General features: G+C 41.6%; 2 protein-coding genes and 1 long non-coding RNA gene across 5 annotated transcripts; 1 reads left to right on the forward strand and 2 right to left on the reverse strand.

The window, feature by feature from the left end:
- Positions 1-24,187: 24,187 nt before the first annotated feature.
- Positions 24,188-62,503, reverse strand: LOC137342595 (uncharacterized). 2 transcript variants are annotated; one of them, XM_068006593.1, is made up of 3 exons: positions 62,426-62,503; positions 58,001-58,136; positions 24,188-27,855 (listed from the first exon to the last, which is right to left on the reverse strand). In XM_068006593.1, the coding sequence occupies exon 3, from the start codon at positions 27,622-27,624 to the stop codon at positions 25,624-25,626; it is 2,001 nt and encodes a 666-aa protein (XP_067862694.1). In that variant the 5' UTR covers positions 27,625-27,855; positions 58,001-58,136; positions 62,426-62,503; the 3' UTR covers positions 24,188-25,623. The 2 variants fall into 2 exon arrangements, 1 of the variants encoding a protein (XP_067862694.1); XR_010967296.1 differs by lacking the exon at positions 24,188-27,855 and adding an exon at positions 56,894-56,976.
- LOC137342597 (uncharacterized) lies at positions 31,584-94,851 on the forward strand. The gene is made up of 3 exons (XR_010967297.1): positions 31,584-31,749; positions 32,590-32,682; positions 94,788-94,851. It is a non-coding gene; the product is annotated as an uncharacterized lncRNA (long non-coding RNA).
- On the reverse strand, positions 81,763-109,071 carry yars1 (tyrosyl-tRNA synthetase 1). Of its 2 annotated transcripts, none has more exons than XM_068006595.1 (14): positions 108,962-109,071; positions 104,908-104,999; positions 104,191-104,337; positions 102,840-103,015; positions 102,568-102,697; positions 101,949-102,029; positions 99,882-99,974; positions 98,791-98,926; positions 96,509-96,594; positions 96,041-96,179; positions 94,075-94,166; positions 89,917-89,990; positions 83,815-83,956; positions 81,763-82,703 (listed from the first exon to the last, which is right to left on the reverse strand). In XM_068006595.1, exons 2-14 carry the CDS (start codon positions 104,962-104,964, stop codon positions 82,593-82,595), a joined length of 1,464 nt encoding a protein of 487 aa, XP_067862696.1. In that variant the 5' UTR covers positions 104,965-104,999; positions 108,962-109,071; the 3' UTR covers positions 81,763-82,592. The 2 variants fall into 2 exon arrangements, with proteins under 2 accessions (XP_067862696.1, XP_067862695.1); XM_068006594.1 differs by having other exon boundaries at positions 89,797-89,990.
- Between the last annotated feature and the right edge of the window lie 12,938 nt (positions 109,072-122,009).

Raw genomic sequence — 122,009 nt, forward strand, 5'->3', positions numbered from 1 at the left:
CAAAAACAAGGAAGTCATGCTAAATGTTTACAAATCACTGGTCAGGCCTCAGCTGGAGTATTGTGTACAATTCTGGGCTCCACAGTTTTGGAAGGATGTCAAGGCCTTGGAGAGGGTACAGAGGAGGTTTACCAGGATGAAACCAGGGATGAGGGACTTCAATTTTGTGGAGAGATAGGAGAAGCTGGGATTGTTCTCCTTAGAGCAGAAAAGGTTAAGGGGAGACCTAACGGAGGTATTCAAAATAATGAGCGGTTTTGATAGGGCAAATAGGGAGAAACTATTTCCTGTGGCAAGTGGGTTGGTAATCAAAGGTCATAAATTTAAAATAATTTGCAAACAAACTAGAGGGAAAATGAGAAGAAATTGTTTCACACAGAAGGTTGTTAAAAACTGGAACGCACTACCTGAAAGGGTGGTGGAAGCAGATTCCATAGGCACTTTCAAAAGGCAATTGGACATGTACTTGAAGAGGACTAATTTGCAGGGTTATGGGGAGAAAGCTAGGGTGTGGGACTAAATTGGACAGCTCTTTCAAAAAGCCGGCACAGGCACAATGGGCCGAATGGCTTTCTGTGTTGTAAAATTCTATAATTCTATGATTTAATGGTAAATTTTAGAAATCATAAATCGATGTTGAAGCTGGATGAGTTTTGTCAAACAGCACTAACATCTCCACAACATAGAAAATGTACATCCTGCAGAAAATCTCGCAGGTTCATTGATTTATTTGGTTTTTTTTGTAGCAAGTACCAGTCCCTGGTCTCCCATATCAACATGAGTATAACAATTGTTCTAGTCTAAGACAGTGAGTAACAAAATACAGTCTACTCCTGATAATTTGAAGTTGCTTAATTCAAATTTGAATTTAGCACCAAGTTCTCACTTTGCTTTGGTGTTTATGTTGCTGGATTCAAATTACAGGATAATTCAATTTTTAGTGCAAAAAACTTGGAATTGAGAAAACTGTATACAGCAATACAAAACATGTAAAAATAAAAATTATATTTGCCTACACAAGCTCATATCAATTAGTGTATAGAACTGCTACAAAGCAACCGAACATCTGTAATGCCGAACATTATTGGTGATGTTCTTCCTAATTTTAAACAAATGCATTTTGTTAAAAAAACTGAACTTGACAGTAACACAGCACATGATGCATGAAAGATATGATTATAAAGTAATGCCTCGAGACTGAGAGCAGTAGTTACTTAGCAAGCACATTAACAAAGGAATACCAGGTTTAATTTGACATGCTGTTAGAGCACAGGTGGTTTTAAGGAACAGCTAATTGATAAGGACATTAATGTTGTATCTCAAACAAATGAAGGAATGGGAAGCTAGAACCTTAAACTGGGGTATTTATTAGCAAGTAATATTAAGGTAGGAAGGAAATTTTAAAGCTGCTGTCTTTAGATTAAGCTTTTGTATTTCTACTCTATTTTGTATATTATTTCTTTCTGTTCATTTCTTCTCCCTTAGAGCATATTTCATTTAAATTTGACGTAATGTTAAATATTATTTACTATATGTTTATTATTATCATGTCTCATAGAAAAATCTATACAGCAATAGAATGCAACAAATGAAGGATAAAAGGCAGAGAAGCCACTATATATATATATATATATATATATGTATGTATTTAATTTTCTTCATTCCTTCTTTTCTGAAAGTATTGGCTCCTTGTTGGGGTATTGGTTCCACAAGTGCCACTCACCCTCCAGTACCTTGCTCAAGTGGCCATTCGTTATGTAGGTTCCTGGACAGTGAGTGCTGGGAAGCTAATAAGCTTGGGGAACATCACACCCATTTGTGATCCTATATCCATAAGTGGCCACTTTGCAGGATGGCACACTTGATAGTGATCAGGAACAGAAGCCCTAATTTAGTACAACGTGGGAATCAAACGTGCGACCTTCTGGCCTGTATGGCTCAGGTACATGCTGCCTTTAGCAACAGAGCCATCAGGAAAGTTACACCATTATCTTCAGCCAATACATCTCATCAACATCTATAACAAATTATTTGCCAAATTCTGAGGTTTAAGTTGAAGGGAGAACATCCATCATCAGTTAATTCAGATTAGATTTACATCATTTTAAAAACAACAATATCCTATGTTAAGAATCTTGCGATACCAAATGTAGCTAGAACTTGTATAGCAACGTAACAGATCAAAATGTCTCAAAGTGCTTAACACAATTAATTAATATTGAAGGACAATCTCATTTGCCTTGATATTAACCACCCCACGATGGGCAGGAGAGGGTGGCGGCTTAGAGTTAAATACGAGAAACGCGTCTCCAACCCGCCACGCACACGCCCGCTGCCTTTTTTACGGCAACGGATATCAGGTCATCTGAGCGTGGAAAGGTGGTTCACTTTATTAACATATTTAAATCTGGCTCCCACAGTGCAATTGGGAGCCTGATTTAAAATTTACTATTGCTGCACGGGTTTCTCAGGGGTCAGGAAACTCGACAGTGAGAGGTAGGTGGGAGCTGCCTGCTCCATAATTACCTGTTTCATCAATTATGTGAGCCAGGAGGAGCAGGAGTGTTCCCAATGGCCCCTCAAGGAAGCCGTCAGCCTCCCCCATCCCCGATCGCCAGCCTCCCCCACCCCTCACCCCAGCCCTCCCGATTGCCAACCTTCCCCCACCCCCCCGCCCATCGCGGGCCTCTCTCTCCCCTCCCCCCCCCAATCGCGGGCCTCTCTCTCCCCAATCGCGGGCCTCTCTCTCCCCAATCGCGGACCTCTCTCTTCCCTCCCCCCCCCAATCGCGGGCCTCTCTCTCCCCTCCCCCTCGCCGATCGCGGGCCTCTCTCTCCCCTCCCCCCCCGATCGCGGACCTCTCTCTCCCCTCCCCCCCCGATCGCGGGCCTCTCTCTCCCCTCCCCTCCCCGATCGCGGGCCTCTCTCTCCCCTCCCCCCCCCGATCGCGGACCTCTCTCTCCCCTCCCCTCCGATCGCGGGCCTCTCTCTCCCCTCCCCGCCTCTCCCTGAAATGGAGCTAAGAAATATTAACGAGGACCTCCGCGTACCCGGTCTTGCCGGGTTCTTCGACCGTTTTCGGCCTCACCCGCACCCTCCCTGTCAATATTGTGACCCTTATACAGTCAATTATGCACCAGCCACAATCCAGAGACAGCAATGATCTTAGTAACCAGCTAATTTTTCTTTTTAAGTGGCATTAGTCGAAGGAGAAATATTGGCCAGAGCACTGATCGAACTCCATGATCCTCTTCGAATAGTGCCACGAGATATTTAACATTCACCTGAATCACAATGGCCAAATGAGAAGGATGGCACCTCAGATAAAACAGTACTCTCAGTACTGTACTGAAGTGTAAGTCTAGATTATGACCTCAAACTCTATATAGGTTTGACATGCTGCCATGAGACATTGAGTGTCCTGCTGTTTCCCATATCACTTGAGGCACAGAAAGTTTTTTTTTTTACAAGGCCAAATGACTTTTTAAAAAAAAACCTTCTTGTCAACTCATTGATGCACAAAGCATGTCATCTAACTGATTCTGACTCTGTGGACAGTGGCTTCTTGCAGCTTCTGATTTCCCATAACTTTTGAGTTGTAGGGCTAGAGGAGGTTACAAAGATAGGGAGGGATGAGGCCTTGGTGGGATTTGAACACAAGGATGAGAATTTGAAAAAAAAATTCGAGGCATTGGTGAACCGTGAGCCAATATAGGTCAGCGAGCACAGGGGTGATAGGTGAATGGGACTTGATACAAGTTAGGATACAGGCAGCAGAGTTTTGGATGATCTCAGGTTTATGGAGGGTGGAAGATGGGAGGCTAGCCAGGTGAGCATTGGAATAGTTGGGTCTGGAGGTAACAAGGGTGCACTATCTTAAAATTAGAGGTAAGCCATTTAAGAGTGAAATCAGGAAGCACTTTTTCACATAAAGGGTAATGGAAATCTAGAAATCTCTCCCCCAGAAGACTGTGGATGCTGGGTCAATTGAAATTTCAAGACTGAGATTGATAGATTTTTTTTTATTAGCTATGGCTGTCAAGGGATACGGATCAAAGGCAGGTAAATGAGGGATTGAGGCACAGATCAGCCATGAACTAATTGAATGGCAGAATGGGCTCAAGGGGCTGAATTGCCTACTGCTGTTCCTAGTGCAGATCCTGAAATTTGTAACTCAAGATAATCAAAAATGCCTTGTAATGAGGAGGATAATAACAGACTTCAAGAGGACATAGACAGACTCGTGAAATGGGCAGACATATGGCAGATGAAATTTAATGCAGAAAAAGTGCAAAGTGATACATTTTGGCAGGAAGAATGAGGAGAGGCAATATAAATGGTATAATTTTAAAGGGAGTTCAGGAACAGAGATATGTACACAAATCTTTGAAGATGGCAGGACAAGTTGAAAAGGCTGTTAAAAAAGCATACGCAATCCTTGGCTTTATTAATAAAGACAGAGTGCAAAAGCAAGAAAGTTATGCTAAACCTTTATAAAACACTGGTTAGGCCTCAGCTGGAGTATTGTGTTCAATTCTGGGCAACACACTTTAGGAAGGATGTCAAGGCCTTAGAGGGTGCAGAAGAGATTTACTAGAATGAAACCAGGGATGAGGGACTTCAGTTATGTGGAGAGACTGGAGAAGCTGGGGTTGTTCTCCTTAGAGCAGAGAAGGTTAAGAGGAGATTTGATAGAGGTGTTCAAAATCATGAACTGTTTTGATAGAGTAAATAAGGAGAAATTGTTTCCAGTGACATCAGGGTTAGTAACCAGAGGACACAGATTTAAGGTAATTGGCAAAAGAACCAGAGGCGAGATGAGGATTTTTTTTAATGCAGCGAGTTGTAATGATCTGGAATGCACTGCCTGAAAGGGTGGTGGAAGCAGATTCAATAGTAACTTTCAAAAGGGAATTGGATAAATACTTGAGGGGAAAAAAATGACAGGGCTATGGGGAAAGAGCAGGGGAGTGGAAAAAAATCCACACAAAGAGCCAGCACATGCACGATAGGCCGAGTGGCCTCCTTTTGTGCTGTATTATTCTATGATTCCATGATTTAGCAGTGGGAAAGCTACTGTAAAGAATAAGGCAGAAAACATAATGCTGTTGGTCATAACATACTAAGCCCATTCCATACACTAGAGATTTCTGAAACACCAAGATCAGATACTGCATTGTTTGAGGTAAAGTATCACTATACCACTAATGAGAGACTGGTTGATATTGCAAAGCATTCACTGTACACTGAGAAAGCAGCCACTTGAAGACAATTTTTCAAATTTGCCCTCAAATATTATGCTCATAAATTCACAACCAGAGATAGAAGTGCTATGTCCATACCAGCGTAACTTCAGCTGATGGATTTTCTTTACAATGTAGTCTTCCTTAGCTCTAGTGAGCTAAATTATTACTTCACTGATCACATGCACAAGAAATCTATAGTTCCTGGTCACCGTGTTGAAACATCCAGTTATTTTGCCTAAAAAATATTGAAGCACCAAGCCTTACACCCACACAAAAGGTAAATGTAAGGAATCTTACAACACCAGGTTATAGTCCAACAATTTTATTTTAAAATCACAAGCTTTCGGAGATTATCCCCTTCGTCAGGTCATTCACCTGACGAAGGGGATAATCTCCGAAAGCTTGTGATTTTAAAATAAAATTGTTGGACTATAACCTGGTGTTGTAAGATTCCTTACATTTGTCCACCCCAGTCCATCACCGGCATCTCCACATCACACAAAAGGTAAGCACATGAGATGCAATTGTCAAGGTCATCTATCTTTGCTTCATTCTAATTCTTGTAACCACTATCATAAGTAATTTGGCTTGTCAAGTGTAATGTATTCTGGTAATTTGAACATGGTTCCCTTTAATGGGAATGTCCCTGCAACCAGTTTCCCTAAATAGATTACCAAGAAATAGCAGTTGTTTGTTATTTTTCAGCAAACATTAGATGCATGTGGTTTTACCATTCAATCAATTAATTAGAAGCACAGTTCTGTCTCTGTAATGTTTGAAGATTTGAGTGTAGAACACATTTTACAGGAATGACAAAGATAGATAGCAGAAGCATTGAACAGTTCAGTGACAAAGAATTGGCAATCTTGTGCAGAACTGTTTGAAATGTGGTTTAAATTAAAAGAGGAAGTACAGACAAAGCAGAAGAACATTGTAGCTCCATTAACCTTGAATGGTCTAAGAACTTGAGATGTTTCAGAATTTCGTCTCTCCCCAGCTAAGCCTAGAAATAAGATATATATAGAGAACTAACAAAATGTTGAGATCTGCTGTGAGCTGAAACTACTCATCTTTGTGAAAAGATTTTATATTTTCTGATAAAACCCATAGAAAGGAGAGTCCATCATGAATTATATGGCTGAATTTTAAGTGGTAGTTTGGCTCAGTGAAAGCACTCTTGTCTCTGAGTCAGAAAGTTCACGCTCCACTCCAGCACTTGAGCACATAATCTAGGCTGACACTTCAGCCTGTTCAGGTGGACGTAAAAGATCTCATGGCATTATTTTAAAAACAGGGGAGTTCTCCTAGTCTCCTGGCCAACATTTATACCTCATGCCATACCACTAAAAACAGATTAACTGGTAATGTATCTCATTTGCTGTTTGTAGAACCTTGCTGTGTGCAAATTGACTGCTATGTTTGCCTGCATAACAAGTGACTTCACTTCAAAAGTCATTGGTTGTGAAGTGCATTGGGATGTCCTGAGGATGTGAAAGGTGCTATACAAATACAGGTTCTTCTTTTCTTTAAGATTAACAGAAAAAAATGTGACTTTCAAACAACAAACAACAACTTGCATTTATACAGCGCCTTTAATGTAGTAAAACATCCCAAGGCACGTCACAGGAGCATTATCAAACAAAATTTGACAGCGAGCCACAAAAGGAGATATTAGGACAGGTGACCAAAAGCTTGGTCAAAGAGGTAGGTTTTAAGGAGTGTCTTAAGAGGAGAGTGAGGTAGAGAGGCAGAGAGATTTATGGAGGGAATTCCAGAGCTTAGGGCCTAGGCAGCTGAAGGCACGGCCACCAATGGTGGAACGATTAAAATTGGGGATGCGCAAAAGACAAGAATTGGAGGAGCGCAGAGATCTTGGAGGGTTCTAGGGCTGGAGGAGGTTACAGAGATAGGGAGGGATGAGGCCATGGAGGGATTTGAAAACAAGGATGAGAAATTGAGACGTTCACGGACCAGGAGCCAATGTAGGTCAGTGAGCATAGGGGTGATGGGTGAACAGGACTTGCTGCGAGTTAGGATACGAGCAGCAGAGTTTTGGATGAGCTCAAGTTTATGGAGGGTGAAGGATTCGAGGCCAACCAGGAGAGCATTGGAATAGTCAAACCTAGAGGTATCAAAGGCATGTATGAGGGTTTCAGCAGCAGATGAGCTGAGGCAGGAGCAGTGATGGAGCGGATATGTGGTTGGAAGCTCATCTCAGGGTCAGATAGGACGCCAAGGTTGCGAACGGTCTGGTTCAACCTCAGACAGTGGCCAGGGAGAGAGATGGATTCAGTGGCTAGGGAACGGAGTTTGTGGCGGGGACCGAAGACAATGGCTTAGGTCTTCCTAACATTTAGCTGGAGGAAATTTTTGCTTATCCAGCACTGGATGTCGGATAAGCAGTGTGACAAATCAGACAGCGGAGGGGGTCAAGGAAGGTGGTGGTGAGGTAGAGCTGGGTGTTGTCAGCATACATGTGGAACTTGACGTCGTGTTTTCGGATGATGTCGCCGAGGCACAGCATGTAGATGAGAAATAGGAGGGGGCCAAGGATAGATCCTTGGGGGACTCCAGAGGTAACGGTGCGGGAGCAAGAAGAGAAGACATTGCAGGTGATTCTCTGGCTACAACTAGATAGATAAGAATGGAACCAGGTGAGCGCAATCCCACTCAGCTGGACGACAGAGGAGAGGCGTTGGAGGAGGATGGTGTGATCAACCATGTCAAAGGCTGCAGATAGATCGAGGAGAAATAGTTTACCATGGTTACAGTCACATAGGATGTAATTTGTGACTTTGATAAGGACTGTGGTAGGGGCGGAAATCTGATTGGAGGGATTCAAACAAGGAGTTGCGGGAAAGATGGGCACGGATTTGGGAGGCGACAACACGTTCAAGGACTTGAGAGGAAAGGGAGGTCAGAGATGGGGCAGTAGTTTGCAAGGACAGAGGGGTTATGGTGGGTCGTTTGAGAGGGGTGATGACTGCAGATTTCAAGGGGAGGGGGACAGTACCTGAGGAGAGGGAACCATTAAAAATATCAGCTAACATGTGAGCCAGGAAGGGAAGTTGGGTAGTCAGCAGTTCGGTGGAAGATATAGCTAGACGGGGAGGCTTCATTACTGGGGAAGTGTTATCACCCGTCAGCCAGGTTTCCGTCAAGGTCACGATGTCGATGCAGTCATCCACAATACGTGGAAGAAGTTGTCAGGGATCGGTATGTGCATAGAATGCATAATGAAGACATACAAAAGAGTTAGCTTTCAGAGATTAGTCTCATCTTAGCAAGAGCTTGCAAATAGCACAATGCATTGAGATAACTGAAAAATGTGAGTGGGTTGCAACAGGCCACATCTATGCAGAAAAAGGAAGCCATTTCCAAACTCTTATCACGTTCTTGGTACCTGTACTGTGTTTCCAACATCAGTTGTTTTCCTCCACAACCTGAATGCAATTACACTGCCACTTTTGTGTTGGTACCAAACTGTTTCAGTGCAGCTTGATACGAACATGGCAATATATTATGAGAGTCACATCCCCATCTGGCTCCCGAGTGCTTTACAAAGACAAGGAGTGCAAAACCCCTGCAGGAGGTTTGAGTTTGCACTGAGTTCAGATAATTCCATTCTAAAAGTGCCCAGATGTTTGTATAAATTTACTTTTCAATGATAGAAGCAAGCAGATGTCCCTGCCCAGTTTTACCTAATATGAAAAATTAGCAGCCTGAAAGGCTATGGCCCCGAATTTCATGGAAGTTGCTCTCCCTCAACTGCTGTAACTTTGCCAGAAGTGAGGCTGAAACTCCGAGTACGCAAGTAAATGGTGTTTCCACCACACTTCTGGCGAAGTTACAATGGCGGAGCAGGAGCAGCTCCTAGGAAATTCCCAGCATATATCTCACAGCTGTGATGTTGTGAAAAGACAAGTTTATGTAACTGTCCCACTTCTGAAATCAACACACTGTACAAGCATTATAATCCAAACACTAAGTTTTTTTTAATATAGTAAATGTTTAATACAGTACTCCAAATTGAATTGTACAAAACACTTGGAGATGTCTCTTTTTAAAGTCAGCTAGGGGTCTGCACCATACAGAGGCAGTCTCCAAACCAAGCTACTGAGAAATTCACATTAGGTAAAGTTTTTGTTTGCCCAATGTAGAATGCCAATTCTTTCCCTCTAAGGGCATATCCCACTTACCCAAGTCCAGAGAGTTTAGATGTGGATTGGCAATATCCAAGGCTTAGCAGTGCTGAAGTATGCAGAAGGGTATTGCTGGGGTTTATCCAACTAAAGCCTTGCAGCTTACCAAGTCAAAGTACCAGCAATGATCCTGCTGCTCATCAGCCAGGGCCACCCTTCCTATAGGTTATTGTATTGCAGAGTTATCAGGAGGCAATTGGAAAGAATCCATGTATGAACACCAAAAATCACTCAGAATTTGCAATATAACACTGCATTATTGAAAATGACCACAAATAAAAGCAGGCTGTTTAATCATGACAAACATCTGAGCCTTTCTTGCATGTTGAATATTTCTAGGTGAACAATATTTGATACCAGCTGAGACATATCATCATTTGCCTTCCCTGCTTTGAAAATTGTACATCTGAAAAATAGATTACCTTTATCAGAACCTCCACAAACATCATTGTAAGAACACGGAGATCAATACCTTGACAACAATATGCATCAAGGGCACCAGATGAATAATTAACCCCTTTACCTTAACTCCTTGTTAAGGAACCATCTGAGGTTAACCACCCAGTCTATGCCTAGAAGTTAGTGATGTCTAAATTTGGCTCGCCAAACTGTCTTGCATCAACCAGTTTGGATTATATTAGCATTTACAGTACCAACCTCCCATCAGGATCTGCAGAAGCTACTGAGAGAATAAATTAACCCTTTGTCAATTATCAAAGAAATCAGGCAACAAAGTCATGAACTAACAATTGTTTATTAACCTTAGAATCATAGGTAGCAGCACTTAAACTTGAGTATGCAAGTAATTAGGAGAGAGTTAATTGATAAAATAACATGATGTGGAGATGCCGGTGATGGACTGGGGTTGACAATTGTAAATAATTTTACAACACCAAGTTATAGTCCAGCAATTTTATTTTAAATTCACAAGCTTTCGGAGGCTTCCTCCTTCCTCAGGTGAACGTTGTTGGAAATGAAATCCTCGAAATGAAATCGCATTTATAAATCACAGAACAATGCTTGGTGATTACAGACAGTTTTTTCAACTGCCCGTTGCCAAGGCAATCAGTGTGCAGACAGACAGGTGTTACCTGCAAGGTCTCCGAATATACAAATCACCAAAAAAAACCCAAAAAAAACAGATAGAGAGGTAGAAACATAGGAAAGACAGCAACTGACCCGTTATATTAAAAACAGATAACATTTGTTCGCTGGTGGGGTAACGTGTAGCGTGACATGAACCGGGATCTTGGGTTCATGTCACGCTACACGTTACCCCATCAGCGAACAAATGTTATCTGTTTTTAATATAACGGGTCAGTTGCTGTCTTTCCTATGTTTCTACCTCTCTATCTCTGTTTTTTTTGGGTTTTTTTTGGTGATTTGTATATTCGGAGACCTTGCAGGTAACACCTGTCTGTCTGCACACTGATTGCCTCGGCAACGGGCAGTTGAAAAAACTGTCTGTAATCACCAAGCATTGTTCTGTGATTTATAAATGCGATTTCATTTCGAGGATTTCATTTCCAACAACGTTCACCTGAGGAAGGAGGAAGCCTCCGAAAGCTTGTGAATTTAAAATAAAATTGCTGGACTATAACTTGGTGTTGTAAAATTGTTTACAATTGATAAAATAACAGGTGACAAAGGCATTTCAAATATGTCACAGTAGTTCAGCATTAACTGCTTGCTGATTATAAATTTACAGTTGAGTTCAATGTCTGAGATTGATATAAATGATGAGATTAATGTTAGATTACTTAGATAGTTCACAAGTTAACAGCATTAGAAAGTCAGTCTATTGAATGAAGTTTACATGCTTGTAGTTAGCAATGTTTCCAGAACTTAAATGACCTTATCCTGATGAGCATGTGTGGTGAACTGGTTGCCTCGCCTTTCTCTGAGGGTGGTGTTAGCCTTCGGAGACATCAGAGAATGAATCTCCAACTGTAGAATTGCTATCCGTCCTTCCTGGATCCTTTACTCTTGGTTAAATTCACCTTCTACCCAGATAGCTGCATCTGGACTAGTTGGCTTCAATCTCACCTCCCTCAATCTCAGAGAAATTTGTACATCTAAGTGACATACTCATATCTGGCTGGTGTAGCTTAACTTCTGTAACTTTCTCGGTTGGAGATGCACTTTCCAATTTTACAAAAAGACACCCTTTTACATATATTATACAAATTGCTTCTATATCTTCTACTATGGAGGCTACTACATAGAAAGAATTAGAATTAAACTAAGGATTGAAGACTTGAGTGTCAAAAACACCATCTTGTACATCCTTAATTTCCAAGGAAACCTCAATTCTATCCACCAATTGGAGTGCTTGTGGTCTTGATTTGTCTTCTATCCTTGGCAAGGAATGTTTTGTTTGTATAAGCCTTCATGATTTAATTAGTATTGGTCCTTTCCTTTCTTAGCATTCAGTCTGACTATTGACTCCATTTTGAAGACAATTTTCAGAGCATTTCTGCTATATCATCCAACCTATAACCCCAATATTATTTAGCTTATGTTATTGTGAAATGTGCTAACAGTATGGTATAAATGTTTGTAGAAAGGGCTCTTTCAATGCCTTTCTTCTATTGTCCAACTCAGTGGGATTGGCCTCATATGCTTCCACTTTTACATATCCAATCGTAGCCCAAGCATCTCCAGCAATGGTCTCTCTTCACACCCATGTACCATTACCTCCAGAGACCCCTCCAAGCATCTGTCCTTGATCCTCCTCCTCAACTACATGCTGCCCCTTAGTGACATCATGGCCAGACATGGGGTCAGTTTCCATATGTAAGCTGATGACACCCTCTCCACAATATCTGTCAACCCCTCCACTGCTTCTGTGTTGTCAAACTATTTCTCCAATATCCAGTTTAAGATGAGCCACAATTTCCTTCAGTTGAACATTGGGAAGACTGAAAATGCAGTCTTTGTGCCCTCGCCATCAATCCCATTCTTCTCCCCAGCCACTATCTCAGGGTGATCTAGACAGTTTGCAATCTCAGCATCTTATTTGAACTTGAGCTGAGCTTCCAACTCCATATACACTCCACCTACTTCCACCTCCATAACATTGCCTGCTTCTGCACCTACTTCAGCCTATCTACTGCTAAATTCACCTCTGGACTCAACTATTCCAGTGTTCTCCCGGCTGGCCTTCCATTCTCCACCCTCTAAACTTCAGCTCATTTAAACATCTGCTGTCTATATCCTATCCCACACGAAGTTCTGCTTACCCATCACCCCAATCCTCGCTCATTTACATTGGCTCCCGGTCCCCCAACACCTTGCCCTTCCTATCACTATAACTTCTCTAGCCCTACAAGCCGCACCCCGAATTCTGTTCCTTTGCCTCTGGCTTTTTGTACATCCCAGGATTTGTAGAAGTTATTTTTCTTCTTTCATTTATTAATCCATTTAGGGTCACACAAACTTGTCTGAGCTTGCTGATTATAGGAATATACTTATCCTGTACGTGCAACATTATTCCTTTAAAAAAGGTGTTCCACTTGAGCACCATTGAAGGATTCTTGAATAACCTCCCCTAGTTAATTTGCTTTGTTTATTCCCTCATTTCTTTGAAGAGCAAATTGTCCTCCTCCTTATTCTGCCCTGGTAACCTTAAGTATACTCGTTTAGCTTGGATTTTTTTTTGCATTAGTGATTTCTACACAGATTAGTTCATTACCGAGCGTTCTACCTCCCATAGGATCAACTTAATTTACTTCCCAGGTATCCCTGACACCACCTTCTTTTCTGTCAACATTCTTTACCCATGAATGTTATATTCATTCCCGTTCTGTGGAGTTAGCTTCCTACAGCCAAAACCACCTCCAGTTCCAGCATTTAATTTCTAAAGCTTCTAGTATTCATGCATATGCATCTTAAAGATTTTCCCCCTTTCATGTATATCTGTGTTTGTGTCCATACCCTATTGCTTACCTTCTGCCCTGTAGACAGTTTTGTCTGAATTCCAATTATCTAGCTGCCTTCCCACCAATCTAATTCAAGTAATTCTTGTTTACTGCCTCAATGTTACTTCCAAGACTCTTGGTTTACAGCCTGTCTCTCCTGCACCAATCCTTTTTATTCTGAAAATAATCCCAGTCATAAAGGTGGCATTGTTATCACACCATGTTGCCGGCCACTTGTTTACACCCTCAACCTTCTTACTAAAATCCATTCCTTTGGCAACACCTGACATATACAAGGAGAACATCACTTTGCATCCCCTAAGTTTCAAGGTCATCTTCATGTATGTGGCTTTAAAGGACCCTTATTTCTCCCTGTATAGTTTGCACACAATGTGACCTACCCCAGATCTCTTTCTATCCCCTTCAGTATCCATTCCAACTTTTCTTCAATATACACTGCCCTAGCTCCTGATAGTCAACTCACCCCGCAATAGGGGTTGTTTTTGTGACACACATGGCTGTCCACTCCTCATGATAGAATCCCTCCATGACCATTATCTCTCTGGGTCTCAGATAGTTTAGAAACAGAAAAAAAAAATAGGAGCACAAGTAGGCCATTCAGCCCTTCGAGCCTGCTCCGCCATTCAATATGATCATGGCTGATCCTCTATCTTAATACCATATTCCTGCTCTCTCCCCATGCCCATTGATGCCCTGTGTCTAGAAATCTATATCTCCTTCTTAAATACATTGTGACTTCAGCCTTCAGTGGTAGAGAATTCCACAGGTTCACCACCCTCTGAGTGAAGAAATTTCCCCTCATCCAGTCCTAAATGTCCTACCCCGTATCCTGAGATTGTGATCCCTCGTTCTGGACCCCTCAACTTGGGGAAACACCCTCCCTGCATCCAGTCTGTCTAACCGTATCAGAATTTTATACGTTTCAATGAGATCCCCTCTCATTCTTCTAAACTGTAGTGAATACAGGCCTTGTCGACACAATCTCTCCTCATACGTCCCTCCTGCCACCCCAGGAATCAGTCTGGTGAACCTTCGCTGCACTCTCTCTATGGCAAGTATATCCTTTCTTAGGTAAAGAGACCAAAACAGCACACAATACTCCAGGTGTGGTCTCACCAAGGCCCTGTATAACTGCAGTAAGACATCCTTGCTCCTGTACTCAAATCCTCTTGCAATGAAGGCCAACATATCATTTGCCTTCCTAACTGCTTGCTGCACCTGCATGTTTGCTTTCAGTGACTGGTGTACAAAGACACCCCGGTCCCTTTGGACATCAATAATTCCCAATCTATCACCATTTAATTAACACTTTGCCTTTCTGCTTTTCTTTGAAGTGGATAACTTCACATTTATTCACGTTATACTGGCTAAATCGCCTTGAAGCCTCTTTGCATCCTCCTCACAACTCACAATCCCACCTAGTTTTGTGTCATCAGCAAACTTGTAAATACTACATTTGGTTCCCTCATCCAAATCATTGATATATATTGTGAATAGCTGGGGCTCATGCACTGATCCTTGCGGTACCCCACTAATCACCGCCTGCCACCCTGAAAAAGACCCATTTGTTCCTACTCTGATTCCTGTTTCAATCCATGCCAGTATATTGCCCCAATCCCATGTGCTTTAATTTTGCACACTAACCTCTTATATGGGACTTTATCAAAGGCCTTCTGAAAATCCAAATAAACCACATCCACTGGTTCTCCCTTATCTATTCTACCAGTTGCATCCTCAAAAAACTCCAGTAGGTTTGTCAAACATGATTACCCTTTCATAAATCCATGTTGACTTTGTCTAATCCTGTTGATTTTTTTTTTTTAAGTGTCCTGTAATCACATCCTTTGTAATAGACTCTAGCATTTTCCCTACTACTGATGTTAGGCTAGTCGGTCTGTAGTTCCTTGTTTTCTCTCTTCCTCCTTTTTTAAAATAGTGGGGTTACATTTGCCATCTTCCAATCTGCAGGAACTGTTCCATAATCTATAGAATTTTGGAAAATGACAACTAATGCATCCACTATTTCCATGGCTACCTCTTTTAGTACTCTGGGATGCAGATTATCAGGCCCTGGGGATTTATCGGCTTTCAGTCCCATTATTTTCTCCAGCACTAATTTCCTTTAAATTCCTCCTTCTCACTAGGCCCTTGGTTCCCTAGCATTTCTGGGAAGTTATTTGTGTCCTCTTCTGTGAAGACAGAACCAAAGTATTTGTTTAATTGCTCTGCCATTTCTTTGTTCCCCATTATAAATTCTCCCATCTCTGATTGTAAGGGACCTACATTTGTCTTCACTAATCTTTTTCTTTTTACATACTTGTAGAAGCTTTTACAGTCCACTTTTATGTTCCTTGCAAGTTTACTCTCATACTCTATTTTTCTCCTCTTAATCAATCTCTTGGTCCTTTTTTGCTGAATTCTAAACTGCTCCCAATCCTCAGGCTTGCTACTTTTTCTGGCAACTTTATATTACTCCTCTTTGGATCTAATACTATCCTTAATTTCTTTTGTTAGCCATGGTTGGGCCACTTTTCCTGTTGTGTTTTTGCACCAAAAAGGAATGTATAACTGTTGCAATTCATGCATTTGTTCCTTAAATGTTAGTCATAGCCTATCCACCATCAGCACTATGGGAAAACCTTCACCACACGGACTGCAGCAGTTCAAGGCGGAGGCTCACCACCACCTTCTCAAGGGCAATTAGGAATGGGCAATAAATGCCGGCCTCGCCAGCGACGCCCACATCCCATGAACAAATAATTTTAAAAATGCCTTTTAATGAAACTTCCCAATCTATCATAGCTAACTCACTCCTCATACCTTCGTAGTTTCCTTTGTTCAGATTTAGGACCCTAGTTTTGGATTGGACTACTTCACTTTCCATCTTAATGAAGAATTCTATTGTGTTATGGTCACTCTTCCCTAAAGGACCCCGCACAATAAGATTATTAATTAACCCCTTCTCATTGCACAATACCCAATCTAGGATAGCCTGTTCCCTAGTTGGCTCCTCAACGTACTGGTCTAAAAAAAAATCTTGTACACACTCCAGGAATTCATCCTCCACTGTATTATTGCTAATTTGGTTTGGCCAGTCTATATGTAGATTAAAGTCACCCATGAATACTCTAGTACCCTTGTTACATGCATCTCTAATTTCCTGTTTGATCCCATCCCCTACATTACCACTTCTGTTTGGAGGCCTATAGACAACTCCCACCAGTGTTTTCTGCCTCTTGGCTTCTTAACTCCACCCAGACTGATTCGACATCTTGATTTTCTGAGCCAATGTCCTCTCTCACTATTGCTCTGATTTCATCCTTTAGTAACAATGTCACCCCACCTCCTTTTCCTTTTTGCCTGTCCTTCCTAAATAGCGAATAACCTTGGATATTCAGCTCCCAGCCTTAGTCACCCTGCAGCCATGTCTCCGTAATCGCAATTATATCGTATCCGTTTACATCTATTTGTGCTGTTAATTTGTCTGCCTTATTACGAATGCTTCGTGCATTCAGATACCGTACCTTTAGATTTGCCTTAACATTTTTAGACACCTTAACTTTTTTTGTACTATGGCCCTATTTGTCTTATTACCATTTTTTTTTCTTACCCAGACCCTATTTGTTAATGCACTCTTGTTTGTACGCTTTGTCCCTTCCTGACACAATCTAGTTATCCTTACTCCAATTATTTTCCTGCACTGCTTCCTGGTCTTTTTTCTTTAGCATTCTAGATTTCTTTCCACCGGGAACCCCCACCCCCACCCTAGTTTAAAGCCCTATCTACCTCCCTAGTTATTCAATTCGCTAGCACTCTGGTCCCAGCATGGTTCAGCTGTAGTCCATCCCAACGGAACAGCTCTCTCTTTCCCCAGTACTGGTGCCAATGCCCCACAAATCGAAACCCACTTTTCCCACACCAATCTTTGAGCCACACATTCATCTCCCTGATCCTATTGACCCTATGCCAACTTGCTCGTGGCTCAGGTAATAATCCAGAGACTATTACCTTTGTGGTTCTGCTTTTTAAATTTAGTCCCTAGCTGCTCAAACTCTTAGCAGAACTTTTATCTTAGTCCTACCTATGTCGTTGGTACCTACGTGGACCAGAACAACTGGATCCTCCCCCTCCAAGTTCTTCTCCAGCCCGGAGTGAGATGTCCTTAGCCCTGGCACCGGGTAGACAACATAGCCTTCAGGACTCCTGTTCCTGGCTGCAGAGAACAGTGTCTGACCCCCTAGTTATACTGTCACCTACTAAAACCATCTTCCTTTTTACTCCCCCCACTTGTTTCTTTGCCCTCACTAATCATTTTTGGTTTTCTAGCTACCTCTTCTTCTGTGACCTGGTTACCTTCTATATTGTTGGACAGTGCTCGATATTGGTTGTAGTTATCTCAAGAAGTTTCACAGACTCCCACCTTTCTTGCTACTTTTCCAACTTTAGTCCAAGTATCAGTATCCACATTTCATTGGTTTCCATCAACATTTCCTTTAATTTCCTGGCAACTCTGTCCCTGGTTGTACTAATCTGCAACTCTGGTCCCTAATGATTTGCTCTCAGTCTAATGCTGTCCTGGCTTTTTCACTGATCTGTGCTGGTTTGCTTACCCCTGTTAGTTGTTTAAAGTCATACCTCTTTCCTTAACCTTTTTGATCAATAATTTTCACCCGTTATCCACAGTTCTCTCTTTCGTAAATATTTAAGTTTATTGTTTTTAGGTCCTCCCTCATGATTTGAATGCTGCATTTTAATTACATTTTTTTCTTGTATGTTCCCTTTTATATTTAACTAAGCATTGGCTGTCACCCTTTTAATTATACTTTTGTGCACGCTAATTTCTATGCTCCTTTTATATTTCACTTTACTTGGGCCTTCTCCCTTCTAATTATATTTTTGTGCACACTCCCACTCTCCCTTTTCTGTTTTACTACACTCAGGTGCTCCCTTTTAATTTTACCTCCTTCTGGTACCACCCTTCTTTTAAAATCAACTTCTGCCGAGTAAATTTTCCTTATAAGTTTCCTCAAAGCTTAAAGGTCCACTTTTAATTTACTCGGCTTCTGCTGAGGTTCAAATCAAAGCCTAGGAAAGTGGCAATTATACTTCTCCTAGTCACAGCTCCCAATGGAGTCGATCTCCTATTATGTCTTTTTGGAAGTTGTAGAATCTTCTGTGTATTTGCACCTTAAGGTTTGTGGATATACTTACAGAATCGCTCTGAACCGATCTTCAGAGCGGTTGCTATGCCAGTTGACCAGCGGCCTTTAGTATCAGCAAACATCAATACAATTTATCTCACGTCCAAATCATTCAAATAAATGGAAAACAGAAGAAAAGGTTCTAGTACAGTTCCCTAGGGCACACCACTACCAATCGGAAAAGCATCTACCTATCCCCTGCTTTATCTATGATGCTATTTTTTTTTAAAATACGTGTAGTTCAATTTCCATAAGTATATGTGGCACCTCATCAAATATCTTCTGAAAATCTATATATAACCTCCCCATCTCATTCCATTTATCTATAACCACTGATTTCAACAAATTGAATCAGTCAAGCTCAACAAGCCCTTTGTTTACACACAAGAAATGAATGATTATTTAGCCTACAATTTCCTGGCTAATGCTTTTTGCCTTTCTTGATTGGAATTATAACATTTGACACCCTCCAGTCCCTTTGCTACAATTCTCCTTTCCAAAGATTTTTGGAAATTACAATTAGTGCCTGTGTGCTCTCCACCCATAAGAGATAGGAGCAGGAGTAGGCCATTCGGCCCCTCGAGCCTGCTCCACCATTCAATGAGATCATGGTTGATCTGATTTTTACCTCAACTCCACTTTCCCACCTTTTACCCATATCCTTTGACTCCCTTGATCAAAAATTTGTCTAACACAGCCTTGAATGTATTCAGTGACTCAGCCTCCACAGCTTTTTGGGGTAAAGAATTCCAAAGATTCACGACCCTCTGGGAGAAGAAATTCCTCCTCATTTCCGTCTTAAACAGGCGACCCCTTATTCTGAGACTAGTTTTAGATTCCCCCACGAGGGGTAATATCCTCTCAGCATCTATCCTATCGAGTCCCCTCAGAATCTTGTATGTTTCAAGAAGATCTCCTCTCATTCTTCTAAACTCTAATGAGTATAGACCCAACTTGTTCAATCTTTCCTCACAAGACAATCCTTCCATACCCGGAATCAACCTAGTGAACTTTCTCTGAACTGCTTCCAATGCAAGTATGTCCTTCCTTAAATAAGGGCACCAGAACTGTACGCAGTACTCCAGGTGTGGTCTTACCAGCACCCTGTACAGATGTAGCATGACTTGCCTGCTTTTATACTCCATCCCCCTAGAAATAAAGGCCAATATTCCGTTTGCCTTCCGGATTACCTGCTGCACCTGTATGTTGACTCTTTGTGTTTCATGTACGAGGACACCCAGATCCCTCTGTACCGCAGCATTTTGTAGTATTTCTCCATTCAAATAATATTTTGCTTTTTTATTTTTCCTCCCAAAGTGGATGACTTCACATTTTCCCACATTACATTGCAATTGCCAAATCTTTGCCCATTCGCTTAACCTGTCTATATCCCTTTGCAGACACTTTGTGTCCTCATCACAACTTACTTTTCCACCTATCTTTGTATCATCAGCAAATTTGGCCACAAGGCACTCGGTTCCTTCATCCAAGTCATTGATACATATTGTAAATAGTTGAGGCCCCAGCACTGAGCCCTGCGCCACCCCACTAGTTACAGATTGCCATTTTGAAAATGACCCTTATATCCCGACTCTTTGTTTTCTGTTAGTTAGCCAATCCTCTATCCATGCCAATATATTACCCCCAACACCATGAGCTTTTATCTTGTGCGGTAAACTTTTATGGCACCATATCGAATGCCTTTTGGAAATCCAAATATACTGCATCCATTGGTTCCCCTTTATCCACCCTACCCATTACTTCCTCAAAGAACGCTAATAAATTTGTCAGACACGATTTCCCCTTCATAAAACCATGTTGACTCTCCTTGATTGTATTATGAGTCTCCAAATGTCCTGCTACTGCTTCCTTAATAATGGATTCTAGCATTTTCCCAATGACAGATGTTAGGCTAACTGGTCTATAGTTACCTACTTTCTGTCTCTCCCTTCTTGAATAGGGGTGTTACGTTTGCGGTTTTCCAATCCGCTGGGACCTATCCAGAATCTAGTGAATTCTGGAAGATTACAACCAATGCCTCCACTATCTCTGTAGCCACTTCCTTTAAGACCCTCGGATGCAAGCCATCAGGTCCAGGGAACTTGTCAGCCTTTAGACCCATTAGTTTACCTAGTACTTTTTCTCTAGTGATAGTGATTGTTTTTAGTTCCTCCCTCCCCTTGATTTCCTATTATTGGTATATTATTAGTGTCTTCTACTGTGAAGACAGATACAAAATATCTGTTCAATTCCTCTGCCATTTCCTTGTTTTCCATTATTATTTCCCCAGTCTCATCCTCTAAGGGACCAATGTTTACTTTAGCTACCCTCTTCCTTTTTATATACTTGTAGAAGCTTTTACTGTCAGTTTTTATATTTCTTGCTAGTTTACTCTCGTAATTTATTTTCTCCCTCTTTATTATTCGTTTAGTCATCCTTTGCTGGTTTTTAAAGTTTTCCCAATCTTTGGGCTTACCAGTAATCTTTGCCATGTTGTATGCTTTTTCTTTTAACCTGATATCATCCTTTACTTCCTTAGTTAGCCATGGTTGGTTCACCCTTTTTGTGGAGTCTTTCCTCCCCACAGGGATATATTTTTGTTGCGAGTCATAAAATATCTTTTTAAATGTTTGCCAATGCTTATCCACCATCATACCATCTAATCTGTTTACCCAGTCCACTTTAGCCAATTCTGCCCTCATTCCTTTATAATTGCCCTTATTTAAGTTTAATACAGTAGTTTCAGACTCAAGATCCTCACTCTCAAACTGGATGTGAAATTCTATCATGTTATGTTCACTGCTTCCCAAGGGATCCTTTACTTTGAGATCATTAATTAATCCTGTTTCATTACCCATTACCAGATCTAATATGGCCTGATCCCTGGTTGGTTCCCCGACATATTGGTCTAAGAAACAGTCCCTAATACACTATGAACTCCTCCTCAGGGCTATTTTTGCCAATTTGATTTGTCCAACCTATGTGAAAGTTAAAATCACCCATGATTATTGCATTACCTTTTTTACAAGCCCCCCTTATTTCCTGATTAATATTTTGCCCTACAGTGTAGTTACTGTTAGGGGGCCTATATACTACTCCCACCAGTGATTTCTTTCCCTTGCTATTTCTTATCTCCACCCAAATTGATTCGACATCTTGATCTTCTGAGCCTAGATCATTTCTCACTATTATACCAATTTCATCCTTTATTAACAGAGCTACCCCACCACCTTTCCCTTTTTTCCTATCCTTCCGAAATGTTAAATATTTAGCTCCCAACCTTGGTCACCTTGGAACCACATCTCTGTAATGGCCACGAGATTATACCCATTTGTTTTTATTTGTGCCGTCAATTCATCTATCTTATTATGAATGCTGCGTACATTCAGATAAAGAACCTTTAATTTTGTCTTTTTACCATTCTTTCCTACCACTGCCCCATTTGCTAGTGCACTCTTATATTTTTACGCTCTGTCCCTTCCTGACACTCTGTTTATCATTACCCCCATCACTTTCCTGTACTACTTCCTTGTCTTTTCTCTTTATCAATCTAAACTTCACCCCACCTGAGCCCTCCCTCCATTTAGTTTAAAGCCTTCTCTACTGCCCTAGTTATTCGGTTTGCCAGAACACTGGTCCCAGCATGGTTCAGGTGAAGCTCGTCCCAACGGAACAGCTTCCTCTATCCCCAATACTGGTGCCAATGCCCCATGAATCGAAACCCACTTCTCCCACACTAACTTCTGTTCTAGAGTGCAAACCATCTTGGCCTGATGATTTTTCCATTTTTAGTTATAATTTTTTTTTTAAAAGGGACTACATCTCCCCCTTTATGTCCAACCATTGTGTGTTAAGGGCATCACACTTCTCAATTGACTGTTTTAAGCTGGGAGCTACCATAGAAATCAGGTCAGAAAGGTTGATATTGGTTGGTTTACAGATTTAAAAAATCAATGTTGGACAGTTTTCACTATGTTTTGCTTCACACCACAGCTGGATTAAAGATGTTGAGGGGAGAATTTCCACAGGATTCTCCGTAACTTTGGCAGAATTCTTGTAGAAACTGCACAAGGGACTCTGCCGGAGAACTCGTGAAAATTCCAAGCAATTCACTTTTCCTAGTTAGTCAACAACAATTTGCATTTATATATCACCTTTAGCATAGTAAAATATCCCCACACAATTCGCAGGAACGTAATCAAACAAAATTTGACACTGAACCACTTAAGGACATATTAGGACAGGTGACCAAAAGCTTGGTCAAAGAGGTAGGTTTTAAGGAGTGTCTTAAAAGGAGGAGAGATAGAGGCAGAGAGGTTTAGGGAGGGAATTCCAGAACTTAGGGCCTAGGCAGCTGAAGGCATGGTCGCCAATGGTGGGGCGATGGAAATTGGGGATGCGCAAGAGGCCAGAATTGGAAGAGCGCAGAGATCTAGGAGGGTTGTAGGGTTGGATGAGGTTAGAGATAGGGAGGAGCGAGGCCATGGAGAGATTTGAACACAGGGTTCAGAATTTTAAACTCGAGGGGTTGTCAGACCGGGAGCCAATGTAGGTCAGCAAGCACAGGGGTGATGGGTGAATGGACGGGCAGCAGAGTTTTGGATGAGCTAAAATTTACGGAGGGTGGCAGGCCAAGAGAGCATCGGAAGAGTCAAGTCTGGAGGTAACAAAGGCATGGATGATATAACAGAGGTAGAAGTAGGTGGTCTTGGTGATGGAGAGGATATGTCCCAATATAGGTGCATGGAGAAGTGTGAAATAGCATTATTTCAAATACCTCATAACTGTTTGGTTTTCTGCTGTCAATTCAATGGGGAAGGAAAATGGTCGCCAGCTACCATTTTGATTAGTGATGTTACAATAGGATCATACAAGAATGAACACTTCCAAAAGAGAAAAATCAGAACTGCTGATTGATCTATTGGCTGGGGTTTTTCACTGCTGTGATTTTCCATCCATTCACTTTAATGGGTGGAGAATCACAGGCTGGCAGGCACAGAAGTGGGAAACCCTAGCCATTATCTTTAACCTATGAACTGAACATATACCAAAAAAATAAACTGTTCTCTGTTGGAGTCATAATTCATAGCCCCAGAATGCAGTGGAAAAGGTTCAGTTCAACTTTGATCCTAGTTATCACTGCAGTGCACTTAAGAGTGATCTCACAATAGGTTCAATAAGTGATGCACATCCCGAATATTTATACAACACAAACAATCTGATCACATTCCCACCAGCCTGTATTAAATGAGTTTGGGAATGCAACCATGCAAGATGGTAAATGCAAAGTAGAATCTTAATCTGACCTTTTAAGCAGTTATTTGAGGCCATCCATATTGCCTCCTGTTTCTTTTCTATAATGTCAACACAGATCTAACCTCAAGCGGCCTTTAAAATTGATTCCTTCATTGTCTCGTGTGTTCTAAAGAAAAAGTTTTTTTTCTAATTTGCCAACTTAAAAGAAAGGAAATGCACCAATGTCAAAGGACTAGGTGTGGGCTCTGACCTTTTCATTGGCAAGAAAGGGAAGTATCTGAAGATACCAATAAATAAAATGCTATCTAAGTGAAACTAATTTTGCAAAACCTCATGACTGTAGATAGTTTTTATTAAACAAGTAAGCAAGGTGCTTTAAATGTCATTTTCAAGAGATCTAAGCAATTTTATGAATTTTGTTCCAAGGAAATCCCTTTGCTAGCACCACAGCACATCAACTCCATGGTTTGCAAAAAAAATCATTTGATAAACTTAATCGGTAGTAAATAAACTAAATCCTTAAAATGTGAATGTAAAAGCTTGAAACATATGGAGGCAATGCACATTTTAAATTTACCTCTAAACTACTTTTATCTTTTCTTGAGAAATTCAATTCTGCTCACCACAAATATCCTATTAAAATGCAACGTTTACACAAGCACATTTCACAAGCTTTCAACCATAATAAATGCATTAAAAAGGTGGCGATTCAAACTGTAATTAAATATGCTAGATGTGAAATATAGGTCTATACTTTCTCCCGTTTGATAACTCTGGCAAAACATCAGTCTACTTTTTTTGCTTAAATCAGCAAAAGAGAAAGTGTATGTTACATTGTGGTCCATCCAGTGCAGTGCCTCAATGTGTAACAGATAATGCTAAAATTCCAAAGACAACCAACTGAAGTGAAACTAAGAAGACACAAAGATTCCCACATTTGTAATTTTTTTTTAGAATCAGTTGCGTAATATCTTGCTAATAAGCATCATTCAATTCTGGATTGGAATTACCCTTTTCTTTGTTTTGCACTTGAGTGCCCAGAATGTGTAACAGGTAAACAACATATTTTGCACATTACTTCATCATAAAATGGAGTCATTAGCTTGATGTTTTTGATTAATTTTCTTCAGCAGAAAATTAATCAAAACTCAAGCCATAACACTACATCACTCCTGTTCCACCCTGTCCAATTTTGCACTAGACAAAAAGTGGCAACCTAGTCATTTGCCAATGGCACATATTCTGTAAGAGTTCAGTTTTCCCCTTTGATAGTGAAGACATTTGAAATATAAACAGATGATCTATTTATCCACTTAACCCATAGCAGGTTGTTTGGATTTTTTCCTATCATTTTCATTAATTTATCATTTGTTCTTCTATAAACTATTTTTAATCTGTTGGGTTATTGATGATAACAGCCCTCCACACTCATGTCTAGGCTTCAGGCCCATGAGTTTACAGTATGACTATGATGCTCTTACTAATTCTATTTCCTCTTAACTACACACAATTGTGTCAGTAATAAATGTGCTCGCAAACTATTGTATGAACAGGATTGACCATGAACTCAATGTATAATTACACAATTCTTTGAATAAATGTTTTTTAAAAAGTTTACTAACTGATGACAAGATTAACACAAGTCCACCAAGGGACTAATTGCAATCTAAAAATGTTATTTTATCATTTGAAATTATCTTCTAATCTTTATTTCACATGAAAAGTGAGCAATCTTTATGGTTTAAATATTGCAACTGTCAAATGCACCATTTGTTCACTACAATTCTTGACGATTATTTGTATCTTTAATATCATTCAAGCCTAATCTAAACAGCTGACCATCTGTCAAACTAATAAAATGATTTCCATCCAGAGGTGCAATTTTCTTTAGCACCACACTGCATTCTTTAAGGCCTCCTAGTTTCCATTTAGAGTCTGTAAAAGTGTCCTTTAGTTGCTTGTTCATATCTGATTCTTGTGGTTTCATTGTACTCTCTAATTCATTTGTTGAGCTGAAGCCCTGAACTTTTACAAAGGTGGATATATCTGCATCTTGGTTATTTGTAACTAAACATTTGTTTTGGTTTTCCTCACACATGAAAGAGTCTGTCCCATAAGGATTTGTATGAAACTCAGCTTCTCCACTGTTTTTTTCTTCTACGTTCTCCAAGCCTTGGTCCAGTTGTTTGTGTCCGAACGATATTTTGGAGGGCTGGCAAGATGCAAAACCATTAAGATGGTTCACATCCAAAGCCTTGATCTTTCTCAGAACCACTCTGCACTCTTTTAAGCCCGCTAGTTGCCACTTCTTATCGGTGAGGAGATTTTCTTGTTGAACCGGAATAGCAGAACCTTCTCGCTCTCGGCTTTTCACTGTATTATCTAGTTGGGCGAGACTCGTTGGTCCCACGTCCGGCATGTTCCCAAAAGCAGGTAAAGCCACATACCGGTTTTTCACAGGTGTGGGTTTATCTTTGCTCTCAGATCTGTTGACTGGCAGCACCCGGCGACTCTCGGTGACACGGGTGTCCGTTTGACGCTTGGTTTTGCCGCCGTTTTCGTGCGCAGTGATGACCTGGGGACCGTGACCCCGGCGTTTAGAAGCGGGCGTCCACCTTCGACGCCTCCTCTTGACAGACTTCCCGCGGGACCAGGAGTCGGCCTGGCTCGGGTTCGGTGGCCGGGACCTCTTGATCTTCCTCAGGACCACCCTGCAGTCCCTCAGACAGCCCAGTTTCCGCTCCGCCTCCGTGAGGAGGGTTCCTTGAGGCACTCGCCTGGCAGAGTCGCCGCCGCCGCCGCCGCCGCCACTTTGAGGTCTGGTCGCACTCTCGAGTTGGGTGACGCTTGTTGAATTCAGACCCCGCATGTCCTCGGAGGCAGGTAAGCGGTTCCCTACCGGCACAAGCTTATAGTCCGTACCTTTAACGGACAGCACCCGGGGACTCTCGAAGAAGCCACGATCGGTTTGATATTTCGTGTTTGCCCAGTTTGTGCCTCCCTCCCAGTCCTGGGGCTGCTGACCCTGGGGACCGTGAGTGGGCGTCGCCTTTTGACGTTTCCCATGCTTGCGGTGAACAGACTCGCGTCTCGACCAATTGCTCCGGCTGGGATCCCGCAGGTTACACCCACCTACTCCGTGTCGAATTCTTTTCCTTTTCATGCCTCCAGCCCCGTTGACTGGAAAAGAATTTCCCACTAGTTTCGTGGCAGTTTTTCCAAGGTCCTTTCCCAAGTGTTGCCTCCGAGGTCTTGGTTGAACCTTAGTTTGCCTCCTGACCGATCGAAGCCCATTGACATTCAGATCTTCCGGATGGTTTCGACTATCTGACCTTTTCGTGATTGTCAAAGAACGAGTTTCTGTAGTTTGCATAAACCAATCGCAAACTTTGCCCAAGTCAACATTTCCCTTAAACAACAGTTTTATAGGCGATATTCGAAGCTTCAAAGGTCGGTTTGGTCGAATTACGGTTTGGCACCGATTTTTAGCAGTTATTCTGTCAGAAGATTCTGACTGTAGGTGTGTGTTAACTGGAACCCAGCCATTACCGACAACCTCAAACCTCCTGTCAAGTAGAGCTTGTTTAGGAGTGGCCATGTCCCACCACCTGAGGGAGGCACTTGATATAAAAAAAGTGTCTCTCGACACCCGGAGACGGTGATTAAATTCAGCTGCTTCAGCCTTGGTGCCTTCAGATAACATTATACCACATGGTCCCAAGTTTACGCTTCGTATTTTCCAAGCCTGTGCATTACTATGTTGTTGTTTTGAGAACATACTGAAGGTTGCAAAATTAAAGTGTTTGGTTTTCGAATTGCAACAAAGCCCAAAGGGGAGGGCATAATTTCTGTAGGGTTTTTTTTGCCTCTCTCGCGCCTGATATTTCCAGTCTGTCTCCTTTCACAGTCAGTCCATATTTACACAGGTTGTTGGTTACGTTTGGGAACAGTACTAGTTGTTGACCTGGCTTGATGTCCACATTTCATCCAATTGTTTTGGTTTACGCACCTTAAGAGTTAAAGTTAACATCATTAATTTTGTCAATAATGCACGAGGTGTTTTGTTATAGTAAAGATACACGTGCTCCCTTCTGATTTTTTTAATATATCGACTCTGCTCGTCAACAAATTCAATTGGGCGGCTTTAAAATGGGCGGGGCAGAGGAGTTGTGGTAAAGTAGCCACAAATTTTAACTATACATGATAGTATACTAAATTGTTAAAGCTTAAATTAATTGTGTTAAATTAAGCACAAATTATATTTCTTTGGCTCTGTTTGTGTTATGTTTAAAAAATAACCATATTCCAGCTACAATCGTTGTTTGCTGCATAAGGTTTACTGATTTTCGCAATAAACGTATTGACGGTTTTTGTGGTTTCTTCCTCTCCAATTAGTTCCCACCTATCATGCCTTTCGATATCTCATTCCCACTAGAGACCATATTTTAACTAATTGTTTACTGGATGGAGTGAAGCTGACCAATGCAGGAAAGAAAAACAAGTTGACAGTGGTTCCTTGGCATAAGCTCCAGCTTTATGGCCTCTGGGCCTGTGCCCAAAATGCCTCAAACCTTAAATATGCCTTGTCCCCAGCATGTACACAATCATTATGAACAATCCCAAATGCACCAACGTGGTCTGCAAATACCGTGTGACAGAACTATTCAGTGACCACAAAATATATATAGATTCAACCTTTTCAATATAAAGAAAAGGAACTGACCTGCAGCACAGACAATGTGAGGCACAGGGAAACAAAGTATTTTTTTAAAAAGCTTCCTTGATATATTTGTTCTTGGAATGTGAGCAATGTTGAGTATGCCATCACACTCTTAACTTGTGGCTGGTAGATGGTACAGAGGAATTGAGGCGTGGATGGTGAGTTACTTATTGCAGCGTACTTAGCCTCAGCCCTGCTCTTGTAACCACGGTGTTGACATGGCTGGTCCAGCTAAGCTTCTCTTCAATGGATTCAACAATGCTGTGCCACTGAAGGTCAGGGGGAGGTGGTCAAGCCTTTCCTTCTTCGAGATGGCCATTGCCTGCCACTTACGTAGTGCAAATTGTATCTGCCATTTGTCAGTCCAAGCCTGGATGTTGTCCAGTTCTGCAGTAGGCTGTTATGGACTACTCCATTATCAGAGGAGTTGTGAATGGAGCTAAACACTAATATCATCAGTAAACATTCCATTCCTGCCTTAAGACAGAGGGCAAGTCATTGATGAAGCAGTTGCAGATGGTTTGGATATCCCCTCCAAAAACAGACTGACACATTGCAGCAGATGGGCATGTCTTGGAAATAGATTATGTAAATTATATGTACCTTTTAGACATAATGTGAACCCTACAGGCATCAATATTATAGACAACAGTAGCAGTATAATTTTTCCATGTATCTTTATGGACCCATAAATACATCCTAACCAGTTTTGTGAGTTCTTAAAGTTGGCATACTTCAAATCTATTTAAGGACAATCTCAGCATCAATATGAGAGCAATTAAAATGCACAAGACATTTATATATCTTAAGAGCATCAATCAATTGAATGAAGCAATTAACCAGCCATCAGAAGCTTCAGGTTATTTACCTAGGATGTTTGCAGTAGTTGAACAATTCAGGAAATGGCACTCTTGGTGGTGCAATGTACTGGTTTTGGGTCCAAGACCAATCAATTCTGTTTACAGGGGTCAAGATTGGGAGCAGTAATTGGTAGCGTCTGGCACATATTCAGACCACTTGATCATAGCCCCCCATTAGGTCCTTCTCACAGATAGGAGATTTAAAACCCAGAGCATCTGCATCTCCAGCAACAGACTTGACCACTTTTACCAGCTTCAGCCCCCTTGTCAATCATTTGGGACCATATCCTTCATTAGCTCTAGCCACAAGTACCATTTTAAAAACCCAACTGAATAATCCTGCCCTTTCCAACCCATGGTTGTTTTGTTCACATTTTGGTCTCGTTTCAGTCCGTGCAGCAGATCTTTTGCTATTATTTTAAGCAGCTGGTAATCCAGAAAAGCAGAGAGCCCACAATTGCTATTTTCTAACCAAGGGATAGGTTTATTTGTTATTTAAGCACAGTTGCTCCCTTGGCACAAGTTTTGAGCACTTGCTACCTTGGCAAAAGTGATGACACCTGAGAGACTTTGAACAATATCTACAGCCACATCCTTTTGTTATTTCTCGGTGAGTGTAGGTAACGTGGCAAATTAATGCATCATACAAATAAACAAATGGATGCACCTATGCAGGCACTTACTTTAGTTCAGAGGATTTAATGATGGCGTCAAGGAATACTTAATTATTGTGTTTTATTGATATACAGTTAATTTGAGCGATGACCTTTCACCAACAAAAGGTTACCATGAATTAATTTGGAAAATAGAAAAAAAACTGGAGAGAAATTTGATTTTGTGAACATAACTGGATTGATTAAAGAAATCTAGACTTACTTTAAGGGAAAAAAAATCAATGAATGTGTAGCCTCTCAGAGATTCTCTTCATGCAAGATGATAACCAAAATGATATACAGTGTGTACAAAGTATACATCGATTTAAGGTTCTGACTCTTTACAAGGGAAAGCACAGTCCATACAATACCAGTCCACTTCAGTTTGTTCTCCATATTGCACTGTGTGTTATCTTTAGCATTATTTACATACTTAAAGCACCTTGTTATTTTGTTTAACTTTTAAATGATCTATTTTTCCTAAATAATCCTAGGAGTGAAATTCCTGAATGAAAAATAGGAAAAAAATGTCTTTACAATAAACAACCCATTAATGAAATCACAGGAATATGCAGCTTTGAAGTGTTTGAGACCATAATTTAGTTACCAGGTCTTTAATTATGAAGAAACAGGCATTCTTCAATTTTCATTACAAAAGGAATTTCATCCACATTTACAATTGTACTTTGTTACGCTGATGACTGGTCGCCAAGCTACCCCAACATGGCAATAAAATCATTTAATTTCTTCAAGGAACACTGGGACCTGAATGTTAACAAAGTTAGTGCCAATATTTTATTTGATTTCAGTGACTGCAGATGTTTCAGCCTTTACAATTAGATGATTTAAACTGTACTGATTAGACAAAGTCTGAATTACTGTAATCTGCTGGGAAACAAGCTATTTCTAGAGACAGAGGTGTGGCATGCAAAACTGCCAAGTATTGATCCCTGGAGAAAGCAGGATGATGTTTTGAAAATGGAACCAGTGTTAATTGCTGCTTGAAGAGATGTATTATTTTCTGATTTTCATTTTGGTTTTAACTGCATTTTCTTTAGCTCAATGCTGCTGTCTTTCCAAAAAGCCACCGTGCATGTGTTGGATCAGTCATAATGGTTGATAGTCAGGATATATTTAAATAAGCATTAGTTCAGTTTTAAGGCCACAACTTAGGAATATTGTAACAAGATGTAGAAAAATATTTTGAAGAATGCTAAGAAGGTGCATAGATTAGAGGAGGGAGTCCATCTTTCCTATCTTAGGCACATGGCAAATATATAAGCACCTTTTACATGACGTGTACTGTGCACCCTTAAATGGAATGCTTAGACTTGTCACTTAGTTAAAAGATACCAGTACAAATATTTCTGCTGCTACTAATCTTGGGCTATGTTTTGGCAGCATGTTCCAAAAGGCAATGGCTGTTTATGTAGTACCTTTCAAGTTCTCAGGATATCACAAAGCACGTTACAACCAATTAATTACTTTTGTTTTGTAGGAAAAGATGAGCTAGATTTTCCCTTTGGTGCGATTTTACGGTGATGGTGCCAACGGGAGGCCCAAGCCTCATTAACCTACCGCCGATGAGCTGTGGGCGATAAACGAGGGAGCCGGGAAAGCCCGCCAGCTCCATGCGCTCGATATTGCGGAACTCTGGATTCGCAAAAAAGGTAGGTCGAGGAGATCTGTTCTTGGGAGTGGAGGGACCCAGTGCGGCAATGGGTCAGATTGTTTTTGTGGAGCACCTCTGCTGCTCCCGGTCACACAAAAATGAATAAAAACTTACCATCTGGGTTCCTCTTCGGCTGGACCACCAACTGATACTGGGCGGACTATGTACAGCGCAAGCTTCTCCCAGTTATGACCTAAAATGGTAATTGAGGTCCTATGTACGTCATAGGACCCTGATTTGCATGTTAAAAGAACCTACTGCCTGTCTCAGGCTGGTGATTCGGTTGCACAGTGGTAGGCTCTTGGGAAAATAGCATTGGCCACACTGTGGTAAGAATGGGGTGCTAAGTCATACCCCATTATTTTCTGAGCACTATTGCCCTGTTTCTGCCAGGCGAGAGACTTCAAAATCTCCCCCAATAACTGTGAAAATAAATACTTTCTGTCATCTCACCGAACTTCTTGCCTACAGATTTTACATGCATGCCCTCTAGTCCTAACATTCTTATTCATCTCAAATAACCTATCTAAGCAGACTAAGCACAGTCCCTTCAGCATTTTAAAAATCTCATTCTCTTCAAGCTTACAATTCTCCAAAGTGAATAACCCAAACTCTTTAGCCTATCCTTATAACTAAGTGCTATAAGTTTAGATGCGTTGCTGGTAGTCATCCTCTGCACAGTCTCCAAAATCTTGATATTCACCAGCACGTGCTGGGACCAAACTGGAGTGCAGCGGAGCACCGAGTGAGGCAGCTGAGAGTTTGGTGAGTGTGGGAGTTCGGTGAAGTGGCGGAAGGAGGTGCTGCTTTGTCTTGCTTTTCCTAACTTTTTCCGCAGAGCAGCGGTGGACCTGAGCAGCAGAAGACCGAGAGTGGGGATAAAAGCAGCAGCAGACCTGCAACAAGAGAAAACTACTGTGCAACATCGCAGGTGAGGCAGGAGAGTCCGAGAGGTGAGCACAGTATAAAAGGAGAGACCGAGAGCGGTAGGAGAGTCTGAGAGGTGAACGCAGTGTAACTCTAAGGCAAGTCATGGCTGCAGAGCTCGCACCCGTCATATGCTCCTCCTGCACTATGTGGGAAGTCATGGACACTACCAGTGTCCCTGGTGACCATGTGTGCAGGAAGTGTGTCCAGCTGCAGCTACTGGCTAACCACATTTTGGAGCTGGAGCTGCGGCTGGATTCACTGTGGAGCATCCGCGATGCTGAGATTATCGTGGATAGCACGTTCAGTGAGGTGGTCACACCGCAGGTAAAGATTACGCAGGCAGAAAAGAAATGGGTGACCGCCAGGCAGAGTAAAAGGACTAGGCAGGTAGAGCAGGAGTCCCCCGGGGCCATCTCCCTCTCAAACAGATATTCTGCTTTGGATACTGTTGGGGGAGATGGCTTATCAGGGGAAAGCAGCAAGAGCCAAGTTTGTGGCACCACGGATGGCTCTGCTGCACATGAAGGGAGGAAGAAGAGTGGCAGGGCTATAGTGATAGGGGATTCAATTGTAAGGGGAACAGACAGGCGTTTCTGCGGCCATAAACGTGACTCCAGGATGGTATGTTGCCTCCCTGGTGCTAGGGTCAAGGATGTCATGGAGCAGCTGCAGGGCATTCTGGAGGGAGATTGTGAACAGCCAGTAGTCGTGGTCCATATTGGTACCAACGACATAGGTAAAAAAAAGGGATGAGGTCCTGCAAGGTGAATTCAAGGAGTTAGGAGATAAATTAAAAAGCAGGACCTCAAAGGTAGTGATCTCAGGATTACTACCAGTGCCACATGCTAGTGAGTATAGGAACAGGAGAACAGACCGGATGAATGCGTGGCTACAGCGATGGTGTAGGAGGGAGGGATTTAGATTCCTGGGACATTGGGACCGGTTCTGGGGAAGGTGGGACCTGCATAAACGAGACGGGTTACACCCGAGCAGGACCGGGACCAATGTCCTCGCGGTGGTGTTTGCTAGTGCTGTTGGGGAAGGTTTAAACTAGAGTGGCAGGGGGATGGGAACCTGAGCGGGGAGTCAGAAGGGAGTAAAGTTGAGAGCAGCAAGAGAGGGGAAGACCCAGGGGAAATTTACAATACAAATGGTACAAACAGTTGTTCAAGAACAAGTGAAAGGGAAAAGCGTAGAGCAGCAGAAAGAAAGTGTACTTTAGGCAATACAGATATAGTGAAAACTAGAAGGCGTAAGGTGATTAACCCAGCATCAAAGCTGAAGGTCAGGCTTGGGTGTGTGGCCCAACTAAGAGTTCTATGTACAAATGCACGGAGTATAAGGAATAAATTAAATGAACTACAGGTTCAAATTCAAATTGGAGGGTATGACATGATAGCTATTACTGAGACATGGCTGTAGGATGGTCAGGATTGGGAACTAAATATACCCGGTTATAAGGTCTACAGGAGAGATAGGGAAATTGGAAGAGGGGGAGGAGTAGCCTTAGGTGATTAGAGATGAAATCACTTCAATGATAAAGGAGGATACAACGAGAGGTAAGCAGCCAAGAGAGACCTTATGGGTTGAATTGAGAAATAGGAAAGGATCTAAGACTATAGTGAGAGTTGTGTATAGGACCCCTAGCAGCAGCACTGAAGTGCTAGATTGTATAAATGCAGAGATTAGACAAGCGTGTAAGAAAGGCATAGTGATCTTAATGGGGGACTTTAACCTTCACATAGATTGAGAAAAACAAACTAGCAACTGTCAGAAACGTAGTGAATTTCTTGAATGTGTCTGGGATAGTTTTCTACAGCAGTATGTCCTAGCGGTAACAAGGGGGCAAGCCATACTAGATTTAGTAATGAGCAATGAACCAGATTTAGTTAACAGCTTAACTGTGCGTGAACATCTATCCAATAGCGATCATAACATGATCGAGTTCAAGGTAGTGTTTGAAAGGGAAAAAAGTGAATCAGCTGCTAAGATTCTAGACTTGGGTAAGGCCGACTTCAATGGGATGAGACAGAGACTGTCCACAGTAAACTGGGCAAATCCGTTAATGGGTAAAACGACTGATGGTCAGTGGAAAATGTTTAAAGAAACATTTAACGAGATACAGAACCGGTTTATACCCCTGAAGGGCAAGAACTCTACTTGCCATAAAAAACAGCCATGGACAACTAAAGAGGTAAGGGACAGTATAAAACATAAGGAAAGGGCCTACAAAAAGGCAAAAAATGGCACAGATCCTGGCGAATGGGAAAGATACAAAGATCAACAAAGGGTCACAAAACAGATAGTAAGAGCTACAAAAAGAGTGTATGAAAAGAAACTTGCAAGGGATATCAAAACCAATACGAATAACTTTTATAGTTATATTAGGAAAAAGAGGGTGGTCAGGAGCAATGTTGGTCCCTTAAAAACTGAAAGTGGGGATATTGTCATTGACAATGGGGAAATGGCGGACATGTTGAACAATTACTTTGCGTCAGTATTTACAGTAGAAAAAGAGGATAGCATGCCAGAAATCCCAAGAAAACTAATATTGAATCGGGGACAGGGACTCGATAAAATTAACATAAGTAAAGCAACAGTAATGAAGAAAATAATAGCACTAAAGAGTGACAAATCCCCAGGACCAGATGGTTTCCATCCCAGGGTTTTAAAGGAAGTACATTGCAGATGCCCTAACTATAATCTTTCAAAGTTCTCCAGATTGGAAAATTGCACATGTCACTCTGCTTTTTAAGAAAGGAGAGAGAGGGAAACCAGTTAGCCTAACATCTGTTGTGAGGAAAATGCTGGAGTCTATAATTAAGGATAGGGTGACTGAACACTGAGAATTTTCAGTTAATCAGAGAGAGCCAGCATGGATTTGTGAAAGGTAGGTCGTGCCTGACAAACCTGATTGAATTTTTTGAAGAGGTGACTAAAGTAGTGGTCAGGGGAATGTCAATGGATGTTATTTATATGGACTTCCAGAAGGCATTTGATAAGGTCCCACATAAGAGACTGTTAGCTAAGATAGAAGCCCATGGAATCGAGGGAAAAGTACGGACTTGGTTAGGAAGTTGGCTGAGCGAAAGGCGACAGAGAGTAGGGATAATGGGTAAGTACTCACATTGGCAGGATGTAATCAGTGGAGTCCCGCAGGGATCTGTCTTGGGGCCTCAATTATTCACAATATTTGTTAACGACTTAGACGAAAGTATAGAAAGTCTCATATCTAAGTTTGCCGATGACACAAAGATTGGTGTGGAGATGCCGGTGATGGACTGGGGTTGACAATTGTAAACAATTTTACAACACCAAGTTATAGTCCAGCAATTTTATTTTAAATTCACAAGCTTTCGGAGGCTTCCTCCTTCGTCAGGTGAACGATGTGAAAATGAAATCCTCGAAATGAAATCGCATTTATAATTCACAGAACAATGCTTGGTGAGTACAGACAGTTTTTTCAACTGCCCGTTGCCAAGGCAATCGGTGTGCAGACAGACAGGTGTTACCTGCCAGGTCTCACAGAATATACAAATCACCAAAAAAAAACAACAAACAAAAAAAAACATACCTCTCTATCTCTGTTTTTTTTTGTTTGTTGTTTTTTTTTGGTGATTTGTATATTCTGTGAGACCTGGCAGGTAACACCTGTCTGTCTGCACACTGATTGCCTTGGCAACGGGCAGTTGAAAAAACTGTCTGTACTCACCAAGCATTGTTCTGTGAATTATAAATGCGATTTCATTTCGAGGATTTCATTTTCACATCGTTCACCTGACGAAGGAGGAAGCCTCCGAAAGCTTGTAAATTTAAAATAAAATTGCTGGACTATAACTTGGTGTTGTAAAATTGTTTACAAAGATTGGTGGCATTGTAAGCAGTGTAGATGAAAACATAAAATTACAAATCGATATCAATAGATTAGGTGAATGGGCAAAACTGTGGCAAATGGAATTCAATGTAGACAAATGTGAGGTCATCCACTTTGGATCAAAAAAGGATAGAACAGGGTACTTTCTAAATGGTAAAAAGTTAAAAACAGTGGATGTCCAGAGGGGCTTAGGGGTTCAGGTACATAGATCATTGAAGTGTCATGAACAGGTGCAGAACATAATCAATAAGGCTAATGGAATGCTGGCCTTTATATCTAGAGGACTGGAGTACAAGGGGGCAGAAGTTATGCTGCAGCTATACAAAACCCTGGTTAGACTGCACCCGGAGTACTGTGAGCAGTTCTGGGCACCGCACCTTCGGAAGGACATATTGGCCTTGGAGGGAGTGCAGTGTAGGTTTACTAGAATGATACCCGGACTTCAAGGGTTAAGTTATGAGGAGAGATTACACAAATTGAGGTTGTATTCTCTAGAATTTAGACGATTAAGGGGTGATCTGATCGAAGTTTATAAGATATTAAGGGGAACGGATAGGGTGGATGGAGAGAAACTATTTCGGCTGGTTGGGGATTCTAGGAGTAGGGGGCACAGTCTAAAAATTAGAGCCAGACTTTTCAGGAGTGAGATTGGAAAACATTTCTACACACAAAGGGTGGTAGAAGTTTGGAACTCTCTTCCGCAAACAGCAATTGATACTAGCTCAATTGCTAAATTTAAATGTGAGATAGATAGCTTTTTGGCAACCAAAGGTATTAAGGGATATGGACCAAAGGCAGGTATATGGAGCTAGATATCAGATCAGCCAGGATCTTATCAAATAGCGGAGCAGGCACGAGGGGCTGAATGGCCTACTCCTGTTCCTATGTTCCTAATACTCTTTATGCAAGCAAACCAGAGGTTTATATAGTCTGAGTACAGTACTCTTTGTACTGGTCATGCAATACAACCTAAAACCCTATTTTCTTTTCCTGTAGCCACTTTACACTGTTTATGCATCTTAAATAAATGAGCAGCTAACATCCCAGATCGCTTTCTTGATCTGTTACGTTTAATGGGTACACCTGACTGGTATAAATGCCTGGAATTTCTTAACCAAGTCCAGAACACTGCACTTAATAACACCTGCAAATCATGGACCCACTCAACTAAATTGTTTGAAATTGGCCTGAACTACCAACCCCGCATATAATTTTGGATTATTACTGAATTTAAGAATGATTTCAGTCAAACCCGCCCCTAAACCATGAATAAAAATGATCGGCAATGGGACTCTCCTCATAACCAGGTCCTAGTCAGACTTAACCCATGAATAACAACCCTTTGCTTATTTTTTTTTACAACTTGCTACGTATCGAAAATAGCAGCTATCCTAAAATACCTTATGATCTATTTTTTTTTCCCTAATGGCTGTCAACTTTGTCAAATGTGTTTTGGAAGTCAAGCCTATCTCCATGCACCATTCTGGTCACTTCCTCAAAGAACTCAAATCAGGTTAGTGAGCCAGAACCACAACCACAATGGGGATTCAAATCAACAACCAGTCCATCATAAATCACATCCAGTATAATGTTTTCCAACAGCTTCCCTATTACCAAAGTCAAAATCACTGGCCTATAATTTCCAGAAACTGATTTCTTCCCCATTTTAAATAATGGGACCACAAGCTATCCTCCAAATCATGGGAACCAACCTGGAGCTCAAAAAGCTATTGAATATATGAGCCATTGGCTCACATAGGACCTCCCTTAGCACTGCTTAAGTGGTATCGGGTCCTGCAGCACTATCATCTTTAAGTGTATCAGTCTCAAGACAAAAAATTATTTCTGTACTTGCTTCTATTGAAGGAGGTTAGGTATGAAAATGGTTGATGAGCTAAAATTGATACTTTGCATCAGTTTTTACTTCTGAAGATGATAGCACATTCCCAGTTTTAAGGATAATTGTATAGCTAAAATAGAAGTAACTCCATTTCTGCACACACTTCTATTTTAGCAGTGCACCTGTCTTGTAATACTGGGGCTGTGTTATTTTCTTCAGAAGTGAAAACTAATACAAAGTATCTATTTAGCCCATCAGCTATATCTTTCTCTTCTAACCGTACCTGCCTTGATAAATCCCTCAAAAGGACTAATGATTTATTGTTTTCTGACTTCTAAGATAACTGAAAAAAGTCTTGCCATTACTACTGCAAGTCTGCCTATAATTTTTTTTTGAAAATGACATTGTAGCATTCCCAATACTGACTTTAGTTATCACTGCTAATGACTAAATCCAATAAGTTGTCTTTTCTGGTAATGTCCTTAACATGTTGAATAAGGAAGCAATCTTTCTTTTCAGAATCTTTAGTAAGCTTTGAACTGGACTTCAAATCCATTGCTTTTATTCAACCATCTTTCAGTGTAACCAAAATTCTCAATGGAAGCATATGAATTTAATCCTAGCATTTAATCTCTAATATCTCTACTATTAGCACAAATTATCTGTAGAAATTCCATGTGGTTCAGCTTATGTAAACTACCTTGATCCCTGTAATTGAAATTCTTAATTGTTACTATTTTAGCACCATTGCCTTGAAATAAGATTGGGCAGTCTCAATCCAAATCCCATTGCAACACAAAACTTTGTCAATCTGCACAGGATGGTCATTATGGAGAATGAAAAAAAAGTCACAGTGGTGTAGTTGGGATCTTCTGATGTTAAGGACATGGGATATTGGGGCAAGTGAAGGGAAATTTACATGATATCTGATCATATTCTAGCTGATTTGGGAGTGGTTGGTGTGGTCACTTGGGGAGGGGTGTTAATGCAGTCTGGATGCGCAGTACTGGGATTGCTGCCCCAAATACACTCTATGCACCTGCCAACACATGAGCCAACTTCGTCCCATTATGCAGGAACAGCTCTTTATAACATTTACATTTTACTTCAATCCGTTGGTTAGGGCACGCTGGGACAATACAGAGTTTGAGTTTCCAATGCCCACAGCTAACAAAGGGCTGTAAACACCTTCCCTGCAACCTCTTTGATATGGGAGGGGAAAACAGGAAAAAGGACAACGGCAGCAGTAGTAACAGATTGGCCTTTAAAGCCAAAAAATCCACAATAACGGACAAATTAAGCTGGGTGATTCTAATGGAAGACCATCCAGGAATAAAAGCATTTTTTTAAAAAAAGCAAAAGGGCCTGGCATGTTACTCAGGTGCTCCAGTCACATTATGAGGAGTGCTCTTCATTTCAATAAAATTTGTGGCCTTAATAAGCCTTGCATAGTTTATGCACAGGTTCCCCGCACAATATGCACTGGCTAGGTTACTCAGCACCTCAGGCACATGGATTCCAAGGACTTCAGTGCCCAATAAAAAGGTGGGGAGGTGCCCACTACCGCATTATTGATCGCGAGTTGTCTAAAATGGGAAAGTCTTACATTTCCAAGCACCAACATTCTTCAAACAAGTAAAAAAAAATGCAACAAAAAGATGAAGGTGCAAGGGTTATGAAAAAAAGGCTGAGACTCATAATGCCTTAATGTTATTTTGGGATGTCTTGGCTTCCCTGCATTAGGTGCGAGCCCAGCAATGACATGCTAATGAGATAAGGGAGGGGTTTCTGGCCTCCAGCCTTGCTTTCCTAGACTTGCGACTGTGGGGTGCCCCAAAATGCTGGCATTGGGCTTGTGTTGGGAACCCAACCTCAGACCAGAGGCCTAGATGCAAATGTTGAAAGGTGCATACCATCATTATTTTTTCCAAGACCAAGTGGTTTTCCAGGCCCAAGACTGTCAGCTGGGAATATAGCAGCAGACCTCAGGCTTGCAGCTGTACTAGAACTTCCTCCACCTTTTACTGGTACTAGGCTTTGCCAGGGGCAGGCCTGCATCGAGGTACCCCAGGCCATACTAACAGGCACAGTGCACTTCACATGTGCTGCTCAGTCCAGCACCAGGCAGGGTGGGGAGGGGGGTAGATGAAGAAATTCAGTGGCTTTCCTCATTGATATGTTTTGCCGAACTGACAAACAGCAGTTTAGAACGCGTCACATATTAATGATGTTGAGTACGGCATCTTTTAAAATCAACAACTGTATAGATTCAGAGTCAGTGCAAAGAGACTATTATTGTTCAGGGTAGAACTAGTCATTGTATTGCCTTACAAGATTTTTATAATTGCACATAAGCAAAAGGAATATAACAGAAGAATCAGCAATACAAATGCATAGTTTATACACTTTTTAAACTGTCCCAAAAATGGCTTGTATCTGTCAGTCATGGCTCAGTTGGTAGCATTCTCACCCAAGTCAGAAGGTTGTGGATTCAAGTCCTGTTCCAGAGACTTGAGCACAAAAATCTAGCCTGACACTCCAGTGCAGTATTGAGGGACGGAGGTGCCGTCTTTTAGATGAAATGTTAAACCGAGGCCCTGTCTGCCCTCTCAGGTGGATGTAAAAGATCCCACGGCACTATTCAAAGAAGAGTAGGGAAGTTCTCCCCGGTGCCCTGGCCAATATTTATCTCAACCAACATCACTAAAACAGATTATCTGGTCATTATCACATTGCTGTTTGTGGGACCTTGCTATGTGCAAATTGGCTGCTGTGTTTCTTACATTACAACAGTGACTACACTTCAAAATTGCTTCATTGGCTATAAAGCGATGCCCTGATGTTGTGAAAGGTGTAAGTTCTCTTTTTTTCTTTTAAAGTCCGTTTGAATCTGTGGAACACCTAATGGGTGCATCTCAGCGGCACAGAATTCTATCTTGCCTCTGACATGGATAACAAACAGCTGGTACAAGGAAACTGGGAATTGATTTAATAGGGAATAGAGATGACCCCGATTATACCAAGGCAAATTTTTGTCTTTACTGCTCGGCCGCTAATCTGATAAAGTAGATCGCCCGGCCGTTGTAAAACATGCCTGATTTTCATTCCACAATGGATTGAAAATCGGGGCGGGTTCTACAATGATTACAGCCTAGAGTGAAAATTAAAATTTATCCCGCTATTTCTCTGGGTGTCAAACCAGAATACAATAAACTCAAGATCAAAGGAATTCTTTCCTACAAGGCAGGCAGTTAATGTTAACAATTTTCCTTTTCAGGTCTATGGGGGGAATTGCAGCCTTTCAACTTTTCTGGGTTTTATGTTTGCTTTTGAAACCCGGCTTGCAAGCTTTGTATCCAACTGACATCTCATATCTAGGAGAGAATCCTTGATACAATTAACATCTATCCTCCGGGGGACTGGCTAAATAGATAAATCCCACAGAAATGCATGTATCCCTAGACAGTACTTGTGTATTGCTTTGATTCACTTCCCCCACACAAAAGACAACAGAATTGCTTTTGTAAAACAGCTAACAGTTTTATTTTACTTCACAATATATTGGCCTAAGTTTTCACATGAAAAGGAAATAATACAGAAATGGTATAGTATGAAGTGGGATGTGGCTCTGCCCATCAGGACAGATCAGTGAAAAAATAAGTTCTGTCTTGGTTTTTAATTCTCAAAATTAATGATAAGGGCTTAATAGAGCAGAAATGCCTTTATTGTTGCACTGCCAATAAAATATTTATTTTCACAATTCCCTTCCTCTGTCCACATCTGGATTTGTGTCTTCATTGGACAGAACTCTTGGAGCTTTCAAGATTGAGAGCGATAGATTTTTGTTAGGTAAGGATATCAAGGGATATGGAGCTAAGGCAGGTAAATGGAGTTCAGATACAGATCAGCCATGATCTAATTGAATGACGGAGCAAGCTCAAGGGGTTGAATGTCTGATCCTATCCCCAAAAAAGAATCAAAGCAGCTGCAGGCAGGGATGGATTGCTATTTTGATTTTTAAAACTAGCTGGTTTACTTTTTCAATATTCAGAAAGATTTTAAAAGCTAGCAGTAAATTCACTCAGGTGGAAAAAGGGGAGAGTGTAGTCCATCTAAATGCTTATAATCTAAGGAGAGTAATTTGGAATTAACACTATTGGTTCTCACCACTGTTTAGTGGCAGATTAAAAAGTAATTACAACAAACACTTATTCAGACTCAAATTTCATATGTGGCTAAAAACTACTAGGTGACTTGGTTGAAGTCTTTACAGAATCTAATGAAAGCACAGAGGGGGTGAAATTGGTCCTTGTTGCACCCAAAGAGGTCCAATTTAGGGGGCCAACCCCCTGCGCCTAAACAGCGACAGAAACACATCCAATACCATATTGGTTACGGCTTTCCTGGCAGCTGGCTAAAAACAAGCGATAAGCCACTTTAATATGCTAATAAGGGGCCTAACACCCATTTTAGGGCTCAAACCAAAAATTGGTTTATTCTGAATGCAGTAGGCAATGGATTTGCTGTGTTCAGGATTACCTGGTCTACATGCGGCCTAACCAGCGGTCATTAAAGGGACCACTGGAGGCCACCACCAAAAAGGTAAGTTCAAAAAAATGTTTAAACTGAATGCGGAGCCGGGAGGAGCATGGGCCGCTGCCGGCCACTGCTCGCCCCATTCCTAATTGCATACTTTGGATCAAAATTTAGCCCCTAATCTTGAACTGTTGTGTAATAAAGACAGCCTGGTTCAAATGCATGGGGCCCGATTTTACCAGCGGTGCGGGTTCTCGGCGGGTAGGCCAGCGGGCACGTTGAAAACGCGCCCGGTGAAATTAGTGGGTTGCCCGCGCGATCGTAGCAGGCAACACACTAATTGGATCCACTGACCTGCTCCTCCGGGTTCCCCGATGCTGATCTGCGCGTCGGGCGCGCTGCGCATGCGCAGTAAGATCTGTCAGCTGGAGGCGCTCTATTTAAAGGGGCAGTCCTCCACTGACAGATGCTGCCACAAAAAGTAAAAATTATAGCATGGAGCAGCCCAGGGGGAAGGCTGCTCCCAGTTTAATGATGCCTCACCCCAGGTATCATTAGATGGGGTGAGGAGGAGGGGGAGGACAGAGATATTCCCCCCGGCGGGCGGGAGGAAGTGGCCCACCTCTGCCACCAAGAAGGCCTGGCTCGAGGTGGCAGAGGGGGTCACCTGCGCCACCAACATATCGCCCACCTGCATACAGTGCAGGACGCGCTCCAATGACCTCAGTAGGTCAGCCACAGTGAGAACACGTAGTCTTTCCCCTACACTCCGCCTGACACAACACTGCCCCCACTCCACATCTCCTTCGGCACTGCCAACACTAATCTGTCACATGACCCCTCATACCCACTCAAACCTTATCCTCAACTTACCTGCACCTACTCACCTCGCGGATACTCACCCCGCCACTACCACGCAACCCAATCCTCATACAATCTCATGGCTCTATCCCATACTCACCCTCTCGTGCATCTCTCTCACGGCCAGCCTCACTCAACCTGCCACCACCTGTGCTGCAGCCACAGGGCATCCATCACATATGTGCAGTAGGCAGCGTAAGGCAAACGTGCCGTGAGCATGAAGGGGATGCACAAGGGCGTTTGAGGGATTGTCATGGTTCTTCTATTGAATTAAAGAACAACTCACATCACACATTATATTGGCACCACTACTGCCATGTCTTCGCGAATCCTGTCCGGTTTGTGCAATAATGCCCGCTCCTGGGTTTCCCTATGAGGACCCACCACTGATGCCACCCAGTGTGTCACTGCATAGTGGGTGTAGGTGTATTTGCAGGGCTCTTCTGCGCAGACGACTGAGAGACATCGGGGATGTCCCCGGTTGCAGCCTGGAAGGCTGTGGAGCAGAAGTTCGGGAGGGCAGTGGTGACTTTGACAGCGACAGGTAGGAAGATGGTGCACGGGCCAGCCAGGAGCAGCTCGGCATGAAAGAGGCTGCAGATGTCCACGGCTACATGTGGAGTGACTCTGAGCCTCCGTGTGCACTGCTGCTCAGAGAGGTCCAGGAGGCTGAGCCTCGGTGTGTGGAACGTGTGGCGAGGGTAGTGCCCTCTGCGACGCATCTCTCTCTGCGGTAGCCCTCCCTCCTGCTGTACAGGTGGATGTGTCACAGCACTCTGTTGTGGAGCTCCACGTGTCAGAGGTGGACGGCGTGGATGGCGAGGCTGGTGATGCCGTTCGCCCTCTGAGGAGGTCATGACTGCAGCTACGGCGGCCCCCATCCGCAAGATGTACATCTGAGGGGGTCCACAAGGTAGGTACATGTCTCCGGACCCCGGGGTAAGTGTGCAGGTTGGTGACTTCGACCATCAGGAGGAGGGTGGTGGAGGCCAAACTTTGTCCCAAGTGACAGAGCGGCCTCCTGCAATGGCTGAGGGTCTCCCCACCCCACCTGTCAAATGGACCTTTGCAGCTGCCACAGGCTGACGGCTGCAACACGTCCATTTCAACTGGGACTGTTTCCCCCAGTGTGTGAAACAGTCCCATGTTTATCCAAAATCACACACAGTCCCTTAATCAGGTCAGTTAATGACCTGAACAACCAAAGTAAATACACTCAAGTGGCATCCCGCTGGCTTTAATTGCCTGTGGGATTCCCACCAGCGGGGGCTGCGCACGCACCCCCGCACGTCAGCGCGGAACCCGGACGTGGGCGGGATCGAGGCGCGATCCGGTCTCGCTCCGGGATTTCGGGATTTTCGGGGGCCCCCCGCCGAGAACGCACCCGGTAGCGGGTGCTAAAATCGGGCCCATGATCTTTAACGAGAGACCCAGACCATTATCCTATTGTTTAGAGAAGTTTGTCTGCTCAGATTCTGTTAGTTTAATGACAATCTTCAAAAGAGCTTGTATATCAAAAGGATTCAATGCATAAATGTTAGACCTTGTAGCCATTAATCCATTTACTGTACATCTTTACTGTTATATGTATGCAGTGTGTATAGAGCTCTGTAAGCAGTGCCACCAGAGCCTAAGAGTTTGCTGAGATCTATGGACTAGTCAGTTGTAGGTAACGCAAGTCGTTGATTATACTTGCTTTTTTCCCACTAATATGAATTATTTTAACTATAAAGAAAGAGTAATTTATCCTGTTCATAGATGCCTAACAATACAATATTTTCCATTTACAAAAACAAAAAGCTACTGGAAATACACAGCAGGCTAGTCAGCAACATTTTGAACAGAACTCTTCAGTTCTGAAATCTTCTAAAATAGCTAAAATATCGATTTGTCTTTTCTTACTACAGATGCTGACTGGCAGCATTTCCTTTTTTTGTTTATTTCCAGCTTTTTGCTTTTCATTTGTATTCTAAATAATTTCCATTGCCCAAATTGACAGGAGATGTATTGTGCATTCCATAAACTTCTCCAGTAAGCAACTTACCATGAAAAGGATTAATTTTAAGTCCCAGCCTACATTAAATATTAACACAGCAGAAAATAAAGACCAGATTTCAGTTCGTAGGAGACTCTGTCTGCTTACAGAAATGGTCAAGCTAAAAAGGCATTGGGAAAAAGCATAACTGTAACATGGATATCTTGACTGACTGTGCTACTACATTACAACAGTGACTGCACTTCAAAAGTACGTCATTGGCTGTAAAGCGCTACGGGATGTCCCGAGATCATGAAAGACGCTATACAAATGCAAGTCTTCCTTTCTTTACCTGGCAGTTGCTACATCTATTTCATACCGTAACAATGCATTCGCTGCTCTCTCACTGGGCCATGAACACTATGTAGCACCTAACCTGGTAGTCCTTGGTACTGCACTGAATGTCAAGTGAAAAAGTTTCCATCACCTAGTACTGATATACCTCACCTCGAGCACAAATTTCACTGGAAAAAAATACACTGTTAAGAGAAAATACCTAAGTGGACTCCCACAACAATAACAGTGACATTTGGGATGGATGAGGGTAATAAGATTTTGTCTTTGTCAACAATATCAGTTTCCTCAGAGCCAATTTGTGCTGGGCTCTTTGACATCTTATTTGCAGGGGTCGGGAAAAAGTGGAGTACTGGCCACATTCATTGTAATGCTGTCTGAAGAGAAAAAGGGGGATAATCAGTCTCTACTGGGCATAGAAGGAGGAAGATTTCCCATGTGCTGCGCATATCAAAATTATAAATCTGTTATTTATAAACAGGTTTATGATTTTGTTACACAATGTGTAAGGGAAATGTTCCCACATTATGCCTATTGGGTTCAGGGTTGATCATTGCTTCAGTTGCTGAACAGGCAGGATAACTGCAACAGAGTGGTGAGCACTAGTTGCAAGACCAGTATTTATGAATCTTGGAAGCACAAAAAACAGGTGGGCCCCGCAGAAATTCAAACCAGAGACCTTCTAGCCTCCAACCCGAAACTAACTGAACAGTTAGTTATGGCTGCTGACAGCACAGTATTATCTAGTGCACAAGCTCCTTATGAGATGTGCGACAAATTGATACAATAAGATGGTGACCAGGGATACTTTCCCTGCAGCTCGAAGCTTATACCATCCATTAACCATTTACACTGGGACTGACAGATAACCTTGCTATGCACGTGCTACAGCATTAGTAAAGTCACTTCTAGTGACTTTTAGACCAGATTTGGTTAAAAACAGGAAATTTGTAGACCATTGTGGCACATTTAGAGAGGAATACATGTTGAAGACAGCCACTACTCAGATTTATCTTCTGATTCACTTACTGGACTAAAATCTCTTGGAGTTAATAAAGGCACAGATGAGGGTCTCAGCGGTAGTGCAACGAGCTAGGGACAGAGTTGGAAGTAGGCAATCTTAAGTGATGGACTGGATGTGGGATTTGAAGCTCAGCTCATGGTCGAGCAGGTTGCACAACAACAGGCATCCAAGGATGAAGATGGCATTTAAGGCGAAACCAAATTTCTTGTTGGGGCCAATCAAGATGACTTGGGTCATACAAATGTTGAACTGCAATCTGTTCTGGCTCATCCATGGTTTGATGTTCAACAGGCAGTTAGATAGCACAGTGACAGTCATGGAATGAAGTGCGATAGTGGAGTGATAAAGCTGGGTATCATCGGTATACATATGAAAGCTGATCTCATATTTATGGGTAACATATGAAGAATAAGAGGGGCCATGCATGGAAACATGGGGCACACTAGAAGTGATTGTGTGGGCTTGGGGAAAAAAGCCATAGCAGGCGAGGATTTGGTTTTCCTACTGCAGGTTGATAAGTATCTTCCACTGTTTTTATGGGTGATTTATACAGAGAGTCAAAATAACAATTCAAACACCTGATCTGGACATTCTTTCCATCCTCATTAAATTTACAATATTGTACAAAAGTGTGATGTTATGAGTGATTGTTTGGATCCAATCAAGCATGTCTTGAGTACTGTCGTAATTTTGAACACATACATCACAAACTATAAGCTATCATTCTGCAGCAGTTCTCTGATTTCTGTCACTTTGGAGTGCCCCTCGAATGTAAATACGGAGAATATTATTTTACATATCACATTTGTCTAGTATATTGATTTCTAAGTGATGTGCAGCAGGTGGATTTTAAAATGCAGATGCTGTTGGCCAGTAACGTAGCTACTTATTTTTTGCTGTGATATTTATTAAGTGTCTGGGAACTATTAGGTTAATTATTTTTTTTAAAATCAAGAAGGATACTTTTTTAAAAAAAATGGACAGTACCAACATAAATACTTCACAAAGGCGGGGAAATAAGATTAAGAGTAGATAGCTAGTTGAAGAGCTAGTACTAGCACAGGCACAACGGGCTGAATGGTATCCTGTGCGTAACATTTATGACTCTAAGCATCGACAATTGTCTGTTGGAAAATTCAGTTAATTCACTTTCTCAACAAAAAAAATTCACAATTAATCTCATCCTACACCACTTTTCTTTCTACCAGAACCCATAGAAACAGACTATTATGGATTAAATATCTGATCACTACACTTACCATTTACTTTTAGCTGGCTATTCATAAAAGGATCTTTGAGTATTAAAATACCTTTTTTCAGTAAACATGCCTTTTACCTTTCATAGAACTCAAAACGCTATTCTAGACCTGCAGTCATGAAAGTTAAAACAGTTGACTTTTTAAAAAAATATATTCAACCAGAGAACATGTCTATGTACAGTATTCTGGAACTAAATTAAAACATTACAATCTGATTATATTTTGGAGCTGCAGTCCTAAAACAATTTAGTTTTCAGCAGCAAGGGAAACCAGTACTCACTCAGTCAGAAATAACCACATACAGTGATGGACTTGGTTTAATTTCCAAATTTAACCAAATACCTGGTTAGACAATAGGTACCACCTCTGCCTGTTTCATGCAAGTGATAGATTACAACTGGAGCTGACCGTAAATCTCATCATACCATTAGCAAATCTGTACCAGATAAATCAGGTCATGTTACAATACCAGATTCAATGTACTCTCCGTATTCTTTATGCTGACTACTATGGAATATCCTGAATAAATGTTAGTCAGAGCACCATGTTAAGTGTTTGGAGTTTGTTTATTCAGCATGATTAGAAATAGTTTTTTTTTAATTAAATGAAATGATATTTTATTGATGAGTATTTTAAAAAATGCAAGTTCAGTGAAGTGAGACATAAAAGATGGGTGAACCTAAAAGATCCCTTGACACCATTTCAAGTAGAGCAGGGGAATACACCTGGGGCTCGAATTTAGCAGGCCTGCGAGTTCCCAGCGGGTGGTCCTCCGGGAGCGTGGTCAACACGCTCGGCGAAATTAGTGGGTTGCCCGCGCGATCGTAGCAGGCAACACACTAATTGGATTCAATTACCTGCTCCTCCGGGGTCCACGGCGCTGGCCTGCGCGTCGGTCGGGCTGCGCATGCGCAGTACGATCTGTCAGCTGGAGGCTCTCTAGTTAAAGGGGCAGTCCTCCACTGACAGATGCTGCAACCAATGGAACAAATTGCAGCATGGAGCAGCCCAGGGGGAAGGCTGCTCCCAGTTTAATGATGCCTCACCCCAGGTATCATCAGATGGGGTGAGGAGGAGGGGGAGGACACAGATCTTCCCCCCGGCGGGCGGGAGGAAGCGGCCTGCCTCTGCCACCAAGAAGACCTGGCTCGAGGTGGCAGAGGGGGTCACCTGCGCCACCAACATATGGCCCACCTGCTTACAGTGCAGGAGGCGCTGCAATGACCGCAGTAGGTCAGCCGCAGTGAGAACACGAAGTCTTTCCCCTACACTCCGTCTGCCACAACACTGCCCCCACCCCACATCTCCTTTGGCACTGCCAACACTATTCTGTAATATCACCCTTCATACCCACTCAAACCCCATCCTCATCTTACCTCCACCTACTCACCTCGCCAGTACTCATCCTGCCACTAACACGCAACCCAATCCTCATACAATCTCATTGCTCCATCCCATACTCACCCTCTCGTGCATCTCCCTCACGGCCAGCCTCACTCAACCTGCCACCACCTGTGCTGCAGCCACAGGGCATGCATCACATATGTGCAGTAGCAGCGTAAGGCAAACGTGTCGTGAGCATGAAGGGGGTGCACAAGGGTGTCTGAGGGTTTGTCATGGGTGTTACCTATATTGAATTTCAGAGCAACAAACAGCACACATGATATTGACACCACCACTGCCATGTCTCCGCGAATCCTGTCCGTTGTGTCCAATAATGCCCGCTCCTGGGTATCACTATGAGGACCCACCACTGATGCCACCCATCGTGTTACTGCAGAGTAGGTGCAGGTGTATTTGCAGGGCTCATCCGCGCAGACGACTGAGAGACATCGGCGGTGTAGCCGGCTGCACCCTGGAAGGATGCGGAGGAGAAGGTGTGGAGGGCAGTGGTGACTTTGACAGCGACAGGTAAGCAGTTGGTGCTGGGGCCAGCCAGGAGCAGCTCGGCATGAAAGAGCCTGCCGATCTCCACGACTACATGTCGAGCGAATCTGCGCCTCCCTGTGCACTGCTGCCCGGAGAGGTCCGGGGAGCTGCGCCTCGGTCTGTGGACCCTGTGGCGAGGGTAGTGCCCTCTGCGATGCGTCTCTCTCTGCGGTAGCCCTCCCTCCTGCTGTGCAGGTGGGCGTGCAACAACACCGTGTTGGGGGGATCCACGTCTCTGCGGCGGACGGCGTGGACTGCGAGGCTGCTGGGGCTGGTCATGCTCTTCGTCCTCCGAGGGTGTCCACACACCACCCATCTGGCAGGTGTTGGTCTGAGGGGTTGTGCAGGGTAGGTGGGTGGTTCCTCGGACTGGGGCTGCGGTTTCGTGTCGGTCTGTCCTCTGGCTTGGCGGGGGGTGGTGGGCGGCAGGGGTTGCCCTATGTGACGCGGTGGCCTCCTGCGTGGGTGAGGGCTCTCCCCCGTGGAGTGCACCTTGGCACCTGCCACAGGCTGCTGGCTGCAACACGCCTGGTTGGAGAGAGACTGTTTCCCCCAGTGTGTGAAGCTCACTGCCTTGAACCTAAAATCCCACACTTCCTTTTTTGACAGCTGCTTCAGCTCATTAACTGACCTCAACAAGCAAGTTAAGTACTCTCAAGTGGAACCCCGCTGGCTTTAATTGCCTGCAGGATTCCCACCAGCGGGACTTGCGCGCGCAGCCCCACACGTCAGCGCGGTACCCGGAAGTGGCCGGGATTTCGTCGCGATCCGGTCACGTGACCGGATATCGGGATTTTCCGGGCCCCCCCGCTGGAAACCCGCCGGAAACCCGACGCCAAAATCGAGCCCCTGGTGTCCTAGCTAACATTTATCCTTCAACCAAGACCAACAAAACCAAATCTAATTATTTATCTCATTGCTTTTTGTGGGATTTTGCTGTATGCAAATTGGCTTTGAATTTCCCTACATTACAACAGTAACTACAGTTCAAAAGTACTTAATTGGCTAGGAAGCACTTTGGGGCATCAGAAGGAAACAGAAAGCACTACGGAAATGTAGGTTCCTTCTTTGTTTCACACAGCACTTCGTGTAGAATTGAACTATTTCTGCTAACATACATCCAATGAAGACATGGTCAAAATTCAAATGTTGAGGATTAAAAGTTGTGACACTGGTTTGAGAATCCATTATTATTCCATTTAAGCTCTGGGCTACCCAAGATGCCGCTGTGGTACATATTGATTCATTTCAGATAACATTATCCTTCTTATCTTTGACAAAACAGAACTAGAGCTCGACTGTTACAATTGAAGATTTTTAATGATGGTATCCTGAAGGAATAAACTTGTTTTTTTAAAAAAAGTTTTCTAGCCTTTAAAATGAAGTACAGTGACCTCTATACCAAGGACATCACACTGCTAGTAAAAGCCAACTCCCTGCTGGGACCTCAATAAAATTATACAGGCGTGCAGCCAGTGCTATTCATCGGCTGTAAGCCTGTTCGGGGGGGGGGGGGGGGGTGGGGGGTGGCGGAAAAACAGGAAATTAGACTTCTCTGCTGTCACTTGAAGGCAGCCAACACCTCTTAAAAGGGGAGGTGTACTCTGGCTGCACACAGGTTCTCCGATACCACATCAGAGTGGTCCAGGGGGTGGATAGGAGGAGAGATCCTGTTGCACCCAAGGGCAGAAAGCGCTCCAGGCAACACCACCACCAGCGGGAAGAGGTTGCAGAGGTGTTCATTGCCAGGAGCTTAGCTCCTAGGACAATGCCCAAAGAATTTCAATGACCTCACCAGAGTTGTCAAGATAAGAATACTGCTCCATTACTCTCTGCTCACACCTCCAGCCTCACTACTGTCTATAGTCCCTTCCCCTGCTTACCTTCACTCTCCTACAATCACTGCACCACACCTTCTTCTCCTCATACTCTCACATTCACCACTATTGCAACCTTCACTTCCCCACACCTCACATCTTACACACTGCATATAAATTATTCCACCATGGCAGACACAATCTCTAAAAGCATCAAGACTGTCACTAACAATCCTTCTTTCTTGCAGGAGTAACATTCTCAGAATCATAGAAAATTTACGGCACAGAAGGAGGCCATTTGGCCCATTGTGTCCGCGCTGGCTGAGAAACGAGCCACCCAGCCTAATCCCACTTTCCCGCATTTGGTCCATAGCCCTGCAGGTCACAGCTCTTCAGGTGCACATCCAGGTATTCTTTTTTATTAAATGAGTTCAGAGTTTCTGTTTCTACCACCCTCTCGGGCAGTGAGTTCCAGACCCCCACCACCCTCTGGGTGAAAAAAAAAAAATCCTCATTTCCACTCTAATCCTTCTACCAATCACTTTAAATCTATGCCTCCTGGTTATTGGCCCCTCCGCTAAAGGAAATAGGTCCTTCCTATCCACTCTATCTAATTTGTACAACTCAATCAAATCACCCCTCAGCCTCCTCTATTCTCAGCCTATCCGATCTGTTCTCAGCTAAAATTCTCCAGTCCTGGCAACATCCTCGTAAATCTCCTCTGCACCCTCTCTAGTACAATTACATCCTTCCTGTAATGTGGTGACCAGAACTGTAAGCTGTACTCAAGCTGTGGCCTAACTAGCGTCTTATACAGCTTCAGCATAACATCCCTGCTTTTATATTCAATGCCTCGACTAATAAAGGAAAGTATTCCATATGCCTTCTTAACCACTTTATCCACCTGTCCTGCTACCTTCAGGGATCTTTGGATATGCACTCCAAGGTCCCTCACTTCCTCTACACCTCTCAGTATCCTCCCTTTCATTGTGTACTCCCTTGCCTTGTTTGCTCTCCCCAAATGCATTACCTCACACTTCTCCGGATTGAACTCCATTTGCCACTTTTCTGCCTATCTACCCTGTCCATTGATATCTTCCTGCAGCCTACAGCTTTCCACCTCAACCACACGGTCTATCTTTGTGTCATCTGCAAATCTCTTAATCATGCCCCCTACGTTTCTGTGCCAAGAGGCTGCCACCGGAAGAGGCTGAGCCCGACTGCATGCCCTCTCCCCAGTGGAAAAAACGTGCTGGCCATCACAGGTAGGGGAAGAGTCATGGCCGTGGTTAGTGGAATGCTGGAGGAGACATTGCGCAGCGGTTCTTCACCCCTTATTTTCTTTTTTCCCTTCTTACTATCTCACCCTACACACTCTACATGACGAACTGCAGCTGCTTTCACCAGCCATTTCTTCCTTTGCTCTGCCTTCACACTAAATGCTAACCCTTGCCCCTCTCTTTCACGTCAGGTGCTGAAGATGTGGTGATACCTACGCCACTTCAGGAAGAGGAGGCTGGTCTTCCTGAAGATGCACAGTCATTCGATCCGACCCTAGCAAGCACCACTTCAGAGACCAGCTCCATGCATACTTGAGGCTGGGCTAGAGGAGGGGTCTTCAAGAAATGAATCACTGGCCTCAAGTGTACAGGAGCTAGGACATGACAGGTGCCAGCTCACCAGGGGGCGAAATTGCATACTAGCTCTAGTGCTCACTGAGGGCCCAGGCTACCGAAGTAGGCTGATGGGCATACATTTGGATATTCTAGGTGCACCCAGGAAGTCTGCCAGTGAGCTTGTACACAGTGGTTCATAGCATGGAGGAGTCCAGCTCCCACTTGTGTCGAGGCTTCGCACGGCGCACGGAGACCATTCTAGCCAACATGGACTGAGCGCTCAGTTCCATGAACACGACAGTGGCACCCACAATGGTGGAACCTCTGGTGACCACTTCCATGGCAGCAGTTCGCACAGCTGCCATCTTGGCTCCGAGGACCACTGATGGCACGGGCATGAAAAATGTCACATCACTCTTTCACACTGTTCTCGCACAGAGCCGTAGGAGTGCTTGGATGCAGTCCTAGGAGAGGGACCTTAGCTCCATGGGAGAGGCACCTGTTCACCCACTCCACAGTGCCCTTGTTAGTGCTATGCGGCAAGCTGAGCCAGACTGCCACAGCCCAAGCCAAGATGCTGCATTCTGCAGTTGAGCCCTCAAGGTCCAGAGCTGCTCGAGTTCATCCATCACAGCCATTTGAAGTGCCCTCGATGGAAGCTCAGCAGCCTTCTATCTTCCAAAGTGTAGCCACTGAGGAAACACTTCGTAGGAGCACTCATAAGTAAACAAGCACGCAAGAAAAGCAATAAGGTTGATTCTTAATTATTTCGCTATTAGATGGAGATGTAATTGAGTTGTTTGCTAAATTTGTTTATTGTTCTGGATTTGGTGCTGATGTTTATATCTGTAGTGAAGTAAGGGCAAGACCCATAAGGCTGGATTGAAGGAAAACAATCGGATGGTGGTAGTGAGGATGGTGGTGATAAGGATTTCAGGACTGTTGATGTATTGGGGATAGGAGGGATGGTTCACATAAAGCGTTCTTGGATATTAGCTGCTCTCAGGAGCTCTGGCAGCTAGTGGTCAATGTTGCTCATGCTTTTTCTCCTCTTCATGCTCCTCCTGCCCAGGTGGTGGTTAACGGCTGGTCCCTCATGATGGCAAAGTCGTGGAGAATGCAGCAGATAACCACAAATCTGGGTACCCGCTCAGGGCTGTACTGCAAAGCTCCTTTTGAACTGTCTAGTCAGCGGAAGTGTTGCTTGAGCACGCCGACTGTCTGCTCGATGATGCTTCTGGTGGCAGCATGGCCAGCTCTGCCCAGGTTCCTGGCAGGTGTTATGAGCTAGGTCTGATGGGGATAACCCTTGTTGCCCACTAGCTAGTCTGTAATCTGATAACCAGGTAGGAACAAAGGCAGCACAGATGACGAAGAATAAATGATGCTGCCAGGAATCCGAGCACAGACCTGCATAATGTGCAGCCTGTGTTTGCAAATAAGCTGGCTGAAAAACGTAATGAAGTTAAACCAGCAGCCTAAGTGGACAAAACAACTAACGTACATGTAGTGGGCGAGCCCTTTGAATAGCATTGCTGAAGGGTCCTTCCTGCATCAAGCATATGACCCTTATTTAAATATTTCAATGATCCTCGATGCCTATGGAGCAACTCGATCCAATATGGACTCTGGCGTGGAATGAACTCATGTGTGCGCCTGCGATATTGGATGCTTAGATTCACATTTTGCGCCTGAAAAACGGGCTCAACGCCAATGATTTTCTAGGCCCATGTTTATACAGAAAATTTAAAGCTCCTGTGTATCAAACAAAGCTGCAATGAAATGAAAAACCACTACTTGTATCTGACAGCTTAGCTTCCTCATCGTTTTACTAAGCTATGGTGATTCATTCCATCAACCTCAACTCACAGCTGCTAAGTCAGTCAGTTTAAACACTTCACCCAGCAATTTTACTTCATTACTTCTCTTGTCCCAGAACATATAGTGACCTCAATTTCACTCCTGCATTTTAAAAAAATGTAAATGATACATTAAATTTTAATTGATGTAAAATTTTTATTGTTAACTGAAGTGTTTTTGAATAGTAAGTGCTGTTTACCACAGTAGTTATTTTTCCTCTACAAAAGCACAGCTGGTGATTTGACACAAAATACAAACATATTTTTTGTTGCATTGAGGGAATTCACTCCACAATGATGATGTGTAATAAACAGAGCTCCAAAATAGATGATCTATCGTGGTACTGATGTGACATGGGATCTTTAGCAGTCACAACCCTCTGGATTCACCTGCAACAGTGCTGGTTTTGAGGATACATCACTATAGGGTTTCAAAAATATTTTTTTGTCAGATGTGTTACTACATTTTGTGCTTCCGTTTGTCAGTTTGTTTATTTCGAGATATCACATTCAACTGTTCAGCAGCCTCAGCCTATGCTTGGGGATTCATGGTAAACCCAAATTAACATCAGTAGATAGTCATTAAAATCAATGCTGCATTAACAATCATGTTATTTGAAATGTATGTTAATGCTGCTCCTTCAGACTGCCAGATACAGTCTCAAGGGACTGGATGGCACAGCAGTTTAAAAAAAGTCTTCACCTTAAAACCAGGATTCAAATATACATGATTAATTGGAATAAAAGTATCTCCACTCTCTTCTGACAATAAGGATCTACATGAGTTTGGGCAGTAACAGTCCAGATCATTGCGGTCAATTCACAGCACAAACCTGCTGATTGAATGGTTGTTAAATGAGACAACCAAAGATGCCACAAGGATAGCTACTGCAGCAAGTGAACAATTCATTCTAGTGTAGTGAGGACTGCTTTGCTGAGCTTAGAAGGAAAGCACGTCGGTAGAATAGTAGCATAACATTAAGGAATGGTGGATTTTATTGCCAGTGCTTGCTGCTTGACAATTTTAAACCACCAGTTCAGTGGCCATTTCCTAACATTTCTTGAAGGCTTCAGTAAACATTAAAAAAAAGGCAGCCACTGTATTGTTGTTAGGTAAAACTGACAACCAACAGCAATTTCAAAAAACCCAGCTGGGCTTGTGAAAAACAGCTGCAGGGGGTGGGGGATGGGTGGGAAAGTCCCTAGATGCATTCAGAAAGCATTTCAAAATATTACCTACCTTTAGTCAGATGTGATGAAGCATTTGTTGGAGTCTTTCATATATTGGCAAAATATAAAATGTGTTTTGCTATAATAAATATTTGCACCTTGTGGACAGCTGGTTAAAGAACTGTGATAGACAAGTGGAAAAAAAAGTTTAATTTTCTTTAGGCATCATGTAAAATTCCTCAAAGAATCGGAGAATGTCTCAATGGGACAATGTCCGTTTCTCTCCATAATTAGCAAGATTGCAGGTTTGAAAAGGGCAGTTTCTAAGAATGTAATTTGGTCAGGGGGTCAATTACCGTGAAAAACAGCCATTTTCACAATTCACTAAGGGTACTTCAAGGAAAATAAAGAAATGACACTGCTGAGCAGCTTCCAATACAACTATGGTACTGCTGAAGAAAATTGATAGGGCTGATTTTCATCTGCCTATATAAAGCAGGTCTGAATAGTTAAGAACTGGTGCTAATCATGAATTTTAGTTATACATTTTCTGGGGCCGTTCATCTTCAGAATTATTCACAGATCCAGGTGCAGGGAGCACACTATTGACAGGAATGGAAAATTGCATGTAAACAAAGTTACGAAAAGGATGGGATCAATTAAAAAGGGAAGGATTACAATAGAGGGACAAAAACTCAAAGCTTTTAGAAAGGTTCAAAAGGCAGCTAAATCCATTAGAAGCCTTTGCCAAGGCCAAAGAGGCCTGGGATTAAGAAACTCCAGGACACAGCTAACTGACATGGTCACTGGCTGTTCCAGCCCCATGGTGCACCTTAGCAGCAGGTGTCCTAGCAGATGGCACAGCTTTGCATGTGGCTTTCTGCTGACCTAGACTCAAGACTAATCCCCACAGTTGTTGTTGGGTAGATGCAACTATTCTCTTAACAATGGTTGGTGACATCTTGATAGGTGCAGCCAAACAAGTTTTGGTGGTTGATATTCTACCTGAAATGCCTTCTTTCATGTCGTGCCATGTAAAGCATGACATACTGTGATTGGGGTACTTCTGAAGAACCATGCAGCATGGCTGTTAATCAGGCTTTCACATGTATCTGTGCTATTGGGCCTGCTGTCATAAGCTCCTTCGAAGTTGGAGCCTCCACATGCACTGCTTATCTGCTAAAGTGAGGTTATGTTACCCCTACCTGCAGATGCTGGTACCCAGGTGAGCACGGTGCACCACTTGTGCAGTTTGACATCCTTGGCAAGCTCGGTGGTCGGTGGTCCTGCTCTTCTTCCAAGCAACTGAAATAGGGATTGCCATTGATGCCAGTAATAGTGCTGGGGGAAAAAAAACAATTCCCACAAAGGCTCATGTAAACTGAAGTGTCAGGAGAGGGGGAAAAAAAAATAGAAAAAAAGACCAGAAATGAACTCAAAATTACTCAGTCCTTTTTATCCAGACCTTTAAATATACCTTCCCTACACTCCTCATTGCCTAGCAAGCTTGGAGCCCCATTTATATGAGACACCCATAGAAGTGGCATAGACCTGGCATATAGACTACAAAAATGACAAGCATCATCATAATGGCATTCACATCATTAATATATTACAATGATTTCAAGTGGAAGCTTCTTCTGAACACCAGTTTAGCTCCCTGAAAATGCAGGTCATGCACAAAAGAGGTGGAGACCCAGTGTTATGGGTCTTCACCACTTTCTCCTGTCCATAACACCACTTCAACTGGTGCCCATGGAGAATTAGACAGAAAAATTGATCCCGATATGTCCAGATCATGTTTGCATTTTGGCACAATTTATGACTGACAACATTTTCTGGTGAATACAATCTCACCAAATTTTCTTAAATACATGAGCCTAAATAAATGTCTTTTTTGGTCAAGTTTGCCTTTATACAACAGTAATTGGAAAAAAAAACATGTACAAGCTAGTTTGAAGATCCTTGGAAAAGAGAGTTTATAGTGGGTTATTTGTGCTAACAAGCATGGAGGAGCATGCGAGCATCTTAAACTAGCATAATTCACTCTCCTAGCTTCAGCCATACACAAAATGTTAGTCAAAATGGTGGATATCTGTTACTGAGAATAATCTAACATTATTTTCATTTGCAAACTCTGCGTGCCTGAAGCCAGGAGACGGCATGGGGTGGAGATAGGTGAGGAAGGAAATTGTGCTTAAATTGAATCCTGTCCAATGTACATTATCCTCTAGAAACTTTTAGATATTTGAACTTTTGTTCGAGGGCCAGATTATTGTGTCAAAAGGGAATGCAATAAATGCAGAGGCAGAAGACGTTCAATAAGGCACCTTACAAGAGGCTTATTAGAAAAATTCAAGTGTATGATCAAAGAGAAAACGTAGCAGCATGAATAGAAAGTTGGTTGACAGACAGGAAACAAAGTTAAATAAATTGGTGTTGTTCAGATTGGAAATGATATATTCAGAGAGGTCAGTGTCGGGTCTCCTTTTGTTCTCAGTATATATAGATAATTTGGATAGGGGCATAGGAAGCATAATTTCAAAATTCAGCAACAACTCAGAAGTTTGGCAATCAGTGAGAGGGACTGTAAAAAAAAAAAACTTCAGGAAGGTGGACTGGTTAGTAAAATAGGCAGACAGGTGGCAAATGCAATTTAATGTGGATAAGGTAATACATTTTCAGATTAAAAACAAGGAATGGGAATATACACTGAATGGGAAGATGCTGAAAAGGTGTGACTGAATAGAAAGATTTAGGAATTCAAACACAGAATGAATGCAAGTATGTAAAGCCATTATAAAAGGCAACAGCATTTTGGCATTTATAGATAAGGGCATAGTGTATGAGAGTAGAGAAGTAATGATCAATTTTATAAAACTTTGATTAAGACATAGTTTGGAGGAGAGTGCACAGTCTTGGGCACCCCATTATAGAATACTAAAGCCATAGACAGCATGCAAAGTGGATATACCAGAATGATGGGCATTCTGAATAGAGATACTAGAACTATTTCCACTAGAGCAGACAAGTCTGCAAAGATATAATAAAAGGTTTTTAAAATTCTGATGGAGCGAATGGGGAAAGGCTCAGGAGTCAGTGTCGAGGGGTCATCAATTTAAAATTTCCTGGAACTTGTTTGACCACCTTTGGGGGTCGGAGATGAATTTCCCAGCTCCCCCCCCCCCAAATTGGCCTAAGGAATGTTTGGCTCTTCCAGAAGATTGCATGGCTTGTGGGTCAGGAACTGGATGGGTTTGATGATGTGCAGAAGTCACATCATGACTGTATTGATGGACCTGTCTTTTCCTGTCATTCATTTTTGTATGTTCATAAAATTGTTACCAAAAGAATGAGGAAAGAGGTTAGGAGAAATTTCATTACACAGTGGGTTGTTGCAGCTTGGAATGCTTTGCCACAGGGAATGATTGAGGCAAAGACAATTGCATTATTTAAGGAAAAATTGGATAAATATTTGAAGCAAGGAAAGATACAAGGCTATGGGGAGAGATCAAGGCAATAGTGCTAGTTTTGGATTCTTCTAGCTCGGGCATAATGGGACAAATGGCCTTCTGTTTTGTAAACATCAATGATATGATTTTCTAGTGCACAGGGCATTATTCTGGAAACCAGATTTTGGTGATAGCATAAATGACAGAAGAGGAGGGATCAATGAAGTGTCTAGATGAGTTGGAATGCAGTGGAGGATATGAAGCTCTTGTGGATTGAAACGAGTATCTAAGGTGAGCCAACTCAAATTTCTGCAAGAAGCCACCTATAATGGACTATCTATACCTGACACCACATCAGAATAACATTAAATTCAAAAAATTAAAAAAGATATCAACAGCTGATTAATGGGATGATGTACAAGAGCATTATTGGCTATGGTTTTACCAACAGGGAAAGTCATTAAAGGGACTTGGAAAACTCCCTTCTATCCGTGTCCCCCAGCACCCTTTTATGATCCAGCTCTGGCCTTGCACACCCCTCCCCCATCCCATCCCACCATTGGTGGAAGAGCAATCAGCCATCTCAGCTCTAGTCTCTGGAACTCCCTGTCTAAATGTCTAAACGTCTCTACCTTCCGCTTTTCATAAAACTTCTCAAAACCCATATTTTTGGCCAAGCTTCCACTCATTTGTCCTAACTCCTGCACAATAGCTCAGTGTTCACTCCTTTAATCCCATTATCTATTTTCCCTCCCCATTCCTTTGAGACTATTTCTATATTAAAAAGTGCTACATAAAATGCAAGTTGTTATATGGGGCTCGAGTCTCAGGAGGCATCATTTTTATAACGGAAGCCATACTTTCAGTGCTTGCCCCATCACCCCACACTATGCCGAAGGTACATTAAAATGGTGAAGGCTGTAATTCAGACTGAGGGTGCAGAAAATCCTATACGAGGGACACATTAAGTTGGTGTCTGCAGGAGAAAAGATGAAGCATGGCCTGTTGGGGAGAAGTGGTGTAAGGCGAGGGATGTCAAAGGATAATTGCAATCTGAAATGGAAGGATGGTATTGTAAAATGATGCCATTGGACGTGGACTGCAGGTAATTCTGGGCACCTCACTTAGAGTCTTCATTATACATACTGCAACTGTGAGTAGGCAACAGAATACCATGGTTCAGAAGGTTTGCAAGGATTTGAAATTAATTTAACGTAGGATACATCGATGATGTGACAGTGCTGTTGTGGCCCTGCCACTTTGACAGGTTCTGGGATGGGTCAAAGTCTTCATGATAAGTGGTGTTCAGCTGACGATCAGGAGAAAGGGGGCTCTCCAAGCCATTTGGAGTGTCGTTCCCTGTTCATAAAAACATAGCCAGTCCATGCTCGCATAAATCCTCTCATCAAATCGATTGTTGATATCTTTATAAATAGTTTCTTGTTCAATATTCTTGTTCTTCTGCTTTGATGCCTTCGCTATTTAAATGCCACCCACCCCCCCAACCCCAAATAATCTAAGAAATACGGCACATGTACAAAGCACCAGGCATGAGATTGCATTTATTTAACTTAGAACATTTACAGATTAAAAATGGTACCTCATTGCCATTAGATAGCTAAAGTTATGATGCAAAAACACCCCAGGCCACTGCATATCAATTTGATGTTGCATTTCTGGCACAATCCAACCTGTATCAGCAGCCAAAACTAGCTATCCGCTCACAATGATCCCTTCTCTCTCTCTCTCTCTCTCTGATCTTCCCCTCCACCCCATCTCATGAGAGCTAAATGGGAGGGAAAAAAAAGAGATGTGTATGTGTAGGCTTAAGTGTAATTGACAAAAGATGATCCAGATATACTGATTTTTCAATGGTAATATTGTAAATTGAATAAATGTACTTTTGTTGTAGAGGGAGCCCATGTGAGCTGCACACAAGCACTTAATGCATCAAAGGTGATCTATTTGTTCAAATGATATGACCCACAAGACACCTGATGTAGCCCAGCTATTTCAATGGAAAGTGTTAAACCAATGAATATCCAGTTCCCAATTAGTTCCAACTCAAGAACAGAGGGAGTCACGGAGCCTGATTAATCTTCAATTTTTGTTCAATTAAATGATTATTTACTAGCTAACTTTGCCTTACATTACATACATAGACTCATGCTCACATACACTTATGTCCACGCAGACCGAGATTTCTTCATCATCTTCGGAGGACGGTCATCTTCTGGCTTCTCTTGTCCGATGACAGCAGTTTCACCTATCTTCTTTGGGCTTTTATAACCCACTTGTATATGACTTGTTCCCATGACTTACTTATCATACTTAGACTATAAAAAAGGTCAGACATCTGTTATTCTTCCTTATCTGGTTTCTAAACCATCCTCAAGGTCCCTTTTCTTGTTACTTGTCAGCAGTCCATTGTTCTCAAGAGTTAATCACATTATGAGTGCAGATGTCTGTTTGCCTGCACTCCTCTTCATGTAGCATTTTAAACATTTGTCTTTCCGTCAGTGATGTCCTTGTTACAATCTCACTGGAGCCATTATAACCGCAACACACATTCCTCTTTTGCAGGCACATACTTTTAGTTAGTCTAACACAATGATTCATAATAAACATGCATACAACAGTAAGACATGGAAACTGGTGTCAAATATACTGGGTTGTGATTTTTGTTTTGTATGTCTAATGAAATTCTGCCCAAACCACCACTATGCTTGCACGCAAACCTTGATAAAATGGCCGTTATCAAAGTTTCTCTTGATCATGGTGTTCATCAATCGGTTGAATAAGACAACAAAGCTTAGTGTCTTTTTTTTTTAAAAGTTGCAGCTGATGGCTGATGGACCAGTGAGTAGGGGTATAGAGCCTCATGGCAGGTACAGTGAGTAGGGGTACAGAGCCTCATGGCAGGTACAGTGAGTAGGGGTACAGAGCCTCATGGCAGGTACAGTGAGTAGGGGTACAGAGCCTCATGGCAGGTACAGTGAGTAGGGGTACAGAGCCTCATGGCAGGTACAGTGAGTAGGGGTACAGAGCCTCATGGCAGGTACAGTGAGTAGGGGTACAGAGCCTCATGGCAGGTACACATGTTTGATCTTAAATTTCTTTTAGACCAAAAAATATCAATTGAATAGTTTTTTTTCTTTGTCAATATGCCAGTGCATAACACATAAGTGAATGAAGATGTTGTGCTTGCCAGGAATATTAAAGTACTATATATTAGAATAGTGACAGTGTGAGTCACCAACTGTCCAGGTATACACAACTGCTCATTAGGAAGTATTTAATGAAAAGACACACAGCTAAGAGAAATGGTACAAGTTTTGAAGTAAGCAGATTTTCAGGCATACATTTTGGCTGAGATATTGATAAATTTTAGTTAGATTTAATTTGTAGCAACTGAGTATATTAAAACTGTAGTGCTAAAATGTTCAGAATCTGCAATAGGTTTCTGTCCTTTTTGAGGTGACAAGGATGCTGCTCTCAAGTGATGGATATTATATTCTCCCCTTCAGCTGGCTCAACTTGGAGATAATGTTTTGTTGGGTCAACTGGTTTAAAGTCAGTCAACCAAAACCTACTCTTTGCTTTGGCATCCAGTGAAATAAGTTAATCTTGGGTTGGAAGTTGTATAGGGGATTATAGAATCATAGAAAGGTTACAGCTTGGAAGGAGGGCATTCGGCTCATCGAGTCCATACCGGCTCTCTGCAAGAGCAATCCAGCTAGTTTCACACCCCCGTCCTATCCCCATAGCCCTGCAAATTTTTTCCCTTCAAGTGCTTATCCAATTCCCTTTTGAAAGCCACGATTGAATCTGCCCCCACCACCCCTCTCAGGCAATGCATTTCAGATCATAACCACTCGCTGTGTAAAAAAGTTTTTCCTCATGTCACCTTTGGTTCTTCTGACAATCATCTTAAATCTATGTCCTCTGGTTCTTGACCCTTTCACCAATGGGAACAGTTTCTCTCTATCTACTCTGTCTAGGCCCTTCATGATTTTGAATACTTCTATCAAATCTCCTTTCAACCTTCTCTGTTCCAAGGGGAACAACCCCAGCATCTCCAGTCCATCCACATAATTAAAGTCCCTCATCCCTGGAATCATTCTAGTAAATCTCTTCTGCACTCTCTCTAAGGCCTTCACATCTTTCCTAAAGTACGGTGCCCAGAACTGGACACAATACTCCAGTTGTGGCCGAATCAGTGTTTTATAAAAGGTTCATCCCGACTGCTTTGTTTTTGTACTCTATGCCTCTATTTATAAAGCCCAGGATCCCGTATGCTTTTTTAAACCGCTTTCTCAACCTGCCCCCTTCAACGATTTGTGTACCCCTTTAGTTTATATTGCCTCTCCTCATTCTTCCTACTGAAATGTATCACCTCACATTTTTGTGTTAAATTTCATCTGTCACGCGGCTGCCTATGCCACCAGCCTGTCTATATCCTCCTCACTGTTCACTACACTTCTAAGTTTTATGTCACCTGCAGATTTGGAAATTGTGCCCTGTACACCCAAGTCATTAATATATATCAAGAAAAGCAGTGGTCCTAGTACTGACCCCTGGGGAACACCACTGTGTACCTCCCTCCAGTCCAAAAAACAACTAATCACCACTACTCTCTGTTTCCTGTTATTTAGCCAATTCTGTATCTATGCTGCTACTGCCCCTTTTATTCCATGGGCTTCAATCTTGATGACAAGCCTAATATGTGGCACTTTATTAAACACCTTTTGAAAGTCCACATACACCACATCAACCACATTGCCCTCATCTACCCTCTCTGTTACCTCATTAAAAAACTCTATCGGGTTAGTTAAACACGATTTGCCTTTAACAAATCTATGCTGGCTTTCCCTAATCAATCTACATTTGTCCAAGTAACAGCTAATTCTGTCCCGGATTATTGTTTCTAAAAGTTTCCCCACCACCGAGGTTAAACTGACTGGCCTGTAGTTGCTGGGTTTATCCTGACATCCTTTTTTGAACAGGGGTGTAACATTCTGGAGGGGAAGGGTGAACAGCCAGAGGTCGTGGTCTATATCAGTACTAATGACATAGGTAGAAAGAGGGATGAGGTCCTGCAGGCAGATTTTGAGTTAGGAAAGAGATTAACAAACATGACCTCAAAAGGTAGTAATCTCCAGCTTACTCTCAGTGCCACACACTAGTGAGTATAGAAATAGGAGGATAGAGCAGATGTATGCGTGGCTGAAGAGATGGTGCAGGAGGGAGGGCTTTGGATTCCTGGGGCATTGGGACCAATTCTAGGGAGGTGGGACCTGTACAGGCTAGATGGGTTGCATCTCAATGGAGCTGGGACCAATGTCCTCATGGGGAAGTTTGCTCGTGCTGTGGGGGTGGCGGTGAAACTAATTTGGCAGGGGGATGGGCACCAGGATGTAGCATTGGAAAGGGGAAACAAGGTGCACAAAGGATTGGGAGAGAAAGATAGCACTAGAATAAGAAATAGTACAGTATTAAGTGGGATTAGACTAAGAGAGAATACAAGAAAGTCTAAGATTGGTTTACAGTACATGTGTGTAAACACAGAAAGCATGGTAAACAAGGTTGGTGAGCTGTAGGCGCAAATAGCTACATGGGATTATAGAGCAATTTGAAAAGAGCCTGTTTTATTTTGATCAGCTTCCCCTTACTTCTATGCTTTATAGTATTCCAACATGTTCTTAACTCTCCACCTTCCCTGATCAGGTCCAAATATATATTCATTCTAATAGTCCCCTCTAAGCTTTTGGAGGGCACACATAGATATGAATAGTCTATTATATTGCTATCAGTACAACAGACAGAATACAATTTAGCTATTAGTATACAATATTTAAAAAGAACTCACAAAACTCAACCTCTTCATACAGCTCATTCTTCTTAACAATCATCTCGCCTGGTTTATCACTAGATTTTCTTTTACACACATATTAGCTGAGCAGGTGTAGCTAGTTGACTCACATCAGTTTTTATTGGGTGAACAATTAACTTAATAATTACACATATTATCACAATTATTACAGGTGCAGCATGGTTTTGTGTGCCAAGAATATATTTTGAATATATGAGGATAATCAGCATTGCACTGTTGCCATGCAGTGTTTATATAATGGTTAACACTATCATTATTGCAAATCTTTTGCCTCTTTCATGGTGCTGTTAGTACCAGAACTTGAGAAGTAGATGTTATGATTAATCAGTGATTAATCCCATATTTAGTAGAAAGCTATACATGTGATAAGGATTTAAATTGCTTGGTCTGTGATGAAAGTATAGTAAAAGAGGTCCATCATTATAACTCATGAGCAACATTAACTAGTATGTTTTAACACTGACATAAGAATGCATGCTTCATTTGTGTTCCTTAAACTCATTACAATTATTGCCTGGTCAAAGGTACTGATTAACAGTAGCACAGAGGACAAGTGGGCAAACTATAATGGGGATAGATTACAAATTATGAATATAAATTCCTGAAATACAGAAGAACACATACTGATACACTTACTGATTTTTATGGGGTGGGGATTGGTAGTGTGGTAGTGCTGTAGCTATAACTGCAATTTGCTTTTCCCTCTTAAAATAAGCAAATAATGTTGCCTTAGAAAATGTGATTCTCCATCTACTTTTAATTAATTTGATCCACAGAATGTCACAGAGATGAAAAATGTCTCTGAGGGCACCAAGACAACAGGTGTGCAACTCTAAAGATAGGTTTAGAGCAGTCTGTAGGCTTGTGTGAACCCTTACAGTGAAAGGGTTAAAAAAAAGCCATGGCAAAAGCTCTTATCTATTTCTGAAACCACTCTTCCTTGAAAAGTCCTTGAAAATGATGAACTGGTTATTATGCGTGTAAAGGATAGCAGTTGTAGCAAAGCTTTGCCGCTATCTATGAGTCTCTCATGCTTGCCAGCATGTAACCTAAAATGAAACAGCAACATCACATGGCAATGTTAAGAATTTCAGCAAGTGAAATTAAAAATTGCCTCCAAGGGATTTCAGTTTTTTCCCTTATCACTAATCATAATTTTTTGCGAGGCTCAGAGAAACTACATTATAAATTGGTTTTATATCAAACAGAGCATTAAGCCCTCAACAGGGCAATGGCAAATTAATGTAATTTTGCTCAGATGTAACACCCAAGAGAACAAATGAGCAGGTGCTTTATTTTTTTCTCCAATCAAAAATAAACTGCATAAGGATAAAATCACCAAAGTATCTATATATTATAAATCATATTCAAAGTATTATAGCTGCATTTGTCTTAAGTGTTCAGTTTTTAAAAAAGAATGCTGGAACTCTGAAATAGAAACAGTAATGTTGGAACTGCACAGCTGGTAGGTCAGCATCTAAAGGATGTGATCCTTAATCAAAACATTAAATTGGCTGACAATTATAGTGTGCTTGAATAATGTTCCTTAATGCTTCTCAAGCAGCTAACGAGCTACTTAATATGAATGTCAAAAAGTTTGTTAATGCAAAATTTGTAGATAATGGTTCAAAGACAATTGTCCTGTTAGCGCTCAGGCGCACATGGTGTGCTTTGCAAGGGGAAAGGGGGCTATGATCCACTTTGCTTAATAATTCAGCACATCCTGTAAAAACCTGGGCCACCACATCAATGCATGCTGGTGTATCTTAGGCTTTGAGAGTGTGTTGGTTTGTGTGGAATATGCTAGTTACGTGCCAAAGAAATTCCATTGCTATCAGATCAGCTGGTAATATCTAGAATGTGGTCATTCTATTCTGTTGTTAAGAAAGTTGGGCAGGGAAATTTCAGCTTCAAGAGTTCGTTGTTCAGTGAGGGGCAGTTCCAACAACAAAAGACAAAGGGAAACTTAAGAAATTGTCCCCTTTTATGTTAGCCATTTTCTCATTTCTCTGGATGCTAAACTGAATAGCATTATAATGTACTTAAAGATTACATCATTCATGATGTATCCCCCTTGTTGCAGGCTGACAGTACACTTTGTTCCATAACAATTTCTGTGCTCAGGGCAAAATAGGACGGTGAAAGATCTGTTTGCTGGTTGGTATATAATCATTAACACTGACATTGATTGAAGTAGAGAGACCCATTAACTCATGCCCCCCAGTAAAACACATTGGTGGAAACTGAGTGGTGAATTGGGACAAAAATGTGTTGGTTAATGAATTGAAAGAAAGCTGGTGATGAAAACAGGTAGACTGTTAAACTTCTAATAGAGTGGAACTGCTATTTACCAGAATAGAAAAGAAATCCCAGTAGATAATAGAAATTGGTAGATAACCAGAAATCCCACTAAATAAAAATGCAATGGAATAAAGTAATAGAGGGTTGAATTCTATGACCTAATTAATAATAGTGGATTTAATTACCTGCACCGAGCAGTGTAGCTGTCCATTACAGTCCCCCTATGAGATTGTCCCAATTGGCCCTTAGGCACAGCGACTGCTATATGCAGGATTCTAATAAAACAGTTAGTTCTTTATTCTCGTGACATTTTGTTACAACTTGGATCTCTGAAGTGCCATCCAAATCTAAACAAAATGTTTTATCAGTACGGTACCTGTACACTAAAATATTCAGAGACAGTTGGACTCTTCAACAAGTTCTCAGCAGTAGTGCTCAGCAAGTGATTCAAATTTCCCACACTTGGAGGGAGTTGACCATGGGACTCCCTGTGGTTGAAAACTCACTGGGGAGTGCCATTTTCTATGAATTATTTCAAAATACAGGCACTTCATTGTCAAAACATTTTATTTAGATTTGGATGATACTTCAGAGGAAAAAGATGTAAATGCCACCAGGCCACTTAGAGTAAAGTACTTTACCACATCTCTTCTTACTCAGCCCCAACTTCTGTGAAAATTTTGCAGACAATCAGGTACACGGTTAATGTGAACATGGATAATCGAGTGCATATTATAGTGTATTGCAAAGAAAATGTTCCCATGTTTAACTGAAAAAAGTAATGAAATATATGCGATAGTTTAATCTTTCAGCAGCAACTAGCTATACCCTCAGCACTATTGATAACGTCTATATTATTACATTCAAATTGCCACATATATTTTTTCTGTCATTGCAAATGGAAATAAATGTTCATTGTTTAATAAACATAAAGTTCAATATGTTGAATAAAATTATATATAATCAAAATAAATCCTGTTGAAATAAAATGAAAAAGGAAATCAGCAACTAGAATAGATTTGTAAGCTAGATGCTGAACATGTTGATAATTTTATCTCTATTAATGTAACACAGTACACATTTATACAGAGCACCGAAAGGTGAGATTTAAACTATCGTAAAATATTAATGCTATTTGATATTGAGCAAATTATAATTTAGTAAAGTTTACTGAAGGTACAGTAATAAGTCTCCAACTCGAGTTGATATATCTGTTACGATTCAGTTGCTCTCCTGATACTTTTTCTCATGCCCGTTGCAAAGCACCACATCTACAGACAAGCCCTTGCTTTCTATTAACCCAAATGTGGCCCTAATGTGTGATCTAATCTGGGAGCTAGCATGCCAGAGTGAACAATAAACCTGTTTTTCATAAATATGTACACTGGAATGATATGAATTGCCTCCGTGAACTCTTGTTTTCTCTCTCTGACTAACAGACAAATAACACTCTGTCAGATCGTATATCCCAGGCTACAACCTACAAATTAGGTTTATTAAGAAATAAAATTAAACAAAACTAAGAACAAACATTACAATAAAAGAATACTTAATTACTCACTTGTTTTAAAATAGTAAATATTTCAAAACTTTCATAACTCCAGTAACGTGGAACACATCTGTGATGAAAAGCCCTTTTGAAGTGGTTTTGACACACGAGATAAATAATGTATATTTCAGCAACAAATGCAGACAGTCTGTTACCAGTAACAGGGACCAAATTAAAATAGTGACCAGCTACCAAAATCTCAAAATATAAAAAATATAGGGATGGATTTTGCTGTGAAAATAACGGAGAGGTTCACCATTATTTCTGGCCAAATGATACGGCAACTTCCGACAACTGCACTTATGCAGTTAAACGCGGAAATCTGGAAGTTGCTGTACCAGATGCCCTGCTCCTCCGTAAGCTCCTCAAAGATGGCATCTCGCCGTCTGGTTCCCCATTCAAATGAACAAATGAAAGTTCCTGCACCGACTAATCTCACCAGAAAAAGTTAGGGCTTGTCCATTCTGATGTAAGTACCCTTTTAATGGCGTGGTAAGTTTTAATGATTGCCAAACCTCTCTGGCACTGAAAATTAACTTTAACAAATATGGAGTCTTAGTCCTTCAAATTTTAATTGTTGTTGGACATTTAAAAAAAAATTAAATACATTTTTATTTTTTTACTTTTTCTTTCAGTCTCTTTTATCTCTCTTTCTTAATCCAATCTTTCTTACCCTCTCTTTATTTCGCTTACTGGACCTGATTTGACATTGAATTTGCTATTCTAATTTCCACTTCCTGGTTCAGTAACTGCGTGGCTTACTAACATGCTTCAATCTGATTGGTTAGGGGGATAGCCAGTTGCTTGCCCTGTTCACACAGGACCCAGGTGCCCTGTAGAGGGTGTTGTTCTTTTTAGCTCTCTAATTTTCAGGAACTTGCCGTGCAAAAGCACAGAGAAAGTCTATGGGCAAGTGCAAGTCTAACAAATGGCGGGCACCATTCATTTGCCGCTTAGAGCAAAATCCGGTCCGTAGAGTATTGTATAATTGAAAACAAAAAGACCTCCAATCCATCAGTGTCATTATTCAGAATATGAGAATATGTATTTCACTTGTACGTTGTGTTTTTGGGAAATAGACTGGTCTCAAAATTCTTGAGTATGTCTTTGACCACATCATGCAAACACTGTAAATCAAAGATTATAATCTTGAAAGTAACTGACTTAATCACAAACTAATGCCTTTATTAATCCTATATGCAACCTATATAAAGTCACAGCCTTGTGTATTTTTCGATCAATTTGCAGGTGTGTGATGTGGATTTATTAGAGTTTAGAGTCTCCTTGCATAGAACAATGTGCTTTACAAAGTTATACATTGGTTTCTAATGTGAACATAGGAATGATATACCAAACACTAAAGCAGCAAGTGATAATTGACAGCAGAATGTTGTAGTTCACCTCAATCTACTAAGGAAAGTGAGCTAGCACTGCAAATTGACTTTTGGAACTGAAAACATCAAGTTATGGGATTTATTTGAAGTACTCAAACCGCTTTGAGTCCGTAGAAAACTGAACAAATTTTTCTTTGATGACCTTAACAGTCCGTTTCATTAATGTTCGCGAATCCGTTTTAAATGATTGATAAAAACAAATAAGTCTGTTGGTGATTTCTATTGCCATACCATGTGTTACATTTAATTTTTTGATAAAATTATCAGAGAGGAAAATATGGTCAATGGTGATGTCATCCTTTGGAGCTTTTGTCATGGAGCATTTTTGTGACTCATTTGATCAAAAACGTGGATACACAGAAGACAGTCTGTGTATAAGCATCTGAAGCAGTTCATTTAAATGCCAGTTTATGTTGAAAATAACAGATTCTAAGGTGTTTGTTATTGGCTATTCAAAATCTTGGGAATTGGATGCAACTTAGAAACAGTTCCAAATTGAGTCATGTTTTGTAATTCAATTCTATTTTTTATATTTAATTTAAAAATAGGCTTAACAGGATTTAATATATCTCTTTGGCATTGATATTAGTGAACTATGTGATACTTTCACCCTAGTGAGACCATAAATGATATGTTCCCTGTAGTGAGACTGTTATGGACTTTGACATTACAGTAAAAATACTGATACCAGTGTGAAGTCATAGTACTTACTTGGCAGTTCAGGGACACCTCCAAGATAAAGCAAATAAAAATAATACTTGTAGTGAAGTGCTTTGAATGTTCTCAAAGCACTTCACACTAATAAATACTTCTGAAGTGCAATAAATGTTATGTAGGAAAATGTGGCAGTCATTCTGCACTAGCAATATTCCACAAATAGCAATGAGATGAATGAACAGTTAATTTATTTGTTGGTGGTATTGCTTTTAAGTCTGTGTTAATGTCATTGCTTCACAGAATTCCAGTCATTGAATATAATTAGTATTATTTTAGTAGCCCTTCTGAAGTGAACCACTACATTCACCTCTGCTGCTCATTCTCCCAAAGCTCCCAGTTACCAAAATCCTGTCTTTGCCTCTAATCCTTCAACACAATCATGACAACAGTTCGAGATTAGGATTCAAGTCTGGTTTACCTGATACCTGCATTGAATAACACGCGCATTAACCAACTAGCTGGCAGGTTTCAGCCTGAGCTGAATGCTTCACGTGGGTTTCAGTATGTGTTATCAGGAAAATGTTAATTTGTGTAAAATTTTCTTTCAGATTCCTGGTTAAGGTGCAATTATTATCTTTTTACCCCCAGGGATGACTGATGTTATCAGAAACATAATACAGTCCATTAAATCTCAATGAAGTATATAGACAAATTACTAGTATTTGTCAGACTATTAGGATTTAGAATATTTTTCTCTAATTATGATGAGGAAAACGTTACATGAACATTACAAGGACATTTATCATTTGTAAATAAAAGCTGTCAAAATTTTAAGTGAAAGACTAAAAGATTTAATGCTCTACTATATTGATTAGTGAGAAAAAATGAAACTGCTTTGCCCAATGGTGCTATTAATTTCAATATATATGTGGTGTATCAGCAGCGAAAAATGGAGGATGATAAATGAGGCAGATTTAAATATCTAGAGAACAGAACAATTCTCAGGAACAAATATTCAAAGGTTTCCAGTTTCTAGGTGCAGATATCCCAGTTACTTTCTAGTTTCAAAAAGTAATCTCTAGACTGGAAATGTGCTATTGTTTCTCTTATCTCCTCGGTTTATGAGATTCAAGTTTTTTTAGTTAGACTTAGCTTGGTCAGACCTTCATAAGGAGCCAAAGCTCTTGTAGCAACCCTGTAGATTATTCAATCTTTCAGTTATCCCCCAACCCCATTTCAAACATTTCCAGCAAGATGAGCACTTTGGACTTTCTCCATTTTATTTCCATTAATTTTAGTATTATAGTGAAATGAGGGAAATTATTTCTGTCTCAGTTTTCTTTAGAAGTTTGCATTTTTTTCTTGAGACACTCATAACAAATAAGGAAAATTCTGACTTTATTTCACAGTTTTGAAAAAGGCACTTCAAATGGAAGCTTATCTCTCACATTAAGAGGGTGAAATTCAACTTTTGGCTGGGGCACAAAACAGGTGCAAGTGGATCGACTGCCCGTTATACACCCCGCCTAATTTTCATTTCCATTGAAGTCAACATTTCAAAATGCAGGATAGAAACAGGTTGATGAGAACTGGATGGGTTAAATTAGCAAAGATAAAGGTGATTTGTTCTATGTTTATGGTCAGGCTATTTTGTTAAATTTTGTTTTCAAGATGTAGATGACATTAGCAAAACGCCCATTCCTAATTGCCATGAGAAGGTTGGGGTGGGGCTTTTCCTTGTACCATTGTAGCTCTTTTGATGGGAGGTGCTCCCACACTGGTGTTCGGTAGGGAATTCCATGATATTGATCCAGTGATGAGGAAGTAACTGTGATATGCATGACTTGGAGGGAAACTTGAAGGTGATGATGTGTCCATGAACGTGTTGCTCTTGTCCTTCTAGGAAGTAGACGTCTTGGGATGGGAGTTGCTACCAACAAAAGCTTGATGAGTTATTGTAGCGCACTTCAGTCAGTGAGGATGGGGTGGATATTCAGTACAATTGGCAGGCATGCCAATCAAGCAGACTGCTTTGTCCTGCATGGTGTTCAGCTTCTAATGTTTTTCCACCTGCACTTATCCAGGCAAGTGGTGAGTTTTCCATCACACTCCTGACTTGAGCTTTTTGGATGGTGGATAGGCTTGGGTCAGGAGGTAAGCATTCATCACAGAATACCCAGTTTCTGCCCTGCTCTTGTAGCCACATTAAGCTTCTGATCAATAGTGACCATTAGGATGTTGAAGGCAGGGGGTTCAGCAGTAGTGGTACAGTTGAAGCTACTACTGATGGCCCATAGCACCTCATAGATGCCAAGTTTTGGGTTGCTAAATTTATGTTTAGTCTGTCTCACTTAGCACAATGGTACTGCCACACTATTGGGGGAGGGGAAGGGATGATCTCACTGTGAAGACAACTGTATTTACAAGGATTGTGTGGTGGTCCTTCCTACCAGTGCTCTAGTGGACAGACATGTCTGCATCAGTAAGGTTGGCAAGGACAAGTACAGCTTGTGTTGGTTACCTCACCACCTGATGCAGGCCCAGTCTGGCAGCTATGTCTTTTAGGACTCGACCATTTCCATCAGTGGTGGGACTACGGAGCCACACTGGACACTGAAGTTCCCAACCAGAGTACATTCTGCACCTTTTCCTCCCTCAGTGCTTCCTCCAAGTGGCGTGCAACATGGAGGGGTAATAATTAGTCAGTTGTGGGGCAGATAGGTGGTGATCAGCAGGAGGGTTCCTTGCCCTTCTTTGACCTGAAGCCTTGTGACTTCATGGGGTCTGGAGCCAAAGCCACCCAACTATATACCACTGTGCCCGTACCTCTGGTGAGACACACTAGGGATGGTGATGGTGGAGTTTGGGATTGTTGGCTGATAGATGTATCTCTATGAATAAGACTTTATCAGGCTGACTAGATATTAGTGAGGGCTTTGCTGGGTTTGGGTTGCCTGAGTCTTGTCCTAATCTGATGCCTGGGTCATTGCCAATAGTTCCATCCATTTCTTATGATTCTGTTCTGTAGAGATTGAGTTACAGCCGAGAGGCTTTCGAGGCCACTTCAGCGGGCATTAAGAGTCAATCACATACTTTAGGACTCGAGTCACATGTAGGTCAGACCATGCCTAAAGCAGATTCACTTCCCAGGAGGAACATTAGTAAACCAGTTTCATTTTTATTACAACTCAGCAGCTGTGATGATCAGTTTTCCTGGTGCTAGCCAATAAATTACTGGATTTATTGAATTTAATTTCACAACTTGCCAAGCTGGGATTTGAACTCATGATCTTTTGGTACTAGCCCAGTACCATAACCACTACATTACCGTACCCTCTGTATTTGTGACCTAGACGATAGATGGCACATTGTGCAAGAGGATTCCATACCCTGCCTTTGAATGCTTGGCTTGCAATTCTGTAGTGCCAGCTTTGTTAGTTGACTGCTGTAGCATCTTAAAATGTGGCCAATCATCATCCCTCTTTCCTTATACTCTTCATGTGAATTTTTCGTGCTGATGTCTTGATCATCAGAAAATGTTTTATATCTTCTGGCAGATTTAAACTCAAAAGCAAGCAACTTGGAAGCAACTTTGTGCACGTACAGCCCTCTTCAACCTAAAAACACATTCACTGATTTCAAGTACTCAAGTGGGACAATACAGTGAGTGTAAACTCCAAATTTATAACGAGACACCAACTTGTAGCACCCCGAAAATGGAGAGGAAGCTTAAAAAATTCAAATGTATATAACATGAAGGACAGATTTGATTAGTTCATTCCCAGATATTAATAATTAAATTTTAATTTAAATGCAGACTAATTAATTTTTTTAAAACCACTTGCCTCCATTTTTTAATTTCCATTCTCCATTGATTGTGTGCATTATGATTTGTATTCACTTTCATTTTGTATCATGATTTTAAAAGTTTATATCGTGAATATATATGTGTGGAGTCTGAACTCACTTGAGGATTGTCTCTCTCTCTGGGGAAGAGGATCAGCAATCTGAACTCTCCCAAGAATTGTTAGTGGGTGCTTGGTAGGGCAAAGGACTCTGCTGAGAATTGGCTGTCTTGATAGAGAATATGTTCAATGCTCCTAAGGCTTGTACTCTATTTATATTTTATGATTTATAGAAACCAGGAAAAAAATTAAAACCATCAAATGTACAAACCAGTAGGAGTATTTTACCATCCCTTCTAGTATGCTCCATGACATTTCCTGACACAGCAATTTGACAGTTGAGACACCAAATATGGCAAAGTAAATTAGTGAGGTTGTGTACAATGCTGAAATAAATTTATTTGATCAAAAGGCATCACAGATTCACTTGGCAAATGTCTGCCGTAGCTAGATATCCACCAATGGCATGGTAACCTAATGACTTGATCACCAGAAAATGTTCTATATCTTTTGGCATATTTAAATTCAAAAGCAAATAGCCACTTGAAAGTAATTCTGTGCACGTACAGCCCTCTTTAGCCTAAAAACACATGCACTGATGTTGAGCACTCAAATGGGACAATATAGGGCTCTAGTTTAGTACCCGCTATCGGGTGCATTCCTGGCGGGGGGGGCTCCGAAAATCGGACAATCCCGGCGCGGTACCAGAGCCCGCCCCGAACCCGCGCACTTCCGGGTTCCCCGCTGACGCACCAGCGTGCGCGCGCAGCCCCCGCTGGTGGGAATCCCGCAGGCAATTAAAGCCAGCGGGATGCCACTTGACAGTAGTTATTTAGGTATTTCAGGTCATTAACTGACCTGATTAAGGGACTATGTGGGATTTTAGAACAAAGTGGGACTGTTTCCCACACTGGGGGAAACACTCCCAGGTCAAATGGACGTGTTGCAGCTGTCAGCCTGTGGCAGCTGCAACGGTCCATTTGACAGGGCGGGGGGCGGGGGGAGACCCTCACTCATTGCAGGAGGCCACTCTGTCCCTTGGGACAAAGTTTGGCCTCCACCACCCTCCTCCTGACAGTCAAAGTCACCAACCTGCACACTTACCCCGGGGTCCAGAGACATGTACCTACCTTGTGGACCCCCTCAGATATACATCTTGCGGATGGGGGCCGCCGTAGCTGCAGTCATGACCTCCTCGGAGGGCGAACAGCATCACCAGCCTCGCCATCCACCTCTGACACGTGGAGCTCCACAACACAGTGCTGTGACACATCCACCTGCACAGCAGGATGGAGGGCTACCGCAGAGAGAGATGCGTCGCAGAGGGCACTACCCTTGCCACAGGGTCCACAGACCGAGGCTCAGCTTCCTGGACCTCTCTGAGCAGCAGTGCACACGGAGGCTCAGAGTCACCCGACATGTAGTCGTGGACATCTGCAGCCTCTTTCATGCCGAGCTGCTCCTGGCTGGCCCCAGCACCATCTTCATACCTGTCGCTGTCAAAGTCACCACTGCCCTCAACAACTTCTCCTCCGCATCCTTCCAGGGTGCAACCGGGGACATCGCCGCTGTCTCTCAGTCGTCTGCGCAAAAGAGCCCTGCAAATACACCTACACCCACTCTGCAGTAACACAGTGGTTGGCATCAGTTGCGGGTCCTCATAGTGATCCTCAGGAGAGGGCATTATTGCACAAACCAGACAGGATTCACGAAGACATGGCAGTAGTGGTGCCAATATAATATGTAATGTGAGTTGGTCAGAAATTTAATATAAGTAACACCCATGACAAACCCTCAGACACCCTTGTGCATCCCCTTCATGCTCACGACACGTTTGCCTTACGTTGCCTACTGCACATATGTGATGCATGCCCTGTGGCTGCAGCACAGGTAGTGGCAGGTTGAGTGAGGCTGGCCATGAATGAGATGCACAAGAGGGTGAGTATGAGAGAGAGCCATGAGATTGTATGAGGATTGGGTTGAGTGGTAGTGGCGGGATGAGTACTGGCGAGGTGAGTAGGTGCAGGTAAGATGAGGATGAGGTTTGAGTGGGTATGAGGGGTGATGTGACAGTTGTGTTGGCAGTGCTGAAGGAGATGTGGGGTGGGGGCAGTGATGTGGCAGACGGAGTGTAGGGGAAAGACTACGTGTACTCACTTTGGCTTACCTACTGAGGTCATTGGAGCGCCTCCTGCACTGTATGCAGGTGGGCAATATGTTGGTTGCGCTGGTGACCTCCTCTGCCAACTCGAGCCAGGCCTTCCTGGTGGTAGAGGCAGGCCGCTTCCTCCCACACGCGGGGGGAAGATCTCTCCCCTCCTCCTCACCCCATGTATTGATACCTGGAGTGAGGCATCATTAAACTGGGAGCAGCCTTCCCCCTGGGCTGCTCCATGCTGTAATTTTTGCTATTTGTTGCAGCATCTGTCAGTGGAGGACTGCCCCTTTAAATAGAGCGCCTCCAGCTGACAGATCTTACTGCGCATGCGCAGCCCGCCCGACGCGCAGATCAGCAGTGGGGAACCCGGAGGAGCAGGTAAGTGGATCCAATTAGTGGATTGGATTCTACAATCGCGCGGGAAACTGACTAATTTCACCGGGCGTGTTACCCACGTGCCCGATAGCCCCCCCCCCCCCCCCGCCGAGAACCCGCAGCCCTGCTAACATCGGGCCCATAAAGTGAGTGTAAACTCCAAATGTGTAACATGGGGCACCAATTTGTAGCCCCTGAAGATGGAAGGGAGGCTTAAAAAAAATTCAAATGTAAGACATGAAGGACATATCTGATTAAGTATTAATACCTGGGAATGAACTAATTTTCATTTAAATGCAGACAAATTTATGTTTTATTTCCATTCTCTGTTGATTGTGTGCATTCTCTCTGATTTGTGCACAAAACCATGGCACAAAAGAAATCATGAATATCTTATTTTTAAAAGTGTGTTATTCGCCTTCGAGATATTCTTTAAAACAGCACTGGATACTTCTTTTTCCCTCTTCACGCTTTACCCCTCCCCCGATTGGAGACTCATATAGGATATAGTTCCACAGCTATTAGCTACTCCCCACCCAAAGGGCTGTTTTTGATATGTGAGCTTGGGTAGTTGATAGGGTCTGGAAGCCATTACAAAAAAGCCTGCCCCCCACTCCTCATCCTCACCCAGTATCCATCTTATGTGCACCTACAGCAGTCGTCACTGGTTAGCGATTAGGAGCAAGAACCCTGGCTGACTTTTTTCCTCTTTCTAGCCTTAAGATACCGAGATCAATTGTAGCTTATGTACCCTAGAACCTGACCTGATGCACATCGGAGATTAATTAACTCATCACAGACAACAGACTGAGTTAGGACTTCCCTGGTGACTGTAAGATGAAGTAGCACACTGGGCAGAACTGAGTTATAAATGAAGCTTTGGGATTCTCTTTTTTTTAAAAAAAAACAACCAACCTGATCAGTCCTGGAGTTTAACCCACGATCTTGCTTGCTGCGATAAATAAATTGTTCCAAATAATTGCTTTAAGGACACAGAAAATGTTTGCACCAGTTACACAGTGACATTATATCTTTATTCCATTGTCTGGACAATTAAGAGGAAGATTGGCTCCATCATAAATCAATTGCTAACAATGGTCTGGAAGTAACCACTCTCCCCTAGAAAGCTTAGAAATGCTGACAGTCAGAGCTTCTTGAAGTTCTCAAGTGAGCAGCCCGATGGGATTGTGGTGAAAGTATCAAGTGCCATTGTGCCCGATATACCAGTCCAGTCAATCTAACCCCGGAAAGGGTGCTTTCTGGCAAATCTGACTCAAGGAACAATTTACAGGGCTATGGGGAAAGAGCAGGGGAGTGGGATTAATTGGATAGCTCTTTCAAAGAGCCAGCACAGGCCAAATGACCTCCTTCTGTGCTGTATGATTCTAAGTTATAGCCAAAGTAGGAGTTCTTGGAGCTTTATAACAATCTAGGGGTGAAATACTTAAATAAAAAACTCCAATAAAAATGTATTGGCCGTTTTCCATTGAAATCTTATTTACGTCATTTACATCACTTCTGCAACTAGTTTTCCTTGATGCTGGAAAACCAATTACTATTTCATAATTTTTTAAAAAGGAAACCAGTGGCTCTCTGTTCTACTCTTAATTTCTAAATGGTATGTGATTGTCGCTCACCTCTGTTCCCTGGGTTTTTTAATACATGCATTAGGAAATAGGTTGCTCTCTGCCATTCCATTATTTATTTGAATTTTCAAGAATTTATAATCACATGTTTATTTTATGGCATCATGGTACATTCTGATTACAGTGCCTATGGTAGAAGGGCATTGATACATTCCAGTTTCTTGGCCTATGCTGGGAGCAATGGGGGTTTAGAGGTGGAGGTCATTTGGATTTTCTTAGTCTCGAACCAATTCTCTATTTTTAAAGCATAATTTCAGTTGGCTAAACTTTTCAGTGTTGTTTTAAATCATCTGTAGAATGCAAAGTAATTGTAGTTGTTTAAAATGACTACATGTTTAGACTATCTAAACTAAACAAATATATAACTTACCATCATATATCAACTTTAACATAATGAGATATCCCAAGTCTTTGCGAATGGAAATCCATTTCCAGTGGTGTGCCACAGGGCTCAGTGCTGGGTCCCTTGCTGTTTGTGGTATATATTAATGATTTGGACTTGAATGTAGGGGGCATGATTGGCAAATTTGCATACGACACAAAAATTGGCCGTGTAGTTGATAGTGAAGAGGATAGCTGTAGACTCCAAGAAGATATCAATGGGTTGGTGGAGTGGGCGGACAAGTGGCAAATGGAGTTCAACCCAGAGAAGTGTGAGGTAATGCACCTAGGGAGGGCAAACAGTAAAAGGGAATACGCAGTAATCAGGAATATGTTGAGAAGGGTAGAGGAAGTGAGAGACCTTGGAGTGCATGTGCACAGGTCCCTGAAGGTGGCAGTACAGGTAGATAAGGTTGTGAAGAAGGCATACGGAATGCTCTCCATTATTAGCCAGGGTATAGAATACAAAAGCAGGGATGTAATGATGGAACTGTATAAAATGCTGGTATGGCCACAGCTGGAGTATTGTGCGCAGTTCTGGTCACCATATTACAGGAAGGACGTAATTGTCCCGGAGAGAGTGCAGAGAAGATTTACAAGAATGTTGCCAGGGCTTGAAAATTGCAGCTACAAGGAGAGATTGGATAGGCTGGGATTGTTTTGGTTGGAGCAGAGGAGGCTGAGGGGAGACTTGGTTGAGGTGTACAAAATTATGAGGGGCCTAGATAGAGTAGACAGGAAGTACCTGTTTCCCCTAGCGGAGAGTTCAAGAACTAGAGGACATAGATTTAAGCTGATTGGCGGAAGGATTAGAGGGGACATGAGGAAAAACTTTTTTACCTAGAGGATGGTAGGTGTATGGAATTCGCTGCCCGAATTGGTGATAGAGGCAAGGACCCCCAACTCTTTTTAAAAGTACCTGGACCTGCACCTAAAGCGCTGTAAGTTGCAGGGCTACGGACCGGGTGCTGGTAGGTGGGATAGAATGGGCATCTGATTGTTCTTCGAGCCGGCGCAGACACAATGGGCTGAATGGCCCCCTTCTGTGCTGTATCTTTTCTATGGTTCTAAGTCATTCACAAAGGGAGGAGTGGGGGTAAACTGACACAAAGCAGAAACTAAGAAGAGGTGAAAAAATCTCTGATCCAATGGCTCAACAGTGATAGGGTGCTGACATTTCCTGGGCCTGGAAATGTAACCTAATCACAATGATGCAAACTTAAACACATCATATAACCTATGGACAGACAATGAAATTTAGTTTTAGATAGTTTTATTGCATGTTGAAATATTCTTTCCCATATAATTTATCAGTAGCAGTAATGACAGATTAAAATCATTGAAGTACAATTTTGAGGCTGAGTGTGTATAATTATTCATAATCTTTTTGAATTAAACCATTTTGCAAATGTACACATTGATAAATAGACTGTGCACACTCAGCTTCAGTTAGGGTGCACTATTAAGGCAGCGAAGAAAGAATTGAAAAAGTTCTTGTTCTTTCTGATGGAATTTTGGGGGGACTGTTAAAGAATGCTATCTGTATTTTTTACTTGGCCTTTTAAAAAAAAACAGAAGCACTACACTCCAGCAGGGTTACCAGATAGTGCTGCAACACAAACTACAGCTTTGTGATTAGATAGTAACTCTTTAATATCCAGTCACACAAGCGTCTAGTTATCACACTATCAAATTTCCCTACTACAGTGCAAGACAGATGCCAAGGAAGCATTATTACAGCTAAAGTGCCCACAACACTGCTATACCAGAAATCTTATAAGGATGCCACAATAGAAATAAACGCGTCATAACACATTGATAATTGGTATATTTAGTTGAGAGTACTGTTATTCATGAAGATGTGACTTTTCCAAGATTAAGAACCGTTAACCAGTTTCTTGATATTTTCATTGTTTTATGGTATCACCGGCAGCAGAAAATGACACATCTTGAGTCTAACTCATTGAGAGATATCAGTATTGCAAAGTAATGACATCCCTATTGTACAGGGCATGGAGATGAAGACTGAATGGTAAAAGGAAAACAATCCCTGTATTTCCATGTAGAACTACATAGTCCTTATTCATTAACTTATATTTCCTCCTTTCAGTGATTTACATGTAATGGTGCCAAGTTTGGTCATAAAATTCTTCTGCTGCCACTGGGCAGTGCAGTCATCTGAGATCTTGAAATCAACCTGGAAATGAAACAAGTGTTAATCTTAGCAAATTATTTTTGTATATCATTTAATGTAAGTATTGAAATGTGTGTGAATGACTGAGGTAGAGACTACAGTATCTTTTAAGGGAAAACTAAATAAATATTTAAAGCATAGGAAGAAACAGGGCAATGGAGAGAGAGAGAACGTGGCAGTGGGATTAGTTTTGGATCACTCTAGCAAAGCCAACAAATATGATGGGCAGAATAGTCTCCTTCTGTGCTGGAAACCTCTTATGTTAGCAATGTCCCATTTCAGTTTGTCTCTGTATGGACCGTAGTTACGGACACTGATCAATTCGGTACCTGAAGTATACCAGTTAATTCTGCAGGTGATGTTATCTGATCTGTAATTTCTCAAAGCTTTTTCTCCTTACAATTAGTCTAAAAATATCATGGAAGGAAATAAATATCACCATCTGAACTAGTTAGTCCCTGCAGGACTAGTGGCAAAAGCTGTGTTGGAAAACTGTCCTGACATTGTCTTTTTTCCTTTAAAACTTGGATACAATTCTGCCCCAACAGATCAGAAGATCATCTCTCTTAAGTGAAAGCAGCATGGAGAGTTTTGATTTAGGTTCCAGAGAAAATAAATGAAAGCACACAATTGCCCTTAATTATGGATGTATACAACACCAGTTAAAGATACCCTGCTCAGGAAGTGTATATGGATCATTGACTTGTACCAAATCTGATCAGTGAAAAGTTGATGCTGCCACTGTGGGCAAAATTGAAATAAACAATCACCACCACCATGGCACAAAATAAGCCTTCCTGCCTAATGGATTTATTTTCTGGCAGTACTTTCCCAATCACTATAAGCCTTCAAGTTGCTCACGGCACTTTGTTCCAGTCAATTACATGTACCTTGATATTTGCATTGTCAGTTTCAATTTTTGTTGAATTTATTTAAAAACACCTTTGGTCCACATCTTCTGATGATAACCTCTGAAACGAATCTCAAATTCTCACAAGAGCAAGCTTATCATTCACAGATGCAAAGAGATACTACGTGCAAACAATTTGCTGCAAGAGCATGTGTTTTCTCTTGCCAATAAATCCTTCAGTAGCTTCCTGTTGCAAGTATTTACCTGTAATTTTTCAAATACTTTCTTCTTTGGTTTCAGTTCATCATCAGCTGTACCATTTTCATATCCCTCTACAAACACACGCTCTCCTGGAGCAGAACCTCCTGGAGGATTTAATGGTTCCACTTTACGCTTTTCACCTTCTCTGTAATTACAAGGAGCATAAACTTGACTAACAGCAATATTCACTTAAAAGATCTTTGGGCAACAACATTTGAAGCATGTACTTTACTGCCCACTCACTCTTACTTTTCACATATACCATCATCCTAAAACTAGTTTCAGACATTACTTTACCAACTTGTCAAGGTTACAGTTTTTGGAAAACTGCCATTTTCATTAATTCCCAATGTGACTTTACACATTTCCTACATTTCTAATTAGATCACACTGATGTCAACAATTGTCATGAAATATTTCATTTATAAAGTAAGAAACTGCAATTTCAACTAAACACCTTCAAACTATAAGTTCAATTAATGTATATGGTCTATTGTACAGGCACAGATGAAGATAATAAAGCTACATATATAGTCAACGAGCATTCCCTCACCCTCTCCTGTAGATGCTGATTCTTGTTGGAGTACAGTCTACTGGCACTACAGCAACTCTGGCACCTCTGAATATTCTTCAACCAAGAGTTTGAATAGCGGGTATCAGCAGGTTAATTGATCGTGGAGATCATCACAGCTGAGTCCCATCTTAACATCTGACACTGACAAGTGCATTTCTCAGTGGGGTTAATGGCCAGCAGTCAGCAGTGGAACCCTGACTAATTTATTCTCTCTCCACAGCCAAGGACACTGAGATCAATTTTAGCACCACAATAAATAATAATTGTTCATGCAGCTAGTTTAAGTTTTTGGGGTCTATTCTCCTCTGCTATGTGCCTGGGGAATGCTCAATTTCCAGGTGCAAATCAGAGGGAAAAAAGGTGGAGACCCATGATGTTGGGTCTCCACTGCCTTTACACTTTCCAGTGATTTCTTGGGTAAGCTCCGAGAGGTGAAGGGAGTAGAGGACTTACACCTGCAGGTGCAAGAATGCAAATCGTACTGTAATGAGGCAGAAGAGGTCTAATTGCAGCTTTCACCTCATTTCTCCTCTTGGAACGCCAGTTGGGAACTCATTTGGAGGGGCATCCAGAAGAAGCAGGCGGTAATGGGCGGGCCTGTATTTGAGGTATGTCAGACTGATTTAAATGACCGGAACCCATAATTACAAATAGATTCAGGTCAGGTAGGATGCACTTTGGGGGAAGTCCACTTGACCTGTGCCCAGGTTGGGTGGGGGAAGAAGAGTGACATATTGGGGCATTAAACTTTTTTAGCCTAATCCATATGAACATTGTGAGGCCACTGGTGGAGTGTGATCTTTGCCTGTGTTTTGCATTTAGCAGCTAGGGTTAGATGAAGGAAGGCTGCCAAATGCAAAACTGAAGTGCCGAGTACTTCTGGCAAGGTACTCATTGTCTATAACCACCTATTAATCCTCTGATGGCTCACTGGGTAAATGCACGGAGGCACACACACTAAAATGCTTCTGGGTTTGATCCCTACTCTTGGCTGAACTAGTTGTTTTCAGCCTGTAGCAGTAGTGAGGGCCACTACAATTAGCTTCAGTTTCCCTGAGCTGAGAGGGGGAAAATATCAGCAGTGGTTTCTGCTCCTCTGGCTACCCAGCAATATGCAAACATCAGGGCATGGCAGGGCCATGCTGGGATCAGATGCTGCCAATTTACAGTCCAAGATCATAAATGAAGAATGGTCATTTGGTGAGGTATAGCAGAGCTGCTGTCATCTATGCATTTGTGTGGAAAAAGTGAGACTTAGCAATGAATCTGAATTGAGTTCCAGCTAGAAGCTCTAAAGATGGCAGAGCTATATAGTCAGACATGTTTATTTCCAAGAAGAGGTTTTGTTTTAACAACTCCAGGATATACACCATAGGAACATTTAGAACCGTAAAAGGCCATTTTGGTTCATCTGGCTGCTCCTAGTCAAAACATACCTCAGATTTGTTTTTTCTTTGCACTTCCATCTGTTGGGAGGTTTTATACTTTTACAGGCTGGGACAGCTGAAGATATTTCTATCAATAAATGCACTGCTAAGATGCTGCCCAAACAAATGAAGTAAAATACAGGCTATAGGAAACATGACAGTACATTCCTCCAGTCAGAAAGTGATTGAATTTACAGGTCCATATATTACATCAAAGCAGCGACACGATGAAATATGCATCAGCTTCAAAGTACAATGCATTCCAAAATCAATTTCCAGTTGAAATTGCTTGGCCAAAATTCACTTTAAAATGCACATTACTCAGACAGAAACAGAACTTCCAAAAATGACAACGGTTGCAGAATATTTTGTTAAATATGAAGAACTTCTAAGTGCTAACTTAGCCAGAAGGTTCCAGAAGTAAATGGAAAAAAAGAAATGTGAATATAAATTAATTGGCCAAATAAGAATTGATGTAACCTATAATTAGCATTTTCCTCTATGTCACATATTACAGTGACAATATATAGAAGATATCCCCAGCAATATTTCCTTAGTGTTGCAATAAGAACATAAGAAATGGGAGCAGGAGTAGGCCATATGGCCCCTCGAGCCTGCTCCGCCATTCAATAAGATCATGACTGATCTCCTACCTCAACTCCACTTTCCCACCCGAGAGAATTCCAAAGATTCACAACCCTCTGAGTGAATAATTACTGTGGTCCACCTCAAAAAGGATTCTTAATTTTGATATGGTCTTCCTTGTTCTTTGTATGTACATTCAGGGTAGGTCCGTCACCTATGCATTTGTACCCCTAGCCTGATGTTAGTACTGTTCCTTTCATCTCGGAGGAAAAAGTGAGACCAAACATAGAGAAATGCACTAAGTAAATGCCTATTTCAGGATTTTTATATTCAGTGAGGTCACTCACAGTCAATAAGGAGACTAACACCCCATTCCCCAAATCATTACCAATAGTTGTGCCAAATAGCAATCTGTAATTAGAAAAGATATTTTAAGTCCTTATGTGTTTTGTTTCTATCAAGATGGACTTCGCAAATACCTAGCAGGTACCAAACCCTACAGTGAGAGGCTGTACCCACTACCTGAAAGCCCATTCTATTACTCTTCTTCACAAGGGATGATGAATGCAAAATTTGGTACAATAGATTGATCTCCAAGCAGACTCTCTCTTTGACAGAGATAATGGAAGGCCTGATATCGTTTAAGATGGGAGCTGGAGATTTCAGTCACTCAACGGACTAGAAACCAATTTAGGAAACTACAAGGGGAAAGAAATCCAGTGGTGTCGGAGATGATGCTCTAGAAGGCAGAATTCTATTTAATGCTTCACATTTTAAAAAAATCAAAGAGGTCAAATATTTATAAGAACATTAAAGAAATTGAGGTATTGCATGTAGAACAGTCAAAAGCAAAAATTATTGAGACAATGTTAGCGAGACAAAAATCAAACTTAATACTAAGCAAAAATGAGAATGTTTCTTGTCCAGATTTAAAGCTTCCTGTATTGAATATGGCAATAAATTGGAGATGTTGTTTATATACCAATTGCAGTAATAAAGCTCACCATTAGTATTATGCTGCCATAATACCATTTAATATCAAAGATTGATATGAAAAGGAATAAATTTAGATATGCATCTTTGGGCTCAAACTAATACAAGCCAAAATATTTTACCGTATTAACTCCAAGTAAGCTGAAAAACAGACATGTAATATCATCAAATTAATATAACATTAACATTCCACTTATGGAATTGATATCATCTTTGTATCTGTTCAATTTCATCACAGATCTGAAGAAAGATGTGGAGAACTTGAAACATCTCTTTTGGGATTGCTTTATAGTGCTTCCATTTTGATCAAGTCTACTGATAAGGCTCCAGATCTCAAAAGCGCTGTCTATTAGGAAAGTGTTAACAGAATAAATAAAAAAATTGTCACATAAGGTATCATATGAAAAAACTGAATAGATACAATGGAGATATCTTTATATAGGGATATCAATCCCATAAGTGAAATATTAATGTTATATTAATTTGTTGCTAATATTGTGTTCTGAAAACCCAATTAGAAAAAACAGCGTAACAACTGGAGAAGTATAAAATGTCAGTCCAACATTAATATTTCTGGTACTAGTTGACTTTAATTTTTTTTAAAAAGTTAGTCCATTTCTTTATCAAAAATCTATACTGCAGTGGTCAAGCCATAGTTTAATAGACTCTAGGATTCTTAATTACTAGATATTCCTTCCTACAACCATCTTCAGCCAGAAGTGCCGAGTGGATAATCCATCTCAGCCTCCTCCCGATATCTCCACCATCACGGAAGCCAGTCTTCGGCCAATTCGATTCACTCCACGTGATATCAAGAAACGGCTGAGTGCACTGGATACAGCAAAGGTTATGGGCCCCGACAACATCCCGGCTGTAGTGCTGAAGACTTGTGCTCCAGAACTAGCTGCGCCTCTAGCCAAGCTGTTCCAGTACAGCTACAACACTGGCATCCACCCGACAATGTGGAAAATTGCCCAGGTATGTCCTGTCCACAAAAAGCAGGACAAATCCAATCCGGCCAATTACCGCCCCATCAGTCTACTCTCAATCATCAGCAAAGTGATGGAAGGTGCCGTCGACAGTGCTATCAAGCGGCACTTACTCACCAATAACCTGCTCACCGATGCTCAGTTTGGGTTCCGCCAGGACCACTCGGCTCCAGACCTCATTACAGCCTTGGTCCAAACATGGACAAAAGAGCTGAATTCCAGAGGTGAGGTGAGAGTGACTGCCCTTGACATCAAGGCAGCATTTGACCGAGCGTGGCACCAAGGAGCCCTAGTAAAATTGAAGTCCATGGGAATCAGGGGGAAAACTCTCCAGTGGCTGGAGTCATACCTAGCACAAAGGAAGATGGTAGTGGTTGTTGGAGGCCAATCATCTCAGCCCCAGGGCATTGCTGCAGGAGTTCCTCAGGGCAGTGTCCTAGGCCCAACCATCTTCAGCTGCTTCATCAATGACCTTCCCTCCATCATAAGGTCAGAAATGGGGATGTTCGCTGATGACTGCACAGTGTTCAGTTCCATTCGCAACCCCTCAGATAATGAAGCAGTCCGAGCCTGCATGCAGCAAGACCTGGACAACATCCAGGCTTGGGCTCATAAGTGGCAAGTAACATTCGCGCCAGATAAGTGCCAGGCAATGACCATCTCCAACAAGAGAGAGTCTAACCACCTCCCCTTGACATTCAACGGCATTACCATCGCCGAATCCCCCACCATCAACATCCTGGGGGTCAGCATTGACCAGAAACTTAACTGGACCAGCCATATAAATACTGTGGCTACGAGAGCAGGTCAGAGGCTGGGTATTCTGCGGCGAGTGACTCACCTCCTGACTCCCCAAAGCCTTTCCACCATCTACAAGGCACAAGTCAGGAGTGTGATGGAATACTCTCCACTTGCCTGGATGAGTGCAGCTCCAACAACACTCAAGAAGCTCGACACCATCCAAGATAAAGCAGCCCGCTTGATTGGCACCCCATCCACCACCCTAAACATTCACTCCCTTCACCACCGGCGCACTGTGGCTGCAGTGTGCACCATCCACAGGATGCACTGCAGCAACTCGCCAAGGCTTCTTCGACAGCACCTCCCAAACCCGCGACCTCTACCACCTAGAAGGACAAGGGCAGCAGGCGCATGGGAACAACACCACCTGCACGTTCCCCTCCAAGTCACACACCATCCCGACTTGGAAATATATCGCCGTTCCTTCATTGTCGCTGGGTCAAAATCCTGGAACTCCCTTCCTAACAGCACTGTGGGAGAACCGTCACCACACGGACTGCAGCGGTTCAAGAAGGCGGCTCACCACCACCTTCTCGAGGGCAATTAGGGATGGGCAATAAATGCCGGCCTTGCCAGCGACGCCCACATCCCGTGAACGAATAAAAAAAAAACTCACACGGATGCACAAAGCAACATGGCTTGAGATTCGATTCCTCTCATCTTCTGTGGCTTCAAATTACATAACATTACGACATCACGATTCTGAAGCTCCTCAGCAGAAATGTACTGCACTAACCCACTGACGACTGTTCGTGGCTGTGCTTCTCCGAGATCCACCTTCTCAACATACAGACTGTCTGCATCAGGGTGCTGTGGTAAACGAAAAGAAAAAAACAATTTATAACAATTATATACACTTTTTTTTTCCACTGTATATTCGAGGTAAATCAGGAAATAGCAATAGGTGATGCCAAGCTTATGTTTCAAAAGCCTGAAGGTTGTTGGAGGAAGAAAAGGCTGAGTGAGGTAGGAAGCTCCTGGGAAAGACTCCATTAAAGTAGGAGAGTGTGTGAAGAGTCTTAATTTTAACCCAGTTGGGATGTAGAGGAGAAAGTTCATAGGATGGTGGCTTTCAAGTGTACAAGGAATAAGAGAGAAATGTTCAGAAAAGCATTGACCATAATAGTATTGATAAATTAGAGAAAGACAAAGAAAGACTGCAATTGGAGGTAGGAGGCTAGAAGCAAGATATGAATTGTCTATCGAAATACAAACTTTTTCTAGTGACCTGTCCATGCGTATGAGAGATGGTAGCAAAGTCTGCCCAGATCGTGAGCAGTTGGCCAAGTCTTGGACGGAAGTTGGCTTTATATGGAATTAAAAGTTGTTGAAAAGGATAAAATGTTTGGCATAAAAGAGGAAACCAAGATTCTTGGAGGCTTCTTTAGGGAAGAATTGTGGGAGTTTCATTTGAGTCCCAGAACGTTGATAGATAAAACAATAAAAGTGGAACTAAAGGCAAAAGATGGTAATTATTGGTTAGACATGTGAGAGAGAGATAAGGAAACCGCCATTGAGAAATGCTGGGAACCATACTGGCAATAATGGTTTAGGTCAAAACTTTTGTTGTGATGGACAATTTGAAAATTAACAGCTGCTGCCACAACTTTAGAAAATGCCAATATAAAATACCAATAGGGAAGGAGAAGGGTAAGAGGAATCACTTTTCTTAGGAGTAAGGTCATTATAAGAAAATCTCCAAGAAGAAAAGGTCCACTGGGAGTAAGGGAAACTAAATAGTCACCATAGGTCAAGAGTAAATTCAGAGCTACATATGTTGAATATAATGAGTGGGAATACTATCAGGATAACAGGTCTTTTGGAGACCAGAGTGTAAAATCAGCCACATCCAGGGGAATAAAACTTGATATTGGTCATAATAGTCGAAAAGAATGATGCAACGGAGATTACTCATAAAGGTCATTGAAATTTGAGTTGGAAGAGAAAAAAAAGAGCTAAAAAGTTAGCCCTTCTCTTTAGAACAGACGCAACTGTCCCAATATGGACAGAAAAGGACTAGAGTTGAGTATTCTCAGAATTTGAGACACAACTTTGGCAACTGGAGGGACAAGACAACAACTGGCACTAATTTTCAATAAATTTTTGTTTAGGAGCTCTAATATTGCATTTACAGATGTCATGAGCAGACAGAAAGCTGGCTCACAATGCCAGGTGCAAATGGATCAGAGAAACGTAGCGAAGAGTTGTCAAAGACTCTTCAAGTTGGCTGATTTTCTGTGCCAAATAAAATAGGATTGGGTTTCAGAGTGCAATTTGTCACAGGGCATTTTAACAGAAATCAGATCTCAGCAGTGAAGAGACAGATAAAGTGTAAGAGTTAGATCTTTTCCTCACCTCTAATCCTAGGAAATTAGCTAAATTACCAGGATGATCCGGGAAGGAAAACCGGTGGGTTGTTCAAAATCATTCAGGACCTGGCTTGTTGGCCTGATCAATCGAAAAGAACAGAGCCATCGCTGGTGGTGAACAATGAAGCCACCAAGAATGGTGATTTCAGCTGACAGGAAGTTAAAATTGGTAACTTTTAAATTTTCTGTTGGTGAGTTATTCAATTCAGTGGCCCAAACTAGAAGTGACAAAATTCACTGCAAACACAGTCTGTAGATTTTTACAGAAAGTTAACCCCAAACAGTCTGTTTATGAAGCAAGTGCTATCAGGGTTCATCTGATGCAAACCATTAATGTTTAATGAAGACAAGAATAAAACCAAGAAAAGATACTGTTAAAGACATGGTATATTTGAAATATAGCTGGCAGCAGTAGGATGCAGAATTATTCCTGGTTCTGGAGAAAATATTGATCCACATTGGACAGTGGAGTCCTCACAATTGGTTTGCCAAGAAACAAGGTTTTCCTGAGAATCATGATACTTTGGTTTGTACCATGATGGGACTGAACTAAAGAATTTAGCTTAATAATAATTTTTATGCCACATTTGCAGCTGTCAGTTGCAGCACTATCTTTGCCACAAGAGGGCATTGTGCAAATACTATTAAAATAAGTTTGCAGAAAATCAACATAACAGAAACTTTCTCACTAAAAATTGTACTTTCCTCTGTCTAGCATTCCCCAGCATCAGCAAATATGGCAAGAACTAGTGTTCATTTCATTTTTGAACTGACATTTTTTTCAATGCAATGTGACCAATTTGCTGTGTCATCAAACTCAACCCATTGCAATAAAATGATCTTTTACAAGAAGTTTTGCTGAAGAAAAGCAGCTCATAGCGCATGCTGTTGTATTTAGGTGAGGTCACAGATATTAACACTGCACTTAGTGCACTGAAAATGGTAATGCAGGAAAAAGTTTGTCTTATTTTGGACTACTCGTTGAAATATAACTGAATCAGTTGTTCCACAAAATGGAGCTAAACTGAAGGAACTTGGCACACTGGAACTGTATGCCTGGATTCAATACAAGTTACTAGAAATTAACTTTGTAAAATTGCTATTGTTGCAGTTAAGTTTAAAAAAAGTAAACCTTGGTCCATTTGGGAACAACTTATTGAGAAAGTTTACGCAAGTGTAGCTGATCACTGCTGTACGGTAAAACACTTTCTTTTCACAAACACCACAAAGACCATAACATGATGTTTGTGTTGTGATAACTTTGATGGAAGTATGAAAATGAGTACAACCAGCACTACCGTAGTTACAACAGTAGGCTGGTAAAAGTGTACATCAAATGAGCTTTATTTTGGTATTGACTTATGGATTAATCCAAGATTATAACGAAAGCCACTTCTTGGTTATCCGCCATTAGTAGTTACCTCTCTGGAAACTCGTATCTTTTCCAGCAAAACCGTCCTAACGTGAAAAACCCTTTGTAATTACAGACTCCAGTATTACATCAAAATGAAATCATAGAATGCAGCAGCCACTGTGTTAACCAGGGTTCCTTTTGTTGTTTTAAGTACAGGATGAATTTTAGTGCCACAGAATGTAACAGTTTTCCACTTTTAACATCCAGCATCATCATCTAGCGCTCTCAGGTAAGGTATAGCACGACCAAACGCAGAAAAGAGCTCCCTTTACTCTATTCCAACAAGGTGCCTTAACTATAATTTCAATGGTTGATTTTTGATTTGTTCACAACATCCAATAGCCTGAATGGGATTGTCAATATAAATGCCAATTTGTGCCAAATTATGGATAGTTTAGATCTGTGAACCCCTCATTTTGACGAAATTGAGTTGAGACTGCCCGTACAAATTTCAAAAAGGATTCTTGCAGACACCTTCAGCCCATTAATCTGACCTGAATTCAACCCATGTCTCAGAAGCCAAACTCATGGCATCCCCCAGTCACAAATTAAAATACATTATTTTAATTTATTTAAATAGTGTTAATTAGGAAATGGTTGTGAACTTCTTTCATTTTACTTATTTACTAAATGACAATTTTGTTCTATGTCAGCAATTAAAAAAAAATACAATGCAATTTCTTGCTTAAAAAACCCTCCAGATTGAAGGGACAATATTAGAGCAACAGCAAAAGAAAGTATTGGTGAATGGTTGTAGAAGGGTTGCACCATTTGCAATGTTTTATGCATGTGTGCTTATCAAGATGAAGTGCATGGGAATTAATATTTTACATTTTTGGGCACTGAAAATATCCAGAAATCCAATGTCAGTCATAACAAGGACCAAGTACAATGCCTACCCTAAATATATTGGTTTATCTCTACCCCTAACTGCAATCACAGAACCGCTCTAATGTGCCACCTTTATTTGATGGAAATTGTTGTCTCTGGGAACAAGTAGCAAACAATTACTGAGTGTGTTGGCCACATACCTACTAGAACAGGATGGAAACTGGAGAAAAAGCACACTTTACTTAGTCATGGCTGATTCGCACCTATATTTCTAACTTACCCTCTCCACACTGACAATTCTTCCAACTCTAATATCAAGCCTTGAAGGTACAATTTCATCATTCTCAGCAGTTGATCCCTTGGAAGCTCCCTCTGAAAATTGAGTAGGAGATAAAATTTAAAAATACATATTTTTGCAATGGCACATTATGAATTCAAATTTAATTCTTTGAAAGAATCATTTCACTGGCAGAGAATCTTTTGTATAAATATATACGTTGAATCAGCGAAAGCAGCTTAACATGAGAAGAAGAAATAATAATCGACAGGGAAGATGTGTATTTCACAGCTTTACCTTCTAGGAATGCTCTAATACATCCATTACACTCCAGGCATCACATTAATTGAAAAGGGACACATTAGTGCGAGACATAATGGGGGTGGAATTGGTCTTCAGCGATAGCACTAAAAGAGCAAAATGAATCAGCAGCCTGTTTTACACCCCACCCGATTTTATTGATTTTACCCCAAATGTCTTCGATTTCTCTCTTCATGCCTCCTATTGGCGCATTCTAATATCACTTCTGCAATTTTACCATCTCTTGTTTTCCACTTAAGCACTTTTACACATCATTCTGTTTCTTTTTTCGTTTGTGTGTGTTTCTCCCCTTTTCCTTTGTTGTGCTCCTTTTTAAATGCTCTTCATCTGTAATATCCCTCAGGTTTGACAAAGGATCCACACCCAAAATGTTAACTCCCCTGTTCTCTCCACAGATGCTGACTGATCTGCAGAGCGTTTCCAGTACTTTCTGTTCTGGTTTTAAAAGTAGATTTGCAGGTGGGTTTTATATATTGGGGCAGTGAATACAAAAACAAGGAGCTGGAAATGAATCTGTACAAAAACACTATAGGCTACAACTGGAGTATTGTGTGCCATTTTGGGCAACCTATTGGAGTCACGGAAATGATGCAAGATAGATTTAGTAGGAGGATAGTAAGAGGAGAGAATATAGACATGAAAGACTTGAAAAACTAAAACTGTATTGACTAGAGCAGAAAAGGTAAGGTAGAGAACTAAAAGAAGTGTTCAAAATTATGAAAGAATTCAAGTTGTAAATAGCTAAATGTTATTTCCACTAGTTAATAAATGTTAAAAAGGGGCATCAATTTAGGATAGTAGAAGCATAAAGGAGGTATTTAGAAGAATCTTTTTCATATAAAAGATTATTAGAATATATAATACATTGCCAAAAGTGGCGATTGAAGCACTGTGTTTATGAGGGAATTGGATAAACACACGAAGAAAATTATCGACGTGTATGGGGAAAGAGCAAGACCGGATAGCTCCTTTGCGGAGCTAGCAGTGGCACAGGTGCAATGGGCCAAAATGGCCTCCAAAACTCTGCTGCCCGTATCCTAACTCTCACCAAGTCCTGTTCACCCATCACCCCTGTGCTCGCTGACCTACATTGGCTTCCAGTCCAGCAACGCCTCATATTTTAAATCCCTCCATGGCCACGCCTCTCTCTGTAACTTCTAGCCCTACAACCATGTGAGAACTTGGAGTCCCTCCAATTCTGGCTTCTTCTGCATCCCCGACTTCCTTTGTCCCACCATTGGCGGCTGTGCCTTCAGCTGTCTAGGCCCAAAGCTCTGGAATTCCCTCTCTAAACCTCTCCAATTCTCTATCTTTCTTTAAGATGCTCCTTAAAATCTACCGTTTTGACCGAGCTTTTGGACACCTGTCCTAATATCTCCTTAAGGGGCTTGGTGTCAAATTTTGTCTGATTACACTGCTGAGAAGCGCCTTGGGATGTTTTACTATGTTAAAGGCGCTATAGTTTTACTACTTCAGTATTTATACTAATATAGTTTTACTATGTTAAAGGCGCAAGTTGTTGTTGTTCTGTGCTTAAATGTCAATTTTTTCTAAAATCAAAGTAGCCCCCAGCTCTACTGTATTCTAGTTTCCTTTACACTAGACAAGACAAAAAGTTAACTCCCTATTTTAAATAAAAATGACTCACTTTGTTGTTTTGTAGGTTCAGGATAAGCTGCTCTGGTTAATTTCTGCATCTCTGGGGTTTGAAACTTCTTCCTGATTGGGTCCAGCAGCTTATTCAAGGCAATTTCCACAGAACTCTTCAGATCCCCAGGATGAACAGACTGGGGAAAAAATGTTTTAATCCAATGGTAACTCTCAGTAATGACGAATATGGATTTTCATGCAAATAATACTTCATCTGCTAAAACTCTGCTTAGGACTTCCATTCCAAGTACAACAGCTGGTGGTATTAATAACCAGACTTCAAGGGAATTTTTGGTACAACGTCTTTCTGTAGCAAACATGGATAAGAGCTAAATATTCACAAAAAAAGTCACTCCTACAAGCAAAGGTTTAGGTAATATGTACAGAAAAATGTCAAATTAACTTCTTATATTTAGCATTTAGTTTAACATAGGTTTAAAAGAGGTAAACAAATCTGTAATATTACTTGGTCACTAAAGTCTTTTTCAAGTTCGTCATACTCTATGTAGGTCTTGCTGCCACCCCACTTCTCGTCTCTCATAACAACAAACTCTGAAAAAGAAAATTAGATAAAACTGCCATTGTAAAATAGTCAAACAGAAATAACTGGTTCGTATTGTGAAACAAATATAGTTCTAACATACATCAGCTATTTTTTTTAAGCTTGAACTACCATGCAACAATGCCTCAACAAATTTCCGTACCTGTTCAAAATTAATTGCATCAATTCTTCCATTTACAATTGTAAAACAAAACACACCTCCTTGGACTCTGTAAAGCTCTGCAAAATACATTATGGACTGTTGCGAATGTGTAAAACCAATTGGCTAAGAGTGGGGGAGGCAGAAAAGCAGGAGAGAGAAACAGTACTTGAAAAATAAGGGAAGAAAAAATGGAGACGCAAGGGTTTACAAAATATATCGCAAATCATTTAAAATTAAATGAAATGGAGAGCTCATCACAAAATTGTATAGCGTGCACTTGAAATTCCAGCTCTGAACTCAGAGGTATGGTGAACACTAAGTTATGGTTGCATATTAGGGCTCAGCCAACCATAGTGACTACTTGGGAAATGCTTTCCCAGATTTAATATATCTGAACCCTATAGATTTGTTGCTCCCCTGTTATTCTAGAAATTCGTACTCTTATCCTAACAGGAATACTTGGCCAAAGTTTTCTATAAATTTCACGCTCCATAAGGTATATCAATATATAATGAATTGTACTTGTCAATGTTCTCAAGTCTAAACAGCTCTGAATAGATCCCCTGTTTTTTTAAAAAATTCGCTGTCCTATTTTATTACTTTGCACTTTCAAGGTAATATTTTATACACATGTACACTTCATTACTTTTTTTATTACACCAGACAAATGTAAATGTTCCCAACTCCCTTTAAATGGGTGCTGTAATTAGAATTTCTGTAAGACTGGAGCAGCAGTTATAGGAAAAATTATGATTTATTGTACATTTTTATTAGTTCTTTGGAAAAATGTAGAACATGCAAGTGTGAGCATGTTTATTTAATAAGGTTTATTAAAATTGGCAATAGATTTTGTAATAAATAAATATAACATGCAATTGGAATGAACTTGGCACATTTATAATTACTTTCAAATCAGTTCAATAAACTAAAAGCATCTACATTTTTTGGTGAGGTAATGTTCTCCTTTCTGAAATTACTTTTTCCCCTTTCTCCCCAGTTGGACCCTCACAACCTATGCATCTTCCACAACTTATCCAAAATTCTGCCACACATATCCTGTCGCACATTAAGTCCTGCGTGCCCATCACCCCTGTCCTGCACTCTCGCCTCTGAGTCAGAAGGTTATGGGTTCAAGTCCCAATCCAGAGACTTAACTACATAATCCAGGCTGACACTCCAGTGCAGTACTGAGGGAGTGCTGCACTGTTGGAGGTGCTGACATTTGGATGAGATGTCAAACCTAGGCCCCCTCTGCCCTCTCAGGTGGATGTAAAAGATCCCATGACACTATTTTTTTAAGAAGAGCAGGTGAGTTCTCTGCGGTGTCCTGGCTAATATTTATCCCTCAACCAACATCACTTAAAAAAATTATCTGGACACCATTTCATTACTGTTTGTGAGACCTTGCTGTGTCCAAATTGGCTGCCACGTTTCCTACATTACAACAGTGACTACACTTCAAAAGTACTTCATTGGCTGTAAAGCACTTTGGCATGTTATGAAGTCATGAAAAACACTATATAAGTGCAAGTCTTTCTTTCAAAACCCCAACACATTAAATTTAAAATCCTCATCTAGAAATCCTTCTATGGCCTCACTCCACCTTATCTCTGCAATTTTCTCCAACACTATATTCTCCCTCTCCCTTCACTTGACCACTGGTGGCAGAACCTTCAGCCCCCTGGGTCCTACTCTCTGGAATATCCTCCATAAACCTCTGCACCTATCTCCCCTCATTTAAAAACCTCAAAACCCATCTCTATGATCAAGCTTTTGGTCTCCTCTCTTAATCTGTGTTTTCTTGGAATGTATGTGGAAGTCATATGTTGGTAAGTTCCTTATATTTAAAGTAACATTTTGCCATTTTCCTTCAATTTTAGTTTGTAATATATATTTCAAATGAAAAAAAATCAGTTTTATGGATATTTATAGTATAAGTATAGTGTTTAAAAAGATACGATGGAAATTGAAGAAAGAATTGAGATTTTTTCCAAAACAATTCTGAGAACAGAACTACATAAAACCCCTTGTTCCTTATTCTCACCTCCATGTAATGGAAACAAGACATGTTTCACAAAGGATAAAACACCATTGTTCTCCACATTGCCAGGTTCACAGAATGCCCTTTTCAACTTCTTTTTTACATCTTCCTTTTTGTCTAGCAAGTCAATTTTGGATTCCTAAAAGCAATAAGTACTGTGAGTATCCAAAAGAGATTATCAAAAAAAAAAATCAACCTATCAATATATTGGAACCCTAGTATTCAGTGTTCTCTGCCTCTTGCTCCATTTATCATCCGCACACCTAGCAGTAGCACTAATTCTAAAATACCTGTTACAATTTTGAGTTTTTACAGACTTACTTCCCTCTCAGCAGTTTTCCCACCAGTTCCCATTAAATGGACACTATCCTCTATGATCCTGAGGCAGTAGCTTTTCTATAATCAGCCTTCAGCAGAGATCCGTACCCATCGAGTAACAGTTTCAGCAACCTGCTTACTGGATGTAATGTAGTGTTGAATCCATTTGACCTTTTTTATCAGTCTGATCTCTAATTAAATGAAACACGCAATTTAAAATGTTTGCATCTCTTCTCTGCTCCAAGATCCCCCCCCCCATTCCAGTAAGACTTCAAGTGAAGAATAGAAACTTTCACAAACTTTTTGTGAGAAGACACACTTGATTTTGTTTTTAAATAAGATCACTAAAAATCAGCTTGCCTCAAATATATAAAAATACCACAAAGCAGTGGTAGTTATTAAATAAAAAAATATACACTTTCATTTATGAAGATATGAGATGTGATCTAAGAAAACTCACTAACAGTGTGCAAACTATTCCTACCTCTAAGAATCTTTCAAAAACAGATGGTCTATTCTCAGTTAACATAATAAATGCCAGCTTCTGAAAAGCCATAATCTGCCATAAGCTATTTCATGAATTTGAATCATGAATTTTATTTATATTTCTGGCTGCCAGACTTTGTTCTATACTTGGAAATATGTTTTTTCAGCAATCTGGATGTGACGAATAAACATACATCAGCATTTACTATACAGTTGCTCCCTTTCTAGACCATATAATATCTGTAAAACTGTTCAATACAATAGAAATGAAAGTCATCAGTAAGTAATACCTCTTCAGAGGAGCTCATTTTTCCTCCAGTCAGACCTGGGACCATAGGGTTCATTAAGTGAATACGCTTGGCATACCCAAGAGCTGGAAGGTACTGAATAAATACAAAGAACCATTAAAGTTAAGTACATTTGCATAATAGTTCAAGATTTTTAAATTTTACAACAACAAAGAACAGCCAGTTCAGAAGTTGAATAGTCTGAAGGACAAGCCAGAACTGAGAGGAGGGTTTAAAAGAAAATCAGACTTTAAAGGCATCTGTGTCATGCTAACACTTTACTACTACTTTTATTTATACAGTGCCTTAATGATTCATCTAAAGTCTCAAAGTGCTTCACACAACGGATTCCATTTGAAGAGCAGTGATTATTATGAATGGCAACAGCCATTCTGCTTCACTAATGTCCCACAGTATTAGATGATTATTCATCTGCTTTAGTATCAAAGAAACAAAAACTTAATTAATCTAAAGAGTTGCATTAAAATTCTGCCAAGACATTTAACTGAATGGCATATGAATTCAACAGAACTATAATGTGCCATTATAAATTACATTATCAACTTCTACTACAGTGCCTATCTACAAAAGGGATCAAAGGATCAATAACTACCGACCAGTAAATCTTCTCCCAATTATCACAAAGCTCATAGAAAGTATAGAGAATGTTACCTCTCAATCACAACACCCTATATCTATTCAACAATTTGACTTCACAGTAAACCAAATTAAGTTGTGTTCATTTCAAATTCATGCTTTGTTATGATTATTTTCTTCCTCAATGCAGTGGCATCTGAATCAGTGGAGCTGACAAAGTAAAAGATGTTTAGTTGGACGGCTGAACGCTGGAATTTTCACGCTACAAAAGTGAATACTACACAAGGCATTAGACTTTTCTAAAAAGGCATGAATATTTTTGAAGGAAAAAAAACTATGCCAGACTGCAGAAAACGAACCACGCAGACAGCTCCAAGAGTGCCATTTATAAAATAGAATTCTACGTCTGATGAAAGGAACTTAATGAAATACAGCCCAATAAAACACATTTTTAAAGTTACTGAACTAGTAAGTTTCAATTTATAACACACACAGTTCTTCACAATGTCCCATCTTTCATAAATGAACTCAGCAGCCCATCACAAAAATTCCCAAATGAAGTTTGCTTAAGACTTGTTATAGTCTAAATTCTAACTTGAAATGCTGCCCAGGACAGAAAGCCCCATACATAAATTTTGTTAGGGATAGTAATGCTAATTATTAAAATGATAACTAAGTTCTGGTACACAACTCTTGATCCAAATATTCCAGCCTAATATTTAAATTCATTGCTTTAACTCCCTAATCTGTTTACATAAGTGTCAACTTTAGAAGATTATGGGCCGGATTTTGCTGAGTGGCGAACGAACAGCTCTGCACTTGCCCATAGATTTTTTTATGAGCTTTTGTACGGCAAGTTCCTGTAAATTAGAAATCTAAAAAGCACGGCGCCCTTTACAGGGCTGTGTATCTCCTTAACCAATCAGATTGAAGCATCGTTAATAACAGCACAGAGTCAGAACCAGGAAGTGTAAGTTAGAATAGTGAATTCAATGTCAAATCAGGTGCAGAATACAAAATAAAGAAAGGGAAAGAAAGGTTGAGAGAGATAAAAGAGACAGAAAGAAAAAGTTAAACATTTTTTTTAATGTCCATCAATAATTAAAATCTGAAGGAATGAGACTCCACACTTGTAAAAGTTAATTTTCAGTACCAGAGGGGTTGTTTGGCAGTAATTAAAATTTACTACATCATTAAAATGGTACTTCGACTTGAAGTGATTTGATTTAACTTTTTTGGCGGGTTAGTTCGTGTCTATCAGGTAAGTACAGGAACTTCACACCGGTCGGCAAGCTGCCATTTTCGCGCAGCTTTTGGAGGAGGATTGCATCAAAAACAGCAACTTCCGGAGTTCCACGATTATCTGCGCATGTGCGGTCGCCAGAAATTGCTGTCCTTTTTGCACATGAACAAAGGTGAGCGCTGTTAGCCTCACCGTTATTTTTACAGCAAAGTCCGGCCCAATAAATTTACCTTTTCTGCAAATGTGAATATTTTCCTCTGATCAATTCCACCAAACTGTGCATCAACCTTCAAATATTCTTCATCCAACGCCTAAAAGGGTAGAAAGCGATTTTTAAAAAATACCATGACCCTCAGGAATGAAATGAAAAAAATCATCAGCTTAAGTTTTCTGTCAATGTTGATGTTGTATCTTTCAATACAAAAAGAACAGGCACATGAAAACAATCTCTTGCCCATTAAGTTCAACACAAGCATTAAAAGTAGCATCACAGAATTATTACAGGAGCATCATAGTTTTGAACACACTATGGATAGTTGTGAGTTATAAGAATACAAATGACAGACACGCTATTACCTAGAACGTATGGCACAGAAACAGGCCATTCGGCCCAACAGGTTCACGCCAGTTTATGCTCCACTCGAGCCTCCTCCTACCCTTCTTCATCTTACCCCATCGACATATCCTTCTATTAAGTAAAACTTGACTTGCTTATGGACATTATTTGAACACTAGCCTATTACTCAGTCTTCGCATTTAATAACTTAAAATCCATGTTAATACATTGATAGGTTATACAGAAAATGATTTCCTTTAAATTATTCAGTTTCCAGTCTTTCCCATTCCTACCTGTAATCCAGGATACAGGAGACCACTGAGGAGGGGATGCTCCACTTGTTTAACTACTTCAGCACCAGCCTTTTTGGCATCATGCTGAGTCACTACAGAGGATAACTTGTAGACATCCAAAGTGTATTTCCTAAAAACATACAGACACATTCTATGTTGAAGAACTCATTACAATCAAAAGGAATTGATTTAACCCATTAAAGGCAGCAAAAGTATTTCTGTCCTCCCTTCTCTCAGATTATATTAATACAGACTAAATATTTAATTCTTACCTGCTTAGCTGATAATCAGTTCCCCTCACAAATTTGAGTTTTTCTATTGGTACACCTATACTTTCCAGCATTGCTTTAATGACATGTTCATAATACTGTGTCCTCAGTTCAAGCAGTTCCCAGGGAGCTTTCATGTTGTCCAAATAAGCGTGCAAATCAGCAAACAAAATAGTTACCTGGAGTGGAAGGGAAAAGATAAAAGATTTTTAAAATAATAATTATTTGGATGAATAATTTTGTAACACAACTTCCATTACGTCTGGGAATTGATGATGTGGTCTCCTTATAAAATATTAACACAGAAATTGAGGTGCAGTACAATGATGCAGAAAGCCAAATGGTGATATTTCCTGCTCCACCTCACCACCATCTCTCTCGACCCCAATACTGCCTCCGTACCGTCAGGCTACTTATCCGACATCCAGTACTGGATGAGCAGAAATTTCCTCCAATTAAACAATTGGAAGACTGAAGCTATTGTCTTCGGCCCCCACCACAAGCTCTGTCCCCTAACCACCAATTCCATTTCCTTCCCTGGCCACTTTCTCAGGCTGCACCAGACTGTCTCAACTTCGGCGTCCTTTCTGACCCTGAGCTGAGCTTCCGACCCTATAACCTCTCCATTACCAGAGGACGTTTTACTACATTACAGGCGCTGTACAAATGGAAGTTGTTGTCCCATCACTGAGTTCCTGATCTTAAGTAAGTCACTGCCTGCAAACCCATATGTAGGCTGGGATCTTCTCCATATTGGTGAGAGGTTTTTCTGAACTGATTTTTCATATTCACGTATTGACAAATTACAAACAACATCATTGGAGGTGTTAAGACCAGGCTACCTGCCCCCTAAACAAAGATGGACAGATTTGTCCCATTAAAAATGTATATGGAAATTCAAGATTATAATGATACACTATTTTGGAAATCAGAAACATTACGCTGTCAGTTTTCTACAAGATTATGACTGAAGCAGTACCATAGGGCTTTGCAGTTCAACCTACATATTTATACTAGGTACACTAGAACTTTACAGAATAGCTGCATTAGAACTTCCAGCACGACATTTCCTGTTTGTGTATCTCTTTCCCAAACAGCAGTATCCTGTGGTGCTTTGCCCACCTGTATGCAGTAGTTGAAACAAAAAAAATTAACCTGCGCTTGCCAAATAAGGGGTGTTAGAACATATATTAGGTTATGAAAAATCTGTGATTTGTCTGTTGCATTGTAGAACAAATCCTTCTTCGCTTGCAGTAACCGTGAGAGTTAAATTAATGAGGCAGCTTATCTTGTTACAGTTGTCTTTGATTGCTCCTTGCTGTTATGCCACCTAATGTATGGCAACCATCCTCACCTCAGATCCAGCTTTTAGGAAGTCAGCGATCTTTGACATTGGCACAAAGTATGCTACATGAGGCTTTCCGGTGGTAGCAGTTCCCCAGTAAATAACCAAGTCCCGTTCCTCCAGAATTGGACGTAACCTATCCTCGCCCAGGATCTCCTGCAAAAAAAAAGCGAGTATAAAAACTTTGTTTTGTTCAATTTTTAAATTTAGATTCAGCACAAAAAAACTCTTTATTGAAATTATTTTTTTTGGGGGGTAGAGTATCTGCCAGGTAGAAAAATGAATCAAACTGATATGGTTACAGCTTGAAAACTCAACATAGAGACAAGAAAATGATTGGTCTCTGATTCACTGGAATCCAATATACACTCAGATTGTTTTCTGTTTATTCTGATTCTTGCTTTCCTACTAATATAATGATTATTCATTAAGGTAGTTTATTTAGAATCATTTGTTACACTTTCTCAGTCCATTTTCATACAGTGACCGTATAACATAGTCTACAGTCTGTATATTAGCTAGGAGTGTGAGAATTTACAACAGATTTGTATTACAGTGAGGAAGGCCATTCGGGCCTACACTCATTTCAGCATCCAACTGATTCTTAAAAGATTCCAGTGGTTTCATCTCTACCAGTCTTCCTGGAAATCTATTCTATACATTGGTCACTCTGTGAAGAATTTCCTGATCTCAAATGAGTTTGACATTTACATAACAAGACTGTACCTGCAAGTTCCTGGTGATAAGACTGACTTTCTCCTCAACATTCTTATTGTCATCCATGATGTTGAATGCTTCCACTGATTACCTGGGATAAACTGGAAGAAAAATAACACCATCAACTTTGATGTGAAATTTTCAGCTCATTACAGGTCTATCCACTGCTGAAAGTTTATCACTGTTCACAAACTTTACCAGTACAATATGTGAACCTCTCCAGTCCAATACTTCCTTACCTTTAGGTGACCAACTCTTAAAGATTGCAATAGCACTATAAAATCTAAAACAAATATTTGTAGATCTATATATACTAATAAAAGAATTCTGTCTGTGACTATTCGCTGTCTGGCATTTGATTGGTCCCTGCTAACTAAATGACCAATAATAAATTATCTGTAACCACTTCATTTTAAACAATTTTACGACACCAAGTTATAGTCCAGCAATTTTATTTTAAATTCACAAGCTTTCGGAGGCTACCTGAGGAAGGAGGTAGCCTCCGAAAGCTTGTGAATTTAAAATAAAATTGCTGGACTATAACTTGGTGTCGTAAAATTGTTTACAATTGTCAACCCCAGTCCATCACCGGCATCTCCACATCATCACTTCATTTTAAAGTAGGGACCCTAACAATAAGACTCCCATGTGCAATATAAATACTGTACCACTCATAGTATATTGCTACTGATTCTCATACAGCAAAAGACGCCACATTGTGTGAACTTGAATCTTTCTCACGAGCAAAATCTGTGAACAGTATCCAATGGCACAATATTAAGATTATTCAGAACTGGGGTCTAAACTACTTCCAAAACAGTGAATTGACAGAAGGCTGACTGCAGTAAAACTTAATGAATAATCCTAATATCAACACACTGAGGCAGGAAATTTTACTTCGATTATTAACGATAACTTCACCTCTAAACCTTCCACTGTCCCCTCCTAGTACCTTTTTAGTCAAAAATATTCCAGCAAACTACTTGGACAAAACAAAATGATTTAAGCAGATCTGTAGAAATTTAACTGAAGTTTGAATGGAATTTAATAGTTAAATGCAGGGCTGAGAGAGTGCTACACTGTCAGAGGAACCATCTTTCGGATGAGATATTGGGCTCGATATTAGGAGGGCTGCGGGTTTGCGGCAGGGGGGGGGGGCTATTGGGCGCGTGGGTAAAGCGCCCGGTGAAATCAGTCTGCCCCGCGCGCAATCGCAGCCTAATTGGATCCACTTACCTGGTCTTCCGAGTTCCCCGCTGCTGAGCTGCACGTCAGGCGGAATGCGCATGCGCAGTGAGGTTTGTCAGCTGGAGGAGCTCTATTTAAAGGGGCAGTCCTCCACTGACTGATGCTGCAAGAAATTGGAAAAATTACAGCATGGAGCAGCCCAGGGGGAAGGCTGCTCCCAGGTATAATGATGCCTCACTCCAGGTCCTACTGGATGGGATGAGGAGGAGGGGGAGGACAGAGATCTTCCTCCCGCCGGGCGGGAGGAAGCGGCCTGTCTCTGCCACCAAGAAGGCCTGGCTCGAGGTGGCAGAGGAGGTCACCTGCACCACCAACATATCGCCCACCTGCATACAGTGCAGGAGGTGCTCCAATGACCTAAGTAGGTCAGCCAAAGTGAGTACACTTACTCATTCCCCTACACTCTGTCTGCCACATCACCGCCCCCACCCCACATCTCCTTCTGCACTGCCAACACTACTCTGTCACATCACCCATCACACCCACTCAAACCTCATCCTCATCTTACCTGCACTTACTCACCTCGCCAGTACTCATCCCACCACTACCACTCAACCCAATCCTCATACAATCTCATGGCTCTATCTCATACTCACCCTCTCATGCATCTCTTTCACGCTCAGCCTCACTCAACCTGCCACTACCTGTGCTGCAGCCACAGGGCATGCATCACATATGTGCAGTAGGCAGCGTAAGGCAAACATGTCGTGAGCATGAAGTGGATGCACAAGGGTGTTTGAGAGTTTGTCATGGTTTTTACTTATATTTAATTTCTGACCAACTCACATTACATATTATATTGGCACAACTGCTGCCACGTCTTTGCGAATTTTGTCTGGTTTGTGCAATAATGCCCTTTCCTGAGGATCACAATGAAGACCCACACCTGATGCCACCCATTGTGTCACTGCAGAGTGGGTGTAGGTGTATTTGCAGGGCTCTTTTGTGCAGACGACTGAGAGACGTCGGCGATGTCCCCAGTGGCACCCTGGAAGGATGCGGAGGAGAAGTTGTTGAGGGCAGTGGTGACTTTGACAGCGACAAGTAAGAAGATGGTGCTCGGGCCAGCCAGGAGCAGCTCGGCATGAAGGAGGCTGCAGATGTCCACGACTACATGTCGGGTGACTCTGAGCCTCTGTGTGCACTGCTGCTCAGAGAGGTCCAGGAAGCTGAGCCTCGGTCTGTAGACCCTGTGGCGAGGGTAGTGCCCTCTGCGACTCATCTCTCTCTCTGCGGTAGCCCTCCCTCCTGCTGTGCAGGTGGATGTGTCACAGCACTGTGTTGTGGAGCTCCACGTGTCAGAGGTGGACGGCGTGGCCGGCGAGGCTGGTGATGCTGTTCGCCCTCCAAGGAGGTCATGACTGCAGCTACGGCGGCCCCCATCCGGAAGATGTACATCTGTGGGGGTCCGCAAGGTAGGTACATGTGTCTGGACACCGGGGTAAGTGTGCAAGTTGGTGAATTTTATTGTTAGGAGGAGGGTGGTGGAGGCCAAACTTTGTCCGAAGTGACAGAGTGGCCTCCTGCAATGAGTGAGGGTCTCCCCCCACCCCCCCCCCACCTGTCAAATGGACCTTTGCAGCTGCCACAGGCTGACAGCTGCAACACGTCCATTTCAACTGGGAGTGTTTCCCCCAGTACGGGAAACAGTCCCAGTTGTTTGTAAAATCCCACCCCTTCTGAAATATTCCCTTAATCAGTTCTGTTAATGACCTGAAATACCACAATAAATACTGTCAAGTGGCACCCCGCTGGCTTTAATTGCCTGCGGGAGTCCCACATTCGGGGGCTGCGCGCACGCCCGCGTGTCTGTGGGGAACCCGGAAGTGGGCGGGTTGGAGCTGGGCCCCCCCCTCCCTCCTCACAGGCAAAACGGTCGCCCCGCTCCCTGGCACAGGCCGGTCGCCCCGCTCCCTGGCACAGGCCGGTCGCCCCTCTCCCTGGCACAGGCAGGTCGTCCCGCTCCCTGGCACAGGCCGGTCGCCCCGCTCCCTGGCACAGGCCGGTCGCCCCGCTCCCTGGCACAGGCCGGTCGCCGCCCTCCCTGGCACAGGCCGATCGCCACCCTCCCTGGCACAGGCCGATCGCCCCGCTCCCTGGCACAGGCCGATCGCCGCCCTCCCGGGCACAGGCCGATCGCCCCGCTCCCTGGCACAGGCCGATCGCCCCGCTCCCTGGCACAGGCCGATCGCCCCGCTCCCTGACACAGGCCGATCGCCGCCCTCCCGGGCACAGGCCGATCGCCCCGCTCCCTGGCACAGGCCGATCGCCGCCCTCCCGGGCACAGGCAGATCGCCGCCCTCCCGGGCACAGGCAGATCGCCACCCTCCCGGGCACAGGCAGATCGCCACCCTCCCGGGCACAGGCCGATCGCCCCGCTCCCGGGCACAGGCAGATCACCGCCCTCCCGGGCACAGGCCGATCGCCCCGCTCCCGGGCACAGGCCGATCACCGCCCTCCCGGGCACAGGCCGATCACCGCCCTCCCGGGCACAGGCCGATCACCGCCCTCCCGGGCACAGGCCGATCACCGCCCTCCCGGGCACAGGCCGATCACCGCCTGCACTTATGCCCCATGCGTTGCCTCACTATATCATGTTGCTGCATGAAAGAAAACTGCACCCCCGACACGCCGACAGCATCCAGTCCCCCCTCGGATGATGATGCTGATGATGATGCTGCTGATGCTGCCCCGGTTACCGGGCTCCGTGTGAACCAGACCCAGCCGCGACGGGGACCCACCTCCCTCTACCGACATCTTCAGGGCCCAGAACCTCGGGCTGTTTCTGCACTAAAGCCCCGGGAACCATCCCTACCGTGTACAGCGGCAGCCTGGTCTTCCAGCCCCGCGTTGAATGAACCGGCGCCGCCTCCTCTCTGCAGCTCACATCCGCCCGTTGCATCAGCCTCTGAGCGCGTTCCCCATCCGCCCTCCCCTCTGCGCCGACGCAGGAGACGCCGCCGAGCAGCAATCATCACTGCGCCTGCGCAGCCGAGCCAATGCAGCACTAGTTTATAATCTGTTGCATGCACTCGGTGGTTAGCAGGAAGGACATAAGTTATGTTAACACAAGCAAAAAAAATATTTACCTGCAATAAATGCCTGGAGTAATCTGAGAGGAGTGGAGTAGAGACACAAATTTTAGTTGTGTGCTATGCTGGGAGAATTGGGATATCAGACAGTCAGCATTCTGTGGGCTCAATTTGTTCCTTTTCGTCCCTGACTTTTCTTCTATTCATCACAAACAAATAGAGTTGTGTTTATTTTGTTAAGAATGGCAGGTATCAAATATAAGCAAAATAAATGAAATGAAACTTGGCAAATCATTTCATGACTGCTAAGAAGTCAAAAGAGGTGAGGGGGTCAAACCCAGAGCAAGGACTCAATGTAGGGAGTTCACATAGTTTTCATAAGTGATTTAGGATTGGAACATAATAGGAGTTATTCTTAAAATAAAACTATTCAGTACAAAATAAAACTTGCCAATCTGGTGCACCAAAGGTTTTTTTGGGATCAAAATGTGAGAGCACCTGTTTTGCCACTGACACTGGTAGAACAACACAAGGAAGAACTCTGATGACTAGTAACTATGTGCAGCTTTTAATTAAAAAAAACCCATAATAGTTTTCCGTAAGAATTAAATAATAGAACTGAAATAAAATGCCATGTTTAAGAAAATTAATTTGATTAGACTTTTTAATTGTTAAATACTACTGGGTAGAAATGCTTTGGGCACAATTGGCAATTGGGCGCAAATTGTGCCCGAAAATTGGGCCAGCCATGTTACAGTTCGAGTTTCCACTAAAATGCATTAACATAATCACGTAAAATCTTCCATGAACCAGCGCAGCATAACATTTTTTTCTTTGCAATAAAAAATATTCATTGATGTATTTAAAAGTAGTAACCTGGTGCAGTGTTATTAATACAGCCGAAAATGGGTTTATCACAAAGATAAGCATTTTTAATACATGTTTAGTTTTCCACCTGTGAGTAACCTGATTTTAAATCACTGAAGATGGCTTAAAAAAACTATACTGAAACCATTTACTACTTTCATTGGTGTGCACTAGTCAGTTTCTTAGTAAATTAAATATTTTTTAATATGTAAAAATGTTTAAAACATGCCTACTACTGCCTGTGCGCCTACGAAAACAAACTTAATTTGAAGACCTTCCTCGAACGGTCGCACATGGATGCAATCATCGTTATTTCGTTTGGGGGCGTGGCCAGTTTTGTGGACAGAGCCGGCTTCAGCGCAATGATTTTTGACCCAGCGCAAAAGATCACGGAAACTCAAATTACGCTGGATGTCGTACATTGAAATTCCTCAATCTTTTGCACTGATTTATAAGAACATAAGAACATAAGGAATAGGAGCAGGAGTAGGCCATACGGCCCCTCGAGCCTGCTCCGCCATTCAATCAGATCATGACAGATCTTCTACCTCAACTCCACTTTCCCACCCTATCCCCATAGTGTCCAAAATTTTATCGCTCGCAATCTTGAATATGCTCAATGACTGAGCATCCACAGCCCTCTGAGTGAAGACATTTTTCCTCATCTCAGTCCTAAATCGCCTTATCTTGAGATTATGACCCATAGGAGCCAAAGCTGTACACAGTACTCTAGATGTGGTCTCACCGGAGCCCTATTTAATTGCAGCAAGACCTCCTTACTCTTATACTCTAACCCCCTTGCAATAAAGGCTAACATACCATTTGCCTTCACAATTGCTTGCTGTACCTGCATGTTAATTTTCTGTGATTCGTGTACAAGGACCCCAAATTCCTGTGACTACCAACATTTCTTAGTCTATCACCTTTTAAAAAATATTCTGCTCTTCTATTCTTCCTACCAAAGTGGATAATTTCACATTTCCCCACATTATACTCCATCTGCCACCTTCTTGCCCACTCACTTAACCTGTTTATATCCCTTTGCAGACTCTGTCCTCCTCACAGCTTACTTTCCCACCTAGCTTTGTATCATCAGCAAATTTGGATATATTACACTCGGTCCCCTCATCTAAGTCATTGATATATATTGTAAATAGCTGAGGCCCAAGCACTGATCCTTGCGGCACCCCACTAGTTACGACCTGCCAACCCGAAAATGACCTGTTTATTCCTGCTCTCTGTTTTCTGCCCGTTAACCAATCCTCAATTCATGCTAATATATTATGCCGAATCCCATGATCCCTAATCTTGTGTAACAACCTTTTGTGTCTCACCTTATCGAATGCCTTTTGAAAATCCAAATAACCCACATCCACTGATTCCCCCTTATCTACCCTGCTAGTTACACTCTCAAAAAACTCTACTAGATTTGTCAAACACGATTTCCCTTTCATAAAATTTACTCTGCCTAATCATGTTATGATTTTCTAAGTGCCCTGTTACCATGTCCTTAATAATAGATTCTAGCATTTTCCTACTACTGATGTCACTACCTGGCCTAGTGTTCCCTATTTTCTCTCTTCCCTCCTTTCTTGAATAGCAGGGATACATTTCCTACCTTCAAAGCCACGGGGACCATTCTAGTTGCAGTATTTCTCAGCTAGAGGTTTTTATGTTGAGAACTCTGAATTATTCTTCAATACTTGAAGCTTTATCTGATCTTTCTTATTTCTTTTATCCCCCTAGTTCCACAAAAATGAAACTAGTAAAATGTTTTCTTACCTTTTTTTGAGTGGCTTCTTGTGGTCCCTTTAAGAACCGTTGGTTAGGCCGCTCAAGACCCGAATATTGCCCCATTACTCACATTTGTAGTTAAATTATGAATGTTCTTTATACAAAGTGTTTACAATTTCACTACAAATTAGTGTGGAGCATAAACACCAGCACAGACCAGTTAGACCAAATGGCCTGTTTCTTTGCTGTAAATTCTATGTTAAAAAAAAATAGCAAACAGAAGAAATTTTGCCCCATTTTCACTCAGCTGGGAGACACTGAGGCACTGTTCATTCAAAAGTTGAGGTTAGAGAAACAAGTGCATAGCCAGAAATGGTTATTTGTTCTTTCAATAGGAAAGAATCTATAAAGCATTTAGATAGCACTTTATCACATCTCGGGATATGCCAAAGTGCTTCACATACAACAGGCTGCTTTGAAGTGTAGTCACTATTATGTCGGGAAACACAGAAGCAATTTTGCAACAGCGATGTGCCACAAACAGCACTGAAGTGAATGAGTGACTACACCAATAACAACAACAACAACTTGCATTCATATAGCATCTTTAACATAGAAAAACATCCCAAGGCGCTTCAGAGAGTCAAAAAAAGAAGTTAATCTATTTTTGGTGGTGTTGACTGGGGTGAAGGAGTATAATATTTTCCAGTGACCCAAATATGTGAGTTCTAGGGGTAAATGTTAACCCCCAAGAATGGATGGGTTGGGGGCAGGTGTGTCGTCAAAATATCTGGTGAGGTCAGTAAAGCGCTTCCTGCACTGCACTCAAGTCCTTGCCACCGTGCTCCTTCTGCTCTGCTCCTCTGCCACCTTGAACCAGGCCTTCTTGGTGGCAGAGGCAGGGCACTTCCTCCTATCACCCAGGTACAGTATGTCCCTCCTGCTCCTCACACCAGCCAGTAGCAACTCAGGCAAAGAGTCAATAAACCGGGGTGCTGGATTAGTTCTTTGATGCTCCATTTCTTCAAATTCCGCCTTTCTCCCTCAAAATCCATGGTTGCAATGGCCTTTTAAATACTCCAGTTCCCAGCACATTATTCGGGTGCGCAGTGCACCTGCTGCGCAGCTTGGCGACGCGAAACCCAGAAGTCATATTAAGGGCCTTCAATTGAGTTGTGATCGCTCGAGCCAATGTACGCAAAATTGTTCCAGGTTTCCCACACGACTATTCACCCCCCCTGCTGAGTTTCTGCCGCCATGTTAAAATTTACCCCCTGGTCCTTACCTGGTTGCTCAATGTTCAAGTTTTCTTTTGTGTGAATGGGCTTCAGGCACACCACAAATCAAATTCCATTGAAACTACATTGATCATCTAATAGAAATTATGTTATAAATTAGGCATAAGTGTTCAGAACAGTAATATACATCACAGCGAGGACTTTATTGATAGTATGTTCACCTTCAGATGTTGATTTAGTCAAAATAAATGGAATGGATGTTTTTCTCCCCAATATTTCTTCTCCTCCTCCAAAGATTATGATAAGAAGTGGAGCCATGGTTGACTCCTACTGTTACTGTATGTGCAATCCCAAAAATAACACAAACAGACAAAAACACCTTTAAAATCAATGCCCGTTACATGATCTCCCATCTATAGGTCCACCCATAGAAACCATGATGTGGAGATGCCGGTGATGGACTGGGGTTGACAAATGTAAAGAATCTTACAACACCAGGTTATAGTCCAACAATTTTTGGACTATAACCTGATCAAAAAATTGTTGGACTATAACCTGGTGTTGTAAGATTCTTTACATTTGTCACCCATAGTAAGGCACTTTGTGTCTCGTGCCTTTAGCTTATAAAAATGAAAGCATTAACAGTATCACCTATATGCTGTCAGAAGCTGTGTAATAGGTTTAGGTGGGATGTGGATCATGATCCCACTGTCATTTCATACCTAATTCCATTCCTGGACCTGATCTTCTACTTCTGCTGACGGACAAGATCCTTATTCTCAGACTCAACCTGTACCCTTGGAAGGGCCAATTTTTTAATGTTCTAAATCAAATACTCACCCACTCAAATGAGTCTTGAGTATGTGAGCACTTGATTTACAACACTAAGACCCTTAGAAGTTCAAGTCTCCTCTCAATTTGGACAGCATAGGTATATTTGGCACATTATTCACTTTTGCACAATTCTTATCATCCAAATAGAAATGACATTTCCTACAAAATGAGGGAGTGAAAATATTAATGAGGATGGTGCCAGAGGACTGGAGAATTGCAAATGTTACACCCTTGTTCAAAAAAAGATGTAAGGATAAACCCGAGAACTACAAGCCAGTCAGTTTAACCTCAATGGTGGGAAAACTTTTAGAAACGATAATCTGGGACAAAATTAATAGTCAATTAGACAAGTGTAGATTAATAAAGGAAAGTCAGCATGGATTTGTTAAAGACAAATCGTGTTTAACTAACTTGATTGAGTTTTTTGATGATGTAACAGAGAGGGTTGATGAGGGCAATGCGGTTGATGTGGTGTATTTGGACTTTCAAAAGACATTTGATAAAATGCCACATAATAGGCTTGTCAGCAAAAGCAAAGCCCATGGAATAAAATGGGCAGTGGCAGCATGGATACAGAATTGGCTAAGTGACAGGAAGCAGAGAGTACTGGTGAACAGTTGTTTCTTGGGCTGGAGGAAGGTATACAGTGGTGTTCCCCAGGGTACTAGGACCACTGTTTTTTTTTGATATATATTAATGACTTGGACTTGGGTGTACAGGGCACAATTTCCAAATTTGCAGATGACACAAAACTTGGGAGTGTAGTAAACAGTGAGGAGATTAGTAATAGACTTCAAGAGGACATAGACAGGCTGGCGGAATGGGCAGACACATGACAGATGAAATTTAATGCAGAGAAGTGTGAAGTGATGCATTTTAGCAGGAAGAATGAGGGGAGGCATTATAAACTAAATGGTACAATTCTAAAGGGGGTGCAGGAACAGAGAGACCTGGGGCTATATGTGCACAAATCTTTGAAGGTGGCAGGACAGGTTGAGAAAGCAGTTAAAAAAGCATACAGGTTCCTGGGCTTTATAATTAGAGGCATAGAGTACAAAAGCAAGGAAGTTATGTTGAACCTTTATAAAACACTGGTTCGGCCATGGCTCGAGTATTGTGTCCAATTCTGGGCACCACACTTTAGGAAGGATGTGAAGGCCTTAGAGAGGGTGCAGAAAATTTTTTCTAGAACGGTTCCAGGGATGAGGGACTTCAGTTCCGTGAATAGACTGGAGAATCTGGGGTTGTTCTTCTTTGAGCAGAGAAGGTTAAGAGGAGATTTGATGGAAGTGTTCAAAATCATGAAGGATTTAGATAAAGTAAATAAAGAGAAACTGATCCCATTGGCAGAAGGGTCAAGAACCAGAGGACACAAATTTAAGGTGATTGGCAAAAGAACCAAAGACGACATGAGGAAAGAATTTTTTACATAGGGAGTAGTTATGATCTGGAATGCGCTACCTGAAAGGGTGGTGGAAGCAGATTCAATCATGGCTTTCAAAAAGGAATTGGATAAATACTTGAAGGGAAAAAAATTGCAAGGCTACAGGGAAAGAGCAGGGGAATGGGACTAACTGGATTGCTTTTACAAGGAGCTGGCACGGGCTCGATGGGTCAAATGGCCTCCTATGCTATGACCATTCTATGATTACAAAATATTGGGCACGATTTTAAAAGGAAAAAATGGGTGGGTTGGGGGCGGGGGGGCCATCAAAATTGCTGTTTTTGGGAGCGGGCAGACATCCCGGCTGGAATCTGTACATTTTTGAATGAGACTCAGGCAAATCTGCGTGTGTGCGTACAGCAGTCAGCAGGATGTCCCACCCCCACTTAAATCCGGCAGGCTGATAATTAAATGAGCAAATGTACCTCATTAAGATACTTAAGGTAGTTTATTTTTTGTGTATTGGATAGTTAAGAAGATTTTAATGTTACCTGGGCGGCTTTCCCACGGCTTCCCATTCATGCCTGGTGAAACCAGATAGGAAGGGCCAGATCAGTGAAAAATAAACCAAATAAATAAAATAAAATTACCTTTCCCATTGTAAACAAATTAAATAAACATACCTTAAAAATGATGTTGCCTGGACCCCCCCCACCCCACTCTGATCCCAATGTCCGATGTCTGCCCTCTGATCCCGATGTCTCCACTCTAATCTTTGTTCCCCCTCACCCCCATCTCTATCCTAATGCCGATGAGGTCTCTCTCTCGTCTTTCTCCACCCCCCCGTCCCCCCCTTGGATGTGCAGCTGGCTGGCTGCCAGGCACGAAATCCAGAAGAGGCTTTGATTGGCCTCATTAGGGTTGCGATCAAACCCAACTACATCCCTTCCAGGTTTGGCGCCCGCAAATCACCTCCCCCACCGACTCTTCCCGCCAACATATTAAAATTGTGCCCATTATATAAGACATTATTAAATTAGCAAAATGCATAATTTTATGTGAGTTAAAGCCTCTGCACAGTATATTATGGAAGCAAATAATGACAATTTACCTGCACAGGTTGATTTTCAGAGTGGGCGCCTTTCAGAAGTTTGTCAAATATACGCTTTACTGTGCTGAGAGCAGACTATTGGACAGCAATGAAAATATCATACAGAATCTCATATGCTTCACATTCAGTGCAAATTAGGATTGGCCAATTCAGGTCTGACAGCTCGAGTGGGGATCAGGCCTCAGAGAGGGAACATGGGCCTGGATTTTGACTAGGAGTCAAGAAGAGCGGGAGGTGGGCAGGGGGAGGATTTTCAGATGGGAAACCTGGAAGTATGGGTTTGCCGGACGTCCTGCAGAATTTAACTGCAGGACGTCTTTTAAATTTTCTCAGCAGATTTCCCACCGACAGCGAGCAAGATTGACAGGCTGGCTGCCTGTCAGACGGGAAATCATCCGGCGAGCGGATACCAGGTAAGTCAGACATCGGGGAGGGGGGGGGAGGGGGTTGGGGCTGGAGACATTGGGGGAGGGAAGGCGGACATCTGGGGGCGGGCCGTAGATAGATTGAGGTGGAAGGGGGTCGGAGACATCGGAGGGGTTGGACATCGGGGTGGGGGAGTCGGCTGATCGCAGGGGTCCGATCACAGCAGGTAAGCTTGGTGGGCCCGGAGGAAACACCCCTGCTTCTCCTGGCCCACAAGCAGTGCAATAAAAGCACTCACCTGATGATTTGGCCCTTCTCTCCTTTTACTTGGCGAGAATCACGAGCCCTGGGAATCCTGGCCCCCATGAGTTAAAAATAAAAAAGCTGTTAAAATGGAGGCACGCTGCCTCCTTAAAAGATTTCAGTGACTGACCCGCCTCCTGAGAGCGGATTGGTCACCTGCCCCTTGACCCGCCTCCGTTAGAACCGGAAATGGGTGGATTGGAGGTGAGATGGGGTCGGGTTTGACATTTTTACAATTTTTACCTTCTCAACTGCCCTCAACCCACCCGGTCCTTGGGGGTTAAAATTCCCCCATGGTCTCAGAGCAATGATCAGGGCTTAAGAATGAGGGCCACGTGTGACAGCAGCAGGGATTGGGTATGAAACTGGGGGTCAAGTCAGATCTGACAGCAACCTAGGTTTCCAAAGGTTTCGGCCAGCCTTTGGCAAAACAATTTCCCTCATTGAACAGTTGGTTGTACTACCTTTCCATCTATTCACCGGTTAAGCAGTTTGTTAGCTGCTTGAGATTGGCCAGTTTCTGACAGGTGAGGTTAGACGATTCATGCAGCACAAATACACCATTAGGGAAGCTGAGTGCACCTGCCAAATTGATTGATGGGTGCTAAATATGAACAGAAATGTGAGTACTTTAATATTTTTCAGAAAAGTAGGAAAATGCAGACCTCAGTCAAGCCAAATCCTTGACTTAAGACTGGCAAAGTTTAACTTTGCAAACATCAGTCTTTTTCATGTCTAGTTAGATTATGCCACAATAGAATATGCAAGTTTAATTCTATTAATTCCAGCAACATGAATATGGAGCAGAATTTTCCTCTTGCGTTACAAAGGAGGGTAAGATACCACCTGTACTATTTAAAACAAATCCAAAATTAATCATTTTCTAGATTGTAATTTGCCATGTGTACAAACCTACCCTGCTTTGTTGGTATATTTTTGAAGAGCAGACTCGATACTGCAGAAATGATGAGATCCATGGATTTGCTCCATTTTCTGTTCAGTTAGAGCAACCTTATTAAGTTGCAGCCACATCCATGCTCTAGACCCGTGTAAGGTACATCAACCCCTGTGGCTAATCAGATTGAGCTCTGTGCTATTATATGTACATACATAGCTGCCAATTATTTAAACAGCTATGCAAATTTTCAGGAACTCCTGCCGCATCGTGTTTTACAATTATAAAAATGTAGTTTTATTGTCTCATACTTTGTGTAAAGATGTACATCATATGCCATCCTAAGATTCAGACAAAAATGTTTGTTTGCTGATCCTCCTTCTTAATGTTGCTTTGAACCAGATGGGATGTATGAACAACTCATGAGAATTTAAATGCAGCCAGTCACTGGATTTTCCTTAGAGGCCATTTTTCATGTTAAAAAATTGCTTGGGCGAGCATCTATGTTAACCATGGAGAGTCCAAACCTGAAGAATGTGGCTCCAAGATCTATATGTATTTTTGGTGTAATTTAGTGCTGAAATTTGGAGCAATTCTGTATTGTTGATCAATGGCTTAAAAATATTGCACATTATCAATGTGTCCAGTATCCTTTTTTAAAAAAAAGTTATTTCCTTTTATTATAAATGCATTATTATTAAATAATATTGGCTTAATGTGATAGGAGAATGAACTAACTTTTGTTGAATTGAATTTGAAAGTTATTTTATGATCTGAAACTCTTATCTGTGTCTGAATGGGACATTGGGGTACGTTTGAGTGTTTTTATGGTGATATGACATATGAGCTGCTATCAGTTAATTGTACTGGTATTATGCTGCTTGTCTACTGCATATTAAAGGCAATGCAAGGATGTTTTCTGTAGCCTGTTATTTGACAGTATTGATAGTCACTAATGTTGAATTCATAATAGTATTCTTGAACTAATCTTTATGTTATGGAAATCATTCGACAGTTATAGAATAATGTTTTGTAACTATATTTATACTGATGAATGAAGAGTTTTCCTCATATAACCATGTAAGAACAATGATTTTTCTGCCTACAGCCAGGATTAGATAGAAGAATACAATAATCTTTGTAACTGAGAAGTAAGAAACTTCTGGCAGGAAAAAAAGAGCAGAAAACTCCTTATTGCACTTAAAAAAAATAAAACACCATTTATTATTGTTCAATATGTATAAATGCGTAGGCTTCAAGGAGATCTTGAAACATTTGCCTGAGGAAGGAGAAAATCTCCGAAAGCTTGTGAATTTAAAATAAAATTGCTGGACTATAACTTGGTGTTGTAAAATTGTTTACAATTGTCAACCCCAGTCCATCACCGGCATCTCCACATCTTAAAAAAAATAGACAAGAGTCACATTTTTTATATCAGGAAATCTTTTATTGATGTTGTATCAATACAATCAAGTAATTTAGTTTTCAAAGAAGAGTCTGGCTTTCAATTCAAATAAAATAAGAGTGCATTTTACCAGTTACTATTACAGTGCATATAATTATTTACAAAAGAGAATCTATCCTTCTATATCAGAAAATGATGGCTATAGAAGGGGAAATTCTTCTTTTAACAAAAAAGGGAGAATGTCTGTTTTTCTCCATAATTAACAACCCATTGACAAAACCATGGGAACACTTGGATTTGAAACTTGTGATTTCTAAGAATGCAATTTCATTCATGTGAAAATAACAGGTCATCAAAAATACTTCAAAAGTTGCATATAGTATTGAACATTGGAATGCAATTTCTTCATGCTGGAATTGTTATATTGACATTTGATATAACAATAGATTAAAAAGTACAATGTATAGCTGAAACATTTAGATGAAAATTCTGTTGACTTTATTGTAGAAGAGTGAATGGTATCAGTTTGCTGTCTTCTAACAGTAAATTAGCAAATGCATAATTATAGTAATGTTAACAAATCCATACCTGTTAATCTTTCCAAGCCTTTGACCTGTGCCTCTGTTATGAATGATGGGTAGCTCATATATTTTCATTTGTACATTTTAACATTATTAAGCAATGTGGAGGTGCACCTTGCATTTTTTCACAATAACTGTAGTACTTCAGTTTTAAAAAAATCTTATCAGCTTTATTAGATGGTGGATTTTTAGTTACAAAATAAACTATGGTATGCCCCTGTGCTTTAATGAAAATTTAAAGAGAAACTTATTAGGATTTCCATAGGATGTATAATTTATACTACTTGTGATCTGAAAATTATATTCTAATGACTGGGATAATAATTGTCATCAGCAAGTTCATTTGAAACTGGACCCCGCCATGCCTTTTCTACTTCAATTTCTTTTAATTTTGCTGCAAAAAAGATAGTTTAATTGTCTTTCTCACAAAGTAACACAAGGTAAATCTATATAGTTCCATAAAAAGTCATAGAGTCCTTTGTACGGAATCCTTTAAGCTGGCCATCATTTCCTATGAATTGCCTGATTAACCAATGACCATGTGTATCACTTTGATTTTGTAGAATCAATCACCTGCATTTAAAATTAAAAAGTAGTTTTAAGTAGTTTACTTTACTTTAAGGGCATGATTTTAGTCTGGAAAAACGGGTGGGTTGGGGACGGGAGTGGGGGGCAGTAAAAAATTGCAAAAATCTAAAACCCGCCCCCAACTTGCCTCCAACCCGCCCATTTCTGTTTTTCACAGGAGCAGGACGAGGAACAGGCAACCAACCCGCTCTCAGAAGGCGGGTCGGGCATTCAAAGCTTTTAAAGAGGCTGTGGGCCTCCATTTTCAAAGCTTTTTTGATTTTAGCCCCTCGGGGCCGGGATTCCCGGGCCTACTCCTTCACGCCATGTGAGAGGAGGCGAGAAGGCCTGAAACTGCAGGTAAGTGCCTTTATAGCACAGCTTATGCGCAGGAGTGCTTTCCCCAGGCGTAACAAGCTTACCTGCAGTGACCACCCCCAACGATTTCAAATCCCCCACGATCGCCGACCCCCCCACGATTGCCAACCCCCGCAATGACCCTCGACCCCCCAATAACCCCCGATCCCTCCCAATGACTGAACCCCAACTCCCCCGCCGATGACTGACTTCCGAGTCCCCCCGATGATTGACCACTGATCACCCCCGATGACTGACCCCCGAACCCCTCCGATGACTGACCCCCCAATGACCCTGATGCCCCCCATGCCCGCCGATGTCCCCCATACCCACCAACGCCCCCAATGCTCTTCCCACCACATCCATCCCATCCAACACTTACCTGAACATGTCCTCTTCCTTCCTCTTCTCCCGTCCTCCTGAGATCAGCCTGTCAATCAGGCTGGCCTGTCGGGTGGGAAACCGTCAAAAAAAAATAAGAAACGTCCTTTCGTCAAAATCGTAAGGACGTCCGGGAAACCCACAATTCGACCCCCCGTTCCTTTCCCTGCTCTGAGGCTAAAATTATGCCCTAAGTAGTAGGCAGCATTTAATGGTATTTTCAATCAGAATATGTGGAAAGGATTGGTTGAACACAAAACAATTTTAATGTTTTTCCTGATCATCACTATCAACTCATGAGTTAAGTAGTCAGAGTGCTCATTAAATATTTTTAATATCCAATTGTCATCAGCCACTTAACTTTTATACAATCCACTCTCAATTTCATTACTAATAGGTTACACCTATAGAATACATACCATGGAGTTTGATGCATATCTTCTGTTTTTCCCATTGGAATGTTTAAAATGTGTGTTTTGCCTTTTTAGATTCTATGGGATTTTTAAACACTATAGGCTGAAATTACTGTTGCCAATGTTAATGTGTTGGTATGACTTTCATGTGTCCACTATTTCAACAGAGGTGTTAACCTATTTAAATTGAATGAGCTAACACCTCCAGTACTCAGGGAATTTCATTAACATTTTAAGCATTTGTCTTCGAATGTCACAAGAGTAATTTATATCCTTACATACACAAAACAGCAATTTGATGGGGCTATCAGGTGCAGTATGGAAGAACATTACAACAAATGAAGGCTGCAGATGATTTCTGATAAGACTTAAGGCATGGTGGAAAAACAAAATAA

Source organism: Heptranchias perlo, chromosome 26 (genome assembly GCF_035084215.1).
Source record: "Heptranchias perlo isolate sHepPer1 chromosome 26, sHepPer1.hap1, whole genome shotgun sequence".
Classification (NCBI taxonomy): Eukaryota; Metazoa; Chordata; class Chondrichthyes; order Hexanchiformes; family Hexanchidae; genus Heptranchias; species Heptranchias perlo.

What these genes read in the sequence shown, in the direction of transcription:
- LOC137342595 (XM_068006593.1), bottom strand. Translation starts at nt 27,624, where the DNA reads ATGTTCTCAAAACAACAACATAGTAATGCACAGGCTTGGAAAATACGA.
- yars1 (XM_068006594.1), bottom strand. Translation starts at nt 104,964, where the DNA reads ATGGATGACAATAAGAATGTTGAGGAGAAAGTCAGTCTTATCACCAGG. An exon ending in ATGTTGCTTTGTGCATCCGT is followed by an intron (nt 83,957 to 89,796) that starts GTGAGTTTTTTT and finishes TTGTAATTACAG; the next exon opens with AGAAGGTGAAAAGCGTAAAG. An exon ending in AAGTATTTGAAAAATTACAG is followed by an intron (nt 82,704 to 83,814) that starts GTAAATACTTGC and finishes TTTCATTTCCAG; the next exon opens with GTTGATTTCAAGATCTCAGA.